Source organism: Sander lucioperca, chromosome 24, assembly GCF_008315115.2.
Source record: "Sander lucioperca isolate FBNREF2018 chromosome 24, SLUC_FBN_1.2, whole genome shotgun sequence".
Lineage (NCBI taxonomy): Eukaryota > Metazoa > Chordata > Actinopteri > Perciformes > Percidae > Sander > Sander lucioperca.
In genome coordinates, this window is record NC_050196.1 from 1,267,215 (window position 1) to 1,379,542 (window position 112,328).

Below are 112,328 nucleotides of genomic sequence, written 5' to 3' on the forward strand. Positions count from 1 at the left end.
ATATGACTTTTTTTCGACATACTATACTATGACTTTTTAATCACTTTTTTGGACATACTATACTACGACTTTTTCATCACTTTTTTCGACATACTATACTATGACTTTTTCGACATACTATACCATGACTTTTTATCACTTTTTTAGACATACTATACTATGACTTTTTATCACCTTTTTAGACATACTATACTATGACTTTTTATCACCTTTTTAGACATACTATACTTTTTTTCGACATACTATACCATGACTTTTTTTTAATTTTTCGACATACTATACTATGACTCTTTAATCACTTTTTTAGACATACTATACTATGACTTTTTAATCACTTTTTTGACATACTATACTATGACTTTTTTCGACATGCTATACTATGACTTTTTAGCACTTTTTTTCGACATACTATACTATGACTTTTTTTATCACTTTTTTTGACATACTATACGATGACTTTTCATCACTTTTTTAGACATACTATACTATGACTTTTTAATCACTTTTTTGACATACTATACTATGACTTTTTTCGACATGCTATACTATGACTTTTTAGCACTTTTTTTCGACATACTATACTATGACTTTTTTTATCACTTTTTTTGACATACTATACGATGACTTTTCATCACTTTTTTCGACATACTATACTATGACTTTTTAATCACTTTTTTGGACATACTATACTATGACTTTTTATCACTTTTTTCGACATACTATACTATGACTTTTTTTCAACATACTATACTATGACTTTTTATCACTTTTTTCGACATACTATACTATGACTTTTTATCACTTTTTTCGACATACTATACTATGACTTTTTATCACTTTTTTCGACATACTATACTATGACTTTTTTCGACATGCTATACTATGACTTTTTAGCACTTTTTTTCGACATACTATACTATGACTTTTTTTGACATACTATACTATGACTTTTTTAATTTTTCGACATACAATACTATGACTTTTTAATCACTTTTTTGGACATACTATACTATGACTTTTTCATCACTTTTTTCGACATACTATACTATGACTTTTTCGACATACTATACCATGACTTATCACTTTTTTAGACATACTATACTATGACTTTTTATCACCTTTTTAGACATACTATGACTTTTTTTTCAACACACTATACTATGACTTTTTAATCACTTTTTTGACATACTATACTATGACTTTTTATCACCTTTTTAGACATACTATACTATGAATTTTTTTCAACACACTATACTATGACTTTTCATCACTTTTTTCGACATACTATACTATGACTTTTTCGACATACTATACTATGACTTTTAATCACTTTTTTTAACATACTATACTATGACTTTTTAATCACTTTTTTGGACGTACTATACTATGACTTTTTAATCACTTTTTTCGACATACTATACTATGACTTTTTTTCAACATACTATACTATGACTTTTTATCACTTTTTTTGACATACTATACTATGACCTTTTTTTTTTAATTTGTTGACATACTATACTATGACTTTTTAATCACTTTTTTGGACATACTATACTATGACTTTTTTTCGACATACTATACCATGACTTTTTATCACCTTTTTAGACATACTATACTATGACTTTTTATCACCTTTTTAGACATACTATACTTTTTTTCGACATACTATACCATGACTTTTTTTTAATTTTTCGACATACTATACTATGACTCTTTAATCACTTTTTTAGACATACTATACTATGACTTTTTAATCACTTTTTTGACATACTATACTATGACTTTTTTCGACATGCTATACTATGACTTTTTAGCACTTTTTTTCGACATACTATACTATGACTTTTTTTATCACTTTTTTTGACATACTATACGATGACTTTTCATCACTTTTTTCGACATACTATACTATGACTTTTTAATCACTTTTTTGGACATACTATGACTTTTTTTTCAACACACTATACTATGACTTTTTAATCACTTTTTTGACATACTATACTATGACTTTTTATCACCTTTTTAGACATACTATACTATGAATTTTTTTCAACACACTATACTATGACTTTTCATCACTTTTTTCGACATACTATACTATGACTTTTTCGACATACTATACTATGACTTTTAATCACTTTTTTTAACATACTATACTATGACTTTTTAATCACTTTTTTGGACATACTATACTATGACTTTTTATCACTTTTTTGGACATACTATACTATGACTTTTTTTCAACATACTATACTATGACTTTTTATCACTTTTTTTGACATACTATACTATGACTTTTTATCACCTTTTTAGACATACTATACTATGACTTTTTTTAACATACTATAGTATGACTTTTTTTTAATTTTTCGACATACTATACTATGACTTTTTAATCACTTTTTTGGACATACTATACTATGACTTTTTTATCACTTTTTTCAACATACTGTACTATGATTTTTTATGACTTTTTTTCGACATACTGTACTATGACTTTTTAATCACTTTTTTTGACATACTATACTATGACTTTTTCAAAGTTTTTGGACATACTATACTATGACTTTTTATCACTTTTTTTGACATACTATACTATGACTTTTTAATCACTTTTTTGGACATACTATACTATGACTTTTTTGGACATACTATACTATGACTTTTTAATCACTTTTTTGGACATACTATACTATGACTTTTTTTCGACATACTATACCATGACTTTTTATCACCTTTTTAGACATACTATACTATGACTTTTTATCACCTTTTTAGACATACTATACTTTTTTTCGACATACTATACCATGACTTTTTTTTAATTTTTCGACATACTATACTATGACTCTTTAATCACTTTTTTAGACATACTATACTATGACTTTTTAATCACTTTTTTGACATACTATACAATGACTTTTTTCGACATGCTATACTATGACTTTTTAGCACTTTTTTTCGACATACTATACTATGACTTTTTTTATCACTTTTTTTGACATACTATACGATGACTTTTCATCACTTTTTTAAACATACTATACTATGACTTTTATTCAACATACTATACTATGACTTTTTAATCGCTTTTTTCGACATACTATATTATGGCTTTTTATCACTTTTTTTAGACATACTATACTATGACTTTTTTTGACATACTATACTATGACTTTTTTTAAATTTTTCGACATACTATACTATGACTTTTTAATCACTTTTTTGGACATACTATACTATGACTTTTTCATCACTTTTTTCGACATACTATACTATGACTTTTTCGACATACTATACCATGACTTTTTATCACTTTTTTAGACATACTATACTATGACTTTTTATCACTTTTTTAGACATACTATACTATGACTTTTTATCACCTTTTTAGACATACTATACTATGACTTTTTTTTCAACACACTATACTATGACTTTTTAATCACTTTTTTGACATACTATACTATGACTTTTTATCACCTTTTTAGACATACTATACTATGACTTTTTTTTCAACACACTATACTTTGACTTTTTAATCACTTTTTTGACATACTATACTATGACTTTTTATCACCTTTTTAGACATACTATACTATGACTTTTTTTCAACACACTATACTATGACTTTTCATCACTTTTTTCGACATACTATACTATGACTTTTTTTGACATACTATACTATGACTTTTTATCACTTTTTTCGACATACTATACTATGACTTTTTATCACTTTTTTGACATACTATACTATGACTTTTTAATCACTTTTTTGGACATACTATACTATGACTTTTTTTGACATACTATACTATGACCTTTTTTTTTTAATTTGCTGACATACTATACTATGACTTTTTAATCACTTTTTTGGACATACTATACTATGACTTTTTTTCGACATACTATACCATGACTTTTTATCACCTTTTTCGACATACTATACTTTTTTTCGACATACTATACCATGACTTTTTTTTAATTTTTCGACATACTATACTATGACTCTTTAATCACTTTTTTGGACATACTATACTATGACTTTTTTTCAACATACTATACTATGACTTTTTAATCACTTTTTTTTAACATACTATACTATGACTTTTTATCACTTTTTTCGACATACTATACTATGACTTTTTCAACATACTATACTATGACTTTTTAATCACTTTTTTTAACATACTATACTATGACTTTTTATCACTTTTTTCGACATACTATACTATGACTTTTTTTCAACATACTATACTATGACTTTTTACTCACTTTTTTTAACATACTATACTATGACTTTTTATTACTTTTTTCGACATACTATACTATGACTTTTTCGACATACTATACCATGACTTTTTATCACTTTTTTTGACATACTATACTATGACTTTTTTTAAATTTTTCGACATACTATACTATGACTTTTTAATCACTTTTTTGGACATACTATACTATGACTTTTTTATCACTTTTTTCGACATACTATACTATGACTTTTTCGACATACTATACCATGACTTTTTATCACTTTTTTAGACATACTATACTATGACTTTTTATCACTTTTTTAGACATACTATACTATGACTTTTTATCACCTTTTTAGACATACTTTACTATGACTTTTTTTCAACACACTATACTATGACTTTTCATCACTTTTTTCGACATACTATACTATGACTTTTTAGACATACTATACTATGACTTTTAATCACTTTTTTGGACATACTATACTATGACTTTTTTTGACATACTATACTATGACCTTTTTTTTTTAATTTGTTGACATACTATACTATGACTTTTTAATCACTTTTTTGGACATACTATACTATGACTTTTTTTCGACATACTATACCATGACTTTTTATCACCTTTTTAGACATACTATACTTTTTTTCGACATACTATACCATGACTTTTTTTTAATTTTTCGACATACTATACTATGACTCTTTAATCACTTTTTTAGACATACTATACTATGACTTTTTTTCAACATACTATACTATGACTTTTTAATCACTTTTTTTAACATACTATACTATGACTTTTTATCACTTTTTTCGACATACTATACTATGACTTTTTCAACATACTATACTATGACTTTTTAATCACTTTTTTTAACATACTATACTATGACTTTTTATCACTTTTTTCGACATACTATACTATGACTTTTTTTCAACATACTATACTATGACTTCTTACTCACTTTTTTTAACATACTATACTATGACTTTTTATTACTTTTTTCGACATACTATACTATGACTTTTTTCGACATACTATACCATGACTTTTTATCACTTTTTTAGACATACTATACTATGACTTTTTATCACTTTTTTAGACATACTATACTATGACTTTTTATCACCTTTTTAGACATACTTTACTATGACTTTTTTTCAACACACTATACTATGACTTTTCATCACTTTTTTCGACATACTATACTATGACTTTTTCGACATACTATACTGACTTTTAATCACTTTTTTTAACATACTATACTATGACTTTTTATCACTTTTTTCGACATACTATACTATGACTTTTTTTCAACATACTATACTATGACTTTTTATCACTTTTTTAGACATACTATACTATGACTTTTTATCACCTTTTTAGACATACTTTACTATGACTTTTTTTCAACACACTATACTATGACTTTTCATCACTTTTTTCGACATACTATACTATGACTTTTTCGACATACTATACTATGACTTTTTATCACTTTTTTGGACATACTATACTATGACTTTTTATCACTTTTTTCGACATACTATACTATGACTTTTTTCAACATACTATACTATGACTTTTTAATCACTTTTTTCGACATACTATACTATGACTTTTTATCACTTTTTTGGACATACTATACTATGACTTTTTATCACTTTTTTCGACATACTATGACTTTTTTCGACATGCTATACTATGACTTTTTAGCACTTTTTTTCGACATACTATACTATGACTTTTTTTGACATACTATACTATGACTTTTTTTTAATTTTTCGACATACTACACTATGACTTTTTAATCACTTTTTTGGACATACTATACTATGACTTTTTCATCACTTTTTTCGACATACTATACTATGACTTTTTCGACGTACTATACCATGACTTTTTATCACTTTTTTAGACATACTATACTATGACTTTTTATCACTTTTTTTGACATACTATACTATGGCTTTTTAATCACTTTTTTGGACATACTATACTATGACTTTTTATCACTTTTTTAGACATACTATACTATGACTTTTTTTGACATACTATAGTATGACTTTTTAAATCACTTTTTCCGACATACTATACTATGACTTTTTATCACTTTTTTTGACATACTATACTATGACTTTTTTTCGACATACTATACCATGACTTTTTATCACCTTTTTAGACATACTATACTTTTTTTCGACATACTATACCATGACTTTTTTTTAATTTTTCGACATACTATACCATGACTTTTTATCACCTTTTTAGACATACTATACTATGACTTTTTATCACCTTTTTAGACATACTATACTTTTTTTCGACATACTATACCATGACTTTTTTTTAATTTTTCGACATACTATACTATGACTCTTTAATCACTTTTTTAGACATACTATACTATGACTTTTTAATCACTTTTTTGACATACTATACAATGACTTTTTTCGACATGCTATACTATGACTTTTTAGCACTTTTTTTCGACATACTATACTATGACTTTTTTTATCACTTTTTTTGACATACTATACGATGACTTTTCATCACTTTTTTAAACATACTATACTATGACTTTTATTCAACATACTATACTATGACTTTTTAATCGCTTTTTTCGACATACTATACTATGACTTTTTATCACTTTTTTCGACATACTATACTGTGACTTTTTTTCGACATACTATAATATGACTTATTTTCGACATACTAAACTATGACTTTTTAATCACTTTTTTGGACATACTATATTATGGCTTTTTATCACTTTTTTTAAACATACTATACTATGACTTTTTTTAAATTTTTCGACATACTATACTATGACTTTTTAATCACTTTTTTGGACATACTATACTATGACTTTTTCATCACTTTTTTCGACATACTATACTATGACTTTTTCGACATACTATACCATGACTTTTTATCACTTTTTTAGACATACTATACTATGACTTTTTATCACTTTTTTAGACATACTATACTATGACTTTTTATCACCTTTTTAGACATACTATACTATGACTTTTTTTTCAACACACTATACTATGACTTCTTAATCACTTTTTTGACATACTATACTATGACTTTTTATCACCTTTTTAGACATACTATACTATGACTTTTTAATCACTTTTTTCGACATAGTATGACTTTTTTTCAACATACTGTACTATGACTTTTTATCACTTTTTTTCGACATACTGTACTATGACTTTTTAATCACTTTTTTTGACATACTATACTATGACTTTTTTTAAATTTTTGGACATACTATACTATGACTTTTTATCACTTTTTTTGACATACTATACTATGACTTTTTAATCACTTTTTTGGACATACTATACTATGACTTTTTTGACATACTATACTATGACTTTTTTTTAAATTTTTCGACATACTATACTATGACTTTTTAATCACTTTTTTGGACATACTATACTATGACTTTTTATCACTTTTTTAGACATACTATACTATGACTTTTTTTCAACATACTATACTATGACTTTTTTTTTTAAATTTTTCGACATACTATACTATGACTTTTTTTGAAATTTTTCGACATACTATGCTATGACTTTTTTTCGACATACTATACTATGACTTTTTAATCACTTTTTTTGACATACTATACTATGACTTTTTATCACTTTTTTTCGACATACTGTACTATGACTTTTTAATCACTTTCTTTGACATACTATGACTTTTTTTTTAAATTTTTGGACATACTATACTATGACTTTTTATCACTTTTTTTGACATACTATACTATGACTTTTTAATCACTTTTTTGGACATACTATACTATACTTTTTTTCGACATACTATACCATGACTTTTTATCACCTTTTTAGACATACTATACTATGACTTTTTATCACCTTTTTAGACATACTATACTTTTTTTCGACATACTATACCATGACTTTTTTTTAATTTTTCGACATACTATACTATGACTCTTTAATCACTTTTTTAGACATACTATACTATGACTTTTTAATCACTTTTTTGACATACTATACAATGACTTTTTTCGACATGCTATACTATGACTTTTTAGCACTTTTTTTCGACATACTATACTATGACTTTTTTTATCACTTTTTTTGACATACTATACGATGACTTTTCATCACTTTTTTAAACATACTATACTATGACTTTTATTCAACATACTATACTATGACTTTTTAATCGCTTTTTTCGACATACTATACTATGACTTTTTATCACTTTTTTCGACATACTATACTGTGACTTTTTTTCGACATACTATAATATGACTTATTTTCGACATACTAAACTATGACTTTTTAATCACTTTTTTGACATACTATATATGGCTTTTTATCACTTTTTTTAAACATACTATACTATGATTTTTTTAAATTTTTCGACATACTATACTATGACTTTTTAATCACTTTTTTGGACATACTATACTATGACTTTTTCATCACTTTTTTCGACATACTATACTATGACTTTTTCGACATACTATACCATGACTTTTTATCACTTTTTTAGACATACTATACTATGACTTTTTATCACTTTTTTAGACATACTATACTATGACTTTTTATCACCTTTTTAGACATACTATACTATGACTTTTTTTTCAACACACTATACTATGACTTCTTAATCACTTTTTTGACATACTATACTATGACTTTTTATCACCTTTTTAGACATACTATACTATGACTTTTTAATCACTTTTTTCGACATAGTATGACTTTTTTTCAACATACTGTACTATGACTTTTTATCACTTTTTTTCGACATACTGTACTATGACTTTTTAATCACTTTTTTTGACATACTACACTATGACTTTTTTTAAATTTTTGGACATACTATACTATGACTTTTTATCACTTTTTTTGACATACTATACTATGACTTTTTAATCACTTTTTTGGACATACTATACTATGACTTTTTTTGACATACTATACTATGACTTTTTTTTAAATTTTTCGACATACTATACTATGACTTTTTAATCACTTTTTTGGACATACTATACTATGACTTTTTATCACTTTTTTAGACATACTATACTATGACTTTTTTTCAACATACTATACTATGACTTTTTTTTTTAAATTTTTCGACATACTATACTATGACTTTTTTTGAAATTTTTCGACATACTATGCTATGACTTTTTTTCGACATACTATACTATGACTTTTTAATCACTTTTTTTGACATACTATACTATGACTTTTTATCACTTTTTTTCGACATACTGTACTATGACTTTTTAATCACTTTCTTTGACATACTATGACTTTTTTTTTAAATTTTTGGACATACTATACTATGACTTTTTATCACTTTTTTTGACATACTATACTATGACTTTTTAATCACTTTTTTGGACATACTATACTATACTTTTTTTCGACATACTATACCATGACTTTTTATCACCTTTTTAGACATACTATACTATGACTTTTTAATCACTTTTTTGGACATACTATACTATGACTTTTTAATCACTTTTTTGGACATACTATACTATGACTTTTTAATCACTTTTTTGGACATACTATACTATGACTTTTTAATCACTTTTTTCAACATACTATACTATGACTTTTTAATCACTTTTTTGGACATACTATACTATGACTTTTTATCACTATTTTAAACATACTATACTATGACTTTTATTCAACATACTATACTATGACTTTTTAATCACTTTTTTCGACATACTATACTATGACTTTTTATCACTTTTTTCGACATACTATACTATGACTTTTTTTCGACATACTATAATATGACTTATTTTCGACATACTAAACTATGACTTTTTAATCACTTTTTTGGACATACTATACTATGACTTTTTATCACTTTTTTCAACATACTATACTATGACTTTTGACATTTTTGGACATACTATACTATGACTTTTTTATCACTTTTTTAGACATACTATACTATGACTTTTTATCACTTTTTTAGGCATACTATACTATGATTTTTTATCACTATTTTAGGCATACTATACTATGACTTTTTTTCAACATACTATACTATGACTTTTTAATCACTTTTTTCGACATAGTATGACTTTTTTTCAACATACTGTACTATGACTTTTTATCACTTTTTTTCGACATACTGTACTATGACTTTTTAATCACTTTTTTTGACATACTATACTATGACTTTTTTTAAATTTTTGGACATACTATACTATGACTTTTTATCACTTTTTTTGACATACTATACTATGACTTTTTAATCACTTTTTTGGACATACTATACTATGACTTTTTTGGACATACTATACTATGACTTTTTTTCGACATACTATACCATGACTTTTTATCACCTTTTTAGACATACTATACTTTTTTTCGACATACTATACCATGACTTTTTTTTAATTTTTCGACATACTATACTATGACTCTTTAATCACTTTTTTGGACATACTATACTATGACTTTTTTTCAACATACTATACTATGACTTTTTAATCACTTTTTTTTAACATACTATACTATGACTTTTTATCACTTTTTTCGACATACTATACTATGACTTTTTCAACATACTATACTATGACTTTTTAATCACTTTTTTTAACATACTATACTATGACTTTTTATCACTTTTTTCGACATACTATACTATGACTTTTTTTCAACATACTATACTATGACTTTTTACTCACTTTTTTTAACATACTATACTATGACTTTTTGTTACTTTTTTCGACATACTATACTATGACTTTTTCGACATACTATACCATGACTTTTTATCACTTTTTTAGACATACTATACTATGACTTTTTATCACTTTTTTAGACATACTATACTATGACTTTTTATCACCTTTTTAGACATACTTTACTATGACTTTTTTTCAACACACTATACTATGACTTTTCATCACTTTTTTCGACATACTATACTATGACTTTTTCGACATACTATACTATGACTTTTAATCACTTTTTTTAACATACTATACTATGACTTTTTATCACTTTTTTCGACATACTATACTATGACTTTTTTTCAACATACTATACTATGACTTTTTATCACGTTTTTCGACATACTATGACTTTTTTTCGACATACTATACTATGACTTTTTATCACTTTTTTAGACATACTATACTATGACTTTTTATCACCTTTTTAGACATACTTTACTATGACTTTTTTTCAACACACTATACTATGACTTTTCATCACTTTTTTCGACATACTATACTATGACTTTTTCGACATACTATACTATGACTTTTTATCACTTTTTTGGACATACTATACTATGACTTTTTATCACTTTTTTCGACATACTATACTATGACTTTTTTCAACATACTATACTATGACTTTTTAATCACTTTTTTCGACATACTATACTATGACTTTTTATCACTTTTTTGGACATACTATACTATGACTTTTTATCACTTTTTTCGACATACTATGACTTTTTTCGACATGCTATACTATGACTTTTTAGCACTTTTTTTCGACATACTATACTATGACTTTTTTTGACATACTATACTATGACTTTTTTTTAATTTTTCGACATACTACACTATGACTTTTTAATCACTTTTTTGGACATACTATACTATGACTTTTTTTGACATACTATACTATGACTTTTTTTTAATTTTTCGACATACTACACTATGACTTTTTAATCACTTTTTTGGACATACTATACTATGACTTTTTCATCACTTTTTTCGACATACTATACTATGGCTTTTTATCACTTTTTTAGACATACTATACTATGACTTTTTATCACCTTTTTAGACATACTTTACTATGACTTTTTTTCAACACACTATACTATGACTTTTCATCACTTTTTTCGACATACTATACTATGACTTTTTCGACATACTATACTATGACTTTTTATCACTTTTTTGGACATACTATACTATGACTTTTTATCACTTTTTTCGACATACTATACTATGACTTTTTTTCAACATACTATACTATGACTTTTTAATCACTTTTTTCGACATACTATACTATGACTTTTTATCACTTTTTTGGACATACTATACTATGACTTTTTATCACTTTTTTCGACATACTATGACTTTTTTCGACATGCTATACTATGACTTTTTAGCACTTTTTTTCGACATACTATACTATGACTTTTTTTGACATACTATACTATGACTTTTTTTTAATTTTTCGACATACTACACTATGACTTTTTAATCACTTTTTTGGACATACTATACTATGACTTTTTCATCACTTTTTTCGACATACTATACTATGACTTTTTCGACATACTATACCATGACTTTTTATCACTTTTTTAGACATACTATACTATGACTTTTTATCACTTTTTTTGACATACTATACTATGGCTTTTTAATCACTTTTTTGGACATACTATACTATGACTTTTTATCACTTTTTTAGACATACTATACTATGACTTTTTTTGACATACTATAGTATGACTTTTTAAATCAATTTTTCGACATACTATACTATGACTTTTTATCACTTTTTTTGACATACTATACTATGGCTTTTTAATCACTTTTTTAGACATACTATACTATGACTTTTTTTGACATACTATACTATGACTTTTTTTCGACATACTATACCATGACTTTTTTTTGACATACTATACTATGACTTTTTTTTAAATTTTTCGACATACTATACTATGACTTTTTAATCACTTTTTTGGACATACTATACTATGACTTTTTATCACTTTTTTAGACATACTATACTATGACTTTTTTTCAACATACTATACTATGACTTTTTTTTTTAAATTTTTCGACATACTATACTATGACTTTTTTTGAAATTTTTCGACATACTATGCTATGACTTTTTTTCGACATACTATACTATGACTTTTTAATCACTTTTTTTGACATACTATACTATGACTTTTTATCACTTTTTTTCGACATACTGTACTATGACTTTTTAATCACTTTCTTTGACATACTATGACTTTTTTTTTTAATTTTTGGACATACTATACTATGACTTTTTATCACTTTTTTTGACATACTATACTATGACTTTTTTTCGACATACTATACCATGACTTTTTATCACCTTTTTAGACATACTATACTATGACTTTTTATCACCTTTTTAGACATACTATACTTTTTTTCGACATACTATACCATGACTTTTTATCACCTTTTTAGACATACTATACTATGACTTTTTAATCACTTTTTTTGACATACTATACTATGACTTTTTTGACATTTTTGGACATACTATACTATGCCTTTTTAATCACTTTTTTGGACATACTATACTATGACTTTTTAATCACTTTTTTGGACATACTATAGTATGACTTTTTAAATCACTTTTTCCGACATACTATACTATGACTTTTTATCACTTTTTTTGACATACTATACTATGGCTTTTTAATCACTTTTATGGACATACTATACTATGACTTTTTATCACTTTTTTAGACATACTATACTATGACTTTTGACATACTATACTATGACTTTTTTTCGACATACTATACCATGACTTTTTTTTGACATACTATACTATGACTTTTTTTCGACATACTATACCATGAGTTTTTTTTGACATACTATACTATGACTTTTTATCACTTTTTTTGACATACTATACTATGGCTTTTTAATCACTTTTTTGGACATACTATACTATGACTTTTTATCACTTTTTTAGACATACTATACTATGACTTTTTTTGACATACTATAGTATGACTTTTTAAATCACTTTTTCCGACATACTATACTATGACTTTTTATCACTTTTTTTGACATACTATACTATGGCTTTTTAATCACTTTTTTAGACATACTATACTATGACTTTTTTTGACATACTATACTATGACTTTTTTTCGACATACTATACCATGACTTTTTTTTGACATACTATACTATGACTTTTTTTTTTAAATTTTTCGACATACTATACTATGACTTTTTTTGAAATTTTTCGACATACTATGCTATGACTTTTTTTCGACATACTATACTATGACTTTTTAATCACTTTTTTTGACATACTATACTATGACTTTTTATCACTTTTTTTCGACATACTGTACTATGACTTTTTAATCACTTTCTTTGACATACTATGACTTTTTTTTTTAATTTTTGGACATACTATACTATGACTTTTTATCACTTTTTTTGACATACTATACTATGACTTTTTAATCACTTTTTTGGACATACTATACTATGACTTTTTTTCGACATACTATACCATGACTTTTTATCACCTTTTTAGACATACTATACTATGACTTTTTATCACCTTTTTAGACATACTATACTTTTTTTCGACATACTATACCATGACTTTTTATCACCTTTTTAGACATACTATACTATGACTTTTTAATCACTTTTTTTGACATACTATACTATGACTTTTTTGACATTTTTGGACATACTATACTATGACTTTTTAATCACTTTTTTGGACATACTATACTATGACTTTTTAATCACTTTTTTGGACATACTATACTATGACTTTTTAATCACTTTTTTCGACATACTATACTATGACTTTTTATCACTTTTTTTGACATACTATACTATGGCTTTTTAATCACTTTTTTGGACATACTATACTATGACTTTTTATCACTTTTTTAGACATACTATACTATGACTTTTTTTGACATACTATAGTATGACTTTTTAAATCACTTTTTCCGACATACTATACTATGACTTTTTATCACTTTTTTTGACATACTATACTATGGCTTTTTAATCACTTTTATGGACATACTATACTATGACTTTTTATCACTTTTTTAGACATACTATACTATGACTTTTGACATACTATACTATGACTTTTTTTCGACATACTATACCATGACTTTTTTTTGACATACTATACTATGACTTTTTTTCGACATACTATACCATGACTTTTTTTTGACATACTATACTATGACTTTTTTTTAAAATTTTTCGACATACTATACTATGACTTTTTAATCACTTTTTTGGACATACTATACTATGACTTTTTATCACTTTTTTAGACATACTATACTATGACTTTTTAATCACTTTTTTAGACATACTATACTATGACTTTTTTTCAACATACTATACTATGACTTTTTTTGAAATTTTTCGACATACTATGCTATGACTTTTTTTCGACATACTATACTATGACTTTTTTTGAAATTTTTCGACATACTATACTACGATTTTTTTTCGACATACTATACTATGACTTTTTTCACTTTTCATAGTATAGTATGTCGAAAAAAAGTCAGTGTAGTATGTCGGAAAAAGTGATAAAATGTCGTACAGTATGTCGGAAAAAGTGAAAAAAGTCATAGTATGGTTGCCCGGGTAGCTCAGTTGGTAGAGCGGGCGCCCATATATAGAGGTTTACTCTTCGACGCAGTGGGGCCGGGTTCGACTCTGACCTGCGGCCCTTTGCTGCATGTCATTCCCCCCTCTTTCTCCCCTTTCATGTCTTCAGCTTTATCAAAATAAAGGCCGAAAATGCCCTTTTGGGTTAGGGTCTTTAAAAATAAAAAAAATAAAAAGTCATAGTATGTCGGAAAAAGTGATTAAAAAGTCATAGTATAGTATGTTGAAAAAAAGTCATAGTATAGTATGTCTAAAAAAGTGATAAAAAGTCATAGTATAGTATGTCTAAAAAAGTGATAAAAAAGTCATAGTATAGTATGTCCAAAAAAGTGATTTAAAAAGTCATAGTATAGTATGTCCAAAAATTTAAAAAAAAGTCATAGTATAGTATAGTATGTCGAAAAAAAGTGATAAAAAGTCACTCTTGGGGATACTGTTATCACTACAGAGTTTCGAAAAAAAAAAAAAAGAAAGTATTTATTTATATATTGTATAAGTATATAATCCAAAAGAGCATGCAAAGCAAAAAGGCCCTTTAGAAAATTCTAATATAGTAGAAAAAAAACTGAATATGTTCAATCTGAAAATAAAACAAAGATGATATTGTGCGAGTGTATAAGAATGAAAACATTTAACCATTGTGTTGTCCTTGTGTTGTGTTTTCAAAGTGTTGAAAGAAATATGGGTTTCTTTCAACCAAATTGCCCAAAAATAAATGGATGCATGGATGTCCTATACGATCTGCGCAGGTAAAATCAATCATTGAATTTAGAATTTGGGGTGTTTTATTAAATTTCATAGCATTTGAAATTTTTTTTTTTTTTTTTTAAATGGTTTCACATCAGTCTCCTGACTAAACTTTGACATAAACCTGTGTTTATGTCTGTGATCCACTCAACATCCTTTGATCTTAACTATTAGTCATTGGTAGAATGTAACTAAGTACATTTATTTCAGTACTGTACTTCAGTCCAAATGTTGAGGTAACTGTAGTTTACTTGAGTCTTTTCTTTTCATGCCACTTTCTACTTCTACTCCGCTACATTTCAGAGAGAAATATTGGACTTTTTACTCCACTACATTCATCTGTTACAGCTTTAGTTACTAGTTACTTTACACATTAAGATTCCTGCACACAAAACACATGTAGTTTATAAAATCTGATGTTTTATTATAAATGAAACTAGCCAACAATATAACAACTACAATATAGTCCAGCTGAGATGATTAGACCATTAAACACACAACTGGTTGGATCCTTTACACTTTCTACAATGGGAGGAGCAGGGCCGTGCAGAGACCTTTTGAGGGGCAGGGGCTCAAATTCAAAAAAGGGCATTTGGAACAAGATTTGCTAACAATATACAGCATGTCATCTTTATTTTAAAAACTGTACATTTTAACATAATACTAAATCCACAATACTGTACACCTCAAAATGAAATATGGAGCCTTCGACTACATTAACACAAATATATCCAAAAAAATGCAACTGTTGTCCAAGCAAAATGTAATGTTACATACAGTATCCAAACTGTATATAGAAAGTGCAATATGAAATGTTACATAATACTAAATCCACAATACTGTATACCTCAAAATGAAATATAGAGCCTTACATTAGACTACATTCACACAAATACAAGATAACGAGATATCAAACCAGAAACAGTATAATTGTAGCCTATAACTGCAACCTGAGCTGACTATCAGATTTCTGTAGCAGTGGGCTAGTAGGCTTGGAATCAGAAAGGGATTTGCAAAGGTATGCAGCATGTTTCAGATTATTTTCTCAAAATATAAGGATGTCCTTTATTAAGTCAAAATGTATAGACCACCAACCTACACCGTAGACTACAAATAACCTAAGCTAATTTACCAAAGAAGTGACATGTTCTTTTAAGTGGACTGCTGGTTGAGAGGCAGAAAGCAGACACACACACACACACACACACACACTTCTGTTAATCTACAGAGAACTGCTGCCACCCACACACACACACCTGTTAACCTACAGATTGCTGCTGCTGCACACACACACTTCTGTTAACCTACAGAGAACTACTGCTACACACACACACACACACACACACACACTTCTGTTAACCTACAGAGAACTGCTGCTGTCTTCTCTTGTGTATCAGAGAATGAAACGGTGACGCTATAAGGCTATCACACGATGAGTTACGGTGCAGATCCACCTGGCCGTGCGACGCTTCTGTCGCGCCGCGCTCCACTCTATTCCTATGGGTGACGTCAAGCGACTTCAACGTGCACGCAAAGCATTCCGGGAAGGCGGTGCTGCATTTGAGAAAATGTTGCGCGTCAAGAAGCTGGCCGATGCCCATCTTTATGCAAATGAATCCGTTGAACGCGAGGCGACTATCCAGTAGAAGTAGACGAAAATCTTTCAAAGCAGCCATATTATGCTCATTTTCAGGTTCATAATTGTATTTTAAGGTTGTACCAGAATAGGTTTACATGGTTTAATTTTCAAAAAACACCATATTTGTGTTGTACTGCAGTGCTCTCTCTCACTGCTGCAGATCCTCTTTTCAGCTGGTCTCTGTTTTAGCTACAGAGTGAGACCTCTTTTCTTCTTCTGTACTATCTTTGATTGCACTGCACATGCCCAGTAGCTCAGATGTAGCTCATGTCAGCTAGCTAGCTCCATAGACAGTAAAAGAAAGGCTGTTTCTACAACTTTGGTCAGCTACAAGGCAGGATTAGCTGGGAGACTTCTAAATGAGGGCGCACATGGAAGTAGTTCTTTTGTAGATTATGGTGAACTTGTGTGTGTTGTAGCAGTGCTTTGCTATTGAGAACAAGGTAGCATGCTAGCGTTAGCATGCTAGTGTTAGCCATAGCGTTAGCATGCTAACACTACGAGCTACTGTTGCGGTTAGCCTGCTCGTTTCGGCTTGTGACGTCACAAGCCGTGCCGATTTTGACCAGCTCACCCAGAGACTGAAGGCAGGACACATTCAGAAACTGTATCTCACTCTAAACAGCATGGATGGATTTTTATCAAAGTTTGTATGTGTGTGGAAGCACCAGAGACACAACATAACACCCCAAATCCCAAAAAAGTGATTTTTTCATAATATGGGCACTTTAAACTGACCTTTGTCGATCTGAAATGAAGACAGATTCAGCAACTGCACGGCCTATTTCTCGCTTAAAATGTTTTCAGAAACACGTTTTGGTGAACTATTTTCGTAAAATACGAGATCGTATTCTCAACGACCCGCCATGACACTCTGTTGAAATTCTCGAGAAGCCAAACCCACGTCAGGCGTTCATCCAATCAGCTGCCGGTCAAGGGCGTGGAGCATCAACCATGGATGTATGACGTCGCGACACCACGCTTCAGTCGTGTCGGACAAATGGATCTGTACCGTTATGGTACAGATCCATATGTCCGACACGACTGAAGCTAAACTGACAATGGTCAGTTTAAAAGATTTTCATCTACTTCTACTAGATAGTCGCCTCGCGTTCAATGGATTCATTTGCATAAAGATGGGCATCAGCGAGCTTCTTGACGCACAACATTTTCTCAAATGCAGCGCCGCTTTCCCGGAATGCTTTGCGTGCACGTTGAAGTCGCTTGACGTCACCCATAGGAATAGAGTGGAGCGCGGCGCGACAGAAGCGTCGCACGGCCAGGTGGATCTGCACTGTAATTGTGGCCGCGGCAGCTCGTGCAGTTACCGCGAAATGTGACTACTTCAAAGTTAGCTGCCTGCTGGCTGTTTTAATCCTGGAGGAGACTCGTTATGTAGCGGCTAGAGGCCTCTATAACAAACCAAATGTACATGCATGCATTCTCATTCACTTCAAAAGCACACTTACCTGCACTTCAACTTTCTCTCGCTCTTGCTGGCCGCGCCACCGACGGATGGCATGGACTCACTTGTATCTAAGTGGTGCGCCTGGCAGGAAGCCTGGTCATCATGTGATATGAAGGTTTAGGTCGTTTTATCTAGCTAATTATTATTGTTAAATATTATTCTTAAACGGACCACTTGTGGGCCATCGTCAAAGAAAAAAGGTGAAAAAAAAACCTGGACAAAAAAAGGGCACTTTGGCCTTGAGGTGCAAAAGGGGCAGGTGCTCAAGCACCCATAGCCCCCCCCCCCCTGCACGTGCATGGGGAGGAGAGTTATTTACTTTTAATACTAATAACTACATTTTCCTGATGATACTTACAGACTTTTACTAAAGTAACATTTTCAACGCAGGACTTTTACTTGTAACCGAGTATTTTTACAGTGTGGTGTGTACTTTTACCAAAGTAAAGGATCTGAATACTTCTTCCAGTGCTGAATATACATGACCAATGTTTTAAGGGCAACACTCACCAAAGGTACCTTGTATCATTGTCTGTGGGAATGTGAGCGTCAAATTACCTCCTCCCCAATACCTGTATTCCCTAAAACTATGTATTCTGAGCATTTACCCTGATAATTGTGTACTACAAAATAGTACTGCTATTAGTTAACATAGTTAATTTTATTGAGCATGAATAAAAAAGGAACAGGAAGACAACACAAGGGTTAAATGCGACATACAGTCAGTATTCACATGATCAGACATGTTTGAGAGGTAAAATAATTATTATACCATGGTCTGGGTGAATACTGGATTCTGATTGGCTGCAGGGTGTCCATAAAAAAGTGACGTACGCCTATTAAAGGAGTTCTGGTGAAACTGTTTACTGTTCTAAATGAATGCACTACGTTAAAACAAAAAAGGAAATGTGAATCTGTTATTTTCAACACTGTGTTGCGTTCAGTGCCTCGTCCTCTGAACGCGCTGATGGCGCCAACACACACGCTGCAGGAAGTTACACTCTGAACACCACAGGATGGTGCTAACACGCATGCTGCAGAAAGTACATTACACCGCCCCTCTGAACTGACTTTGTTTCACAGCGATTAACGTTATCTCACATCCCGTTCGCTGTTCAGGTCGCTACTTCAGGCTGCGGCCGACAGTAACGTTACACATAAAAGTCGTTATATTGTTTTGGGGACTATGACATGGCTGATAGCTAGCTTGTCTTGTTGTTCAACGTACTGTCAAATTAGTTTTACTGACTGCCATCTGTACACAATGTTATTGACTTTGGTTCCTGCTAGCATAGCATTAGCTTTCTGGCTCGTAGCTAAGTGAAGGGTTCTACGAGCTGAGTGGACTATATAAATATCTCCCGTTGCTAAGGGAGGCAAGTTGTATCTAAGGTCCTTCCTATTTCCTGGAATAGTGAACAACGTTTGCATTGCATAAGAACCTTATAGGATGGGAATGATTGTTCCAGGTATTAGTCAAACCGTCGGGCGTCACCAGGGGAACAGAGTTATTGTTTGGAAAAAACAACCGGAACGCAGCGCAGAAGCGCCCAGTGGAGAATCAGAGTTTGATTTGTTTTCCTATGTCGGCTCTCCAGTCTGTTCGCTATGACAACAGCCAATGACATGTGAGCAAGATGCTCGCGGCATCCTGCAGACAGGAGGCGTCGCCGGCAGCAGTTTGTAGTTGAGGCCAATCACGAGCGAGCAGAATGGACTGACGTCCACAAAGTCGCAGCAGAGGATGTTGACCCCGCCCGCCTGCCGTCCCGGCTGCTGCTCGCCCGCCCAGCGGAGCAGAAGGGATAGAGCCCTTGTCGTCATCTTCCTCATGTCCTGCAGGGGATGGAGAAGGACGTACGCAGCGTCTTCTGTCAGGTTCAGACCGCTGACGTAAAAACCAGCTGGAAAACAAACCATCAGGAAACCAAATCAGTTTTTTTTTTTTAGATTCTTTTTATTAAACATTTTAGTTATTTCAAACAGAAACATATTAAAACAAAAGCAGAAACAATATTTAATAGATTTAATAGTCCAATCTGAGAGAAAACTCAGATTGGACAGATATTTATTAAAACAGCACAGAAAATAATATTAATAACCATATCTATGGGCATGTGGATAATTTACATACAGCATCTCGTCATATGGTTGTACCTACATTTTATCCAGTTTGTGGTTATGACCTTTTAATCTTCAGACAGTTTAAAATATTCTCCCATTTTTTAAACAGGTGCGATTTACCATTGAGACAATACCTCAATCTTTCTAGTTACAACTTAAGATATCAGAGATTTCCATATCTGAATAGAGGGGGCATTGCTACCAACCCATTTGACCATTATAGCCTTTCGAGCCAGCATTAGGAGAAATTGAACAGTCTCTTTGTGAGCTCTCAGAGGGTCAGGTATAAGCCCCAGTAGGCACATGAGTGGGCTGAGTGGGGCTGTCTGTCCTATCACCAAACTGATTTCACTGCATACTGCCTGCCAGAATACCTTGAGGTTCTTGCACTCCCAAAGACAGTGGTATCTAGTGCCCTTAGCTGATTTACATTTAGGACAGTTCGGAGAAACACCTGGAGTGTACTTACTGTATATATAAGGTGATATGTAAACATTATGTAGAATATTGAACTGCATTTCTTTGTATCTATTACAGATTGAAATTCTAGAAGGCAGTCTTACTATTTCCTCCCACGACTCAGAGTCAATTGACATTTTAAGCAGCATATTCCAATTTGTTCGTAAGTGTTTCAGTTTGTCTACCGTTAGAGTCTGTAACTCAGAGTAGAATCTAGACACAAAACGTCCACGTTTCCGACAGTCCAGTAGAGTTTTTTCAAGCAAGTAACAGTTCGTTGGTAGCTCCAGGGATCCAGTCTTTGATTTTACGTAATGCCTGATCTGGAGATACTTGTAGAAGTCTTTGGCAGGTATATTATATTGAAATCTTATATCTTCAAATGTCTTAAATTTACCTTTGTCCCACAGCTCATACATTCTCCTGATACCAGCTTCTTGCCATGACTTGAGATTGAGACCAGCGCCCTTTGCTGTTAAATCTGGGGTATCTACCAGAATTGCAAAAAAGTTAAGAGCCTGAGACTTCCCAAATAATTTCTTCAAAATACTCCATGTATTGATAACATTATTAATTAGGTAATTGTCTTTAACAGCAGGTTGCAGTTCTCTTGCACGTTTATCTAATAAGTTTATAAGACAGAAGGGTTGGCTAGTTACTTTTTCAATCTCAAGCCAAGGTGTCACATCATGTTCAGTTGCCCACTCTGAAACAATTCTAGCATGAATAGACAGTACATAGTTCTCAATCTTTGGTAAGCCCCACTCACCCTGTTGCTTTGGAAGTTGTAAAGTATCCATTTTAAGCTTAGGTTTTCTATGTGCCCAGATAAAGTCTGATATCAGTTTATTAATGTCCTTAAGATCATTTGGATTCAAAAACACAAAAAGCATTGACACTGGATAAGAAATTTTTGGAAGTAGTACCATTTTAGTAAGGTTAATCCTACCAAGCATTGATAAAGGAAGCTTTTTCCAACTTGTAACTTTTTCTTTTATGTGACTAATTAAAGGATTGATATTCTCCGCATACAGCTGACCAACTCGGTGTGATTTTTATTTCTAGATACTTAAATCCTTTAGGTGCGCAGCGGAAAGGTTTAACATCAGCAGGCTCGACATGACCACTGTTTGTTAAAGGCATTATTTCTGACTTTCCAAAATTTACCTTATACCCCGATATTTGTCCAAATTCTTTAATACAATCAATCAATGTCGGAATTGATTTATCAAGATCTGTTAAAGTTAAAAGAATTTCATCGGCATATAATAAAATTTTGTGCTGTTTTGTTCCTATTAAAGTTCCCCCGATATTTATATTGAGTGTTCAAAAGATGCATTGAATACTCTCTGTAATAATTTATTAATCTTGCCTTTCAAAACCTTAAAAAACTCAACAGGATATCCGTCAGCTCCAGGGCATTTGCCCGATTGGAGTGATGAAATGGCTGTATCAATTTCTAACAATGTAATGGGACCTTCCAGTAAGTTAGCCTGGTCTTCAGTTAGTCGTGGTATATTCAAGCTATTTAGAAAGTAGCAATCCTTTAATTTGTCACGGTCAGTCTCAGAACTATACAGTTCCTCATAAAATTGTCTAAAACGCTCATTAATGTACTTATTATCCATATGTCGCTGACCATTCTCATCCTTAACTGCCGAAATAAAGAATTTTGGGGGAGCATTGTTTGCTAGCCTTGCCAAGAATTTGTTTGAAACCAAATCAGTTTAAAACAGGGGGGGGGAGGAGTCAAACTCAACTTCACTAAAGGGCCAGACTGGAAAATAAGAATCACATTGACACGTAGAGTTTAGAGTCCAGAAAGAGCGACAAAAAAACACAACAAAAAAGGGGCAGAAATGCTGGAAAAAATGTTTAAAAAAATGTTTAAAAAAATGCAAAAAAAATGTTGACAAAAACTATGCGGGCCAAAATTTATTAAGAACCTTATTTGACATGCGTGCTAGATCACAATTAATGAGGGGCCGGATCTGACCTGCGGGCCTTGAGTTTGACACGTGTGGTTTAAAAAAAATCAGTAAGGGAAGTGCCGCTTAGAAATACTTATATACTAATATTTGTATATTGTTTTTTGTGACAAACATAGAACAATTACAACAGCAATAGTCTCACATTGCCAGACCTTCCTCCACAGCACTGCGGAGGAGGGTCTGGTTAGTCCACACATGCTCTGGTTTATTGGCATTTCTTTAAACCAATCACAATGGTCTTGGGCGGCGCTAAGCGCCGGACAGAGCAACGGTGCCTCTGCTAAATAGACTCGGGAACTTGTTTTGGTGGAACATGTGTACGTTCAAAAGTAGTTTTAGTCGTGTGAGAGAAAACTCAGATTGGACAGATAGTCTAGCTAGCTGTCTGGATTTACCCTGCAGAGATCTGAGGAGCAGTTAACCATAGTCCTCACAAATCCACCAGAGGTTAGAACGCCAACACAAAGACAGAGGTCTTCCTCATCGGTGAAAAAAAGGACATGGGCGGAATATCCGGCGGCAACGGAGCAATCCCGAAAATGAAACGTGGTGGATACAGACCACAATTGCAATCCCTAATTATGTAAAGTGAGCTTCTCAAGAGCCAGACTTGTCGTTTTTCAACCAAATATTCAGTGAGGGACAACAGAGGGCGAGAGAGAGAGAGCGCCAGGCGTGCAATAGACAGGTTTGAACCATTTTTCCTTTCTGTAATTGTTAGTACACAATTATCAGGGTAAATGCTCAGAATACATAGTTTTAGGGAATACATGTATTGGGGAGGAGGTCATTTGACGCTCACATTCCCACAACAATGATTCAAGGTACCGTTGGTGAGTGTTGCCCTTAAAACATTGGTCATGTATATTCAGCGCTGGAAGAAGTATTCAGATCCTTTAATTCAGTATAAGTACACACCACACTGTAAAAATACTCGGTTACAAGTAAAAGTCTTGCATTGAAAATGTTACTTAAGTAAAAGTATGTAAGTATCATCAGGAAAATGTACTTAAAGTATTAAAAGTAAAAGTACTCATTGCAGAAAAAACTGGAAAAGATAAGAGTTGAAAGCGTAAAAAGAAATGCTTCAACAAGCGTATTTTAATTTTAAATTTAATTTATTACTGTTTATTGATCCCCAGTGGGGAAATTACAATTTACACTCTGTTTGTTAGAAATCACTACACACAGGCCTGAAATACACACACATGCTCAGGACCTAATCATGCACAAATGGAGAGATGTCAGAGTGAGTGGGCTGCCGGTGCTGGACCAGCGCCCTGAGCGGCTGGGGGGGGGGGGGTACGGTGCCTTGCTCAAGAGCATCTGGCAGCGCCCAGGAGTTGAACTGGCATCTCTCCAGCTACCAATCCACACTCTGTACTTTGGTCCGTACTGGGACTTGAACTGGGACTTGAACTAGCGACCCTCCGTTTCCCAACCCAAGTCCCTACGGACTGAGCTACTGCCACCCCGTTTAAAGTGTCAAAAAAGGAGAAAAGCGTCCAAAAAAGGGTGTAAATCGTTCTGTTTAATGGTCTAATCCAGAGATCTTCAACAGGGGGTCCGGGACCCTTAGGGGGTCCTCAGTGTTACTGCAGGGGGGCCCCAAGTTATAGTTTAATCATAAAAAGTTAATGTCTGAGAATTGACAGACATACTTTCTCGATTTAAAATTCCAGCAACAATCGCTAAAAACAAAATCACGGTCCTCGCTAACCTTTCTTGGCTTTAAATTATTCACCGTTGGTGAACACAGTTGTTTTGCCAAAGTTAAATTGCATGCTTCCATTATGAGGAAGTCAAACTTGCGGTTTCTGCCATAGGTCTGTCAAGGTGGTTGTAAACAGCCGTGGCCCGATTGCCTGGTCCTCCGGTAATGTTAGCAGTTATGGCGTGTTAGCATGGCGCCGTTAGTCAGGACCAGTCAGGATCACTTCACTGGCTGTGTCTTAATTATTAGGGCTAGGGTTACTCTAACTCGGGTACTCCATATAATTCAATGTGAGTACACGAATGTTGAAATGACTGAAAATGCCCGTCCGTCCCTAGTAGCCGTGATCAATTAGCCTGAAGCTAATGCTTACCTGTTCAGGAGAAAATTAGCCAACTCGGTGTCCTTTTGGGCTCTAAGCTGTCTCCATCTTTCAAATACATCTGCAATATTTACCTGGGGTTTTGTTAGAAACATGCCGGTTCTTTTAGGTCTGGTAGAATCTATCTCCGTTGATCTGTTTGTTTTCTGCTTCCATGGCTGTACTAACATTCCAGCTGTAGCGCGCTGGGTTTACGTGTTTACAGGTATATCTGGCAACCCGGCCTGGCTGTCAGACTGGGCAGTTGATAACAACACACAATCACACATTACGTCACGGAACGAAAATTTCAAAAGGAGAAAATACTGGCATTAGCATTGTTGTCAGAAAATATAGTATTTCAACTTAGCATGTTTCCTTAATATCTGATGATGAATTGTGTATATATATATATATATATATATATATATATATATATATATTTATTGCATATTTCACCTTTAACTACAGTACTGGAGTAAATGTACTTACTTACATTCCAACACTGTGTACATTAGGATTAAATCGATTTAATTTAACAGTAGTGATGTTGAGTAGTGATATAAATTCTCATTATCCAATTACACTTGAGTACTTTTTACTCCACGTTTGTTTAACAGCTATAGAGACTGATTGCTTATAAGTTTTTGTGTTTAGTAAAAACATATGATGCGTTGTTATAGATGAAAGTACCCAACATTATAAGAAATAGTTAAATTTGCTTTTATCAACTTCATCATTAAAGTACCATTTACATATTGACACACAAATATTAATGATTCAGTAACAAGGGCCTTTCTGCATGATGACCTTTTGTACTTTTTATATATTTTCAGTGCATTTTGTTGCTAATACTTCTGTCCTTTAACCGCAGACCTTTAACTTGCGTGTTTTTTGAAGTGTTTTTGTAGTCTAATATTGCCCGTTATATTGTTACTTATTTCAGTAAATGATTGGAATTCTTCATCCACCTGCGTACCTGGTCTTCCTCTGTGCTGCTGGTCCTCCAAGTAGGCAATCACCCTCTTAGGATCTGTGCTGTCGGCGTACCTGAAGATAGAGCTTGTTGTGTTGCAGGCAACATCTTTGCTTTAGTGTGAATGCCCACTAAAGCAAAGGTGTTGCTGTGGAAGGTTATTTGGAAGCCAAAATTAGCAAAACGTGTTTGATTCTGCAGCTAGCATTGTGTGACAATTGTCGGCTTCAGCTTGATTTTGTTGCATAAGGATACAAACACGGTGGGAAAACGCGTATATAGCTTTATATTAGAACTATTAGAGACACAGACCTAAAGCATCCCTGTTGTGTTATTTACCAGTAAGGTATTCCAGTCCACAGCTCGGGGTGCTGCAGCACCATCTGCTGGTTGCCATAGGAAACAATGACCTGCTGGCCTCTGGACCAACAGGAACGCAGAGTGGGAATGTCCTGAATGGAAACACAAGTGCACAGTAAGTATTCCAAATCTTTAAAACTACCTTCTTTTTAATTTACTCAACTGTTAACTCTGATTCCTCCAAGCTCTAACCCATAAATACAATTTACAATGTAAAAAAAACGGCACAATCCTCACATTTGAGAAGCCGGAAGCAGCAAATGTATGACATGTCAGAATCTCGGACGTTCTTCCGGCAGAGTTTACCTGTGAGGAGCAGAGTTTCTTTCCGAACAGCGTGATGATGTACTCGGTGAGGTTGAAGTGATCTTCGTCGGTCAGCGATTCGAAATGCGAGCAGGAAATGACTACGATCTCTTTCGGATGAGTGTCCAACCAGATAGCCAGTTCGTCCAGAGCCTCCTGCAGACACACACAGACACACAGACACGCAGACACGCAGACACACACACACACACACACACACGCGGGTGAAAACGTTAAATGATTTTATCAGATGTGCCTTTCGTTTAGACGGTGACGGCATTTTTGGGGCTTAAAAACACAAAAAAAGTGAAACCACCCTCCAGAGTGGAAATCTTAAAAACGCTACACCGTCGCATTCCCGTCTAAAGGGTAAAAACGCACTGTGCGTGTGCGTGCATGCGTGTGTATGTATGTGTGTGTGCCGTATGTGTGTGTGTTCATGTTAGTTAACAATTCGTGGGGTCCAAAAACCGGGAATACAGTATACTTGTGGGGTCCCGACAGCTTTGTGGGGCCAAAATGCTGGACTCCACAACTTTAAAGGGCTGTTTGAGGGTTAAGACTTGGTTGTAGGATTAGGGTTAGAATTAGGTTATGGTTAGGGTGAGGGTAAGGGTTAAGGTTAGGCATTTAGTTGTGATGGTTAAGGTTAGGGTAAGGGGCTAGGGAATGCATTATGTCAATGAGACTTACACAGCGACTTTTAGAAGTGCCAAGGTCTAGATATAAACGGTGGGGTGACCAGGCTTTTGCAGTTGCTGCCCCGAGACTCTGGAACAAGTTACCCCCTGATATCCGCACTATTACAGATGGAGCTCTTTTTAGGTCCAAACTTAAAACGCATCTGTTTAGTCTGGCTTTTAATACGTAGCAGTGGTGCGACAATTTCATTCTTCTGTTTCTCTGTAACTATTTCTGATTTTACATGTTCTTTCTTTATATTGTATGATATGTGTTTTTATTCTTGGTTTCGATGTTAAGCACTTTGGATACCTGCTGGTTGCTGTAAAGTGCTATATAAATAAAGTTTGATTGATTGATTGAATGACGGGTCTCCACAAAGATAGTGCCATGCACTATGTGTGTGTGTGTGTGTGTGTGTGTGTGTGGTTGTTTGACCTCTTTGTTGGGTCTGATCCCTCTTTAAAGGGTATCTACCATTTTTAACAATAACAATCTGTAATGTAACCCTACAGACCTATGGGGCAAATGTGCATTGTCAGTTTGGTCCACTAAAAGTGCTTTATTTCTTGCTGACAGGCTCAGATTATTATTCTAAGTGTCTGACAACATTATGGAAAGGATCCCTACAGAGATAGACCTTTTTAAAACCTCTTTAAGACCTTTCTGTTTAACCAGAAACAGCTCTGAGGTCGCTAGCGCTAAACCCACCAGACTCCATTTAAAAAAAAAATACTTTATATTATATTGTATAGAGCCAACATATTTTCACAGGTAAATCGGTAAACTATGTGTTTATTTCTGCAGCGATCTTGCTTAATACTGGACTAATGTCAAAGATTGTTCCCATCAGTCACTTAGACACAAAAACATAGGAAAATCCAGGTTGAAGGTCAATGTGTGCGCATGTCTCGGTGTGTGTGTGTGTGTGTGTGTGCGAGCCCGTGTGTGTTTGTGTGTGTGTGTGTGCGCCACGTGTGTGTGTGTGTGTGTGTGTGTGCGCGCGCCACGTGTGTGTGTGTGTGCATTGTTTGGAGCAATAACTCCACCCCCTCGTCTGTCCAGACAAAATTGTCAGCTTTTGTTGTTCGCTCCGCGCTACTAGGGAGAGGAGTAGAGGGAAGGTTCTACACAGGCGGTGTTATGTGGCAGCGCTTCACACTACCACCTAGCCGCCTGGTGTGCATACATCGAATTTCACGCAGATTTCCCCCCCCCAAAACGCTCGTCTAAACGTGGAATGAAAAGTGAGAACGCAATGCCACTTTTGCGTATTCTCTTCAGATCATTTCCGTCTAAACATAGCCGGAGTCCTTTGCAGCGGCCCGGGTTTTAATCCGACCGGGTTTTTCTCCCATCCAGGAATGCTGTGTGGACTAGCCAGACCTTCCTGTGGAGGAAGGTCTGGACATGCGAGACTACTTCTCAGTAGCTGCTGTAACTCAAGTCTTTTCTTGTGGTTGTGTGTCTGTGGTTCAGTGTTAATCCCATTTTAAACTCTGGACTGAGTGTGCATACCTTCACAGTTACGAGTGTGTAGATGCCGTGGGCGAAGAATAATTTGCTGCCTCCTGCTGGCTTCCTGGCAATCCGCAGGTCCAAGAAACGGATACCGAGATCACACTGATCACTGAGGACCGATTGCTACACACACACAAAAAAAAGAGAATAAATATGATAATAATTTCCCTGCCCCTAACTTGGGGCTCGACTAACAGTAAGGTACGTGTGTGCTCCTGTACCTGTGTGGTGGCCCAGCGGTAGACACAGGGTCGGGTCCAGCAGGGGAACAGCCTGTCGATGACTCGGAGGAGACAGGGCTGTGATCTCAGGACCGGAGAGGAGACATCCAGACAGAAAGACATGCTGTCATGGCTCCCTGTGGTGAGAGACGGACAGCAGTCAGCAAGGGTGTAACTTTTGGGTTCAACATTAGGGGGGGTTGAGATCTCCACCTATCTAGCGAAAATGTTTGTTTCAACATTAGGGGGTGAAAAATTATAATCGGGGGGGGGGTCTGGGTCGTCCCCCAGGAAATTTTGAGCATCAAGCGCTTCATTTTTTTTCCATTTTTATGCAGCAATTTGTGTCTTTTCTGCATGCAAATGTCTTTATTCGTGTAAATATTATCATTATGAATGAATTAAAGCTCTAGTGTGTAGTTTCTGTCGCCCCCATGAGGAACTCTAAGTAATGACAACAACACTGTCGGCGCGTCCACGTGATACAAGCCTTCCGTGATCGCGCAATCAACTTTTTCGGCTGCAAAACATTACATGTGTTTCGGGATGTTTTTCTGAGGAATTATGCACATCTTAACAACAAACACACAAGCATTTTTAACTCTGACTTCATTCCCCCGGTCAGTTTTCATTATTGGGAGGGTTGTAACCCCCCCCATCCCCCCCATAAATGACGCCTATGGCAGTCAGACATAAAGTATATGCCCCAAAAGTGTGTGGAAACCCCTGTCAGGGTTCAAAGTTTAGTTGTTTTTTTTCACCTGTCCGGTCGGACAAGTGAAAACAAAATTCTACTTGCCCAAAGTCAATTTTTACTGGCCATTACGCATATTGTTTTTTTCAGAAAAAAAACATCCGCAAAAAAACATTTGAAATAACGTTTGGGTGAAATAAACCTGTAATACTATAAGAAGGTTACTTGGACAAAAGTAGCCTAGTATTTGGGTGGAATCAACCTTTAAAACGTAATACTAGGATCATGAATCCTGCAGGTCATGAGTCCTGCGGTACTGCGGGAACATACTAGGGCTGGGCAATATATCGATATTATATCAATATCGCTATATGAGGTAGTGTTGCACGACACTGCGAATATCAATATTAATTTTGATATTTTTAAACGTATGTAAAATTACAAAAGTTACGGGAAAACGCATCAAAATAGATTCATAACAAATTTAACAAGTTTTCTTACAACACAAGGCTTATTTCAACCGACGGTCATATTGGACTGGTCCAACATGAATATATAAATAAATAAATAAATAAATATATAAATAAGGACCATGTCTACAGAACAGGCCAGGTTCTACTGGTTGGACAGTATAAAATACTGAAATATGCATACACGTCACATGGTACGCTCCATAGGGTTTGTCACGTAGTGGCCCCGTGTGTTATGGTTTTGGTGTTTTGTCTTGTCTTATTGTAGTCTGTTTTCCTGTCATTTTGGTAGTCTGGTTTTCTGTCATGTCTTGTCTCCTTGTGATTGTGTGATTTTCGGTCTTGTCTTATGTTCTGTTTCCTGTTTTATTTTGATAGTCTGTTCTCTGTCTTGTCTTGTCTAGTTTTACTCCCTGTGTTTTCCCGCTCCTGTGATTGCCTGATGTTTTCCACCTGTTTCCCAGCCCTTGTGTCACCTGCCTCTTGTTACCTCGTTACCCTCTGTATTTAGCATTTGTGTTCCCCTTGTCCTGTGTCAGATCATTGTTTGTTCCAGTTAGTTTGTGTCTGTGCCCAGTGTGTTTGCATCAAGTGTACCAGGTTTGGATTCTTCCCTGTGTTCTCTCTTTGTTCCCATTAGTTTGCTGTTAGTTTGTTCCTCGAGTTTTCATTATTTTTGGAATTTAGTTTTTGCCTGCTTCCTTTGGATTCCTTTTGTTGTTTTTGTCTGCCTCATTTTTTGGATCTCCTGTTTTATGTGTTTCAATAAACCCTCGAGCTCAATCCTTCCCGTGCCTGCCTGCCTTTGCCTCTGCATTTGGGTCCACCTATTTCCCCCCTGAACTTAACACCGTGCGCTGACGTGCACTAACATGTGCACGTGGCACGGTAACTGGCCAATGAAACATGATCATTACAGCGTTTCAAGCTCTAAAATCAAACACAACTGAGCCGGACGGGACGCAGCGCTCCACAAAATAAACTAAATATTGCATACTTATTGCGACACTTTAGATATATTGCGATAACGATATTGAGTCGATATATCTTGCACTCCTAATATGAGGCTAGATATTGTAGTAGAGCGATGTAATTAACTTAACACACCAGACTGTTCTAGCTGTTCTATTATTTGTCTTTACCCACATAGTTATTATATCAACATAACGAATGATTATTTATCCAAAAAAAAAATATTGCCACAATATTGATATCGAGGTATTTGGTCAAAAATATCGGGATATTTGATTTTCTCCATATCGCCCAGCTCATACCTGTCAAGTATCCAGTTTTGGCCGGGAAAGTCCCGTATTTTACCCTTCTTTCCCGCCGTCCTCCCATATTAGTATTTTCCCGTAAATCTCCTGTATTTTAACCTGCGTTATTAAAAAAATAATAATACCTCCGGCCCGGGCAGAGTAAAAAAAAAAAAAAACATTCCCAATCTGAGCTCTGTCACTAGCCTCGCGATAACTGCCACCTGCAGTAGCCTACTACAGGTACTGTAGGTGGCAGTTGTCACGAAGTTAGTGTGTGAGGTCAGATGAGTGACAACGCAGGAAAAAAAAAAGAAAAAAAAAAAACAGAGACGGAAGGCACTCCTGCCAAAAAAACAAAACCCTCAAAATGTAAGGGATACTGGAGTTTGGTTGGGGTGGTGGGACTGCTCGTGGTGGGCGCTGGAAAATTTCCCTTATTTTCAAATCCAAAACTTGACAGGTATGACCCAGCTCTAGAACATACTATTGCATGAACACCCAAAGAGTCTCTCCCATATTGGGCCTGACTCCTGCAGGGTCCATACAATACGCTGATGTATGAGGGGCTGAGCCCCCCTACAGGTCTGATCCTAGAGTCGCCCCTGCGCTGATGCCCGAACCAAACGGGCAAGTGAGTTGTTATATTTACCTGCCCGGCATGGCGTTTTAACGTTAGTTGCCACCGGCCACCGAGCAACCCTTATTTTTGAACCCTGCCTGTCCAAAATAAAAGCCCAGTTTGCCCGACTTCCCCCCCAGTCTCCCCAGTGTTTCTGTGTTTCTGTTTTACCGGGTATGGCCAGGTTCCACAGCGGGACATCCAGCAGGCGCTCGGGCAGACTTGACATCCAGTCCGGGTTCCCTCCGACCTGTAACGTTAACCGCTCTTCGTCTTCCATGTTCATCACCGTAAATCAGTTGCTGGTGTACTTCTTCGCTACTCAACTAACGTCAAACATTTACTGCTTTCATGACGAAAGTTCCTCGTCCTCGCTGTTTGTTTATAATTGCTTCCGGTATATCAAGCGTCTAACATATCAAGCAGGCGCAGCTAAACCAAGCTAGCACTTCCTGTGACATTCTTCAAAATAAAAGCGGCATGTAACGCGACGGAAGTTCGTTTTCGAAACATTTTTTTTTTTTTTTTTTTTAATGATTAAACCTTTCATTCAACAGAACGGAAGTCTGATGTCACGTGAAAAGGGCCTATTGCTCTCCGTGCCATCCAGAGCCAGTCTGTATTGGACTCTCCTGGTGAATTTTAACAGTATAATATTTAAATATTAATATAATTTTTTAAGCAGGTTGGTTATTTGGGGTTTCATCCACTTTTATAAGTGGGGCTTCATTTACTCAAACATAATAGCTATTTTTGGGGCATTTTTAGGCCTTTATTTTTTTTTGGTTCCCTTGTTTGTTTTGGCCGTGGCATCATATCTACGAATATACCTACAATTGATGCAATTAAAGCTAATAAAAGACATATGTATTTCATTTTCACTTTTGTCTTTTTTTTCTCCCCCCGTCAAAATAAAAGACTTTCAGATATCTCGTCATGATATAATCTTTAATCCCTATACATATATCTCCCTCTGTAACATTGCACATTATCATTATCATCAGTTTTGGACAGAACAGACAGATGGCGTATTTTGGTCAGATCACAAGTAAATTAATACAAAGAATCAATAAATAATAGAAAAAATTCTTCACACAATCACATATAAAGTTCTACATATTGAATACAACAATGTAACAGGACGGTTAAACCATTGTTTCTGTACAAATATATTTTCACATTTGTTTTCACATTTTTCACATACTTTATGATATTACTGCACTTCTGGCCAACATACAGAAAAGCAAAAGGTCACCGATGTAACCCTGGTTCTCTGAGTCTTTAAAGGTTCGGTAAGTTTCTCCAAACCTGGGTCAAATCATATTTAGTTTTGAGAGCAACTGTTGGTTTTTTTGGAGTAGTGGTTGTATTTCCCGCAGCAGGAAAACTCAAATAGTTTAATCACTATAAACAGTAAATGGTATTTGTCCCAGGTGTTGTCTTTTCACTCGATAAGTTCTTTTTCTCTCACATTCACGAGGATGCTGGCGAACAATATTTATAAATAAATAAAAAAATAATAATAAACTGCACATTTTTGCTGCAGAGAAAAATTAAATCAGTTGACCTGAACAAACAATCTGGTAAACAACAAGGTCAGGGCTGGGTTTCTCTCAAAAAAGCACCATTTGACTACGGAAAAGATGCCAAGTCCGTGTCCATAGTAATGCAGATAAAAGTTCGAAATGTTTGTTTTGAGACTTCCTATTTATACATTGTTATTTTTCCAATATTTTCTATACTGAAGTGTTTATAGTAGAACATGTTTGGAGCTCTTACCTAGAAGTACTAATCAATCTTTGACATTGGTCCAGTATTAAGCGAGATCGCTGCAGTCGACAGTCAGCGAAACAAGCTACAATGTACGTTAACAGTAATTGTCCAGCTTGTATTTACGTCCACAAAAGTGCTCGTTTTGCCGCTGACAGACTCAGATTAATATTCTAAGTGTCTGACAATATTATGGAAAGGATTTCTAAGGAGGTCGACCTTTCTGTTAAAGAGTAAGATCCTTTTTTAAACATAAAATCATTACGATTCACGATTTTAAAGTTCACGACACGATTTTCTCACAATTTCTCTTCACAGAATGAGCTGCAGAAAAAATATTACTTTATTTATATAAACTGCAAAACAACGGACAAAAGTGACACTGAAATTGTATTTCATATAAATAAAACAATAACGATTAAAGAACGGCTTGTTTATTGCTAAGGCCGTATTAAAATCACATTTAAATGATTAAATAAAATGCAATAACTTATAAGAACTACTAAAACTACTTTTGAACGTACACGTGTTCCACCAAAACAAGTTCCTTCCCGAGGCTATTTTGCAGCGGCTCCGTGGCTCCGTCCGGCGCTTAGCCCCGCCCAAGATGATTGTGATTGGTTTAATGAAATGCCAATAAACCAGAGCACGTTTTTCTCCCATCCCAGAATGCTGTGTGGACTAGCCAGACCCTCCTCCGCAGCGCTGTGGAGGAAGGTCTGGCAAAGCGTACTAGCTGCTGTATGTTAACTAGCGTCATCTCAAACGGTTGTAATCTTTACACATTTAAATCAATGTTGTAACCGTTTTCAGGACGCATCGTTACATCCCTTACATGCCATGGTTCTTGAGTTTTGTAAAGTAAAAGAAATGGTTCTGATTTTATCTGCATTACTGTGCACATGGCCTAAATTAGTCAAAGGCTGCACATGGCAAAAACCAAGCCCCCGGTCATTCAGTAAGTACAGTTTTCAACACAGATGCACACACACACATTCACATGCATCCTCAGCCTTTCACACACAACCAGAGTCCAAAATTAACTTTTTTCTTCAGCCAAATGGCGTGAATGTTCAAATTTTACCAGCCACTCAATAGTTGAATTATTTAAGGGAACCCAACATGTCAAGCCCCTTGAGGGTTTTCTGGGTTTCCTTTGCGTGTTCTTTTTTACTTACTTTGTCATACAGTATATGTAACGCTGTTGTTGTTGGTTTTTTTATATGTGCTTAATAAATCAAATCATAAAAGTCAATAGATTACCATTGTTTTTTGGCTGGCGAGCCACTTGGCTGGTAGATGGTGCTGATTTTGGGACCCTGCACACAACCACACAGCGCACCCACCCGCCGACAACGTGCACCACCCCACACACACAAACACCCACAGAAACAGAAGGTTGACATACACAGCAGGGGGTGCTTCTCATGTCGCTTATCTGATAGCTCCTCGACTCCTCGGCTGAACCGGAAGGCCGTCTCAGGACGAGGAGCGAGCATCGAGGAGGGATCCCCGAGGAGCTATAGGCGAGGACACACGAGAGCAGCCTCCCTGGAAGCCCTGCAGCTGAAGGAGTTGCTAACTGTATGTGTGTGTGTGTGTGTGTGTGTGTGTGTGACTGACTGACTGTATATGTGTGTGTGTGTGTGTGTGTGTGACAGACTGTGTGTTTGTTTTTTGTGTGTATGACTGTGTGTGGGTGTGTGTGACTGTGTCTGTGTGTGTGTGTGAGTGAGACTGTGTGTGAGACTGTGTGTGTGAGTGAGTGAGACTGTGTGTGTGTGTGTGTGTGTGTGTGTGTGTGAGAGACTGTGTGTGTGTGTGTGTGTGTGTGTGTGTGACGAATTCACGCTTCAGAGGAAAGGACGTCTCATCCCTCTAAAACATTTCCTCGGTTCCTCTCTCCTCCCGTGATTTCCTTGCGTCTCTCCCGTGCCTCCTCGGTGGGAGGGACTAAGACGCGAGGAAGGGGGGGGGGGGGGGGGCAAGTAGAGGAGCCGAGGAGGCAAGTTAAGCGACACGAGAAGCAGCTACGGTGTCCATTTTGTGTCTAGTTACACCCAGGAGTCGGGGGAGCCGGTGAACTTGTTGGCCCTGTTTGAAGGCCTCCGTGTGGTGGAGTAGAAGTCCACGTAGTTGGTGTTGGCGTTGGCTTTGAACTGGAGCGGCTGGCCGGCGTAGCCGTCGGGGGAGGATGGGGTCAGGTGCGCCGGCTCGTCCTCGTAGTGCTCCTCGCCGTAGCCCCGTGGGGATGACAGGTAGATCCGGTAGCTGTTGTAGTTCTTTCCGTCGGGTTCGTCGTAAAATGGCTCTGTGTGCTGGGAGGGGAACAATACATGCCATTGTGTTTATTTTATTTGTATTTCTTTATTTTTTATTAACGTTTTTTCAAATGTACATTCACTTGTTCAAATTGTCAAAATGTTGGCACATCAAAACAACAGGATTCACAAACAAATGAAAGAAAAACTACCCCGGGACACTCCTCAGGACACTAACAGGACAGGACAGTTTATGCTGCCACTGCTGCTGCACTAAAGTAAATATTGGAGCCATTCTTCAACAAGCCACATATCTCCAGAACATTCTGACACCAAAATGGCATTTTTCAGACGGACACATCAGGACTGAACTTCGTTTGAGACGTGTTTCTGTCTCAGGAACAAACTCTCGCGAGATCTCGCAACAGAGAAGCTAACGTCAGCTAATGTTCGTGAACGCCCTAACAAAACTAATCTCTGGGATGCCAAATATATCTTTTAGCTGTGTAAATATCTAAAGTTGGCAAAAGAAAATATTAATTAATTATAGAAATATAACTTTTCGTCCATCCACACGACGTTCGCTATACGTTCAAACAAAGCCACGCCTCTTTAGGAGACAGGAAGTGAGGACCGTTTCATACCGTTGGTGCTGCTTGAAATGTATCTTTAGTAACGAGGATCTTTGGTAATATCGATGTATAATCTTAAAAAGAAGCTCTTTGATTTTTGTTGGACAGCACATATTTGAATAATGTCAGTTACTGATCAGGGAATTACAGAGTACCAACATGCCTGTTCACGCCAGCATTTATAAAAGCTAAATATTCAATTCAATTTCAATTTTATTGATAGGGTCCTATTTTAACGATCTAAGCGCACGGCGTGAAGCGCCTGGCGCAGGTGCGTTTAGGGCGTGTCCAAATCCACTTTTGCTAGTTTGACGGTGGAAAAAAGGGTCCGTGCGTCGGGCGCATGGTTCTAAAGGGTTGGACTTAGTGTCTTCATTAATCAGAGGTGTGTTTTGGGCGTAACATGCAATAAACCAATCAGAGATCATCTCCCATTCCCTTTAAAAGCCAGGTGTTTTTGGACTTTGGAGCATTGCTATTGTGATGGAGGATTTGCACCGTAATATTTTCATGTTTAATCTTCTGCATGTGTGTGTGCTGCTGTGCGTCCCTGTATGTGTGTAACAAGCATAGTGTGCGCACGCTGTGCACAACCCTAGGAGCATTTTACTAATTTGCTGTTAAAATAACAATGAAATGCTGCGCTATTGACTTTAGACCAGGTTTTTGTTGGTCAATGGCGCGATCACTTCCGGCTGCCTCAAGATAGCAACACACCCAGAATGCACCTGAACACACCTCGCTGTAAGACCAGCACGCCCATGGGCGCACATATGGGTACAGGTGCACTTGCTGTTTAAACGACACGGGCGCTGGACGGGAAATTGACAACTGCGTCGGTCTTAAACTAGCAAAGACACAGACGTTGGGCTTTGCGCTGCGCTGCGCCAGGTGCAAGATAGGGTCCTTATTGTCAAATCACAACAGGAGTTATCTCGGGACACTTTACAGATAGAGTAGGTCTAGACCACACTCTATAGTTTACAAAGACCCAACTATTTCCCCCCCAAAGAGCAAGCATTTGGTGTGTTGTTGGTTTCACCACTTTTTCCATAAAGCATTAAACCATCTGAATTGGTTTTGCTCAGCTTTGTGAAGCTACAAACACGCTCAACTCTGCTTGCGGATTTGACTTTTGGCGATTGGGCTGCTTCCCAAGCCTGCTGTAGATCAGGAGGTAGAGCGTTTGCCTAACAATCGGAAGGCTGGCGGTTACAATCCCAGGCCCTGCAGTCTGATCTCAAAGTGTATGAATGTGAGTGAAAGGTACCCGTAACAAGTGAAAGTGCTTTAAGGAGATGAAAAAAGGGTCTGAACCTGCAAATTCCCGCTTGCGGCTATATTTCCTTTTGGCTTGCTGTAGTGCAGATCCTTTTAGACCCTCGGCAGCCACCGGAGGTCAAATTCTGTTTTGTTTACTTTAATGTAGTAGCTTACTCTGTGTGTGTGTGTGTGTGTGTGTGTGTGTGTGCGTGCATGCATGCGTGTGTGCATGCGTGTGATTGGCAAGCTAGCTTAATGATTATTTTATTTTGTACTTGATTGATGAGCCAAAGTATTTTGTAATCCATCTGCGATATTTTGTTTTGTTTTCTGAAAGCCATTAAAACGAAGAGTCCAAAACCCCAACATTTTCAGTTTGTTATCATGGAGGACTAAGAAAAACCAGAAGAAATTGACATTTGAGAAGATGGAACCAGTCAGTTTTTTTGCATTATCTCCTAAAGCACAACTTATGCTGATTCTTTTCCTGTTGATCGACCAATGAATCTCAGCGCTGGTAAAACGTGCTTGGTGTTGGACTTAAAGCTTGGCTTCCCCCCCCCCTTACTATTAATGTTTAATATTTGAATTGCAACAGCACGGTTGAATTTGAAAAAAAAAATCTTACCTGGGACCTTCTCAAATCCTCTCCCGACTGGGAAGAATATGTCCGAATGAAATACGGAGTTTTCTTCTCGGACCCTGAAGTGGAGGAAACAGAAAGGAGGAAAAACGTAAGCCCAAACACAGGTGGAAATATGACTTTTCAACAGCGGTGGAAGAAGTATTCAGATCCATCCTACTTCAGTAAAAGTACTAATACCACACTGTAAAAGTCCTGCATTAAAAATGTTACTTATGTAAAAGTTCTGTACATATCATCAGGAAAATGTAGTTAAAGTATTAAAAGTAAAGAACTCTCCTCCCATGTTAGAAAGTGTAAAGGATCCAACCAGTTGTGTGTTTAATGGTCTAATCATCTCAGCTGGACTTGTAGGCCGTTATATTGTTGGCTAGTTTACTTTAGAATAAAACATCAGATTTTACAAACTACATGTGTTTTGTGTGCAGGAATCTTAACGTGTAAAGTAACTAGTAACTAAAGCTGTAACAGATGAATGTAGTGGAGTAAAAAGTACAATTTCTCTCTGAAATGTAACAGAGTAGGAGTAGAAAGTGGCATGAAAAGAAAAAGACTCAAGTAAAGTAAAAGTACCTCAACATTTGGACTTAAGTACAGCACTGGAGTAAATGTACTTAGTTACATTCCACCGCTGCTTTTCAACAGGTCATAATTTGGTGTTAATCTGGCAGCGAGTTTGCGTGTTAATAACTATGGATCCCATGAGTCAGTGGTTACAGGAACACCGTGCATAGACCCCGGAGGGACGCCACAATATACTAATCAACACGAACCTGCGAACGGCTGTTTGTGTAAACTGTTGTCTCCGTAATACGTGTCGAGTTGCATAGATGACTGCGCTCTCTGATAGTTTGAACTGTGTCTTCGTATCCCGAGCATCGCCGGCGAGGACGTTGCACTGCCACCTGAGGGGCGGGGGAAATAAAGACGAAAAAAACAAGAATCATTTCAGAATTTACAGTTACAGATACAGTCCGATGTGTTGTTTAAATTAGGGGATCGACCGACGCTGGTTTTTCAGGGCCGATATCGATACCGATTATTAGTAGTTAATGAAACCGATAACGGGTATTTGGAACCAATATGTATTTACAGTGAAAATGAAAATCTTCAAGTCAAAAATTAACATTTTGGAATGTTACAAACTCCAACATACAACTTTTTTTAAAGTGCTCATATTATGCTCAGACATTTTTTTTTTTGCTTTTTGTTTTTGTTTTGTGTAATTCAGGCATTTCCCCGCATGATTTGTATATGCGAGACCGGAAGAGGTCTGTTAAACAGGCTGCTGGTGTCGTGTAATTCCACGTGGGATGGGCCGAATGTTTGGCATGACACGGGAATAAAACTAACTGACTGACTAACAGACTAACTATAGATGTATAGTTTCTTACTTCATAGGATTTTCCTTGTTGTTTGATAAGGATGTAATCTGTTTTTAGACAACACGAATGCTGTTTGACCTCACCCCCACACCAAATAAGATAAGGTAAGTCTTTATTGTCTTGGAGAAATTCGTCTCACCTGATTGGATGACGGGGGACATTTGCAGCTGGCCGGTGGGCAGGGTCGGCTGGGAAAGGTAGCGGTCTCGCTCCAGCGTGGAGACGGGAGTGACGAAGTGAGTGTAGTTCCAGCCATCCTGCACACACACAGTTCATCAGTTCAGTTAGAAATACTCACACATGTGCATAACAAATTATAAGCATGCATTTTAGTGCAGGGACTCAAAATCTACCAACTACCATGGGTTGTTTTTTTTTAAATCAAAAAAAGTTACCCTTTAACTTATGTTAAAGGGTTTTTTTTCAACCTGGACCCTATTTTCCCATGTTGTTGTGTCTAAGTGACTGATGGGAACAGCAATCTTTGACATTGGTCCAGTATTAAGAGAGAACGCTGCAGTCGGTAGTCAGTGAAACAAGCTACAATGTAAGTTAAGAGGACAATTGCACACTTTCTATTTACGTCCATAAAAGTGCTCGTTTTGCCGCTGACAGGCTCAGATTAATATTCTACATGTCTGACAACATTATGGAAAGGATTTCTAAGGAGGTCGACCTTTCTGTTAAAGAGTAAGATCCTTTTTTTAAACATAAAAACATCCGCCAAATTGTGTTCGCTAAACCCACCAGACTCCATGTAAATAAACAGTAATTTAAGCATAGTAAAATACACTTCATTAAATGTCGACAGAAACAAAATAAAACTACGAAAAGCCGTTTTGGGTCGTCTTTCCTCTTTTCCAACCATCACATCTATGGTTTTGGTTGAAATAAATACATAGTTTAACGATTTACATGTGAAAATATGTTGGCTCTATACACGCTAAAAGTATTGTTTTTTTTAAATGGAGTCTGGTGGGTTTAGTGCTAGCGACCTCAGAGCTGTTTCTGGTTAAACAGAAAGGTCTCAAAGAGGTTTTAAAGGTCTATCTCTGTAGGGATCCTTTCCATAATGTTGTCACACACTTAGAATTTTTAGAAAACAGCACTTTTAGTGGACGCAAATTAACGATGCACATTTCCCCTGTAAGGTTAAATTGCAGCCCGGTCTGTGGCGGCCTGTTACAGCGTTCACACTTAACACTGGACCAATTTCAAAGATTGTTGTTCCTATCAGCCACTTATAAAAAAAAGAGGGTTTATCTTGCTTTCTAGACGCTCCTGCTGGTACCGACCTGTTTGTAGAGGTTCCTCAGCTCTCTGTACTGCCACAGCGTGTTCAACACCTGCGCTGCCGCCTTCACAACCTTCATCGAGTACCTGCCGAATCAAGACACACGCCGCATGTTAACACATGAAGTCGTTTCACACATCACGAAACTGTAACGCCAGTAAGATACCACTAAAGTACATTTTTTTTCTGAGAAAATGACTCAAAAGTCACTGGAAATCCTTTTCTACATGATTTAGACGTTTTCTTTAATATCGCAATATCAACTTGCACAATAAACATCGCAAAAGGCTGCGACATATTGCGCAAGAAACTCAGAGATTTTCTGTGTTAGTTGAGAGAAAATATCAGCAGAAAAATGCACTTTAAAGTGTAATGTCATTATTTTTTTAGTGCTGCCTTTTATATTTCAATAAAATGTTCAAGTTGTTCAATAAAATAAAGTTGGAAATGATTTCCTTTCATTAGTTTTAAACTCAACAAGCAGTTTGTCGTATTTTAGCAGAATACTGGAAGCATCAGAACTGAGAACACTTTAATATCTGTTCATCTATCGCAAATAATATCGTTATCAAGATATTCAACATTTTGCATATTTTCCTCATATCGTGCAGCAAAATTTTAAAAAAAATGACGTGTTTTGCAGAGAGTTGATGAACGACTTGATGAACCCCGCGAACAGATTTCCCCGTGACGTTTCTTGGCCTTTTCCTACCCTTTCCCCCGTCCTTTACTGATGTCCACCAGCTTCTCGATGCCTCCGCTGTCGGCCAGAGCTTTGGCGTTCTCCATGTTGCGGCTGGTGACCTCGTGCAGCGTGCAGCAGACCGACGCCACCGTCTCGTCCGACAGCGCCGTCGGACTGCCGCCGGGCAGCCGGTTCACCAGATCCCGCATGGCGTACTTTCCTGCAGGAGGAGACGCAGAACATGGACTTCGTTTAGACTTTGTTGAAAACTTGTGAAGCTTTACAGACACGGTCAAAAGACGCTGCCTCCGTGTTGCTCACACTTGTCTGTGCTTCATATCTCTGTGCAGATAAAAACTCACCTTATTACTTTTACCTTCAGTACAACTGTTATCACGCTTTCAAAATTCAGTCTGGTTTGGAATAAATGGACTTACTGTGGTGTCCAGCGGTGGAAGAAGTATTCAGTTCCTTTATTTAAGTAAAAGTACTAATACCACACTGTGAAAATACTCAACAAGTAAGTAAGAGTAAGAGTAAGGACAAGTAAGAGTCCTGCATTGAAACTGTTACTTAACTAAAAGTATGTCAGTGTCAACAGAAAAATGTACTTAAAGTATGCAGAAAAATCCTCCCAATGTAGAAAGAGTAAAGGATCCCAACAGTTGTGTGTTTAATGGTCTAATCATCTCAGCTGGACTTGTAGCCGTTATATTGTTGGCTAGTTTACTTTAGAATCAAACATCAGGTTTTATAAACTACATGTGTTTTGTGTGCAGACATCTCAATGTGTAAAGTAACTAGTAACTAAAGCTGTAACAGATGAATGTAGTGGAGTAAAAAGTACAATATTTCTCTCTGAAATGTAGCGGAGTAGAAGTAGAAAGTGGCATGAAAAGAAAAAGACTCAAGTAAAGTACAAGTACCTCAACATTTGGTACTTAAGTACTGGAGTAAATGTTCTTAGTTACATTCCACCGCAGGGTATCTGTACTTTTACTGGAATAAAAAGCTCAATACTTCACAATATAGTTGGATGAAATACCGTACATTAAGGAGTCTGTTAGCAGAAGCATGTTTCTCAGTCTTAAAAGAAAAGACATTTGATGTCATATAAAAATAAACTAGTTGTGTGTGAAGATGATCTTTTCACAGTTTGAGTTTCAGGAATCAGTCTGTTGATTGTGTGTGTGTGTGTGTGTGTGTGTGTGTGTGTGTGTGTGTGTGTGTGTGTGTGTGTATACCTATCAGCTCCTTGTTGCGGCTGTCCAGCGCCATGTTGCGGAGGGTGGTGGCGACGGAGCAGACCACCCGGTCGTTGTCCATCCTCAGCAGCTCCACCAGGATGGGCAGACCTTTCTCTTTACGCACCGCGGCTCGGATGTAGGCCGAGAACTGGAGGGACACACACACACACAAAGTTTTATTACTTAAATCTGTTAACAAAAATACAGTTTCTAAACCTAACTCCCTAGTATAAACTAAAGAAAAACAGGAGAAAACATGGTCAAACTTTCCCAGCGTCCTACCTTCCAGTTGCCAGCGGAGAGGTTTTGCAGCGAGCCGGCGGCGCCCTCCAGCGTGGCGGGGTTGGAGCTCTCGGCCAACAGGTTGAGGTACGGCTTCACCACCACCGGGTGCCACAGCAGCTCCGCCCCCCTCAGAGGCTGGGAGAAACCCGGGATCGGCCCCACGCCGTCCCACTGTGCCAAACGCACAAGTACACACGCGGAAAATATTGGAAAATGTTTGTTTTTTTTAATAGTATTTTTTTAGGCATTTTAAGCATTGAATAGACAGGACAGCTTTAGATAGGAAATAGGGAGGGAGAGGGGAATGACATGCAGCAAAGGGCCCCAGCTCGGAATCAAACCCACGGTTGCTGCGGCGTGTCACTGAAACGTACATTTTGTACACCCCACCCACCATCTTTTTCTAAAGCCTAACTGTCCCGTTCTCGTGCCGCATGTCAGTTAAAGGACAATTCCGGCGCAAAATGAACCTAGGGGTTAATAACATATGTATACCGAGTCAACCGTTCTCTGGGATCTGTTTTCATGCTAATCGAGTGCGTCTCTAGCTTGAAACTAGCTACCGCAAACCGGTGATTAGCTTCTAACGCTAGCTTTTGGGGCAGATGGTAAATCGCTATTTCTACACCACTAACACGGTAGCATAATGAGGGTCCCTACATGTAAACCGAAGCATTGAGAACTTTGTAAGTGTACAGACAGTTTATTAAAAAGATAGATTATAAAGACAGTAGCGTTCATGTTTACATGCGGGCGCCATCTGGGAAAACAGTCATGACCAGTCGAACCACGAACGCTGTGTTTGAGCTATGTTACCGGTTACATGGTGTTCGTCGGTAGTATAATGAGGGACCCTCGTTATACGAGGGACCCTCATTATACTACCGTTGAAATGTGGTGCTATTTTGAGCGTTGTTAGTGGTATAGAAATAGTGATTTACCCTCTGCCCCGAAAGCTAGCGTTAGCAGCTATTAACCGGTTCGCGGTAGCTTGTTTCAAGCTAGAGACACATTCGATTAGCATGAAAACATGTCCCAGAGAACGGTCGACTTTTTGCGTCAATAACAAAAACGCCAAAGGCACCCGGCCAAGCGTCGCTTTTTGACGCGATGGGAGTGAGATGGTGTGCCCCCCCCCACCTACCCACCGCCACCCTCTGAGTTGGTACCTTGTCGTCGGCCCAGCCGCCCCTCTTCCGACCACGCCTCCTCTTGCCCCAGCAGAGGTAGTCCAGCTCCTTGGCCGGCGAGGAGAAGCCCAGCAGGTTGTCCAGCTCCGGGTTGCCGAGGAGACGAGAGGAGGGCATCTCCACCTCGAGCCGGTATGACAGGTTCCTCAGGGTGCACACGCTGTTCTCCACGATCTGAGAGATATAAAAGTCGAAATATCTCGGGCATTGTCCGCAAAACCTACAGACCATGTAATCCTACACTCTGACAAATAAAACCGTAAAATAAAGTTCGGGCAGCTTATTGCCCGGACTTTGCCCCGTGGCCTAATTAAAAAATTAAATTATAGCTACAGTTATAAATACAGAACATTCTGTTAGGCCTATATAAAAATCACCACTTGGGTTAGGATAAGTCTCCTAGGAACAAATTGTGACATAAAGTAACAAAAACATGTTTGTGTGTGTGTTTTTGCAGCACCTTGCTGTCGTAGTCGGAGGTGTTGACGCAGGCTTTGAGGACGTGAAGCAGCGAGTCGACCAGACCTTCACAGCAACGCAGCTGACTCCTCGCCTCCTCCCCTGCTGAGCTCAGGTTCCTCACACACACACACACACACACACACACACACACACACACACACACACACACACACACACACGCACACGCACACACACGGGCTCGCACGCACACACACACATACACACACACACACACAAGTTCAGACTGAGGTGCAGTGTGTGGATTTCCCCACAGGGTGGCTTAAAAACCTGCCCAGATACAAGTAAAGGAGGGAGCCGATTCTCCAATAGGAACCTGCAACTGCCACTAATGGAGAGCTGATATGAAGACGACTGCACAACAGCACATGACTCCCACAATGCATTTCTATACCATCAATCCACAGCCTGAATGCAGATACAAAAATGCTGGAGGCTTCTGGCGAGAGGGATGCAGTTTATCTGCAGCACAGAGCCATTTAAAGCTATTTAAAGAATCACCAGTTTGTGTACAGCCATGATCAAAGATGATTAATGAAGCCATTCAAATTCATTTTGTTTGAGAAGTTAAAGTCATTATTTTTTTATTTTATTTTTTTGCAAGTGACTAGTTCAGGAAACACACCTGGACTCTGTCCTGATTGGCTCCTGACAATACGTAAAGAATGACTGGCACCCGTCCAATCAGGCCAGTCTGCAGCATGTGAAGCGGGAAGCACTTTGTTAAATCCATTTTTATTAAGAAATGAGACTGGATTTGTGTAGTTTTGGGACAGTTTAAAGCACAAACTTTCGCCAAAATGCAACCTAGGGTGTTTTTGTGAATGTACCCAAGTCAAACTTTCGTTTAAACGAATAATTAGGACGGAAGCGCCACTTTTAAGATTGACCGTATTGACTCGTTTTTCGGTCAAATGGCCTTTTGAATGGGAGTGCTAGGGGCACTTCTATGATCACATCAAAATCGTTATTTTTAAACCACTAAGAAGGCTCGACACAACATGAGACTTTGCTCCAAGTATCACCAGGGGCTCTACACCTTAACGAAAGCATTGACAACATTGATTGTGTACCCAGAGTTTACTAAAAAGAAAGGTTATGAACAACTCACTGTTGCTGTTGGTTTTTCCGGTCGCCGTCCATCTCGCCAGTCAAAAAGAGTCGATCTCCGAATGCAACATAACAGGGAGGAGAGTAAAGATGGAAAGCTCCTAAAGCTTAGTTCCATATAAATGCACGGACAATTTGTTGTTTTGTCGCTAGTGAAAAACAATATTGACCTTGTAGTTGAAAAAGGAGCCTCATATAAGAATGACATTTCCTCCTATGGAGTCCATTCATTCGCATCCGGAGATCGACACTTATCGACATTCACAAAAACCCCTTAGGTTGCATTTTGGCGAGAGTTACGCTTTAACCGTGAATGGGTGTGCTGTGTAAATGTAAAACATGTGATTAATATGCATAAACATCAGCATGATGATAACGTTGATAAAAAAAACTACAATGGTGGCATCAATAGTTCTTTTCCAAAATGTTATTTTTTCAACATTTTCAATCAAAGGGAGGATCATATTATCAGCATAGAACTTGAGCAGCGGTGGAAGAAGTATTCAGATCTTTTACTGCGTAAAAATACTAATACCACACTGTAAACATACTCTGTTACAGTAAAAGGCCTGCATTGGAAATGTTACTTGGTGCAGGGGTGCGTTTGATTGGTTCCTCACCTCAGACAGCCGGTGGTGTTCCGCAGCAGCAGCGAAGACTGGAACTTGACCTTGTGTTCGTCGCGGTGCGCGCCGCTGCTCCAGCCCGAGTGGGGGATGACCACCGTGTTGGTCAGCGTGCTCAGAGCGTCACGGATGATGGTCATCTTCACCGCGTCGCACGACGAGAGGTTCCACAGGACGCCTGGGGGCGCCAAGAAAGAGGGGTTACATATTAGTACCCACAATAAAGAGGGGTTACATACTAGTACTCACAATAAAGAGGGGTTACATATTAGTACCCACAATAAAGAGGGGTTACATACAAGAGGGGTTACATACTAGTACCCACAAGAAAGAGGGGTTACATACTAGTACTCACAATAAAGAGGGGTTACATATTAGTACTCACAATAAAGAGGGTTACATACTAGTACCCACAATAAAGAGGGGTTACATACTAGTACCCACAAGAAAGAGGGGTTACATGTTAGTACCCACAATAAAGAGGGGTTACATACTAGTACCCACAATAAAGAGGGGTTACATACTAGTACCCACAATAAAGAGGGGTTACATACTAGTACCCACAATAAAGAGGGGTTACATACTAGTACTCACAATAAAGAGGGGTTACATACTAGTACTCACAAGAAAGAGGGGTTACATACTAGTACTCACAAGAAAGAGGGGTTACATATTAGTACCCATAAGAAAGAGGGGTTACATACTAGTACCCACAATAAAGAGGGGTTACATACTAGTACTCACAATAAAGAGGGGTTACATATTAGTATCCACAATCAAGAGGGGTTACATACTAGTACTCACAATAAAGAGGGGTTACATACTAGTACTCACAAGAAAGAGGGGTTACATACTAGTACTCACAAGAAAGAGGGGTTACATATTAGTACCCATAAGAAAGAGGGGTTACATATTAGTACCCATAAGAAAGAGGGGTTACATACTAGTACCCACAATAAAGAGGGGTTACATACTAGTACTCACAATAAAGAGGGGTTACATATTAGTATCCACAATCAAGAGGGGTTAAATACTAGTACCCACAATAAAGAGGGGTTACATTTGTTTGTTTTTAAAGTCACTGAAAGACGTCACTTTCTCTGACTGCACTGAAAGGTTTTTGTCTTGTTAAACTAATGCATTATTCCTCAAGTCATATGCTCTGACATGTATGGATCTAATTTATTTTAAAATGGCACAATTAATGTACAAAGCGAGAAACAATTTACTTCCTGGAAACATTCTTATTTATTTTTTTTTTATTGTTTTTGAAGTTTTTTGACAACATATAAAATTCTTTTTTTAACATTAGCTTGCGACTTTATGTAGGGCAGAACAAACTGGACATGCTGCAGCCGTTTGGGTCCACCCAAGTATGAAGTACAGCTTGAATAATTGTAATCCTGACTTGCGCTGGAAAAATAGAATCTTCCCCACAGCTTTATATCAAAGTAAAGACTCTCCTTGATGTCTGTGCCGAGAATCTGAGGCGTCTAGCAGCTTCATATCTCCCAGTATTAAACAGTCTGTGTGGTGTGGCTGCAGAGCTGTCAGCGCTGTTCTGTTTTTTGAAGCACATTATCTGAGCATCTGTCCCGAGGACCGTGCCGAGATCTGTTCTGTGAGCGCAGAGCGCTTAAGCCGCTGCCACTCTCACCTCCCACAGAACAGACGATACACAGATTAGCACGCAGCCGGCCAGTCAGACGACAACACGGGCCAACGCTCAGCCAGCGAGCTGGGCTACCAACGGGCCTCGCAGCCAGCCGGACGCCCACACGCATCACAGCGGGATGAATGTTTTGTCAATGTGGATGCTGCTTTCACTTGAATTTAGGAACATAAAGACATGAGTTTGCAGCAATCTAGGATATATCAACGACGTTTCATTTCCGGGATAAATCCGGTTGCCGCCAGAAATTCTGCCAGATGTCCCTCTTTTCGGCCAGGTGATCCGTCCCCTTCCTCTTTCTTTGTGTTGGCGTTCTAACCTCCGGTGGATTTCTGAGGACTATGGTTAACCCTCTATTGCATGAATTATTTTTTAAACATGGTAAAAATGTCTTGATGTGTTTTTATGACCAGGTTGCTTAAATAATGCAAATGTAAATTTTTTTTTAAATTAAGGGGGGTAATAGTAGTAATTTGTTGCCATATGGCAACAACGCACAGTCGTGGAAAGTGCCAAAAAATTCATTATTTCTTTAAAAATACCAAACAAATTCAACTTATATTTATTAAAATGCATAGCTCAATTTGTTTACAGTGAAATTAGTTTAGTTTTAATTGTAGTTTGCGATGATTATTAATAATAACACTGTAATAAGGAATTCATTTACATTAATGTGTAATTAGTCAGACAGATAATATATTAATTACAAAAGGGCTGGAATAACATACTATAAATAAATTTAATATTTTTTCCTTTTGAAATATTATAAATAATTGCAAACATAGTGTCAGAGTAGCCTAAAGTAATGTAACTCAATCTGAGCCCATTAGGCTGAATGGACCCATTTCACTTCAATATTTGCATAATGTTGCCATATGGCAACAAATTAATTTTAGCCTTTTACAGAAAGAATATTGCATTTTAACTGGTTTAAATGATGGAAATTGAAAGTTTACTTGCCCCAGATAACAGTTGCATTTCTTTTTTTTTCAAAGAAATGCTTCTAAAATAAAATACCCTACATTTTGGCTGATACTGGGACGTGAGCTTCAGTTTGGCACAAGTGCAGAAAAGGGGCCGGCAAACAGGATTTCCTGGTTAGGTGATGTCATCAAATATATGAAAGTTCAAAATAAAAGACCAATTTACACAGTTAAACAGATGCATTTTATATTGTTTATTGTGAAAAAAACTAAGAAAAAGAATTTGTTGCCATATGGCAACACCCTGCTCCTCAGATCTCTGCAGGGTAACTAGCTAGACTATCTGTCCAATCTGAGTTTTCTGTTGCACGACTAAAACTACTTTTGAGCATACACATGTTCCACCAAAACAAGTTCCTTCCTGAGACTATTTAGCAGAGGCACCGTGGCTCCGTCCGGCGCCTAGCGCCACCCAAGACGATTGTGATTGGTTTAAAGAAATGCCAATAAACCAGAGCACGTTTTTCTCCCATCCCGAGTGTTGTGTGGACTAGCCAGACCTTTCTCCGCAGCGCTGTGGAGGAAGGTCTGGCAGTGCGAGACTAGACTAAGTTAACCCTGACTTGACGTACCAGTGACCAGCTCGCGGACTTCGTTGTCGGTTGTTTTCCGGAGGAGGCGCAGCAGGGCAGGCACGCCGCCGCAGTTCCTCAGCGCCACCTTGTTGTTGTCGGTGGCCTTGCCGTACACCAGGTTCCTCAGGGCCCCGCAGGCGCTCTTCTGGACCTCGGTCAGCTTGTGATCCAGCAGGTCCACCAGGTGCTGAATCCCTCCCAGGTGACACACCTGCATACCAGGGGACCAATCACAGCGATGGGTGAACTTCAAATGAACTTCCGAAATCTACTTCTATGATCCCCCACATAGAACGAACTGTCACCTTATCTTTAAAAATGATGGATGTCATGAAAAGACAAACTATTATTGCATCTTAATAAACGTTTTTAGCCAGTTTTGATATGTTTCTTTACAAAAAAAAAAAGGATGTGTATTCGTATAGCACTTTACAGCAGACAGCAGAGATCAAGGAACAAGAATAAAACATCACATACAATAAAAAGAATAATTAAAAAGTTACATAAAAGTAGGAGGAAGAAAGGAAAAATGTCACAGCGCTGCTATGTATTAAAAGCCATTCTAAATGAATACGTTTTGGATTTTAAATCAACAAAAGTCACTTTTATAAGAAAAAAAACCATGCACTCATTTCACGTAGCAATGATTCAGGGAATAAAACAGAACTGTGGCATGTTAGAAAACTTTCTTGTGTCATCTCGAAAATAAATCCGTCTCGGGAGAGCAGCAGACGCTCCCCCTCGTTTCTCTCTGATTCTGTGTTTAAACCGTCACTGAAAACATTTCGGTTTGTCGGGCACAGTGAGCAGGCGCGTTTCCAGGCTGCTGCGAAGGCTAATTAAGAAGCTCATCGCCAAACAAACCAAACGGCACTAAAATGGCTCTCGCGTGAAGCCCCGCCATTGTGTTTGGGAGTTATTTATTGCACGGGAAGCAGAGCAGAGAGAGAGCGAGGTGTTTTTTGGCACATTTGGCACCAATGCTACTTGAAGTTTTGTTGGAGCAGATGGCGCATTGGCTCGGAGTTTGGCAGCAAAAAAAGTCAAATTTCAAACCCTGTAAGCTGAGGCTAAACTCTTAGAGACAAAGTAGGGATACAATATGAGACATTTGCAGCAATGAGCAATTAAACACATTCTTGTTTGCACTCAGGGGGAGGTCATTTATTATTTTAAACATGTTTTGGTCGAATGGTTCCTCAAGGAAAACTACCGGAGCTGCTTTCTTTTTTTATTATTATAATTTTTTGGGCATTTTTAAGCCTTTATTGACAGGACAGCTGAAGAAATGAAAGGGGAGAGAGAGGGGGGAATGACATGCAGCAAAGGGCCGCACGTCAGAGTCGAACCGGGGCCCGCTGCGTCGAGGACCAGACCTCTATATATGGACGCCCGCTCTACCAACTGAGCTATCCGGGCGCCCGCTGCACGTTTTAAAAGTGTCTTTGGTGGCGAGTGAAGCCTTTTAAACGTGGCAGCGCCCTCCTGAGTACCAGTGGTGGAATGTAGCTAAGTACATGTACTCCAGTGCTGTACTTAAGTCCAAATGTTGAGGTACTTGTACTGTACTTGTCTTTTTTTTTCATGCCACTTTCTACTTCTACTCCGCTACATTTCAGAGAGAAATATTGCACTTTTTACTCCACTACATTCATCTGTTACATTACACATTAAGATTTCTGCACACAAAACACATGTAGTTTATAAAATCTGATGTTTTATTCTAAAGTAAACTAGCCAACAATATAACGGCTACAAGTCCAGCTGAGATGATTAGACCATTAAACACACAACTGGTTGGATCCTTTACACTTTCTACAATGTTTTAATACTTGAACTACATTTTCCTGATGATACTTACAGACTTTTACAACGCAGGACTTTTACTTGTAACAGAGTATTTTTACAGTGTGGTATTAGTACTTATTTTTCTTAAGTAAAGGATCTGGATACTTCTTCCCCCACTGCTGAGGAGTGAGTCATGACTGTTATTTATAGTCAGCAGTGTCGGCAGCGCAGCGTGTCCCCGTCCTCTTACCTCCACCTTGACCCTGTTGTCTCCGTAGCACAGGTGCTGCAGGTAGGCGGCGGCGTTGGCCTGGACGGAGGGGAAGTGATGCTGCAGCATGTGGATGACCTCCGGCAGCTCGGGATCACGCCAAGCAAACTCCCTGAGGGGGAAACAAAGAGGAGCACTGTCACTTCACACTCTAACCCTTCTCTGTAAGACGCAACACCAACAGGGTCAGGGCTAGAAGGACACACACACACACACACAGAGACACACGTATGCACGCGCACACACACACAAACACACACATATAGAGAAATACACACACACAGAGAAATACACACACATACAGAGAGACACACACACTAAACAAATGCCTGAGAAAATAAGGTTTTGAGTTTGTTTTTAAATGTGGACACAGTTTATGTAATGTTAATGGAACTTCTACAAATGCATTCTGTACATCTACCTACGTCTGAAAGTAGGTGCGGGAGTACCTGGGGTCTTTATGGATGCTCTCGATGGATGGGGTGCGCGTGATCACCCGCTCCACCAGTCCCGAGTGGCGGTGGGAGAAGACGGGCTCGCCGGAGACCCCGTAGGAGTCGACGTACAGAGCCGCGGTGCTCAGCCCGTAGCTGCTTCTTTGGTACGGCAACGTGCCGCAGTGGCTCGTGGCCCGAGGGAGGGTCGCCATACCTGGGGGAAATGAAACAAGGAGACACGAGAAACAGAGCAGGACTTGGAAATAAATTGTATCCAGGTTTTTTGTTTTGGGGTTCAGAAAAGCAGCATCCAGATTGGAGGCAGTTTGTAAACGTAAATGGACTGTATTCATATAGCGCTTTTCTAGTCTTAACGATGACAGCACAGGAACCATTCACTAGTCACACACATTCATACACTGTGGCTGAGGCTGCCGTACAAGGTGCCACCTGGGTTTTTCGGGGTTCAGTGTCTTGCCCAAGGGCCCTTCGACATGGGACTGCAGGGCCGGGACCGAACCACCAACCTTCCGATTGGTAGGCGCTCTACCACCTGAGCCACAGCTATCAAGCTATCAAGTGCAAAAATACATCCAATGTCACATAAAAGAGAAAGTACTATCATGCTACGTAAGTGCAGTGGCGGACTGGCCATCTGGAATTTGGGCAAATGCCAGAAAGGGCCGCCCACTAATGGCTGCTACTGATTATAACAATCATTTGTCTTTGACAAGTTATTTTATGCATGCAGCCACGAATATTCGAGATTGGCCCAAATGTGCTATGGCGAGCTGCATTGGAAGATTCACTTGGAAGCCAGAGTTACTAATTTTTCAAGGTTATTGACACTCAACACATTCGTTAATTTCATTCTGTAAAAGGCTTCCTTTTAGAACCGGCGGAGAACATGAAAAGGTTTCAGCCTAATTAAGTTCTGACCTCGGGGGAGCCGTAGTAACAACAGTTTTCTGTGCCTGTAAACCCTCAATGCCGCCACACTTTTTTTTTTTTTTTAGAGAAATAATCTTCAGAGCAGATGTGAAACTGAGCCTGGCTTCTCAAGCTGGGGAACCGGGGCTCCCGAGGGGGACGCTGATGTGGGATTTGAGGGCCGTTTGAGTAACTCACAAGGGTGTAACTTTGGTTTAAGAAGTGGGGTGCACACACACACACACACACACACACACAACAGAGGTTCGGGGGGTCCTTCGCCAGAAAAATGGTTTTTAAAAATGTAATCATTGTTTTGCTAAACTATTTGATGGCTAAGAAAACTTTTTTTAAGGCTTTATGTCGACAAAACTGTGAGAAGACTATGCGAGACAAGGCAATAATACAGTAAAAAATTTAAATTTTACGATTAAATGAAAGCATGTCTGTAATGTACCTGTGTTTGTCCTGTAGAGCGAGCCCTGGGGGTCGTGGGTGGGGCTGTGGTACAGGGGGCTGTGGAAGGAGCGCTCATCGAACACGGGCGTCATGTGGCAGTCTGGAGACAGCGCCGCCCTCAGCTCTGAATCCATCTGCCCCGCCTGACCGACGTACGAACTGTGAAGCCCTGCAGGTACACCAGTACAAACATAGGCAAGTTAACTTTATTCATAAATTTTTTTAACCTAAGTTACTATTTGGAAACTACTGACAACAACCTGTCTTTTCAGAGATTTTAAGGAAGGCGATTCATCTTAAAGGGTAACTTTGGGTTTTTCCAACCTTTTCTTGGTCTTAGCCCCTCAAAGTCTTGATTTTGTCGCAGTCTCAAACCGTCAAAGTCTTGGTCTTGTCTCGGTCTAAAACCCCTCAAACTTTTGGTCTTATCTCGGTCTCAACGCCTCAAAGTCTTGGTCTTGTCTCGGTCTCAACCCCTCAAAGTCTTGGTCTTGTCTTGGTCTCAAACCCCTCAAAGTCTCTGTCTTGTCTCGGTCTCAACCCCTCAAAGTCTCTGTCTTGTCTCGGTCTCAAACCCCTCAAAGTCTCGGTCTCATACCCCTCAAAGTCTTGGTCTCAAACCCCTCAAAGTCTCGGTCTCATACCCCTCAAAGTCTTGGTCTCATACCCCTCAAAGTCTTGGTCTCATCTTGGTCTCAAACCCCTCAAAGTCTTAGTCTTTTCTCAGTCTCAAATCCCTCAAAGTCTTGGTCTTGTCTCGGTCTCAAACCCCTCAAAGTCTCTGTCTTGTCTCGGTCTCAAACCCCTCAAAGTCTCGGTCTCATACCCCTCAAAGTCTTGGTCTCAAACCCCTCAAAGTCTTAGTCTTTTCTCAGTCTCAAATCCCTCAAAGTCTTGGTCTTGTCTCGGTCTCAAACCCCTCAAAGTCTCTGTCTTGTCTCGGTCTCAAACTCCTCAAAGTCTCGGTCTCAAACTCCTCAAAGTCTCGGTCTCATACCCCTCAAAGTCTTGGTCTCATCTTGGTCTCAAACCCCTCAAAGTCTTAGTCTTTTCTCGGTCTCAAATCCCTCAAAGTCTCGGTCTTGTCTCGGTCTCAAACCCCTCAAAGTCTCGGTCTTGTCTCGGTCTCAAACCCCTCAAAGTCTCGGTCTTGTCTCGGTCTCAAACCCCTCAAAGTCTCGGTCTTGTCTTAGTCTCAAACCCCTCAAAGTCTTGGTCTTGTCTTGGTCTCAAACCCCTCAAAGTCTGGGTCTTGTCTCAGTCTCAACCCCTCAAAGTTTTGGTCTTGTCTCTGTCTTAACCCCTCAAAGTATCAGTCTTGTCTAGGTCTCAAACCCCTCAAAGTCTCTGTCTTGTCTAGGTCTCAAACCCAGAAAGTCTTGGTTTTGTCTCAGTCTCAACCCCTCAAAGTCTCGGTCTTGTCTTGGTCTCAAACCCCACAAAGTCTCGGTCTTGTCTTGGTCTCAAACCCCTCAAAGTCTTGGTCTTGTCTCGGTCTCGCTACACTGGTTCTGGTGATGACTTGCTCTCGGTTTAGGTGGTCTTGACTACAACACTGCCATGTACAGAGATCACTTCAGTCAGGATAATTTTGCAGAATGATCAAATCATACTTCCCTAACTCAGAATGAAAAGAAAGCTGTGTAATATCAGTAACAACCGAATAAAGCCTCTCTCTGCCCGTCATGCTCACACATAAATCATATGCACGTCATTACTTGGCTCTCGTACTAGTCATCCGTAGGTGAGGCCATGCAAATTGAGATTGTGCCAAACACTGTACTTAATAAAGCCAACTTATCCCAACTGCTGTTGTGCTTGCGTAAAGACTCACTTTGGTCACTCACCACACTCACAGTGTGCTGCAGGCGTCGTCATCAGCAAGTCAAACAAGCTGAGTAGAGGGTTTTTACCATCCTCCAATCTCTGGAGCAGATCGGTTCAAAGAGCGCTCCAATTATAAAGAGGCTTTAGGGCACGAGGGGGGGTGCGGCAGCAGCGGTGGTTCAGTCCAACAAGCTGAAGCACACAATTTGCACTCAGCCTGTTATGGAGGAGCTATTTGCTTCTGCAGCACTCTTCACATAAGACAGAAAAACTCTGGTCTCTTATCGCTAAGAGCCTTCCTTTAGAACAATGTTTCTCAAACCTTTTCAGACCAAGGAGCAATTACCCAACAAAACAAAACCTCACGGACCACCTAACCCCAAAAACTCCAACTCCAACAGTATATTACAGATTACAGCCAAATGAAATGACAGCTCTTACAAACAGCTGAGTCACTAATTGTCTCTGTTTCCCTCTTATGTTATGCTGAGACATCAATCCATCTTGTTAGTTGACAGTAACGTCAACTTTATTCCTTTATTCCAAACGCCGCTGGACACTTGAGACATAAATTGGAGGCTCAAAAACGGTCGGCCTTATTGGTGAAGTCCAACAAACAGAAGAAAAAAAGGAGCCGATACAAATAACAAAGTTTGAATTTAATATTGCAAACAACACATCTATACTTCTCACTGTTTGAAGTCGTTGGCAGACAGTTGGAAACTGAACTTTTGTGAATTTTTAATTTAAAATGTGAAAAATCTGCTCGCGGACCACCACCAGGGTTTGCTTTTAACCACTCTTTGAGAAATACTGCTTTACTGTAGAAGAAAATAGAAAATGTGCACTTGTACTTGGGATGCAATCGTGTTTGAATCTGGACCTCGGTTTCTTCAGCAGCGAAGAACACACACCAAAAACAACTGTGACCTTCGGGTTAAAGGATGCTTACGATGCCGACAAAAGCTTGAAATGTGCCATAAGAAAATATGATTCATGCACGAGTGGAAGAGGTTTGGGTCAAACTCTTCCACTATTACAGTTGTTCCCAACCTTCTATTGGATTGATTTCAAAATGGATGTTATGCAACACTATCATGGAAAAGAAGACACTGTTACAGTTACAATTACATGGCACTGAACCGTCAACGTTGAGGTTGGTTTTGTCACATTTCAACCATTTATCCATTACTTAAAGCTAACTATTTGAACTGTATTCCAACTATTTATCCTCTATTTTTAGCTTATATAGCAAATCGTAATTCTTATTTTTTCTCTCCACATACGGCCCTGGGTATCATTGCACTATTAACGCAGATAAAACTAGGGCTGTGCAATATATCGATATTATATCGATATAACTTGATATAAGACTAGATATTGTCTTAGATTTTGGATGTCGTAATATCGTGATATGACATAAGTTTAGTCTTTTTCTGGTTTTAAAAGCTGCATTACAGTAAAGTCATGTCATTTTCTGTACTTACCAGACTGTTGTAACTGTTCTATTATTTGCCTTTACCCACTTAGACATTATATCCACATTACTGATGATTATTTATCTAAAATCTAAGTGTGAAGATATTTTGTTAAAGCCCCAATTGTCAACCCTAGAATATCGCCGCAATATCGATAGAGGTATTTGGTCTCCCTATCAGGTGATAGGGAGACCAAATACCTCGATATCGATATTGCGGCGATACAACTGCATCTCTCTCTCCTACTTTCCACTCACTCAGAGTTAAAAACCTTAACCACGCTGGTGACGTTGCAATTTTTTAACCGAAAAAGAGATCATCTCCCAGCTTAAACAGTTGGTGTTTTGGCTGCTCACCAGGTTTCACTACCAGAGCTTTGAGTGCAGTTGATCATTAATAGCCTAATCTTGTATATCCATCTATTGCTTATCTTCCTCATGTAATCTGGGATTATGTTGGATCTGCAGGATAACTGGGAATAAGGACTTAGGCGACGCATTAGGCCACTTACAGGCCCGTAGCCAGCCGAGTGGAAGAAGAGGGGTTCTTTTTTTTTTTTTTTTTTTTTTTTTCAAGTGGACCTTTTTTGCAGTTTTTCCCTCATTTTGTATTTAATTATGAGGTTCAAATACTTCATTTTGGGGACTTTTTATGCAGTAATTTGTGCTGTATTAGTTCGTCTGCTGGTATCTTAACAAGTAAGCTTTTTGATGCACCGGAAATATTTACTACAATGTTGTCAAATTGCCAACCCGTTCTCACTCCCAACTCGTAAAATACGGACGCTTGGTCATTGGCTGGCAGCGTCAGATACAGCGCATTAATCCCCCTTCAGCGTCTGTACGGAACGCACCGGGCAGAGCAGCAGCTCCGCCGCGCTGTAAGATGACGTAGTATTAAGAGAGACAACGGTAGCGTAGTAGTATGAAAGGCTGAAATTCAGCGTATGGGAGGCAGGTTGCACGGGGGTGGATGGGTCAAACAACACAGGACTTTCACCCAGGAGAACGGCGTTCATGTCCCACTTGTCATGTAAACGTACCTTTTATAAGCCCACCCGTCATCTTTTCCTTAACCTGTCACGTTCTTCCTTACCTAAACCCAACTGTCCCGTTCTTGCCCCGCGTGTCACATAAACATACATTTTGTAAGCTCACCCACCATCTTTAACTTAACCTAACTGCGTCCAAAGTGACACCAATAGTCCCGACCCAGAGCGTTTAGATAAAGTGTGTTTAGATCTGACGCTAAAGGAGACTTTCAGCGTCAATAACAACGCCAAAGGCACCTGACCAAGCGTCTGCATTTCACGCGATGGGAGTGAGAATGTGTTGAAAATGCTTACCAAGATCATGTACCACCTTTTTTTAGTCCAAACGCACGCACACATCACACATGTTGGTACGAGTACATAAAGTTAGACATTAGATTGTTACATGTCGCGTGCCGGTTAACACATTCACAGAAGTGGTGCTTTTAACAAGATTAGGGCTTCGGTTTGGTTTAGATCATTTTTATTTGAGGGGGATTCAAATTATTGGCCGTTGTTATTTTAAAAGACAGTTGTTTATGTGGCCGGGTTGACTCAGTGGGTAGAGCAGGCGCACATGTAGTTAAGAGGTTTATGCCTCGTCGCAGAGGTCCAGGGTTCGAATCCGACCTGAGACGGTTTCCTGCATGTCTTCCACCCCTCTCTCTCTCCCCTTTCTCACCTAGCTGTCCTGTCAAATAAAGGCGGAAAAGTCTAAAAAAAACAAACAAAAAAAACTAGTAAAAAAAGAAAAAGAAAAACTAACTATGGACCATGGCCCTTCGGCTAAATAATAGGAGGCATTTTTATTTAGTTCACTGACTCGGCCGCCCACTCGCAACCAATCCATCTACCATCCTCTTTTCACACAGGCACAAACACAAAAGGTGCATAAATGCATGTGCACATCAGCGACATACACCCAAACACTCACAGACGGACGCACAAATGGCTGGCGCGCTTCACATGAACATGGATTTAATGATCGCAGCATAATAAAGCCTTCCAGTGCCATCAGCTTATAATCACATGCTGATGCTCCACTGGGGCGCTGGGATAGAAACACCCCCTATATGGGTCAGTGGGAGCGGCTTAGAGAAGTGACAGCGGGCAGGACGGAGGAATAAATCTGTGTCGCTGCAGCATCAGCAGCGCTCTTACAACAGTAAATCCTCCATCCGCTACACAGCGGTATGGGGGGGGGGGGAGGGAAGTTGTCCATGACCAGTTAATAAGAGATACATTTTTTTCTGAGCAAATGACTGAAAAGTACCTGTAAAAATCCCCTCTACATAGAGATAGAGTCGTTTTAGCCAAAGTAACAACTGAATATACTGTATTTATCAATCAAACATTTGCTGTTTTTCTCCGTTTTACATCACAGTAAAATTGGATATCTTTAGGTTTTAGACTATTGGTTAGAAAATACAAGCAATTAGGCAACAATTAATTGATTAATGAAAGCATGAAATAAAAGATGGCTCAATAATAAACTTGCAAACACCCCAGACATAGCTGCACTGGCTGAAACTGAACTGAAGTAATGGAGTAGAGGTTGTGGTTCATCAGCTGAATTAAACTCACCTGGAGTCCCAGCCAGGCGCTTGTTAGACGGCCGGAACTTAAAACCAGAGGTGGAATGTAACGAAGTACATTTACTCCGGTACTGTCCTTGAGTCCAAACGTTGAGGTACTTGTACTTTACTTGAGTCTTTTTCTTTTCATGCCACTTTCTACTTCTACTCCGCTACATTTCAGAGAGAAATATTGTACTTTTTACTCCACTACATTCATCTGACAGCTTTAGTTACTAGTTACTTTACTACAGGAAACACTCTGTACACTGGTACTGTTTAACTGGACTGTAGCCCCCCCCCCACTCCTGTAGCCTCCTTATCGACTGCCTCCCATTAGGACCAATAGATACTAACATGGTTCCTTCTCCCAGCCATCAATTAGCTAAATGGCACATGAGAGAGAAATTGTAGTGGAAGCACTTTACAGCAAGCAACTGGGATCCGCTGTACGGTGCTCATTTAGGTGTGTGTGTGTGTGTGTGTGGGTGCGTGCGTGTGTGTGTGTGTTTCTCAGAATGTGTGTGTGTGTGTGTGTGTGTGCGCGCATGTGTGTCTCTGTATGTGTGTGTTTGTGTGCCTCTGTGTATGTGTGTGGTGTGTGTGCATGTGTGCGTGCATGTGTGTGGTGTGTGTATGTGTGCGTCTCTCTGTGTATGTGTGTGCGTTTTTTATCACACATGCATTGTGATCTTTTTCTTGTTTTGCTTCAGACTGCTGCAGATCCGTAACCCAACAAGATAAGTTCAAAACATCTACCTGGGAAAATAAACAATTCTCCCCCTCCCCCACCCCCTCTAAAGATTACACATTCCTTATTTTTCATACTGGCATGCATCAATTAAAATGTTATCAAAACCCAGCAGCGTTATCTGCCAGTGCTGAAAGATAATTGGACAAAAAACCTCTATGAAATGAGCTCCCTGAGCCTGCTTAGAGATAATAAAAATCCCCTGCTGGGCTTGCAGTTTGCCTGAAAGTTATTTTGTTCAACATGCGGCTTTATTTAGCGATTCTGACTGCTTCACAGAGATACAGGAAATTCTGCAGAGTTCCTGCTCACTAAAAGTGTCGTGGTGCTACAATATTACAATATTACATCAGCGCCGGTCAGTCAACTTTCCCGGGACAAAGGAATGGTTATTTCATCCACAGAGGAAAAAGTGTTGGAACGTGGTTTTGTATGCTGAAAAAATGACTTCTTCTGCAGCAGCTGAAAACTATGCAGTGATATGCTTTTCCCTCAAAGGAAACTTAACGTGAGTTTTTTCCTGCCCTGATTTTTGACCTGGTTGGATTGGACAAGGCAACCCTCCAGAGTACAAACTGACCTCTCTAATCGCACTGAATCAAATAACGGAGCGCTGAATAGAGGGCAACGAGAAAGGCTGCACCTTTCACTCCATATGAATGCATGTGTCTTCCATGTCGGAATAACATGGTATAACATGGTACCAAACCGCCATTACAAAGCAAAACACTGTCAAGGACGCAGGATGTAAGATCCCAAGGGGTTCACTCCTACGCACAAGAATGTAGACGTGTATGCACATATATATTCTCTCACGGATGCTTAATGTGGCTGTAAGGGTTTTATCACGCCATTGAATTTAATGTCTCGTATGACGGGCCGCAAGGGGCAATAATTGAACAACAATAAAGAGCTTAATGATTTTCAGGGTTTAAAAAGATATTAACTGTGTTCGAAACCGTTTCCTCATTCTCTCACTCATATATGGTGTTTATTGAATAGTGAACTATATCGGGAAAGACCAAACGAGATGTCGGACACTACACTGAAAACATCGTTGCGTCAGAAGATGCGCCAGTTATTTGTGTAACGGAGCCCAGCATCATGTAAACAAACTGAAACTAAAATGACTTCTAATACGTCCCTGAAACAAACCGAGCACTCAGGAGAATATTAAAGGTTGTATATTATTTATGTCGCATGTTACATTTTTCACTGTTTAGAAACGAAAGCCTGCTCCATTTTTCCTTTTCAGTTTCCGCGACTGCGACTGCGGGAAATCACGGCCGTGTTGCATTGTGGTATACGGGAGTAAAATGTAGGGTACATCGTATCTACGCCCACATTAGCTGTGCATTGTGGGTATTTCATAGTGGACTATATAGTGAATGAAATTTACCGCTGATAATTCAAACACCACTAGAAATTGGTGAACACACTACATAGTGCACTGTTTCCAACACAGCTCTTATGATGTATCATTGCTCATAGTATAAATGAGCCTAAACAATTCTTAAAAAAACTGAATATGCGCTATTAAAAAGTGTAACATGTAATATAACCAGACCTTTTTTATTCCAAACTGTAGAGCAGTGATTCCCACATTGGGGGTCCGTGGGTTCACAAGATAAATCTGTGATGTCATGAGATGTTATTAAATTGGATGGGAAAGAAGAAAATAATGTTTTTCTACAAAGCCTGTCTCTATAATGCATTATAAACACAGTTATGTGTTATGATAGAAAATTATTTTAGAGTATTTTGATATTTGACCATATAAGGCATTATAAAAATACTTTATAACGTCTTATGATAGTTATAAAGCATTATAATTGTTCATGAGTGCTTGTAACTACACTCATAGAGCATTGTTAGACAGACAGATAGACAGATATTTAGATTGTGTCATACACATGGCAATATACACAGACAAATACATCAACATAACATAAAGACAGCTATATAGACACATAGAAACAAGCACATTTACAACAAGCAGGTTATAACGCATTACAGCTGTGTTATGCATTATAAAGACAGGCTTCATAGAAGGTGTTACCTGAAGGTTCTCTACACTAATTTGAGTGAACTATAAATAATCTTTAAGACTGACCTATGAGGCTGTCGGGACGGGGCAGTGCGGTTCTCTGGTACAGGCCGTACGGGTCGGCTCCGTAGGCCAGCGGCTGGCTCTGCCGGGGCAGCGTGGAGCCGTAGTGCTGCGGCACGGCCGTCATCCCCGAGCGCACTGGCGACCCCGTCAAACACCTCCCCTCCACCAGAGACAGGGTGGAGCCCAGGCGACCCCGGCCTCCTACCAAGCCAACGCCCGGGGCCTGGGGGCCGTCTGTCGGCGAGGTTGGCGACGGGCAGGCGGGCGGCACGAAAGTGCCGGGGAACACGGCGGCCAGAGGTTTGGGCTCCGAGAGAATGGGTGAGTCATAGGTGCTGCCCTGGGACGTTCGCAGGGAGATGCGGGAGGGGGAGACGGTGCCGGCAGTGCCGCAGCCGGGAGACTGGCTCCTGGAAGGGAGGGAGGCCATCCTCCGTAACACCCTGCCAGACACCTGAGAGGAAGAGATGGGAGAAAGGTTATAGCTTTAATTAGATCATGTAACTACCCTATTTCCATATTGTTTGACATATCTTTTTGTTTCAGTTGTCTGGCTAATAATCTGCCACTTTTTTCTCCCCCTTCATAAAAGTTGGATTGAAGTCGAAATAGGGCGTATTCTGCTTTTTTTGTTATACATGTCATGTAGTTGGTCTTTAAGTTTGCAGATATTTTGGTGTCATTTAACTGAATTGTGCATTATGAGTTCTTTCTCCAATTTACATATCTCTTTCTCTAATTTTCTTTCTTTCTTTCTCTGCATTTTCGTTCTTGATTTTGATTTTTTTGATTGAGCAATCATTTCCCCTTATGTTATGTTATGCTTTAGATGCTTCCCATACAGAAGATTGACTACACGATAGCTACACGTTTAATTAGAGATGTTCCCATACTGAGTTTATGCACAGATCTGGTACCACATAATTTAGCCCTGAAGAAAATCTACTTTAAAGTAGTTTATTCATGTTCTTTTTCCGTTATAACTGACTGTCAAACTGGATAATAAAGAAAGTTCTGTGGCGTTCATTGTTTGTGTTTGTTCATGTTTCACATCCACAGAGGGATAGTGGTGTACAGCTGTCAAAACATAATAAAATATATGACACACTGGTATCAGATGAGTACTCGGTCTCGGCCGATACACAAGTTCAGGTATCGGAATCGGTATCGGGGGGGCAAATAATGGTATCAGACCATCTCTACATTTAATATTGTGTGATAACGAGGCATCCGTGTTTTATTTAAAGCCCTTTTATTTATTTTTTAAGATTTTGTTTTTTGGGGGCTTCTCCCTTTATTAACAGTAACAGTGGATAGACAGGAGGTCGGATTTGAACCTGCGCCACTGCAAAGGACTCAGCCTACATGGGGCGAACGCTCTTACTGGGTGAGCTAGAGGCCGCCCCATTAAAGCCCTTTTATTTTAACAGGTTTGTGAAAATATCATTAATTATACATGCACGCAATAAAGCATGCATATAATGTCAAAGTAAAATGCTTGGAAGCCCACTCCTTATTACAAGAAAATCAATGATAGAAAAAGGTAATCTAAAGGAATTTAAAAACAATTACAACAGTATTATTTACGATCTATGAAAATAAGCAAAATATCATCGATTAAAAGTGTTTTTTTTTATTCTTATACTTCTTTTTTTACCGGAGGAGTTATGAACAAAGATCAAAACATGTTCAAAGCATCCGCATTGACAAATACCTTTATGATCTTGTTTCGTTGCATCCTGCATATTCATGTTTTGTGGTAGTGTGTGTGTGTGTGTGTGTGTGTGTGTGTGTGGCAGTTTTGCAAAAGTTTTACCACAGGAGTTACACTACAGCAATTATTAAGGCTGTCATTATCAAATGACATTCAACTCATTTCTTTTTTTTTTAATAATTATGATTGACTTTAATCTCGGCATTCAAGCGCTTTTCCCGGCGCAAAACAAACGAAATGTCAAGTGCAATATCCATAACACTGTTGACAATTAATCACTTCAACGTTTCTGTTTCTGAACAAATGCCTGAGAAATGAGGCTCTGCACACTGCACTGCAAATTGCAAGTAATGTGATACTTGGAGGCATTGATGCTTTATCACGTCTGACGAAAAGGGCATCATTATCTTTTCCATTTGTCCAAGTAAGTGAAGGCGCGCGTGCCTTTGAATAAACGTCTCCATTCATTATACTGCCAGCTGAGCTCTGCGAGTAGTGAATATTTCACGTTTCGGGAAAGGTTTGGCGCTGATAAAGATCTACCTTTTTCCTCCTTACTGCCAAATGTAAAATGTCCCTCAATTAAAGACTCAGCCAACTGGATGCTGATCTGTGCCGCCTTAATCCATCAAAAGCCTCGAACGCCCTCGAAGGAAAATTGAGAGCCGAGACATGTAAGCACCATCCGGCGAGGCCGCTGGAGAGAAACCCCGGGTACGCTCACAATTAACAACAGGCCTCCTCCACAAAGCCTCTGACTCACAAAGCCTCTGACTGGCTGCTGCAGGTCGACCTGGAAAAACAGCTGAGGTTCCCTCAGCATATTGCAACAACAAGACTCCGTCCAGACATGATAGTTACCTCCGAGGCTTCAAAACATCTGATCATGCTGGAACTTACGGTGCCCTGGGAAGAGCGTATTGAGGAAGCCAATGAGAGGAAACGCGCTAAGTACCAGGAACTTGTGGAGGAGTGCAGGGAGAGAGGCTGGAAAACCTTCTATGAGCCTATAGAAGTCGGCTGCAGAGGCTTTGCAGGACGTTCACTTTGCAAAGTCCTCAGTCGTTTGGGCATGACAGGGGCAGCCAAGAAGAGGGCCATTCAATCCGCAAGCGAAGCCGCAGAGAAGGCCACAAGATGGCTTTGGATTAAGAGGGCTGATCCGTGGTCTGCTACTGGGACGCAAGTCGGGGCTTGATCAACCCCGGCTGGGTCGCCTGGGCGAGGGTGTATGATGTTGCGAGACCCGAAACACCCAATGATCCCAGGATACATCACTGAGGATGCGTCCCAGTGCATCCATGAGATGTTTCTTGCATAGTTATCTGCCATTCCTGTTTCTGCTGTCATGCAAAGAGCGTATAATTATTAGCCACAATGAAAGGATAATATGACATGGTTTGAAACATTTCTTAAGGTAAGACTCGGTTTTGATGTGAAGGGGTTTTTAGCCGATGTTCTTCATCGTTCATGACAGTAATTATTGAGCCCCCTGACTAGCTGTCGCTGCTCTAGAGATGAACTGTAATTCACGATAATAAAAAAACAACAACCAGATATTTCTGAAACATGTAAGAAGTAGAATATGATTCGTCATTTGGAGAAAACAATCTCACCACAAGGTTCAATTAGGCAGCTGTACCGGAGCTTTCAATCACGTTAAGTGATCTTCATCGGCACCTGGAGTTAGAGCGGTACAAAGTGTACTTTAGATGTTTAAATTAGCATTTTAAGGCTATGGTCACACTTGCCGTCTTTTTGAAGCTGCCAGCGTCTGTTCCTAATGTGGAGTAAACCGAGTTTTCAAAAAAAGTCGTGAGTGCTTTTTTAAGTTGAAAAAAGTTCAACTTTTCTAAGAAAAAAATGCCCTACGTCAAGGGCTTTTTGACTTATTGTGTGCGCTAAAATCGCCGGACTACACCACTTCTTAAACATAGCCATGCTGAGAAACACAGGGAGAGTTTTGTGGAGCTGATAGGCTCAATTAGTTTTGTATTCATCTACATCGGCGACGTTCCAATTCCAGGATTGTTCAGGTACCGCCGGAAATTCCGCCGGATGCCCCTCTTTTCGGATGTCCGTCCCCTTCCTCTTCCGTTGTATTGGCGTTCTAACCTCCGGTGGATTTGTGAGGACTATGGTTAACTGCTCCTCAGATATCTGCAGGGTAAATCCAGACAGCTAGCTAGACTATCTGTCCAATCTGAGTTTTCTGTTGCACGACTAAAACTAATTTTGAACGTACACATCTTTCACTAAAACAAGTTCCTTCCAGAGGCTATTTTGCAGAGGCACCGTGGCTCCTTCCGGCGGTTTAAACAAATGGCAATAAACCAGAGCACGTTTTTCTCCCATTCCAGAATGCTGTGTGGACTAGCCAGACCCTCCTCCGCAGAGCTGTGGAGGAAGGTCTGGCAAAGCGGACGTTCACTAATATAAACAAAAAACATTGAAATGTGTGATGGTGTAACCTCGTGGAGATCCGGCCTACCTGCCCAGAGGCCTGACCCTCGGCTCTCGGGCTTCTCGATATCGAGGCCCGGGGCTCCGAACGCACCACATTTTGGTTGCTGTAAAAACTAACGCTGCTGTCCTGGTAGCCACTGTCTGAATACGAGGTCATCTGAGCCGAGTGGCCTCCGGAGCCTGAGAGGAAAGAGAGAAGAAGAAGGTGAGGAAACACTGCGCCGTTGTTCCATTTTCTAAACAATCCAAAAAATGTTGCCGCACAATGAATCGTCTCAGAAATAATTGCGATCAACAATACAACTGTCTATTTCGGTCCAATTTAAAAACATTTATTCTTTTTTTTTTTTTTTTTAAAACAATCCCGAGGTACATCTGTGACCCAGATAATGTAATAACACAAATACACAGCCTAGGAAGTAAACAAGGCCTCTTATTATCATAAAACATTTTCTAACTGTACCCCCCCCCCCCTTGTTGTTTCTGTTGCTATGAACGTGTTTAGGGTCAAGTACCAACAACTAACTATTTATATAATATAATAAAAATATATAGTCAGATCAATAATCACTTATATAATCACAATTTGGCACATCTAAACAACATCAACGATTACCAGTCATACGCCTAAAGACCTTAGCTACTGTTAGCGGTTAATTCGGTTAAACAAAGACACTGATTATTTAAAGAAAAAATTGACAATTACACAGTATGTGTATGTATGTATGTAATAACTAATTGACAGAAGGTGTCTACGTTTACTCTAAGTATATGTATGTAAATCTCTCTCTCTCTCTCTCTCTCTCTCTCTCTATTCAAATTGCTTTATTGGCATGAATGTCAGAAATAACAATATTGCCAAAGCATCAAGGATAATAATGTGAGAACTTCTCTCCCTCTCTGCTTCCAACTTGTTAAAAAGGCATTATGCATATAAACACATGCACATGGATATTTGCATTAAGCATTTGTGCTGGAACAATCTGCTTCAACAACGCTGGCCTACTTTCTCTCGAGGATGAAGAAGAGGGAGCATGTGAGGGATATTTTTACACTATCAGACCACTCCGACCGTATGGAATATAAATAAGACCAAAGGCAAATATGTTCAAACAGCTACTCAGAAGTTAAACGTGTACTGATGATATTGTAATGTATTGTAATAAGAGGACGGTTGAACAATCTTCAGGGGTTGCTTCCGGCTTTTTTTTTCTTCCTTTGGATGCATCACTTCATTTTGTGTAATGACATTTGATTTTGTGTTTGCTGCTTTTAAAAATGTAATCTTTGTTTTTCATGTTTTGCTAAATTCTATGATGGCTAAGAAACTTTTTTTGCTGACTTTTTTAGGGTTTTATGTCGACCAAACTGTACGTGAGAAAGCTATATGAGACATGCAATACAACCGTCCAAGATATTTGACTTTTTGGGTTAAATAAAAGCATGTCAGTAAACTCGACATGTCTGGCCCTTATTGTGATTCTCATTTCCAGTGTGGCCCTCACCCTGCTTTAGGTGGATGGCTGTTTGTATGCGAGTAGAAATGTATAGGTGCATGTGTGTAATTATTAGGGTTGCACGATATTGACAAAATGTGATATTTCGATATCAATTATGAATATTGCGATATCGATATTAATTTCGATATTGTATATGTTGGTTTTTAAGATGTGAAAATAGGTTTGTTGTATTGCCTCTTGCGCGGTTTACCACCATTCGTCACGTTTTGCATAGTGCATTAGCCTGTGCAACATCTGTAGGCTTAAAGCCAAAGTATTTCCAAGTTACCAATAATACCGATAATAATAATCTGTTATTTCAACTTCTCCCTGAGCAACGCTAATTTTCTTACTTTTGTGTTCTTTCGCTCCACTGACTCCCTTCGCTCTCACTTTCTTTTCTTTCTCTTCCCTGATTGGTTCCGTTTTGTTGTCTCTGTCACTCTGTCGAAATATGCACACACGTCACGTGGTACGCTCCATAGGGTTTGTCACGTAGTGGACCCGTGCGCTGACGTGCACTAACATGTGCAAGTAGCACGGTAACCACGGTAACTGGCCAATGAAACATGATCATTACAGCGTTTCAAGCTCTAAATCAAACACAACTAAGCCACACAGCGCTCCACAAAATAAACTAAATATTGCATACTTATCGCAACACTTTCGATATATTGCGCAACGTGTTATCGCGATAATGATATTGAGTCGATATATCATGCACCCCTTGTAATTACGTATATTTCTTTTGTTTTTAATAGGGCTAGACCTTGCGTTTAACCAACCTGATGTAAATTCTGCTCTTTTATTCAGTTGTTTAACTGTGAGCATGAATTCAATAAACTCAAACTCAAACATAGAAGTTTCTCCTGCACACATAAGACTTCCCGGCTGCACTGACTGCATCAACGCTTCGCTCCATCGGCCTCCCGTGTTTTTGTGGTTGAACACACGCTTTGAGGAAGTTTGATGGACCGAAAAGCGTCAACCGCTCCAGTGAAGATGCCTAATGTCCAACAGCGACGGGCCGGGTGGTCGTACCGCAGAGCTCCCAGGTGTGAATATACAGTATGTGAAACTTCTTTTTGACAAGACGTATAAGAAGAAGAAGTATAAAATCCAGACAGCAAAGTGGAGACAGACGGCAAAAAAAAAAAACAACAAACAAACTGGAGAATTAAAGCAAGAATTAAATCCCCCTTCCAAATACCATACCAGTTCTGGCAGCGCATTACCCGGACTTTAAACCGTGATTAAAAAAAAAATTAAAAATCACAGAAATTATGTTATGCTACAGTTAAAATATACATTTTCTGTTATCTAAAATTCTCTCATACAAAGCTGCTCAGTTATAAACTTCTGAAAATGTTGAAGAAAACTTCCCAAATGTCGGAAAAAGCGACAAACGTTAAAAAAAGCAACAAAAACATCGGCAAAAATAAAAAAAAAAAAACAACGTGGACTTCTATAATCTCCCAAAATCTCCCTCTGTGATGGACAAAAGATGACAGAGCACAAATGATACAATTTCGAAATGTAAAAAACTGTAAATCACTTCTACGGACAATTTCTGTTAAAATATACAAACAACTGTTAATACACAGATATTTGTTAGAGTGTAGACACACCCACACACACAATAACAATTTAACCCATACTAAAATAGATACGTGTTTAAAAAGTAAAGTGCCAGTGCTGAAGGGCAGCCTACAAGTCAGTGCAGTCAAGAGTTATAAAGTGTTCTGCTTTAGACTTCATAAACTTCCAACACACGCCTTAAATGTTTGTTCAGAGCGTGTGGTGTGTACATTTAACAGACCCTCACTGTCATGCAGGGAGGCGCGGTCCGGTTCAGGCATGTAGAGCCCGTCCTCCGCCTCCAAGGGACGTCCCGGACATCCAGACGCCTTCAGGACTCCGCCCTGCGACTCTCCACCTGCAGAAGCATCTGCCGTTAGGTTCCAAACATACGTACAGAAAGGCTAAAGTAAAGAGGGGGAGGGGGAGGGAGGATAAAATAAGAAATGTCTGTTTATTTATTTCTCTTCTGCAACCAGACTTATTTCTCAATGTGAGTTTTTAGTTTTTGACCCCCTTTTCATTACTTAATCTATTGTACTTTTGCCTTCGCCTGTCCCAATTCCCCCAAATCATTCCCCTTTGTCCGCTTCATCAACACACTCGCACTCATTTTCTCACACATGCATGTACGCACACACACACACACACACACACACACACACACACACACACACACACTAAACTACCAATCAGCACCCTCAACATTTTGTTTGTCTTTTGTCTTGTCTAGTTTTAGTGTCTCAATTGTTCACACATGGATTATTTTCTATTACATGATGTAGTCTTGTCTTTGTTTTGTCCCTCACCTGTCTTGTGCTTAATAAAAAAAAAAAAATAAAAGTTAAAAACAATCAGCAAGTCCAAGGTAGACTGTTGGGAAAAGTGACATTTCCCTACAATACGGTACCATACAATATCAAAACAAAGTCTGTACGGCAACACTTTCACCTTTGCAGACCGAATCCCCTTAATCACAGATATTAAAGTATTGATTCTTTGACACAAAAGAACACAGCATTTTTATGATACTTTTGTTTTATTGGAAAGCAGACAGTGAAGAATGGCCCAGGAAACACAGTAGACATATCTGTACCAGAACGAAAGTAAATGGGTATATTTCAAAGCCCATAGATTCTGGCGGAAACATTGTGTTGTTTTGCTTCAGCGGCCGGTGCTGCATTCAGGCAATTTTCAGCCCTTTGGAGTCTAAAATTGTCTTTCTACGTCAAAAAAAAAAAATGCTTTCTTTGGGGCTGAAATCATATAAATTTGATCTAATGTTAAGCTGTAGGACCTTTTGTTTGCAGCATAAGATGGTAACACTTTATATTATACCTTGTGGTTTTGAATCGGAAGCAGCCATCTTCCTGTAACTTTATCTTCCTAAAAAAAAAAAAAAAAAAAAAAAAAGAAATCACTAAAAATAAAACTTCAGGTTAAAAGTGAGAAATCGTACCTGCGGATCTCCACGCAAACGACTTCTCAGACGAGCTTCAGCAGACGAAACGAGGAGGAAGTGGAGGAGAGGAGAAAGCAGAGAGAGACACAAATCAAATCAGAGTCATGGCTGAATATGACATTCAATCATCCAGGAAGAAAGGGTTTGAAATGTTAAATACATTCATATATATATATATATATATATATATATATATATATATATATATATATATATATATATATATATATATATATATATATATATATATAAGAAATCTTTTGCCTCAAAAACATTTCTTCCCAAGCCTCTCTCATTACTGTGTGGATTTCAATTTACTTTTCAAATTGATAAAATGATGAAAGTCAGTTGATCCCAGCTGGGGATCAGACATGTTATATAACCTGATGCTCAGCACTGTGTTCTCTTGGCTAAGGAGAACACCTGCAGCTAGAAGCCAATCATTTCCTCTCATAACAAGAACAAAAGACCAGTTTTTACTTGATACAAAAATCCGTACAAAAAACGGCAGAAAATTACCAGTACCAGTTCTGTTAATCCCAACAACAACAAAAAATCTAAATACGAAAAAACACCTGTGAAAAATCATTACAGAAAATTCCTTCATAATAAAGGGTAACTACCGTTTTTTTTTTAACCTGGAAACCAACCCTATTTTCCTGTGTTTGTTTCTAAGTGAGTGATGGGAACAACAATCTTTGACGTTGGTCCAGTATTAAGCGAGATCGCTGCAGTCTCAGCTCAGATTAATATTCTAAGTGTCTGTCAACATTATGGAAAGGATCCCTACAGAGATAGACCTTTTTAAAACCTCTTTAAGACCTTTTCTGTTAACCAGAAACAGCTCTGAAGTCCCTAGCCCTAAACCCACCAGACTCCATTTAAAAAGCAATACTTTTAGCATGTATAGAGCCAACATATTTTCACGTGTAAATCGGTAAACTATGTGTTTATTTCAACCTAAACTAGAGTTGTGATGGTTGGAAAAGAGGAAAGACAACCCAAAACGGCTTTTCATAGTTTTATTTTGTTTCTGTCGACTTTGCCTGAAGTGTATTTTACGATGCTAAAAGTAATATTTATTTACATGGAGTCTGGTGGGTTTAGCGGACGTAATTTCGCAGATGTTTTTATGTTTAAAAAAAGGATCTTACTCTTCAACAGAAAGGTTGACCTCCTTAGAAATCCTTTCCATAATATTGTCAGACACTTAGAAAATTAATCTGAGCCTGTCAGTGGCCAAACAAGCACTTTTGTGAAGGTAAATACAAGCTTGACAATTGCCCTATTAACTTACATTGTAGCTTGTTTCACCGCTGCCGGTTACAGCGTTCTCTCTTAATACTGGACCAATGTCAAAGACTGTTGTTCCCAACAGTCACTTAGGCACACAACATAGGAAAATAGGGTCCAGGTTGAAAAAAAAACGGTAGTTATCCTTTAAGACAATATAGTAGCCCGTATTTCTGCAGACTTTTCTAACAGTGTAGATACCAGTATCGGAAAAGCCTCCGATACTGCTCAAAATGCTGGTATCAGTATCGCAGAGTACTGGCGTGTATGCACCGATCTGATACCACATAGTTTAGCCCTGAAGAAAATCTACTTTAAAGTAGATATTCATGTTCTTTTTCCGTTATGGACTGTCAAACTGGATAATAAAAGAAAGTTCTGTGGCGTTCATTGTTTATGTTTGGTAATGTTTCACAAAGAGTTTAACAACAAAGATAGAAATCATATCACATCCATACAGGGATAGTAGTGTACAGCTGTTAAAACATAATAAAATATATGACACACTGGTATCGGATGAGTACTCGGTATCGGCCAATACGCAAGTTCAGGTGTCGGAATCGGCATCAGGAAGCAAAAAATGGTATCAGACCATCTCTATTTTTTCCCCCGCAAGATTATGGCCATAATCAAAGGTTATTGGATATTGTGATATGGATTATTAAACACGTCTTATACCAACATCTTGACTATTTCAAAGTCAAAATAGTCCCTCTTCATGTATATACATTGTGTGGCTGTTTTGTGGATCTGAAGGTTTCTGTTTTTTGTTCAGAAGTGACGTACGCAGGTTGTGACAGCCCAATATGACTGTCAAGTATCTGAACATCGTTCCTCATGAAGACAAACATCCCTATTATGTGGTTTGACAGAGCGGTCTGCAACCACGCGTGACACAACGACAGAAATTGTGTTTTGAGTGCATTTTGGGACTTACATTTAAGAAATGTTCGAAAAAGTCGACATCTGAAGTGCAATTAGTCTTACAGAGAAGAGCCAGACGACCTTAAGAACTTAAAGTAACATTTTATCATCAACCTTATTTGAAGAAATTCTTCATTTTTTTTTTTTTTTTTTAAATCAGGAAATGATATTGTGAATAAGTGGTAAATGTCAGTCTGAGATCTGATTGTTATGAACTATGAGAGCTTTTTATTGCAACAACTTTGACTTTAACTTCTTCTTTCATCTTCCTAAATTCACCTTTTTAGGGTATTTGCATATAACTGATCACCATGTGTTTCATATCAAAATGTTCAGAACAAACTCAGCTCTCCGTATAGTGGCGTCCAAATATTTTCTAGAGCGATGTGTGAAGAGATAATTTGGCGCTAAAGCTGACACGTTGACGTTGGCTTTTTGAAATTCACTCAAATCTCTTTCGAAAACAAACCCCAACTTATGACGTGTTGTACGAATTGTTTCGGTGCTTGAAATTAATCTACCAAAGTCCTTAGGTTATATATGATTAAAATAGTAAATAAATGACTGTATCAATACTTTCTCTCTTATTTAATGGAAAATAAGATACATCTTTTGTGATTCAATCCAAAATCTACTATCTACCTGCTACTGTCTCCCGCTGGTGACTCAGCTCCCAGCATGCACCTCTCCAGCTGGCTCGCCACGATCTGCCGCTCCTCCTCCAGCTCCCGAGTCAGCCGCTCAAACTGAAGCTCCTACGGGAAAGACAGTTATGGCAGTCATTATAACCCGACAGTGCCGACACCCACCACGACGCTGCAATTTAAGCCTCCTTTTAAAGCCCTATTTGATGCCAGTTAGAATTACATGTTAAACCCATTTTGTATTTGTCCTGAATGACTCGGCTGATTTCTCACCTGCTGTGAGCGCACTGAGAGACTGCTAAAGTGGATTCAAGGTTTAAAACCCTAGACCTGTGTCTGAGCCGAGGACCCGCCGCAGAGCAGCTGAGGACAGCGTATGGGCCGAAATGTGCCACCAGAAACTGAATTTGAATCATTCATATTTGAATTGCTAAACTTGAATAACTGCATTAAAAAACTGAATTTGAATCACATAATTTGAAATTGCATTGCTTAATTTGAATCATTGCATTGAAAAACTGAATCTGAATAGTATAATTTGAAATTGAATGTATTCGTTTGGAACTGAAGTCCAATCAAATTTGATCCTCACTGAAAATTCAACTCTCTATATATCTTCACATTCAGTTCTCACAATTCAGATTCACATCACCAAATTCAATTTCAAGTTACTGAGACAGACATCTGGATAGTGGAGAATGAAGGAAGAGCAATCGAGCGCGGATCGATAGATAGAGTTCAGTGGCGAAGATACGCCGTACTTGGCTACTGCTGTTCATTGGAACGAATGTGTCAATAGAGCTGGCATCTTGGCGTGGGGAAGCCACTGCTCTACATTGATGCTGATGTCAATGTAGGCAAAGGTCTAACGGAAATAAAAACATAAATCGTCAAAATCTCATACGATTTTCTAGTTTTTTTAGTTCGTTCCAAAGGTCAGACATGTATTTATGATCGAGTCCAGAGAAAAATTTAAGCTTTTGATATTAATATAATTCATGTTCAAAATATAATGCCTAGTGCTAGTAGGCCTAGGTTTATTAGTCATACCTAATACATACCTAACCTAATACATGTTAATTAATTTAAACATTTGAATGGTATTGGTTTACTTTGTATATCAGCAAGACTGCAATACAATGTGATGTAAGAGCCAGTCCCCTGAGTTTATACATGTTTCCACAATAAAACACAAAATAGTTAATTATTATTTGAGTCTATTTTTATCAACTCTAATATCTGATCGTTTCTTACAGCATTTATAAAAATATTAAAGTTAGTTTTGTTTGTGATTTAAAAGTGTAGCTTTATAAGAATGTACAGTAACAAACAAAAAAAAGAGACTTATTAATGTATTAATACAAAGAATATTTATTATAATCAGTTCACAGATCTGAGTCCAAACAGAAACTTCACCCTTCTGAACTAAGAGTTTCTGCTTCAAAGTGAAGTTTTAACAGACTGAAATGTCCAGGCTCACTCCTCCACTATTGATTCATTTATTTCTGCGTGTATTTATATATTTAACGAGACTGAAAGTCAGGTTTCGTCGTCCACAGTCCGAGTCCCGCCAGACTCCCTTTAGGAAACCTGTGATTTAAACTTCAACAGGCTGTGACGGTCCGCTCCGCTGAGTCCTGGTTCTAGTTCTAGTTCTCCCGGGCTTCCCTTCCCTCCAGCGGGCCCAGCAGTACGGCCTGGGCCTCCAGCTGCGTGGTGTCGGTTTTGGCTCCCAGGAACGGGCACTGAGCTCCAGATCCTGCAGCCGCAGACGGACTCTAATGCCCTGCTGTAGTTTCTCTCAGTCCGCCGGCCGCCGACAAACGCAGTGGAACTTCCCGCCGAAATATACGTACAGGTCGTCCTGGATTACGTGGAAGATCCTCTTTATCACCACTCTGTCTTTGGCCGGTCCCATCTGGATCAGCGGGGACCGGCGCAGCAGCGAGGCGAAGCTGTGTTCCTGCCCGGGGGAAGAGACACTGCCGCCGGCCACGGAACTCTCCGCCTCCCGCCGCCGCCGGAGGTCAGATTGCAGGTCGAAGGCGGCATATAGTATATCATAAAACACATTTTCACCTCTGAAAACGTTATCCCTTGCTGTTTTTTCATTTCTGTCGTTCGAACATTCATAAGCAGCACAACAGTTTGGCATCTTTAGCTAGTGCTCATGATCCTGCGCCACTGAACTTGCCACTGAACTCTATCGATCTGCGCTCGATTGCTCTTCCTTCATCCTCCAACTATCCAGATGTCTGTCTTAGTAACTTGAAATTGAATTTGGTGATCTGAATCTGAATTGTGAGAACTGAATGTGAAGCTATATAGAGAGTTGAATTTTCAGTGAGGATCGAATTTAGATTCAGTTTTTCAATGCAATTATTCAAATTAAACAATACAATTTCAAATTATGTGATTCAAATTCAGTTTTTTAATGCAATTTTTCAAGTTTAGCAATTCAAATTCAAATATAAATGATTCAAATTCAGTTTCTGGTGGCACATATTTCAGTCCATAACAGTGCCCGGGGTCCGAGCGCCAGGTAGCCTTGCACCAATGTCAGGGGTTTTCCTGGCTCAGAATGGGTCGTGGAGGGTCTGTGGGGCTTACATTCATTATTGTGCCATTTCTGTAAATTTAGAGGAAGACTGAGTGGACACAATTCAATAAACATACACAGCAGCAGTCTGACATTTTGGGTCTATTTGGGAATAGTCTATATCCACGACGTTCCACTTCCGGGATTGCTCCATTGCCGACTGAAATTCCGCCACATTTCACTCATTTAGGACGGATATCCGTTACATTGTGCTTTCTTTTGTGTTGGCGTTCTTGTGTTGGATTTGTGAGGACTATGGTTACCTGCTCCTCAGATCTCTGCAGGGTAAATCCAGACAGCTAGCTAGACTATCTGTCCAATCTGAGTTTTCTGTTGCACGACTGAAACTACTTTTGAACGTACACACATTCCACCAAAAAAAGTTCCTTCCCGAGGCTTTTTTGCAGAGGTGACGTTGCTCCGTACAGCGCTTAGCACCGCCCAAGACGATTGTGATTGGTTTAAAGAAATGCCAATAAACCAGAGCACGTTTTTCTCCCATCCAGGAATGCTGTGTGGACTAGCCAGACCTTCCTCTGCAGCGCTGTGGAAGAAGGTCTGGCTATGCGGGACTAATATGGGGATGACAGTAAATAGTGCAAGTTTTAAAGTCAAACTTAAACTTTTGTAGGACTTTTGACAGCAGTCAAATTCAAATGTAAGACACATTTCGCCTTCCGTCCACCACGACTCACCTGTTTTTCCCTGGGAATTTAAGACTAGATTACTATATCCAATTGTGTGAAGACACTGAGACTTTCATGCCTACTTGTTTCTGGTCTCACTCTTCGAGCTGTACCACCTACCAAACAAGGGATGGATGCGTGTGTGTCCTGAAGGTTATTGTGAATCAGATGCTCAGTTGGCACAGCACTTCAGCACTTAAGTGAATCACTGATAAACGGGCCAAGTGTCCTCTTGTTTACCCCTGAAACCCCAGATGTCTTCATGACTACAAAACATAAAGAGACTATTTTAAACTGGTTTTAGTTTGTACATTTCCAAAATGTGATTAGGCACAGAAACATTGTGATATCTATCTCAAAATAGGCATGAAATGTAGCCATCAGAGTGTACTTTCGGCAATTTTGACAACCCAAACACCACAACACCAGCGGTGGAATGTAACTAAGTACACTTACTCCAGTACTTAAATACAAATGTTGAGGTACTTGTACTTTACTTGAGTCTTTTCTTTTCAGTATTTTTTGCAGTGTTACATTTGTACTTTTACTTAAGTAAAGGATCTGAATACTTCTTCCACTGCTGCACAAACTTAAAATATGCCCCACATATTGAAAACACTACGAGCTGGTACGGATCCAACGCCTTGCTCGAGTATGACAGTAGAGCAGATGTTTGCCGATTGTGGTCGGAGAGCCGGTAGTTTTGGCACTCCCTCCTCTGTATTCTGTTACATAACACTAGAGGCTTCCCAGCTGCTTCATAAATCTTCTCTGAACCACAGCTGGTGTGTCAACACGGAGGTCCACTGGAGAATTAGTTGTCTGCAAATAATGTCTAAATATTAAAACCACCCAGCTGGAAAACACACCGCTTCCCAGGAAACCCTCGTTGTGAAGTTCAGAAAAATACTCTCAGTCATAGTGAAAGGTCTGATGAGGGCGCTTTGTTTACTGTGACACAGTAAGCTGAGTTGTCTATAGATTGTACATTTAAGCGGGATTTATGGTGTGTGTGTGTGTTAGAGCGAGTGACGGTGATTAGCTTCGGACTCTAGAGGCATAGTGGGAGAAACAAAGTGTCTCCCCTGTTCTTTCTGACCACGTCCCACCAATCTGTAGCAGGAAAGGTTAACCCTCTCCTTGATTTCGAAGACCTTTGGCAACACCTGCACTGACGCCATCGTTTTACCGCCTGATTGGTTCTTATCGATCACAACGTCTCATTCTCTGAGACTAAAGCTACTAACGTTACTATGCCAACTACCAGCAACAGGCGGAGTATACATGCTGCCTCCTATTTATGTCCTGTATAGCCATGTTGATATATGCGGTTTGGGCGTGTTAGTTTAAATAAAGAGATAAAAACACTTGGTGCACGGATATCGGTTTTGGCTCAGAGCTCCTCTTAAAAACCAAAACGTAGTGATGTAAATGTATTATCAGAGCTCAAGTAGGACTCCTTCACCATGATGACCTGAGTGTTCAGTGGAATATGACGCAATAGTGCCAAACTTTCCAGGACACAGCCAACACATCATACACCGGAATCTTCACCATATCGGTCAACTGGCCTTTGTTTCTGTGTGCAGAACACAAGTCAGGATTAGCTGTTGGCATTTCTAACCATCTCATTCAAACTAGTTTGGAAAAGCATCCCTAACCTGTAGCTATGAGTTACAAGCAGCAGGATTCCCATTATAAAATGGCTGAGAAGTCCTGCTCTTCTGCCTCTTTGGACACGGACCTCCAAGTCATCAGAGGAAGCCGGCTCTCCTCCGAGTCTTCAGACTACTTAGTCCTGGACTTAATTGGACAAGGAGCCTTTGCGAAAGTCGCCAAGTGTGTTAAGTCAGCCACCAATGAGACGGTGGCTGTGAAGATAAGGAAGAAACGTTCAGCGACCGAGGCAGAAGAAGAGGATGCCATCCTGCAAAAGCTGAGGGCGTTTGACCCAGACACGTGGCACTTTGTAAGGTGGGACAGCTCATTCATCTACAAAGCACATCTCTGCCAGGAATTTGAACTGCTGGACATGAATCTCAAGGAATTTGTGAACATGAGACACACCTCGTCACTTCCCCTGAGAGACGTCCGGCCTATTTTACATCAGGTGGCCACAGCTCTGCAGCTCCTGAAGAGCTTAGGGATCTCTCATTCAGATCTCAAACCTGAGAACATTATGCTGGTGGACCATGTACGGCAGCCATTAAAGATAAAACTGATTGACTTTGGCTCCGCCTGCGATGCCTCAAAAGCAGAGCAGGGCTCATGTATTCAGCACCGGGCTCCTGAGACCATTCTGGGTCTCCCCTGTAACGAGGCCATAGACATGTGGTCCCTGGGCTGCATTGCTGCCGAGCTGTTCCTAGGCTTCCCGCTTTACCCTGGGAGCTGTGACTATGAGAGGATTTGGAAGATAACGCAAACTCAGGGTCAGCTGCCAGGGTACTTCCTCAGCACTGGACTCAAAACGAGTCAGTTTTACCGGAAGACTTGGCCAAATATGTGGAAACTCATGACGCCACACGAGTATGGATGCATCCCGTGAATCGACTGCATGTTCGGCTCCCTGGAGGATCTGAAGAAAGTCCGGCAGAAGCCAGACAGGCGTCTGTCAGAAGCGGACACTGTGAGAGATAAGGCTGACCTGGAGAACTTTGTGGAGCTGGTCAAGCAGATGCTGCAGCTGGATCCTACTCAGAGAATAACACCCGGCCAAGTGTTGCAACATGCTTTTGTTACAGTGAGCCATCTGATAGACTTCTGTTGTCCGCAAAGTCTGAGCTCAGATGAGGTTGACGCTGAGCCAACCCAGGAGCCACCCTCAGAAAACCAGTTATCCAAAAGATCCTCCTTTGGGACTCAAAGTCCACAACACATACTGTCAATATCTGACAGGGATAAATCTAGACTTGCCCACATCAAGCATCTGGAAAAAAGAAAGAGGGCCTATGCTGAAATTTCACAGAGTAGCAACAGAAGCCCAGACAGCACCTCCCCCGTACGGAAGAGGAGACGTGAGGAGACTCGTAAAAAGTGTACGGTCAGGCAGCACCTCCTCCCCGAAAGGGAAGGAAGATCTGTGTAACCCTGATAAAAAGGTTGTACGGTGAAATTACAAAGGACCGCAAAAGAATCCCAGGTGATCGATTCAGAGGAGAAAGACAGAGCTACCAAGTACCTCTAAAAAGGCCCCATCCACTGTGATCCATGTCACATTTCAGAGGAAGGACAAAAAAGAGACAAAAGCAGTAACCAAGATATGGATCATCGGGTCAAGTTACATCCGACGAGGAGAGGAAGCAGCGTATGAGAACTTTGGGGAGAACTTCGGACTTAATGCCAAAGTTGAGTGGTTTGGCAAAGGAGGCATGCATTGGAGTGGCGTCCTCCGTCGTTTTTATGCAGAGTGGTCAAACGCTCAGAGTCCCCCTGACATCTTGGTCGTCCACGCTGGTGGCAACGATCTGGGAATGATGCCCGCCAAGAAACTTGCATCCATAATGGAGCAGGACTTGATGCAGCTCAATGCGGAGTTTCCGTCAATGACGATTGCATATTCCTGTATCAACGAGCGGCAAGTGTGGAGAAATGGACCGCCTGGGAGGGTCAATGTCGACAGGAAGACAAACAAATGCATGAGAAAGGTTGTTGGCAACTTTGGTGGCGAAGTCATTGAACATCCCCTCCTGAGATTTTTTGACAGGAAAATATTTCTGGCAGACGGAGTGCACTTCACCAAAAAGGGAAATGGCATCTTTGTGACCAGCATCCAGTGTGTCCTGAAGAAAACGCTCCCAAGAAACTTATTAATCATACCTCTATTATTATTATTATAATAGTTGGTAAGGTTAGTATTGTGGTTGCTGTTCCTCTTTAAAAAAAAAATCAATAAAAACCAGTAAGAAAAGAAACGATTGGTGCAATGTCTGTAGCGACAACACAGATTTCCAAATTATCATAGCAGTGGTGGATGGATAATTATGGATAGCAGCTTGGGAAACATTTGGGTGTAAATGTATCTTTAGGTGAGGCAAGCTGTGGCAGCGTAGCTTAACTTGCGAAATACTATCTCACTTGTAGTAACTGCAGTTCAGTAGTGAAATGTAACTGAATATATTTATTGTCCTGTCCAAATGTTGAGGTACTTGTACTTTACTTGAGTCTTTTATTGTCATGCCACTTTCTACTTCTACTCCGCTACATTTTCCTGATGACACTTACAAACTTTTACTTAAGTAACATTTTCAATGTAGGACTTGAACTTAGAGTATTTTCACTGTGTGGTATTAGTACTTTAACTAAAGTGAAGGATCTGAATACTTCTTCCACCGCTGATGCAGTTTGGTCTTTTGCTGTTGCTGCATTTTTAACATGTTCATGTGGCGTTTTCATTGCATACACTAAATTTCATATGCTAAAACAGATGTCAAAAAATGTCAGATTTTGGTCGTCTTTAGTATTTAACGTTAATCACTGTGTAGTGATTAACGTTAAATACCAAAGTCTATCCATCTATCTACATTTCATTTTTTTTACTTGTACAGTAGGCTGAAAGCCCTTCAAATCCCAATCCTTTGAAAAACTACAAAAGACACTTGAATCCACACAGCTTTTCATCCGTTTACGTCTCTTGATAAAAGCTCTTTTGTATTTGGGTCAGCTCTGGCCATGTGATGCACAGAGCCTTGACAGTCTCTTTAGTCAGAGGGTGTACAGCGATTTAGTTATCGGTCTCATCATGTTGGTTATTTGCCGGTGTCTCATGCACTATGACTGTCACTGCATGCTATCGCAGCTGGCGGCAAAAACAAAGTAAACTGGCCTGATTTCAGAGGCAACAAGTCTGCTTCTGAAATCAAAATGTACTCAGAAAAATAAACATTAATTCAGACAAAATCTCACACCTATGAACAAGTATCATAGGTGTAATTGACGCCTATGAGTAATTTACCCCTATGCGTAATTTACCCCCCCCCCACCCACCCCCCCCCAATTATCTTATCGAATGAAAAAATAATTATAAAAAGTGGTTGGCTTTCTCGATTCAATGTAATTAGCAAGCAAAGACAAGTAATCTTTTCACAAGACCCCCATTCATTTTCTGTCGTTAGCGTTAATGCTAAAGCCGTTTTAGCATTCCCACGATGCTCTGGGAGAGTCTTTTTGACCAATCAGAGTTGTTGCTTTCAGGTCCCGAGAAATACAGTCGGAAAAATACAAATTTGACCGACCCACTATGCTGCAATCATTTTTTTCAGAATATAATGGAATTAAGTACAGTTACATTGTTGACTATCAAATGGCTGAAGATTAATATCCATTTTACTAATACTGGGACAACAGATTGATACATTACACATTTTTATTCAAAAAGTGAATGATTTTATGCTGTTCAACTAAACTAGTTGAGGTATGTGGACTAGTTGTTTTGCTATGGCTCTTAAAATTAATGTGAAACAGCCTATCTGGGCAAACATGTCCTGGGACCCCCGGGGAAGATTGGTGGAGATCTCAAACCCCCCAAAATGTTGAAACCAAATTTACGCCCCCTACAGGGGACCGTATGTATCATCACGTTATCTAAAGGCTCTGACACACCAACCCGACGGTCGACCTTCGGCAGAAAAGGCAGTAGGACTGATCAGCCTCCCCGAGTTGGTCAAAAAAGTGATGCTGATTTGCTGATTGGACGAACGCGTCACGTGGGTATGGCTTCTCCCGAATTTCAAAGCCAGACCATAATGGCGGCTCGTTCGGAATACGATCTCATATTTTACGAAAATAGTTCACCGAAGCGAGAAATAGGCCGTGCAGTCGCTGAATCGGTCTTCATTTCAGATCGACAAAGGTCAGTTTAAAAGATTTTCGTCAGATTTTGAGAGGCGTTTGTCACGCTAATCCTGCTCGTCATTTCCGGGTTAGCACTCTACCAATCAGATTGGTCATTGAGTCCGACTGCCCGCCTTCTGTTTCAACAAGTCAATTCGGCCCAAACGAAGGCCGACGGCTCCTCCTACCGACGACGGCACGGAACACACCGAACAGACTCGAGTCACCGACCTCGCCAGACTGACTGATGGCCGATAATCGGGTTGGTGTGTCAGCGCCTGCAGACTGCGTCAAAACTTGAATGATTCTCATGAGGAAATTGGGTACACGCCACTATTTTGGCAGTGTTAATATGTTTTTCTGCCACAGTTACTTCAAGTTAATTGGAGAAATGTTTGTCCGCTTATTAGGCTCATGTGGCTCCGAGGCAGCTGCTCCAAAATGTTGCAAAATGGAAATGCAGTCGTGCAACTGCAGAAAAAGACTTAACATTTTGAGCCCGGCCTTACACAATACAATCTATGTAAAGGATCTCACAAAAGGAACACAAAGAAAGAGGAAGGTTACGGACATCCGGCCTAAAAGATCTGGCAAGATTTCCGGCAGCGCCGAAGCAGTCCCGGAAGTGGACTGTCGTGGACATAGACTAGATGTAGACTGACACATTCAGTACTTTAAGGGGCACAACAGTGGGCTGTTCAGACAACATGGTGCTCAAACGTGCTGCAAACTGTCACAGCATCACTGCTGACTCTGCCTCGACATCTCAGCGGTGGTGGAATGTAGCGGTGGTGGAATGTAACGAAGTACATTTACTTCAGTCCAAATGTTGAGGTACTTGTACCTTACTTGAGTCTTTTCTTTTCATGCCGCTTTCTACTACTACTCCACTACATTTCAGGGAGAAATATTGTACTTTTTACTCCACTACATTCATCTGTTACAGCTTTAGTTACTAGTTACTTTACACATTAAGATTTCTGCACACAAAACACATGTTTATAAAATCTGATGTTTTATTCTAAAGTAAACTAGCCAACAATATAACGGCCTACAAGTCCAGCTGAAATTAAATTTTAATACTTTGACTACATTTTCCTGATGATACTTAATTTTACTGAAGTAACATTTTCAATGCAGGACTTGTAACAGAGTATTTTTACAGTGTGGTGTTAGTACTTTTACTTAAGTAAAGGATCTGAATACTTCTTCCACCACTGCTTCAGAGCAGCACAGAGACAGGACAGGGAACACACAGCCCTCCTTGTTCCAGCCTCGCCGCGTTAGGGCCTCGCCTCGAGGGACAAACAGAGCCGCACGGCGCCCTGCGCCAGTCGCCTCGTGACGTCTGGGAACACGCCCAGCCCTGCCAGGTCGATGCAGAGCCGTGCCAGGCGATGTCTCGTACCAGCTGGAGGCTACTGGCCAATTCGCCGTGGCTTATTGTGCGCTGTCACAAAGTGTTTCTTCTCTCTCTTATCGAGTGACACACCAACCACCTCAGCGTCTTACTCCTCCTTGCCGTGTCTAATCATAGCCCCCGCAGTTTGGTTTTATCCAGACTGCATCTGTGATATCCGTGAAATGTTCGGCCTAGTTCTGCCGCGGCAACACATTCCTGCTCTTGCTATAAAAACGGCATCTGAAAAAATGGAGCATTCACACTTAAAGCCCATTTTTGCTGCTCCGAGAAGCATTTCTTTTACCAATATCTGTCGATGACATACAATGAGGTACTTGTACTTCATTGTATGATGCGTCTTATCTTTTCATGCCACTGCATTTCTGCACAGAGTCCTCAAGTTCAATTTCAATACTTTAAGTGCATTTGTTCAGCTAATCGCCATCATAAAAGGGAGCATTCACACTTAAGAGACACTTATTTTCAGGCCCATTTTGCTCCAAGAAGCCTTTCATTTTATGACCGTCTGTCTGTCGACACCACAACTTTAATTGTATGCGTTTCAATTTCTTTTCAGAGGCACTGCGTCGTTTAACAATCACACAGGGAGAAATAGTAATTAGAGGGAAAGCAGAGGTACCAGTTACTACACCCACAATAGCCTCAATAGACCAGAACGCCGTGCATCCCACTTTTGTTTTTGACGTCTCTCTTGCTCTTTCCGCCAACACATGTAACCCATTGATGCATTAAAGCACTTTACGTCTCTTTATCCGCCCACCTTTGATGCAAAAGCAACAAGTTGATGCTCGGGGAGACGGTGGAAGTCACTAAGTAGATGAGGAAGGTGGACGCAAATTGGGTTCACTATGGACTCCTGGAAACGAAGGAAACATCACAGATTGATGTGATCTGAAACAGTACCCAAGGGTGGATTTTCCTCTTTGATTTTCCACAAGAGAAATCAGCTCCCTGCTCCATGTCACAGGGACTTTGCTGCTGACCGCTAACATGATTGACACGCAACCTTGAGCACCCATGATGTTGAGTCAACAAGGCAGGTGGCATCTACAGGCCATCAAAAGCACTCCGTTCCAAAAGATATGACAGAGAGCATGCTTTCAAATCCAGGCAGATGTCAAACAGCAACAGTTTTGTGCCTCAGTAGCCTACATCAATAGTTCCGCCGGATGTCCCTCACTTCCCTTCCTTCTTTCTTTGAATTAGCTTTAAACTCCGGTCGCATCGAGCAACATTAACCGGAACCTCTGAGCACCGTTACACGCTGAAAATGGGAAGTTTTAAGAAAAAAATGGATCGTGCAACAAGGCAGACCTGCTTGGTTCTTTCAGGGAATGATCGTAAAGATTTACAAAGAATATGTTTAGGGAATTTCCTCTCTAACTGGGACGTTTTGGGAGCGATTGGTGGGATTGCTGTGGATGAAGTACACACGGAGATACACTGGTAAGAGCCAATGAGGTTCAACCATGTATCAGCTAATTTTTTTAAGATTTTTTTTGGGCATTTTAGGCCTTTATTTTTCTAAGACAGCTGAAGACATGAAAGGGGAGAGAGGGGGGAATGACATGCAGCAAAGGGCCGCAGGTCGGAGTCAAACCTGCGGCCGCTGCATTGAGGAGTAAACCTCTATATATGGGCGCACGCTCTACCAGGTGAGCTACCCAGGCGCCCGTATCCAGCTAATTTAGATAGCTCACGTTACTGTATTGTGTCAACAGTTAACTTCATTTAATATTGTATGTGCCGTTTTTTGCAGCGTATAAATGTTCCACCAAAACAAGTTCCTTCCTGAGTCTATTCTGCAGAGCCACCGTCGCTGTGTCTGGAGCTTAGCACCGCCCAAGACCATTGTGATTGGTTTAAAGAAATAAGCAAACCACCAGCATTTTTTTCTCCTATTCCAGAATGCTGTGTGGACTAGCCAGACCCTCCTCTGCAGCGGAGATCACTTTTGGCTCAAAACTTAACGCTTAGAAACCAAAACGTAGCGATGTAAATGTAGCCTGAGATATCATCAGCGGCGGGCAGCGGTGGTTGGTGCCATAACTGGATTGACAGAGCCGGTTTAACCCTCACATTCAGATTGTGACTCTGCAGCTCATATGAGGTGAACCTCTTGTAGGAAAAGCGGCCACACATCTCCTTCAATCATCTGTATCGAGATTCGGTAAATTCACTCCGACAGCCGCACGTAGTGTTTCTGGCCCCGTTTGTCGAAATCAATCAAAGTGTGGAGAGCGCTGACGTGGCCCAGTTGTTGTTTTATTGAGCTCCCCCCGCCCCCTCTCTGTCCTGGGAGGGGATTTGCTGAGCAGACATGTTCTTTTTTAGCAACTCCTTGCGTCACATTCATACAGTGGGACCCGGCTTTTACACCTGGGAGCGACTGCTGCCATGGGGAACCAAACAAGTGCGCGGATGAGTATCTGATAACATTTTGGCAGACAAGATCCTCTATGTTTTTGGAAATAATGAAAGATGAACTTGCTTTGTTTCCCCTAACAGGGATAAAAAAAAAAAAGACCAATGGGAAAATTATTGTGATGTTATTGCTGTTTATTGACCACACAGCGTTGGAAGCTTATTCTGTGCAGCCAAGCATTGTCCAAACCCCCAGAGCTTTAATTTTAAATGGTAGTCAGGTATCCAAAACTTCTAAAGATATTATACTGTATATATGCATATACAACAATCATAAATATGACACGTTTGTGTGTGTGTGTGCGTGCGTGTGTGCGTGACGGAAAGGTGTGTCAGATGTTTGTTGGGTGACCATACAGATTTTTTTTTTTTACGTTTGTGTTTTTTAATGTTCTCTGTTGATTGTTGGAGCAGACGATGCAAGGAAATGTTCTGTGTAAGACAAAGTTTTATCTTATGTTAGAACTTAATTATATATTAAAAAAAACATGTATAAAACAAGTAATAAGACATCTACACTATTTACAGTTGGTGTTTAGCGGTGCATTTCCCTCACTCTTCTAAGCATCTGACAATTCATTCTTGAAGGAAAAGTAGGACGTAAAAAAGTGCTTTTCTGCTATCAGGCGGAGAGTTAAATAAGAAGTTGAATGTCTGTCCATTAAATATGAAGCAACATACAGCAGCCAGTTAGCTTAGCTTAGCACAAAGCCTGAAAACAGGGGGAAACCGCTAGCCTGGCTCTGTCCGAAATCTGCCTCCAAGCCCCTCTAAAGCGAAATGTAAAAAGCTACGGCACAAGTATGCTGATGTGCAGTTGGAGGACAATTTCAATGCCAACCCAAAACAAGCCCAATCTCCTATAACAGAGATCTTCAACAGGGGGTCCGGGGCCCCTAGGGGGTCCTCAGAGTTACTGCAGTGGGGCCCCGCCAAATTATTGTTAATTTTCAAAAGTTTTTTCAGTACAGAAAAATACTTTGCACATCTATAACGTGAGACAGGTGCGTCGGAGCGGGATAAGTAGGTCAAAAGTTGCAAAGAAACTCCGGCACACTGCCTAACTTGCAAAAAATAAATTCAATAGTAGGCAACGTTTTCGGTACTAGACCGTCATCTGGCAACATGAAAGAAGGGAGTTTCTTTGCAACTTTTTTTTCAAAAATTAAAATGTCTTAACATGAATCCAACATATTATTAGCAACTATAAATCAGCCTAATTGGTGAAAAAAAAGACATTAATGATAGGCTTACTGTCAGTGAGGTAACCATCCACGGATACAGCTGATCCTGAGGATTCACTGTCACATGTGTGTTTAACATTAAAACATCATTTATAAAATCATGCCACCAATTACTTTTATCGCTTAGTTTTCTATGCACTAACTATGCACTTTCTATAATCTCTCTCTCTCTCTCTCTCATAAGGGGTCCTTGGCTTAACAAATGTTGAAGACCCCTGGTATTGTGACAGCTCTGTAAACAGTTTAGATCTGATATCAGGGACATGTTTTTCCGTCTTGGTTTCACAGCGTTGATGCAAGCAGCAGCTACAGACGTTTCATCTTTCGTGTCGGAGCATCTTTGCTGCAAGCTGTTGTCTCAACATCTAATCAATCTCTCAGTGTTTGCTCAAGGAGTGACAAAAGTGAACTGTGCACTAGGTTTTTAGCAAAGGCGTAGATTTCAGGGGAGGGATGCAGGGTATATGCCCCCCCCCCATTAGAAGAGGTCGATTTGTCCCCTTCAAAAAAATATGAAAATCAACCCACTCCCCAAAAGAGGTAACAAAATAACCGTGCAGGGGGCTCAAAACATGTATGGAAAACAAGAACTGGGGAACATCACAACAGGATCGCAAAAGATGCAAAAGATTTTGGGCTTTTCCGCCTTTAATTTTTGGCAGACAGCTAAGTGAGAAAGGGGGGAGAGAGAAGGGGGAAGACATGTAGGAAATTTGTCACAGGTCGGATTCGAACCCTAGACCTCTGCGTCGAGGCATAAGCCTCTCAGTATGTGTGCGCCTGCTCTACCCACTGAGCAACCCGGCCACAAAGATGTGATTTCATTTGCAGACATAAATGGATGCAGAAAAGGCACAAATTGTTGCATAACAATTCAACCGGAATGCAGGAAACAAAGTGTTTGACGTTGAATTGTCAACGTTGAAACAGAACCTACGCCGTTGGTTGTCAGAGGTTACCAAGTTGCCACATCTCCAGCTCTGGTATTTCCCTGCTCACGTCTATCACTCCCTCCCGCTTTGAACTGGCTAAATGAGAGCAAAGTGGCAACGCGTCAGGCTCCCAAACACGATGGAAGGCAATAACTGATGTGCTCCATTTAGCATGTCTAATTTGACATTTCTGTGGAGGGACTCCAGGCGGTAGATTTGACGCTTCGGCAGTGCCGCCACCTGCATTCTCAACACGGAGGAAGGTGATGCAAATTGATTCCATTTACTGGTCGCACGCTGTTCAACGGCCTGCGACAAGCTACATGATGAAACGTTTTGCTCTCTGGCAACTTGCACGTTCTGGAAATTGCAACCCGGCTGTAGGTTATAAGGGGTTGTTTGTTAGCTGTTAATCATCCATTTCTTGCCGTGCTGTTATCAACGTGCGCTCCCCGGTTAGAGAAATCCAGAAATCAGCTCTTTCTCTCTGGAGATTATTACTGAGGTACGATGATTCCATATGAACGCTAACTACGCATTATAGCAATTTTGAATGTTCTCATAATAAGGTCTTCAGAGAAAGCTACAAATGCACAACACATGCATCTCCTTCGCTGCGATACAATGCACGTGAAGGGATAATGATGCAGCAGTCCTGGATTCTCATGTGTGAAATGAGGGAGTTTCTAGCAGCAGGCAGAGCTTTTTCGAGGAATCAAGCAACATCAAGGAAGCAAACGGCCCTAACTTCACATCAGTTGAGAAATCAGAGCAATCTGAAGGCCCAGATTTTCTTGTCTGATAGCTCCAAAGAGATTGCAGATTAAAAGTAAGAGCAGAGTCTCTTTTCTTGGACATCTTAAGCCTTCAAATAGCAGTGTGCAGTATTTCAGAGTCACACACCCAGGGACTAAGTAGAGAACATGGCCACTGTCCAGGCATAATTAAGAGCGAGAGAACAGACAGACTCCCATGATGACGGGATAGAGAGAGGCATAAAAATAACAGCACGGGAACGGAGGCAGACGGAGAGACGGAGGCTGCCTTCACACTGCCGCTGCAGCTGTCTCTGTTGTGATTTTACCACGTTAATATGTAACACGAATCTGACGTTTTTCAACGAGTTAAGTGGAGTTAGTCAAAAAGTACAGATCACCGACTGTCGTTTCATATCAACATTCAGCGGCCAAAGTATGCCGGTGAGACATTAATTAGGCCTACATTTGACATGATTTAACCAGAGACGACTTTTCACACATTGTCTGAGCAGCGATAGCGAGGACGTCAACAAGCCCAAAGAAATGGGGAGTGAAATACTGAAGTTGACTTTTTGAGGAGAAGCTTCAGTCCCGTTAAAAGCAGAAGACAAAAAACATAACGGAAATGTGTGAAAGGAAACCGGTACAAAAACGCACTCGAATCATCGCTTTCCGTTCTTATGAAGGGTCATTCTCACAAGGTGAATATTACCTGGGATTTGTAATAACTGCAGATGTTGTCTTTGCTCTTAAAGTGTAACTACCGTCCATTTCAACCTGGATCGCTGCAGTCAGCAGCGGCGAAACAAGCTACAATGTAAGTTAATAAGGCAACTGTCCAGCTTGTATTTACCTTCACAGGGTGCTCGTTTTGCCGTTGACAGGCTCAGATTATTATTCTAAGTTTTTCCTAAACTTAGTTGTTTTGGTGCCTAAACTTAACTGTCATGGCCGCATGACGCTCACTTTTTCTGGCTAAACTCCACTACCACGGCCCCTGAAAGGAGCGTCATCTGGCGGTGCCTGTAGCCGGCTCACAGTCACCTATTGAAGGATGAACAACTGCCGCTGGTGGCCGGCGTCCCGGAGCTCTGTAGCGGCTAAGTACAACCAACAACTGCTGCTCAGATTTTATCGTTCTATGGCACTATGGACTGTTCACGTGCGCTTTACTTAGTTAAAAATACTTCTATTGTAGGTATATAATATATGGTCTATAGGTGAAGTAGCATTGATCACTTTGAGGGGTAAAGCTATTCGTGTCTGTATCTGTATTATTCATCCTAAGAAATGAGCCCCAGAAAAACTAAATTGGAAGGTTGTCAGTGTAAACGCAGCCACAAAACTAGATCAAAAGTGGATGAATTGGTGCAGGGACGTTTGGAGGGGCTATTGCTCTAATGGAAAAAAAGGCAACCTTAAAGAAATGCATGCTAGGCAACTAGGACTACAGTTGAAAATGATTAGCTATCTGGCTATAACACTTGCGCATTTACAGAAACCTTGATTAATGTGCATTATCCTAATCAAATAAATCTTAATTGTAAAAAGGTGAGACAATAAAGCACACACAACAACAAGGGTGTGACTGCAGCATCTTGTGCCTCCTACCTGCTCTTTGACAGAAGCCAGGAGGTTGTTGGTGGTGGTGGTGGTGCTGCTGGTGTTCGGTGGGAGGCCATGACCGCTCGGCCCCTCTCTGACCGCCACGGGCCCTTCCCCCTCCTCCATCTCCTCACTGTAGTCCAGAGCCGGCTGGCTGCTGACGAGCCCTCTCTGACCCTGCGGAAGGACTACAAGCCGGTTAGGATGTGGACAAGGAGGATACACCGTGAAACAGAAAATCACTGTCATGCCCCTGGGGGCCTGTGAGTGTGTCAAAGTGCGAGTTTACAGGCATCATATTGTGTTTCACCTGCTCTAATAATCCAGCGGGGAATTGCTTTGACCCCCCCTGAAGCTCCGTGCTATTCTGGTTTTTAAACCTCTCTAATATCCCTGCAGAGACTAGTCGGGAATTTACGGTGACCTTACAAGATCACTATGTTTCTACAACTCCCCAAAGGGGACTTGCTTTTTATGCACCTATAGGCTATAGTATCAATGTCTGTAAGGATTCAAAATAAGATTATATTGCTTTCATTCATATATTGTTTTAATCTCCTGGTATTATGAGGCTACCCAGTGGGGGATGTAACCCTCACTGATGCATGTATTGACGATTTCCCCACAAAGCGATATTTTCACCTTAAAAGGTTATGCATCACATGTGCAGGTGTGCATTGCACGCTGCACAGAAGGCATTTAACAGTATGTCACGTTCATGATCCCCCCCCCCACCACCCCACATTAGAGCTTGAGCTATCCGCGATGCACCTTAATGCAGCCTGTCTGTCAAACGTGCACATCAATCACTCAACCGCCATCCGGCAGCCAAGGACGAGGTCACCGCGACTCACCCGACCAGAGAGCAGGGAGCGAGGCTGCACTGACACCGAGCCTCCCTGTCTGTCTCCGTGCCTGGTTCACACAAGCTGCCCGCCCGCCCGGCAGGCAGGCAAGCAAGCTGCTGCGGCTGTCAGTGCGACTCACCGGCCAGATGTTGCTGTTAGAAGCAGGCCACAGCTGGCTCGATCCGTCCTGTTACGCATCCATCCTCCCGCTGGCGGCCGTGGCAGCTACTACATTTCCCACGCGACGTGTATACGCGACAAATAAACAAAACAAACAGCAAACCCGTGCGCGTCCACACACTCCTCGTGCGATATTGTCCTTTCTTTGATTTTTTGTACTTTGCTTTTTTTTTTTTTATCCGTTGTGGAGTTTAAATGCACCCATCTGTCTCTATATCCCTGGCGTCCGCGCGGTAGGCTACCCAGCCAGTCAGCCACCAACCCGCCCAGCCACTACAACCGATCAGCGGCGTGACGTCACCATGCGGATTGTTTTCCGATACAAGAATCGATCAGCCACCGATGCACCGTTGCATGTATGCGTTGCTGTCGCGGCTGCAGAAGCCGCGTTGTAAAAGTGAGATGCGGCGCGGCAGCTCCGTGCTGGAGAGAGGAAGGATGCAGCCTGCAACGACCACGGTGCGCGTGCGTGAAAGAGTGTGTGTGTGTGTGTGTGCGTTTTCTCCTCTACACACACACTGCTTTAGGCCTGACTGGTCCATAAGGATAATTAAATAGTATAAGCTTATTAAGTAGCCTACTTTAGTATAAATTACAGAAGTGATTATTTTATTTTTAAATTATTTTACTTACCGGACTGCAATGTAATCCTACAGGACCATTGTTCAGTGTCAATTTCATCCACTAAAAGTTCAATTGTTGCTGCTGACAGACTCAGATTATTATTCTAAGTGTCTGACAACATTATGGAAAGGATCCCTACAGAGATTTTTAAAGAGTAAAATCCTCTTTGTTTAACCAGAAACAGCTCCTAACCCCACGAGACTGCTTTTAAAAAAACAATAGGCTACTTTTAGCGTGTTTAGAGCCAACGTTGTGGCAGTGGCAAAACAAGCACTTTCGTGAACGTAAATTGAAGGTGCCAATTGCCCAATAACTTACATTGCAGCTTGTTTCGCCGCAGCGATCTCGCTTAATACTGGACCAACGTCAAAGACTGTTGTTCCCATCAGTCACTTAGACACAAACAAAGTTACCCTTGAAAGCCTCTGAAGACCGACACAGGTGCTTTCAGTTATTCTGGCTGATTAGCCCTCTGGCGCAGGTTAAAGGTGGGCCGGAGCTTAGTTGGGAATTTATTAGGTCACAAATCATCTGCCAATAAGAATGATGAAGGTGGCATTTGTCCTGCCCCTTCAGGTGCAACAGAGCTAACAGGAGACTCCAGAAGATGTCAATTAATCAGTGTATACACACCCCCACAGTCCTGGAAGAGGTCTAATCCACCAGATTAACTGAATACCCCCCCCATACCTGCAAAACTCTTAAGGGGTGAAAAAGGTGACAAACACCAGAACCCAGAACAAAAGATCCTCTATACTAAAGATAGATTTCAAGCCGCGCCAGTGGTGTGAAACGGTACACACTTCCTGTCTCCTAAAGGGGCGTGGCCTCGGAAAAGTTATATTTGTATACTTTAATAATTCCCTTTGCCAACTAGATATTTACACAGCTAAAAGACATATTTAGCATCACAGAGATTAGTTTTCTTAGGGCATTGACGAATGTTAATTGACGTTAGCGTCCCTGTTGCGAGATCTCGCGAGAGTTTGTTCCCGAGACAGAAACGCGTCTCAAACTAAGAATTTTTCCCTGATGTGTCCGTCTGACAAACGGCATTTTAGTGTCAGAATGTTCTGGAGATATGTGGCTTGTTGAAGAATGGCTCCAGTATTTACTTTAGTGAAAGAATCGCTCAGAATCTGTGTTCACGTTCACTTCTCCCGTTGGAATCAAACACACTCAGGAGCTGCCGCTAGTCTCCTAAAGAGGCGTGGCGGTGGAGAAACCCACGGGACGAAGAGACAGGAAACTACTCAGAGTTGGGGGCGTCTCGGCCTCTGCTTGAACCCCCTTAGTGGGGGTCCAGGGGCATGCTCCTCTAGGACAATTTCTTCTTAAATATCAGCTTTCAAATGTAGCACTCTGGTGTACTCTGAGAAGAAAACAAAGGAAGAGGACATTTACTTCAGACACAAACATGTATTTGATTTAAAGTTGACGATATGATTTTTTTATTGTAACCTGTGTCCGTGTTCAGAGGCTTTAAACCAACAGAAATAAGCCGACTGAGTGCTGGAATTGTTACATTTGGTTAAAGAAGAAAAAAACAAAGTACACGAGTACATGCACATGCCCATTTATTGAAGGATAATTGAGAGTTTTGTGTGCAGTCATCAGGATAAGCGGGGTCTTACATCGAGTCGTTTAGGTGGATTTCTCCTCACTACAAACACTTGAGGGATCTTCCGTTTGAAAGCTTCCTTCTTCAGTCTCTTCCGGTACATTTGCATTTACAAAAAAATGAAATAATACCACTTCATGGAGGACTTTGCTAAGTTAAGCCACTAAAAAGGTTCCCGCTATTGGTTTGTAAACAGATACGCCACCAACTCACACTGGGGAGAAGAGGAAGCAACGTGACCAAACACTATTTTTAAACTCTAAGTACTGTACCTGAATATAATGATATACCTAGATTTAACAGTTCATACAAATAATCCTTTTTCTTCAAAGCAAACAAGATCAAAAGAAGGATGATACATTCGCCATTTCGTCTACTGCAAAAATAAAATCCAGTGCGTCTAGTTTTGAACACTTGACAATGTTTAATACCACATACAGATCAATGATGCATCATTGCTTAAATATATATAGTGTTGGAAACAAAGTGACAAAACAAACAAACGAGTCCGTTACTGCTGCAGCATTTCAGAGACGCGAGGTGATGAATGTGTTGGATTTCCGGGAACAGACTCAAGAGCTTTAATCTTGCCGTTATACGCCCAAATAATTCATTCCTGGTCTTTTCATTTTTAAGAGCATGTTCTCCGCCCGACAAATGTCCCTGTAGGATTAGGATTTTACTGTCACCGTGCAGGTTCACAGTTACGGCGAAGAAATTATACAAATGTCACAGGAATGAAATCTATTACCTTTTTATGAGATATCCTGACTGTTCAAACGAAATACGCAACCCCACAAACAAGCAGGGGACAAAGAGGTGGAGTGATAATTCCCATCGTCTGCGGTGGTTTCGGAGCAGTAAGGCCAACTGTGTGAATACTCTGAACTTGTATATGTGTGAACTTAAAAATCGGGCTTTCTGCAAAAGTAAACAGTAAAACAAAAAGGCACACTTCTGTTGAAAAGTGTTTCTGTAGAGTAGGGCTGCACAATATATCGGTTTTCTAAAGAAAATATCAGTAAAAAAAACTGCAAATTAAAATGTAACTCATTCTTTTTTAAGTGGTGCCTTTTATGTTCAATTCAATCTTCAATTTGCTCAATAAACGAATGTTAGCAATTTGAAATTCAACAAGCAGTTTGTTGTATTTTAGAATACTAAAAGCAACCGAAAGTCAGAACTGAGTACACTTTAATATCCATTTGTATATATCGCAAGTAATATCGTTATCGTGATATTCAACAACGTTATCGTATATGGCATATTCTCCTCATATGGTGCACAGCCCTACTGCAGGTCAAAAAGCCCTAATGAATACCACATGAATTACAATTGGCCACCTGTTTCACAATCATACCGGATTGACTCAATGAAGTGGCAAAGTATGACGGAAACCAGTAGGGAGCACGTGGCTTAAAAATCTTCATCACACATCCGCACAAAATCCCAGCAGTATACATCAATAACTCCTAATGATAGGATCAATTAAATGAATGCAAACCGGATGCAGATTGGTGGCAGAAAATAGATGGAATGTATTAACCGATTAGCGATTAAGCTTAATTAAGTTGTTGCTAAAAATCGACATTTGCTCATTGTGAGACAGTGAGCTTCCTAGCTACTGTCGCTAGCAATACGGAGAGGGATTGCTACTAATAAAAAATGAACTTTTAATATGAATTTAGATTATGTTACAGAGTAAAATGTCAGTGTTTTGTTTTTAAAGAATGAATATCGCAGATGTAGGGGGCATCCTTGTCTCTGGTTGGCAGACTTTTATTCGAGACAGACCTTTTCCACCGCTTCAAAAAAGTTTTCATGTGCAAAAATGTTGTCGCAGTAACCATTTCTCCCATCTCGACGGAATAAACTCCTATCAGATAGATGAACACGACATTAGTGGAGGGTTTGGTGTGATCGGGCTGTGCACTAACACAAAGTTCTCCTACTGATGCCTACAAAGTCAAAACACTGCATGAGCAGACCAAAAACCAAAAACTGCTCGGTTGGCACGTTCAGAACTCACTTTTATTAAAACTTGTCCCCCTTAAGCGTGACTCCTGGTTCTGCGGAGGCTCCACGCAGAGCTTTCGCCGTAACCTATGCCGTAGATTGAACGCAGCAGCGTAAATTACGCCTTAATCTTCACAGGGAAATACAGTGGACTGGACTTTCAGCTTGGCAAGTCTGCTAAAGGTGGCCGATTCCCCTGAAATTTCCCAGTATACTTATTGGTAGTTGCACGAGTTTCGGGTTTTACGGGGCTGAATGAGATTAAGATAACACTGGAGAGCTTCAACATCTAGAGTTGACCCAATTCAATTATATCATTAGCACGCTTCTGAGATACTTGGACTGCCATCAAAAACACTTGGCATTGTTAGCGGTTTACTGGTGAGCTTCCCAATAAACAGTTGGCGAGGAAATTGATCTTGCAGCACCTGATAGTGTTCAAAATAGCCGTGCAAACATCACGAGTTAATTTAGTGTTTCAACACGAGGCATTTTTCTTCTGAATGGGCTTTTATTCTGATAATTCGGAGTAAAAGCTTTCATAAAAATACACACTAAAACAAGGCATGTTAGGTTTTTTTACGGAGTCAAAAACAACAGAATTGTGGGTGGTATAGTAGAGAAGGGCAACCTTTTGCAGAGCAGCAACCTTACCCAAAAAAAAGAAAAAAAAATCATCTTTGGCCCCTTTAACCAAACAAAGCACAGCGGCTGTGGCCATCAGTACGCACTTTGGCATGTGGTCACAGCTGCAGGGTGGCTGTCTCAACCAATGATCGTTTCCACCCCCGCAGTCGAAAACACACACAAAAAAAAACAAACTCTTAACATCCCTTCAGAGAGCAGGAACCCTCGATCGAAACAAATAATATTTCACGTCACTAGAACCACATTTCATTAGCACTAACATTTTAGAACTTCACTAGCTCGATCTTCATACAACCAGGGAAGGAAACTAACACCACTCAACCCTTTGGACCCAACATTCGTTAGTTTCCTGCCCTGTGCACAACTCGTCTTTCAAATCGAGAAACGACAACACAGATAAGAAATACCGCGAGCACGACGGACACAATCTACTCAATCTACTTTTTTTTTACAAATGAAAGCAAATAAATAAAAAGAGAGCAGTACCTTTGCATAAACATGAGTACAAAACCTAACAGTCAGTGGATGTACAATAGATGCGAGTGAAACCGAGAGGGGCGGAGCGGTGTGTTCGTGGATCTGTGGAAACCATAAACCAGTGTTAGGACGACACCCTGTTTCCCTCGAGACCAGAACCTGTATGCACTACTCCAGGTCGTCGCCATTGTCCTCCGTCCCAACGGTGCTGGTCTGATCTGAGGTCACGCCTAGAAAACAAAGCAAACATCAGCATCCGAGCAAACTTGCCCTCTAGCTTAAACACTTGAGGCCCTGACACGCCAAGCTGACGGCCGGGGACTAGTGGCGACGAGGGCCGACTGTGGCGTAGCCTCACGTCGGCCCCCGTCGCCTTTGTCTTGGCCAAAGATTTGCACTGGAACACAGCGCAGAGACTACAGCCAAGTTCCACGTACGTTCTGCGCCTGCGTGAGAGGAAATAACTCCCCATGCCAGCAGGCGGCGGTCATCTATTCCTCATTCAACAAGGGGAAGAGGCTAGTAAGATAGCTTGCTTGCTAGGGGGCTAATTGTTTAGCGGTGCAGAGAGAGAAAGGTCTATTACAGTCTTTGTATTAAACTAGTACAGTGCCCGTTCAAAATGTGCCTGTTTGGAATTTGGAGATTGCTTGGCCTGTGGCATTGCTGCATGTAGCTTTCTCCAGAACCATTGTACCCCAAAATTAGTTACAGAAGGACCCCAAAGCACTTAATATTCACCCCTACGGTATAGCCTACAACTGACTTACTTTGTACTCCTATTTCGGCCATGTTTTATCAGCCAAAAAGAAGGCCACCTTGGTGTGTCGGGGCCTTTAGATCAACAACAAAATGAAACGGTTCCCCACTGTTCATAAACCTGTAAAAGGACCCCACGTCTTACTTGAGGCATCGTCGTCATTAGGAGACTTCTTCTTGTCCTCGACATAGCCATGACTCAGCAGCTTGGACATGCTGACCGGAGGAGCCTTCTTCTCATAACACCTGGAGGGGAGACACGAGACGGCACCATCATTTAGAGCTGGAACAATTCAACATTTTTGCTGTACAATTAGTTGTCTCAGAAATAATTGCGATTCACAATGCAATTGTCTCTTTCATCCTTGACCAACTGCCACTTTGCTCGTTTGCAAGCCATGATGTCTCTCTCTCTCTCTCTCTCTCTCATGGGTGGGCTAAATTCTCTGGCCGGGCAAAGCAGAGAAAGGGGAGGTAACCTTTCCTCTTATGACGTCATAAAGAGAAGATTCCAGATCGGCCCATCTGAGCTTTCATTTTCTCAAAGGCAGAGCAGGATACCCAGGGCTCGGTTTACACCTATCACCATTTCTAGCCACTGGGGGACCACAGGCAGGCTGGGGGAACTCATATTAATGTTAAAAAAACCTCATAAAGTGAAATTTTCATGCCATGGGACCTTTAAGACCTTGGCTAATGATAGCAAATAATTGCAGTTAATCATTATTACAGGCCTACCATCAACTTGAGGCTTAAAAAGTCTCTCACAACCTCCGTCCAACACTTTATTTATGGTGCCGCCACTAAATATTTGCGCCAGATTTTCATTGTCTTGTATTTGGATTTTGTATTCCACCACATTGATTGATACTCACGTTCGCTTGTATTTGCTGGTCATGGACAGACCGCCAAGCTCATCGGCGACTTCATCAGGAGACATCTGTGGGAGGGAAAAGTTACCCAGATTTAATGAACCTGCTTAATTTGTGTCGCGCTTAATGACGGTTATAGAGCTCAACAGTGTGGTTCCGGAAGTAAAAAAAAAAAATCAAGTTAATTTTCTCAGTAAGGATTTAGATTATTAGCTATAGGGCCATATCTTTCACCTGGCGCAGCGCGAAGCCCGACCCAAGTGTCTTTGCTAGTTTAAGACCGACGCAGTTGTCAGTTTCCCGTCCAGCGCCTGCGTCATTTAAATAGCAAATGCACCTGCGCCCATCTGTGCGCCCATGGGCGTGCTGGTCTTACAGGGAGGTGTGTTCAGATGCATTCTTGGCGTATTGCTATCTTGAGGCAGCAGCACAAAAACATGCAGAAGATTAAAAATACAAATATTACACTGTGAAATAGTATTATGTGAGCTGCTCGTGCACTTTCACGCACGAGCAGATCAGTTTCTTCTCCTGAAAATCTCTCCTTCCTGCTCAGCAAATCCTCCATCATAACAGCAATGCTCCAAGGTCCAAATGCGCCTGGCTTTTAAAGGGAATAGGAGATGACCCTCTGATTGGTTTATTGCATGTTACGCCCCAAAACACACCTTTTTTCCGCCGTCAAACTAGCAAAAGTGGATTCGTACACGCACCTGCGCCAGGCGCTTCACGCCGTGCTCTTAGATTGTTAAAAAAAAGGGTCCTTAATGTCTAAACCATCCGAGGTAGACTGACCACGAGCTGTGAGATTGTGAAACGTAAGTTTCTGGTCCTTTAGAAGCTAGAAGTCCGTACGAAATCAAGCTTGTTTTAAGAAATACAAGGCCACGTTCAGCGCCGACAAAACGTAGCAACGCATTTTTTTGAACTGAAATGGGGGTGCGTTGAACACCGTGTGCGCAAGCGCTCTGCCTTTTCATTACCACGAGTGTAGTGACACGTCTCTGCTGATTGGCTATCCCCTGGGACACAGCCAATGAACGAGAGACACGCCCACCAAAACCGGAGAAAACACAACTCAACGCCGTCACACCGTTCAGAGGAAACCGGTCGTTCATCGCGGAAACTGTAGCAACACGGTGCACACCGTTTAGAGATTGAACTGGGCTTTACTCACAAGCTTATGGAAAAATACTACAATACCCACAATCCTAAGCGACATCTCTGATTGGTCCAACTCGCTGTTACCTTGTACCCGCGAAAACCGCGGCTAGAAACGAGTCTCTTATAGCTTCTGTACGCGGTCTCGTACCGATTACATTTTTGCGGATTTCAAAATGTTTTTTGCACCAAATGAAATGTTTCAGGGTCACGGCTCATCTCGTAGCTGGTTGGCTCGGTTCCAGACTTAAAACTCTTTATATCAGCAATTTTTGAAATGTCAACAGAACAACTGAACTGGGGAAGATCCACTTGTGGATCCAGAGCCGTTAAATAAGTGACCGGTCACTGTTGAGCTCCATCGCCTGAATGTTGCAGCCACATTATCAGACCGATAAATCCGGATAGTTCCGACTCTCTTACTGCAGAATTATAGACAGATTGATTCACTTTATTGCCAAATATACAAGCTGACAAGCAACTTGGATCAGATCTTGGTAATAGCGCAAAGGATGAAGTGATGGGGAGAAAACTTGAGATGCAGTTTGTCATGCGATGAAAAATTATTAAAGAAACATGAACAAGCATGAGCATGAACCCAGCAGCAACAGCAACAACAACATCCTTCAATATTCAATAAAATATAGTCATTCTACTGCAAATTAAACTGATTTTAATCTGACAGGTACCCTGTGTAATACTACCAAACTCCATTCCACTCCATTATAGACAGAATACCAGCTGATCTGAGTGGGTGGCTGATCTTTAATGCAATATCTACATTGCCCATTATCAGCAACCATTCATCCAATGTTCCAAAGGCCCATTCTGTTTACTAATCTGATATCATTTTAAAAGGCTATGGCCCTTTTGCAATTATGTAAGCAGATAATGTAATCTGAAAACTGCTGCCCTGATTAAAAAAACAATGCAACTGATCTCAGCTGGTAATCTGTCTGGAATGTAGTGGAATGGATATTTCTAAGTGACCCCAAACTTTTAACCGGTAGTGAGTGAGTGAGTGAGTGAGTGAGTGAGTGAGTGAATGTGTATGTATGTACATATGTAACATATCGGTCTTAACACTACGAAGAAATATGGAGTTTAAAAAGAATTACTGTTTTGAAAACAAGTTTTTTTTTTTTGTTCCTTGATACAAAAAGAAAAAACATTGTATGAAATGTACTTTACATGAACTTGTGTTTTTAAATCAGGTCCTTCTAAATGCGTCACTCTGTACTTACCTGAAACTTCTAGAAATATTTCCACAAAGCTTCCACACAGCCAACAAGCACCGGCAGAAAAATGAAGCCCAAAATGGATTTTAAACCAAACTGCGAATGCGACGATGGAGTTAATTAGGTGAAAAAAATGGAAAGGGTGTGGTAAATAAATGAATAAATAAAAAAATAAAAAAAAAGAATGTAAGACATGGACACGTTATAAAATCTTTGGGGGTGACTAGTTTGGTCCATTCACCTTCTCCTTATTGGGGGAGAATCTACCATCTCTTTCCCAGGACGAACCGTTATCGGTGCCAAACGGTGCAGCCAGGGGCTGCATGCCCCCCATCATCTTGCTGTCGGGAGATGTTGGTTTGCTCCCGCTGTAAGCACAAAACCACGGTGATATAAGTTGTATTGCTGGCCAGCAGTTATCCCTCCTGTTGTCCTCGGGTCATATTTGACCCATTTTTTTTAAAACCGTTCTATAAATCAGAAATTTGGGTTTCTTTTCTTTCAACCAAAACTGTCAAAGAAAATAACGTGGACGGTTCCATACAACCGTTACGCTTCACAAGTAAAATAAATGATCAGTTCACTACTTTCATTGAATTTTTGGGTGGTTTATTTGATTTTGTAGAATTTGAAAAATAACTGACGTTAAAAAAAAGTCTAAAAAAAGGGACAAAAAAAACTTGAAAAAATATTTTTTTTTTTAAACAAAAACGTGACAAGTTTAGAAAAAGAACAACAAAGTTTTAAACAAAAAGGTTGCCCGTGGTAGGGTTGATCAGACATATTACCACTGGGCTGCACGGTACGAGGAAAATATCTAAGTGGGATTATTTTTGACTGATGTTGCGATATGATCCACGATATTGGAGGGAGTGATCATTTTTGTAAAAATGTTAAAATTAAAGAAATTTAAATGCTTATAGGTGTGATTTCTGCGAGGATCGATACCAAACAAAGATTTTCTTTAGTCTGTAGGATAGGATTTGTGATTGCCAATTTCTTTTTTTTTTTTTGAAAAAGGCGACAAAACGTCCAAAAAAAGGGAACAAAACCCTTAAAAAAGGAACAAAAACGTTGTTAAAAGCCCAGTTTTGATTATTGGCGGGGGGGGGGGGTTGTTGCCTGTTCTACACTCTTTGACCAACAGGTGGTGTTGTGAGTAAACCCTATTGCGAACCCAGTTTGCTGGAAGGCTTCATCTCGCCATCACTAGACGCATCTTCGCCATGTTAGAGGCCTTATTTGTGTGTCTCTAAGCAGTGTTCGTACCTCTTTAATTCATCACCAAACCAGTTGGGTGGATTGTAGGCAGGCTTCATGGGTTTGTCATCAGCGTCAGCATCATGACTCAGCAGCCCTGCAGAGAGAGAGAGGGGTGGGGGGAGGAGGGGGGGGGGAGACACAACATTAAAAACTAAACACTGCCAGCAGTTATGAAGCACTGTATTTGAAAGCACTTAACAGGCAGTCTAGGCAGTCTATTCATCTCATGGGCTTAATAATGAGGCTAGTGTACTACACAAATACCTGAAATTTACCAGTTTTGGGATCAATAAAGTCTATATTATCTAATAGGTGTTCAAATCTGACAAAACTAACGTGTATCCATCTGGAACATTTACATGGAGGCATTACACTTTACATAACAGGCCACTTATGTGTGCCCGAAAAGAAATACTCAGGAGCAGTGGCCCAGGTTGGATCAGTGGGTAGAGCAGGCGCACATGTACTGAGAGGTGTAATGCCTCGACGCAGAGGTCCAGACTTAGGTACGCATATTTGGCAGAGGGGTTCTTGGGTTCTCCCCCAAGAAAATGTGATGTTTTTCAATAAAAACAAAATGCAATTTTAACCTCATTTTGGACCGTTATTATCTCCATATCTGTCTAAAACGTTGGAGAAGCTAGAGCAGATAATCAATAAATAACACTCAAAAAAACGTGCTAAAGTAGTCCAACTACAATCATTAGATCTCAAATTGATTTTATGCGTCTCAGGTGCTGCCCAAAAAAAAAAAAAAAAGGCTTCTAATGGTAGGGAAAGCCCTGCCCTTTTACCTTTGTGTCCACCTCCCTTTGCGAGCTTCACATACTCCGAGTCCGACTCAAAGATCCCAACTCGCCGGCCGGTGGTCCGTTCCACTGGAGAGGTTTCGTCTGCCGTTTGGGACAGACCGGGGATCTGGGAGGTCGGTCCAGACATGCCGCTGGCCACAACCCCAGTCTTTATACCTGCAAGGACCCAAGAATTACATCTGCTCGCTTTGCTATGTAGCTCCTATTATCAGCAAATAAAACGCTATGGCGTGCCTGTGTTGATTGGCTCACTGATGCTGATGAGATTTTCTCCTCAGGGTATTGAATGACGAGGCATTTTTCGATACTTCAGAGGCAATTTGGTCGATGCCTAAAAAGCGCTGAATTCGGTACCCAGCACTACTTGTCATTCAATACCCAATTTCAATCTCTAAGGAGTAAAATCTCATCAGTGAGCCAATCAGCACGCAGCATGCTTCTACCAAGAACAAATGTCTGCGATTGGTCTGGTAGGAGCTGATAAAATAAATACAAAGATTTGTGCCATAATGTGTAATTTCTTACCGCCGGGCTTGGTCCTTCGATGGTTGGGTACAGCGGTATTCATATCACCTGAAGACATTAGACAATCTGTTGACCAAAAAGGAATACTTTATAGTCTGTTAATGGCACAATGAAACATAACACAAATGAAAGGCCACCTTGATTGTTAGCAAACATAAAAGTCATAAAATATGATTTAAGGCCTTAGTAGCTTGAGCTTATTTTAAAAATCTTAACACATCCAAAACTCAAAGCACCAATTGTCGCACTTTCAAAAGATGTCTTGCCTATTTTTCCCCCATACTCATCTTCCGCCACAATGGACACAGATGGGCAGTGGCCTAAAACCATTAAGAGCAACTCAGATTTATTGGGACATTATTTATTACTTAGTACATAGTAGGTCAGCCGAATTTACCAAAAGACAAAACATTAATAAAATATTGAAAAAATTATGTCAGACAAGTCGTATACCGATAACTTATAGCAAAGCCGTCTTAAATTATCGATTTTTCTAATGGAGTTTGGCCTTCTGTTTCCAAACGTGCAACAGAGCGGCCCGTCTGCGCTTTTCGTCGTAGTAGCACTTAGGATGAATTAGAAAACATAACTAAGGAGAAATAAGAGAGTCGTATGCACGTAAAACGAGGTATATTAGATAATAAGACCAGCTAACGGTACCACCAATAAAACAACAAATTATTATATTAATAAAAAAAAGACATTTGATAATAAGTGAGCCGACTTTCCGTTAACGTTACATGCCAGCTAGCGTACGTGTTCGTCCATACACACAATGTATTGTCAAAATATATAAAAACACACATTAGTAAGAGACATAACGTCTAGCGGCATAGTTTAACTTAACGTTAGCCATGTAGCTAACAAAGCCTTGCTAGTTAGCCGCCTAATGTTCGATAGTTGCCGCAGTGGCTTTCCACCGCTAAACCTTACTTTGCGCCGCAACAACGCTAGTTTTTACGGAAGCAGCTAACTATACTACTCGGAGAAAATCAGACACATTTCTTACGTTATATGTTTTTTTTCCTTCGTTGCAATTACTGAGCGGCTTGCTGCAATTAGATGCTGTTAGCTCCTTCTATTCTGCGGGCGAAGGCTGGGCGAAGGCTGGACACGGCCACACACACTTCCTGTACGCCAAAAAAAGATCGTGTATATCAGAAAACGCCTGACGTAATTTTGTAGTCATCCGTTCGAAAATTCACAGCAAAGGGGCGGAGAGCAGGTCTTGAAAGGGGGCCTAGTGAGAGCTCTTTACGATAGTCATGCTGTTACTCCATTGAGAAACGATCTTTGGCTGTTCAGAACTCAATCTGAACCAAAAACCCATTTATTAACATGTTATTAACGGTTCCAACTGCACATTTGATAAAAAAAATCCTTTATTAATGACTTATTAGCTTTTACAACTTCAGAACTGATGGCTTATTAGTACGTCAGATGAGCATGTATTAATCGATTACCAACCTTTTTAACTGCATATTGTCTCAACCTGACAACCCCAATGATTGATATTGATTTATTAACCATTAATAAAGCCATAAGCTTCAACTCAAGGGTTCCTTATTAAAACGTGGCACGGTTTACTTTTGCATATGTAGAATTTTAAAAGCATTACTTTGTAGTGTTATTCCAACGTTGTATTTATACCTTCCAACAGAACTAAAGGTGTTTTTTTTCACTATTCTCCATCCATTTCTGTTTTTAAATCTAAGCTAAAGACACATTTTTAATCGCTGGCCTTTTTAACACACTCATTCTGTTGTCTGTTTCATTCTGTATTTCTAAATTGCTGCCTGTTGTTTTGTATGTGTGTGTCTCTACTTTTATATCTACATTTGGATTAGATTAGCTTAGATTAGAGTCAACTTTATTGTCATTGTGCAGAGTACAAGTACAAAGACAACGAAATGCAGTTTGCGTCCAACCAGAAGTGCCAAAAAAGCAGAAAAGTGCAATGTGATATACAAGTATAGACAGGTGGTGCATAGGCAGGACAAGAAATATACTGCAGTGTTATAAGAGCTTAAAAAGCAAGTCCTGCACACTGACCATTATGCAAGCAATCATTTATTTAGAAATATGAAGATCTAAGACTGAAACGTTGTATTTTCTAAATAAATTATTGCTTGCGTAATGGTCAGTGTGCAGGACTTGCTTTTTAAGCTTCTGATCTGCCACTTTGGGTCACAAAAAGGCCGCCAAAAAGAAGTGCATAAATAATATATATATATATATATATATATATATATATATATATATATATAATAAATATGGCTATGTAATATGAACAATGTATAAACAACATGTACAGATATGTGCAATGTAGTAGCAGTGACATACTAGTAGTAAGAATAATTTAGATATAGATATATGCAGTGTATTAGCAGAATATATAATAAGAAAAACAGAGTAAATATGGATATACTGAATGAACCATATAGACAGCTATGTGCAGTGTGGTAACATTATAACATTATTTTTACATTTCAATGTTTTTAAACAGCACCTTGGTTTAAATGTGTTCTAGAAATGAACTGTACTTCTTTACTCACTATTCTCATTAAACAGTAAGTTGTTTAAATGTGTATTTACCTTCGGGGCACAAGACTGAAGTGAACTGAACTGACACAACATAAAAAATATTGTTTCAATGCTAAGCAGCATAACTGAAAACCAATAAGCAAATGGACAAACTCATCAAATCCACAAATTCTTTATTTCAATTCATTTTGGAATGAAGGCTTCAACTCATTTACATTTAATCAAAGTATCATCAGCGCATGCACAAAACACCTTCTAGCAGTAAGAACAGGTTAATGTGTAAGGAACCAATAAGTGAAGTGTTAGGAAGAATATTTTAAGCGCTCTCTGATTGGCAGACAAACTTTTTTTATTCCCGGCTCGGGGGGGATCGCTCAGAAGTCTGTGACGCATTCGGGACAGAGGATGTCGTCTTTGCACGTCAGGAAACCCCGACCCACCAGAGACGCGCTGCAACCTTTGCAGTTGAAGCAGTCGGTGTGCCACTGCCGTTGCTCGAACGAGATGTACTTGGTGCCCCCGATACCTTAAAACAGAAGCAAAAGTGGCCGGGTTAGCTCAGTTGGTAGAGCAGGCGCACACATATAGAGGTTTACTCCTCGATGCAGCGGCCCCCGGGTTCAACTGCGGCCTGCGGCCCTCTGCTGCATGTCATTCCCCCCTCTCTCTCTCTCCCCTATCATGTCTTCATCTGTCCTGTGGAATTAGGGGTCTAAAATGCCCGAAAGCAGAAGCAACAAAGTCAAGCCGTGAGTGACCTACAAACATGAGTCCCATGATCTCTGTAATGCAATAATCCCGTAATTGATGGTCACTGGATACACGTTCTGGGGAAAAGGTTCCTTCCATGTTACAGGTCGTTAATACTGTGGTTTATTGGTCTATTTGGAGTTCACGTTGGAATGATATGTCATGAGATTTGACCTCGTTATAGCCATGTATTTCAGGACAAATTAAGACTTTTTCCACACCCAATCCCTTGTTCCTATGATATCTTAACTTCAAACATTAGGCTAAATCAAATCTGGCTTGTTTATTTGGAGCTTGAGAACACACTGAGGGACTAAAAGTCAGGTTATCTCGGCTTCGGCTGCTCTGATTATGTACATTATACTCTAAACCTTAGGGTTAGGGTTATGTTTAATGTTGTACAGGATCATACTGTAAATGGCAATGCATTCTGGGAGAAAATAATATTACAGCACTATCTGCAAAGTATTTACTGTTAATACCAATGCATCTTGGGAAAATAAAAGAAAACGGCGGGAATTACACTGCAGCCAGTAGATTACTGTGAATTCAAATAATAGAGTAAGAATCTGTTTATTTACAGTAAAATACCTTCAATTTTAAAAACAGTATGTGTACTGCAAATAAACAGTGGTTTACTGGCGAAGATGCTGCCGGTATATTGCTGTAAATTCATGGTGAAAAGTTTAACAGTGCTAAAAACCCTGTCTCTTGCAAGTCCCTTTTACTTTATGGAAGTACAAGGGATTATTTGTTGGACGATTCACGAGGGTGTGCAATGCAAAAATAGTTCTAATGATTAAGGGTTTTTTGGTGCAGATTTTATGTAAACGTGTATCCATTTCTGAGCAGCACCGGCTTACTTGAATTAAGCAGCAGTTTATGGAGAATGAATCTAGTCTGAAAACCAGACTCGAGGCCCAAAGCCCGACGCAAGTGTCTTTGCTAGTTTAAGACCGACCCAGTTGTCAGTTTCCCGTCCAGTGCCCGCGTCGTTTAAATAGCAAATGCACCTGCACCCATCTGTGGCCCATGGGCGTGCTGGTCTTACAGGGAGGTGTGTTCAGGTGCATTCTGGGCGTGTTGCTATCTTGAGGCAGCGGGAAGTGACCGCGCCATTGACCAACAAAAACCTGGTGTAAAGTCAATAACGCAGCATTTCATTGTTATTTTAACAGAAAATGAGTAAAATGCGCCTAGGCTTATGCACAGCGCGCGCACACTATGCTTGTTACACACACAGGCAGCAGCACATACACATGCAGAAGATTACAAATATCTTGCTATGTGAGACTACAAAAGGACAGGATAAGTGAAACGTAATTTCACTGAGCCTTTATGTAGCGCATTTTTGAACTACTCTTTGATTATTAATATTTTAACAAATGCTTTACCGCTGATCGGGGTGGTGCAGGAAGCACATTTCTTGGCAAACAGGTTGCAGAAGCAGTCGAGGCAGTAGGCAAAGTCGTCCCGAGAGGTGAAGCGCTGGCCGGCCAGCTGCTGCTTGCAGCCGATGCAGACAAAGCACTCCTTATGCCAGGGCTGGTCATGGTAGTTCACTCCTACAGTGGTGATGGGCTGAAAGACATGGAATCACATGTCAGGTATGTTGTGTGAATATTTATCTATTGACATTTCATAGACCTACTCAATCTGTAAAGTGTCCTGAGATAACTCCTGTTATGATATAATACTTTGGGCCCTATCTTGCACGCAGTGCAGCGCAAAGCCCGCTGCAAGTGTCTTTGCTAGTTTAAGACCGACCCAGTTGTCAGTTTCCCGTCCAGTGCCCGCGTCGTTTAAACAGCAAATGCACCTGCACCCATCTGTGCGCCCATGGGCGTGCTGGTCTTACAGGGAGGTGTGTTCAGGTGCATTCTGGGCGTGCTGGTATTACAGGGAGGTGTGTTCAGGTGCATTCTGGGCGTGCTGGTCTTACAGCGAGGTGTGTTCAGGTGCATTCTGGGCGTATTGCTATCTTGAGGCAGCGAGAAGTGATCGCGCCACTGACCGACAAAAACCTGGTCTAAAGTCAATAACGCAGCATTTCATTGTTATTTTAACAGCAAATTAGTAAAATGCTCCTAGTCTCGTGCACAGCGCACGCACACATGCTTGTTACACACACAGGGACACACAGCAGCACACTCACATGCAGAAGATTACTAATAAAAATATTACGGTGCAAATCCTCCATCATAATAGCAATGCGCCAAGGTCCAAACACACCTGGCTTTTAAAGGGAATGGGAGATGATCTCTGATTGGTTTATTGCATGTTACGCCCTAAACACACCTCTGATTAATGAAGACACTAAGTACAACCCTTTAGAACCATGCGCCCGACGCACGGACCCTTTTTTTCCGCCGTCAAAATAGCAAAAGTGGATTTTGGACACGCCCTAAACACTGCAGGCTAAGCGATTCACGCCGTGTGCTTAGATCGTTAAAATAGGACCCTCAAAATTGAATTGAAGTATGTGACAGGGTGGATCTGGTTTTATACCTTCTTGCAGGTGACGCACTGCAGGGCAAACTGCTTCTCGTAGCAGGGCATGCAGTAGTTGTTGGCGTCCTTCTGGATGAAGCTCCGGGTGCCTATGGGCTGCTGGCAGCGGTTGCAGGTGAAACAGTTCTTGTGCCAGCTGTTGCCCTTATGCTCCATCTTTTTGGAGCCTGGAGGGGTAGAGGGGGGGGGGGTGAGTGAGAGAAAGAGTGGGAGAGTGGCAGGGAAAGAGAAGCAAAGGGAGATCAATAAGATACTTACATGGAAAGTTTTACAATCCAAAAACACTTCATCATC

At 39.9% G+C, this 112,328-nt stretch overlaps 4 protein-coding genes and 1 pseudogene across 8 annotated transcripts in view; all 5 read right to left on the reverse strand.

Moving 5' to 3' along the window:
* Nucleotides 1-20,720: 20,720 nt before the first annotated feature.
* Nucleotides 20,721-33,781, reverse strand: LOC116048625 (PI-PLC X domain-containing protein 1-like). Its single transcript, XM_031297813.2, has 7 exons — nucleotides 33,515-33,781; nucleotides 30,302-30,438; nucleotides 30,078-30,203; nucleotides 27,879-28,034; nucleotides 27,552-27,664; nucleotides 27,216-27,286; nucleotides 20,721-21,491 (listed from the first exon to the last, which is right to left on the reverse strand). The coding sequence occupies exons 1-7, from the start codon at nucleotides 33,627-33,629 to the stop codon at nucleotides 21,169-21,171; spliced, it is 1,041 nt and encodes a 346-aa protein (XP_031153673.1). The 5' UTR covers nucleotides 33,630-33,781; the 3' UTR covers nucleotides 20,721-21,168.
* A 3,291-nt stretch (nucleotides 33,782-37,072) lies between these two features.
* LOC116048618 (plakophilin-4-like) lies at nucleotides 37,073-94,683 on the reverse strand. Of its 4 annotated transcripts, none has more exons than XM_031297798.2 (22): nucleotides 94,173-94,683; nucleotides 93,192-93,362; nucleotides 75,681-75,793; nucleotides 72,819-72,853; nucleotides 71,607-71,717; nucleotides 68,308-68,462; nucleotides 64,103-64,556; nucleotides 55,328-55,498; nucleotides 53,953-54,154; nucleotides 53,483-53,615; nucleotides 51,442-51,655; nucleotides 48,209-48,392; nucleotides 46,459-46,576; nucleotides 45,978-46,172; nucleotides 44,806-44,979; nucleotides 44,521-44,671; nucleotides 43,304-43,496; nucleotides 42,593-42,677; nucleotides 41,437-41,554; nucleotides 40,686-40,817; nucleotides 39,898-39,971; nucleotides 37,073-37,431 (listed from the first exon to the last, which is right to left on the reverse strand). In XM_031297798.2, exons 2-22 carry the CDS (start codon nucleotides 93,309-93,311, stop codon nucleotides 37,168-37,170), a joined length of 3,396 nt encoding a protein of 1,131 aa, XP_031153658.2. In that variant the 5' UTR covers nucleotides 93,312-93,362; nucleotides 94,173-94,683; the 3' UTR covers nucleotides 37,073-37,167. The 4 variants fall into 4 exon arrangements, with proteins under 4 accessions (XP_031153658.2, XP_031153656.2, XP_031153657.2 ...); XM_031297796.2 differs by having other exon boundaries at nucleotides 71,601-71,717; XM_031297797.2 differs by having other exon boundaries at nucleotides 71,601-71,717; nucleotides 93,192-93,373.
* Nucleotides 77,033-77,855, reverse strand: LOC116048629 (annotated as a pseudogene).
* Nucleotides 94,684-96,397: 1,714 nt separating the features above from the next.
* Nucleotides 96,398-107,379, reverse strand: c24h7orf57 (chromosome 24 C7orf57 homolog). Of its 2 annotated transcripts, XR_004104693.2 has the most exons (9): nucleotides 107,239-107,379; nucleotides 106,230-106,295; nucleotides 105,687-105,860; nucleotides 104,899-104,986; nucleotides 103,871-103,997; nucleotides 101,234-101,298; nucleotides 100,504-100,604; nucleotides 97,753-99,829; nucleotides 96,398-97,444 (listed from the first exon to the last, which is right to left on the reverse strand). XR_004104693.2 is itself a non-coding variant. In XM_035998452.1 (8 exons), the coding sequence occupies exons 2-8, from the start codon at nucleotides 106,285-106,287 to the stop codon at nucleotides 99,768-99,770; spliced, it is 675 nt and encodes a 224-aa protein (XP_035854345.1). In that variant the 5' UTR covers nucleotides 106,288-106,315; nucleotides 107,239-107,374; the 3' UTR covers nucleotides 98,184-99,767. The 2 variants fall into 2 exon arrangements, 1 of the variants encoding a protein (XP_035854345.1); XM_035998452.1 differs by lacking the exon at nucleotides 96,398-97,444 and having other exon boundaries at nucleotides 98,184-99,829; nucleotides 106,230-106,315; nucleotides 107,239-107,374.
* A 1,749-nt stretch (nucleotides 107,380-109,128) lies between these two features.
* Nucleotides 109,129-112,328, reverse strand: part of LOC116048626 (four and a half LIM domains protein 2-like) — an 8,541-nt gene continuing 5,341 nt past the window's right edge. The window contains exons 4-6 of the mRNA XM_031297814.2: nucleotides 112,032-112,201; nucleotides 110,918-111,104; nucleotides 109,129-109,299 (exon numbers count right to left, since the gene is read on the reverse strand). Of these exons, the coding sequence (XP_031153674.1) occupies nucleotides 109,148-109,299; nucleotides 110,918-111,104; nucleotides 112,032-112,201 (509 nt within the window). The 3' untranslated portion in view covers nucleotides 109,129-109,147. The remainder of the gene's footprint in view (nucleotides 109,300-110,917; nucleotides 111,105-112,031; nucleotides 112,202-112,328) is intronic.

What these genes read in the sequence shown, in the direction of transcription:
- LOC116048625 (XM_031297813.2), bottom strand. Translation starts at nt 33,629, where the DNA reads ATGAACATGGAAGACGAAGAGCGGTTAACGTTACAGGTCGGAGGGAAC. An exon ending in GTGGAACCTGGCCATACCCG is followed by an intron (nt 30,439 to 33,514) that starts GTAAAACAGAAA and finishes CTCTCACCACAG; the next exon opens with GGAGCCATGACAGCATGTCT. An exon ending in GCAGCACAGAGGAAGACCAG is followed by an intron (nt 21,492 to 27,215) that starts GTACGCAGGTGG and finishes TTTGTTTTCCAG; the next exon opens with CTGGTTTTTACGTCAGCGGT.
- LOC116048618 (XM_031297796.2), bottom strand. Translation starts at nt 93,311, where the DNA reads ATGGAGGAGGGGGAAGGGCCCGTGGCGGTCAGAGAGGGGCCGAGCGGT. An exon ending in AGGGTCAGGCCTCTGGGCAG is followed by an intron (nt 64,557 to 68,307) that starts GTAGGCCGGATC and finishes TCTTCCTCTCAG; the next exon opens with GTGTCTGGCAGGGTGTTACG. An exon ending in AGCATCCATAAAGACCCCAG is followed by an intron (nt 53,616 to 53,952) that starts GTACTCCCGCAC and finishes TTTCCCCCTCAG; the next exon opens with GGAGTTTGCTTGGCGTGATC.
- c24h7orf57 (XM_035998452.1), bottom strand. Translation starts at nt 106,287, where the DNA reads ATGTCTTCAGGTGATATGAATACCGCTGTACCCAACCATCGAAGGACC. An exon ending in TCTCCCCCAATAAGGAGAAG is followed by an intron (nt 101,299 to 103,870) that starts GTGAATGGACCA and finishes TCCCTCCCACAG; the next exon opens with ATGTCTCCTGATGAAGTCGC. An exon ending in ACCAGCAAATACAAGCGAAC is followed by an intron (nt 100,605 to 101,233) that starts GTGAGTATCAAT and finishes TCTCCCCTCCAG; the next exon opens with GTGTTATGAGAAGAAGGCTC.